The sequence below is a fragment of the Podarcis filfolensis genome (assembly GCF_964270895.1).
Source record: "Podarcis filfolensis genome assembly, chromosome: 8".
In the NCBI taxonomy this organism is placed as follows: Eukaryota; Metazoa; Chordata; class Lepidosauria; order Squamata; family Lacertidae; genus Podarcis; species Podarcis filfolensis.
In genome coordinates this window covers 32920644-33064822 of record NC_139611.1, presented here as the reverse complement: position 1 = coordinate 33064822, position 144179 = coordinate 32920644, and the positions used below count along the sequence as shown (strand labels likewise).

General features: G+C 44.2%; 2 protein-coding genes and 1 long non-coding RNA gene across 7 annotated transcripts; 2 read left to right on the top strand and 1 right to left on the bottom strand.

The window, feature by feature from the left end:
• The first annotated feature begins 65219 nt into the window (after positions 1-65219).
• N4BP1 (NEDD4 binding protein 1) lies at positions 65220-90792 on the top strand. The gene is made up of 7 exons (XM_083626027.1): positions 65220-65809; positions 74778-76468; positions 84996-85126; positions 86071-86167; positions 87197-87304; positions 88551-88658; positions 89698-90792. The coding sequence occupies exons 1-7, from the start codon at positions 65507-65509 to the stop codon at positions 90029-90031; spliced, it is 2772 nt and encodes a 923-aa protein (XP_083482153.1). The 5' UTR covers positions 65220-65506; the 3' UTR covers positions 90032-90792.
• Positions 90793-92310: 1518 nt separating this feature from the next.
• Positions 92311-117520, bottom strand: LOC310768279. The gene is made up of 3 exons (XR_014551255.1): positions 117356-117520; positions 95327-95408; positions 92311-92592 (listed from the first exon to the last, which is right to left on the bottom strand). It is a non-coding gene; the product is annotated as an uncharacterized lncRNA (long non-coding RNA).
• Positions 117521-117673: 153 nt separating this feature from the next.
• SIAH1 (siah E3 ubiquitin protein ligase 1) lies at positions 117674-139381 on the top strand. Of its 5 annotated transcripts, none has more exons than XM_083626099.1 (2): positions 117674-117984; positions 137325-139381. In XM_083626099.1, the coding sequence occupies exon 2, from the start codon at positions 137327-137329 to the stop codon at positions 138173-138175; it is 849 nt and encodes a 282-aa protein (XP_083482225.1). In that variant the 5' UTR covers positions 117674-117984; positions 137325-137326; the 3' UTR covers positions 138176-139381. The 5 variants fall into 5 exon arrangements, with proteins under 5 accessions (XP_083482225.1, XP_083482223.1, XP_083482226.1 ...); XM_083626097.1 differs by lacking the exon at positions 117674-117984 and adding an exon at positions 128683-130798; XM_083626100.1 differs by lacking the exon at positions 117674-117984 and adding an exon at positions 128693-130466.
• The last annotated feature ends 4798 nt before the right edge of the window (positions 139382-144179 follow it).

Sequence of the window (144179 nt, the reverse complement as noted above, 5' to 3'; positions counted from 1 at the left end):
ATGGTTGGAGTTGTGGTTCAGCAGCACCTGGAGAAGCCACTGGTTCTGCATTCTGGCTGTAAAGAGAATGATGGATATACCTTTCTTTATGCAAGGTAGGGATGAGTTAAATTATTACAAGATTGAAGCATGAGTATGAATCCCACCGTTTTCACAACTTATACCCAAATGTATGCTTTTTCTTCCTAGGTTTAGGAAGATAAGGAGAGCCTAGCTGGATCAGGCCAATGACCCCTTCTAGTCCAGCATCCTGTTCTCAAACTGACCAACAGCTGCTTGTGAGTAACCCACAAGCAGGGCCTGAGTGCAAGATGTGCTTTCCCCACTTGTGATTCTCAACAAGTATCCAGGTATTCAGATACATACTATCTCCAACACTGGAGGTGGAACACAGCCATTGTGGCCTTATCCTCCATAGTGGATGTGCTTGGTGAGTATCTGGGGGAACATATTCAGAGCCGGGGCACCACCACTGAAAAGGCCCTGTTCCTTGTAATAATAATAATAATAATAATAATAATAATAATAATAATAATTTATTATTTATACCCCACCCATCTGGCTGGGCCTCCCCAGCCACTCTGGGCGGCTTCCATAGAAACCAAAAATACAGTAAAATATCACACGTTAAAAACTTCCCTGAACAGGGCCGCCTTAAGATGTCTTCTGAATGTCAGGTAGTTGTTTATCGCTTTGACATCTGCTGGAAGGGTATTCCACAGGGCGGGCGCCACTACCGAGAAGGCCCTCTGCCTGGTTCCCTGTAGCTTTGCTTCTCGCAATGAGGGAACCACCAGAAGGCCCTCGGCGCTGGACCTCAGCGTGCGGGCAGAATGATGGGGGTGGAGACGCTCCTTCAGGTATACTGGACCGAGGCCGTTTAGGGCTTTAAAGGTCAGCACTTTGAATTGTGCTCGGAAACGTACTGGGAGCCAATGTAGGTCTTTCAAGACCGGTGTTATATGGTCTCGGCGGCTGCCCCCAGTCACCAGTCTAGCTGCCGCATTCTGGATTAGTTGTAGTTTCCGAGTCACCTTCAAAGGTAGCCCCACGTAGAGCGCATTGCAGTAGTCCAAGCGGGAGATAACCAGAGCATGCACCACTCTGGCGAGACAGTCCGCAGGCAGATAGGGTCTCAGCCTACGTACCCGATGGAGCTGGTAAACAGCTGCCCTGGACACAGATTTGACCTGTGCCTCCATGGACAGCTGTGAGTCCAAAATGACTCCCAGGCTGCGCACCTGGTCCTTCAGGGGCACAGTTACCCCATTCAGGACCAGGGAATCCTCCACACCTGCCCGCCTCCTGTCCCCCAAAAACAGTACTTCTGTCTTGTCAGGATTCTACCTCAATCTGTTAGCCGCCATCCATCCTCCAACCACCTCCAGACACCCACACAGGACCTTCACTGCCCTCACTGGTTCTGATTTAAAAGAGAGGTAGAGCTGGGTATCATCCGCATACTGATGAACACCCAGCCCAAACCTCCTGATGATCTCTCCCAGCGGCTGCATGTAAATGTTGAAAAGCATGGGGGAGAGGACAGAACCCTGAGGCACCCCACAAGTGAGAGCCCAGGGGTCTGAACACTCATCCCCCCACCACCACTTTCTGAACACGGCCCAGGAGGAAGGAGCGGAACCACTGTCTAACAGTGCCCCCAGCTCCCAGCCCCTCAAGACGGTCCAGAAGGATGTTATGGTCGATTGTATCAAACACCGCTGAGAGATCCAGCAAACTAGGAAACAGCTCTCACCTTTGTCCTTAGCCCGCCGGAGATCATCAACCAGTGCGACCAAGGCAGTTTCAGTCCCATGATGAGGCCTGAATCCCGACTGGAAGGGATCCAAATGGTCCGCTTCTTCCAGGCGTGCCTGGAGTTGTTCGGCAACCGCTCACTCAATCACCTTGCCCAAGAATGGAAGATTTGAGACTGGGCGATAGTTGGCCATTGTGGCCGCATCTAAAGATGGTTTTTTAACATCTGCCACACCTCAGATGGCAAGGAACCTGCTTTCTTCCTTCTGGAAATTCCACTTTGCTTAGCTACATCCTGGTTGTAGCCCTCTGCCAAAGGCCACATCCACACCATACATTAAAAAGCACAAATAATCCTGGGAACTGTAGTTTGTTAAGGGTGCTAGGAGTTGTAGCTCTGTGAGGGATCCCCTAGCAACTCTCTGGAATTGAACCTAAGACTGCCTGCATCCAAAAACAGATGCTTACTACTCAGCTACAGCCCTTTCTTATCATTGTAGAATATTTAAATCTTCTGGGCCTGTTTTCCATTCTGTGCTGTTGGTTTTGTATTCCTTTCAAGGGGTTGTTTTATTCTTGTAAGCTGTACTGAGTGTTGCAAATGCGTTTGAAAGGTAGGACAGGCACATTCCAAACAAACAAACAAACACTCAGATTGGAAATGCCAACAGTGAGGACAGGATAAGAATCTAACGAGACCACACAATAAGTGTTCTCTAGCTTAGGGATGCGGGTGGCACTGTGGGTTAAACCACAGAGCCTAGGGCTTGCCGATCAGAAGGTTGCGGTTCGAATCCCTGCGATGGGGTGAGCTCCCATTGCTCGGTCCCTGCTCCTGCCAACCTAGCAGTTCAAAGCACTTCAAATTGCAAGTAGATAAATAGGTACCGCTCCGGCGGGAAGGTAAACGGCGTTTCCGTGCGCTGCTCTGGTTCGCCAGAAGCAGCTTAGTCATGCTGGCCACATGACCCGGAATCTGTACGCCGGCTCCCTTGGCCAATAAAGCAAGATGAGCGCCGCAACCCCAGAGTCGGCCACGACTGGACCTAATGGTCAGGGGTCCCCTTTACCTTTACCTTTAGCTTAGGGTCAGCCCTACCATTAGACAGAGCAAGGCCACTGCCTCAGGTGACATATGCTGGGAGGTGCTGGTGATCCTGAGCTCCCTGACCATACCCTTCTGTGGGAAAAGAGAGCTGTGTGTCACGCATCTTGTTTTCTGCCCTTATCAGTATCCTACTGACCCCCTTCAGGGGTAGTGTGGTGCCCCATTGCTAACAATGACATAGAATTCACTACCGTGTGTTAGCATGCGTGCGTGCGTGCGTGCGTGCCTGTCTCCATGCGCCATTTTGTCCTTTGCCTCAGGCAGCAAAATGTATTGGACTGACCTTGTTCTGGCTCTCAGACTTTTGTTACCATTTCCCCATTCCTCACCGAGGACTGGAAACTTGTTCCCTCTCCTTGCCCTTCTCCTTTGCACTAGCCGCACTTCGTGAGCAGCTGCAGCATAACGATACAAAGGAGGAAGCCCTTAACGCTTTTCATTCTTCCCCTCCACTTGCGTTTTTGGAGACAGTCCTTGACTTCTGTCCTCTGGGTGTTTTCTCTAATTAGTTATGATGGAGAATTAGGAGGTGCAAGGGCAAGAGATTGCGGGAGGAGAGTGACTCCTTAATAAGCATGAGTCATTGGCCATCCCTCCCCACCTCCCATTCCAGCCCTCGCCCAGCCTTCTCCATCACAAGCTGCTTGCTCCTTGTTATGAAATAAGAGGAGGCGGAGGGGGCGAAACCATCCTAAAAGGGAATGAGATAGAAGGGGCTTTGTGCCAGCCTGACACCCGGTGGGCCTTCTGTCTTGCCAAAACCACTCATTAGATCCGCTCGAGCAAAGTGTGAGGAGCATGCTGATTCTGCAGCTGCCGCCGAATTTGTCATGTCCTGCAATGGTGGAACCGCAATCAGGATCCCTTCCCACACGACGCTGCTTAGCTCACCATGCAAGCACAACAAAACGCCCACTTCAGGACAGGTTTCCAAAAATTGATGGCCATCTCATCGTAAAAACAAACGGGCAGGAACACTGGAAGCTGCCTTGTACCAAGGTCTCATTTGCACCGTGCACTGAAAGCACAACACTACTGCTTTGAAAAGTCATGGCTTCCCCCCAAGAATCTTGGGCACCATAGTCTGTTAAAAGCGCCACTGACCTTGCAGATCTACAGTTCCCAGCATCCTTAATAAACTACAGTTTCCAGGCCTCTCCATGGCCACATTCGCACCACGTATTTAAAGCACTGTGATACAGCTTTAAACAGTCTCACCTCCCTGCACCAAGGATTTGGGGAACTGTAGTTTTTTAAGGGTGCTGAGAGCAGTTAGGAAGAGACCCCTGTTTCAGAGATTTGAGAAGATAAATTGATGGTTAAATCCCTCTGCAGACTGTAGCTTTGTGAAGGCAGTAGGGAGGTTTTCTAACAACTCTAAGCACCCTTAATATACTACAGCTCCCAGAATACTTTGGGGGGAACCATGGCTGTTTAAAGCTTATGTGACCCTCAGAAGACTGACTAGATGGGGAAATGGCCCTTGGCCTTCAAGAAGTGTCCCCCCCCATCTCTGGTACAAATGACCACCTATGTAGTCTTACATGGTTTGGTCAATTTTGTTTAGATGAGAATCCAAAAATTCTATTATCACTTTGGTCACTGACAGAATTACAAGGTGATATTGTAAGAACTTCAGAAGATAAGAAGAGCCCTGCTGGACCAAGCCAATGGCCCATCTAGTCCAGCATCCTGTTCTCACAGGGGCCACCCAGATGCCTGTGGGAAACAGGCAAGCATAGCCCAAGTACAAGAGCTTTCTGCTTCCCTGTGGTTTCCTGCAAGTGGTATTCAGAAGCAATGCTGCCTCTGACTTTGGAGGGAAAGGACAGCCATCATGGCTAGTGCCCATTGATAGCCTTTTCCGCCACAAATTTGTCCAATCCTCTTTTAAAGGCTTCCAAGTTGGTGGCCATCAGTGCCTCCTTTGGGAGTAAGTTCCATAGTCTAATTATGACTGGATCTACGCTGATCTGTAAAAACGCTTTTTTAAAAAAAACCCGTGATATAGCTCTCAATTCAATTTTCCATTAATGGCGGATCATTGCTCTATAGCGCCCTCTGGTGTCACGTTTTTATAACGTATTTTTAACGTTATAACTGACCAGTGTAGATTAGCCTGATGTGCTGTAAAATCTATCAAGATGTACAAGTGATTTTTACATACTAGCCAAGAGCGCTGGTAGGGTGTGGTGGTTAGATGGACTTGGACCTGGGCAACCATGGTTTGAATCCCCATTCAGCCATAAAGCTTACTGGGTGACCTTGGGCCTGTCACCATTTCTCAGCCTAACCTTCCTACCTACCTACCAGGGTTGTTGTGAGTCTAGAATGGGGGAGGATGAAAACCATTTATACCATGATTCCTGTGATTCCTGTATTGCAGGGGGTTGGGTTAAATGTCTGTTTGGGCCCCTTCCAGCTTCTGCAATTCTACGACCACCTTAAACTCCTTGGAGGTAAATGTGGCATATAAATGTTACAAATAAACAGAACAAAAAATAAGTAAACCTGCCAATTAGAACCTTGCTCTGTTCACTGCCTCCCATAAACAAAGATTCATTTCTTACGAGTTCTCTTCACTTTGGATTTTACAGCTGCAGCACTTTTCTCAGCTCCAGCCCAGACGAGAGTGGGTTTTGCTTTGCGAAATCAAATCAAGCAAAACAGGCAGCTCTTTCTCTAAATTCATTCATGCAGCTGCTGATCCCTGATCTGTGGCGTAGCTTGGAGTTTGGTATGGTAAGAAGAGGGTGTAACTCATTTAGGCTGAATAATTTATGCGTACTTAGAGTGCTCAGAAGCCAGAAATAGGCCCCCCGGCAAAACTACCGGTGGTTAATAAAAATTGCTTTCCTTGTGCAGATCTCCAATTTGCCAATTAACCATTAACATGTTGGCGGGGGGTAGGGTTAGATGCTGTGTTTTTTACACCCCTAAATTATTGTTGTAGCTGCACAGTGCTCTTAGATTTACTCTTTTCCTGAGCATGAAAATGGAACAGAGTCAAAAATTGTAACTTGGTGTAGTTGTGGGAGAAGCTTTTTCATGTGAGCCTTTCCGAATTTCTTCTAACACTGTGAGAGAAGGAGATCTTGTAGGGTGTTGCAGGGAACAAATGAATTGAAGAAGCTGGTAAAAGCCACATTATTGCTCTGCCCGGTTTTGCTGCTGGCCCCTCCCACCTCTGGCATGTGGTCCCCAGAAGGGAATGTGGCCCTCAGCTGATAAAGCCCACTCCCACCCCTGTTCATTGCATCATCCTTAAGCATCTGCAATCAGTGCCGTACATTGGAGCCATCATCTACCAAGAAATGACTGGATGGGGATGAACCTCCACATTGGCTTTGTGTAAGCAAATCAGGGCAAATGCTCATCAAAATGGGTCGGTTGGAGTGGCCCTGATTATGCTAGCAGCATATTGGACTGCATCATCCAGATAGCTCCCACCAGAGGACGCAATTCAGGACACAGAAAGAAGCAGCATAGGACATGTCCTGTGGTGCCCAGAATCGGAAGCCTACACAATGGGGGAGAAATTGCAACTCTAACTCACATTCTGGCTCCATCTCACATCATGAAGCCCACCTGAAGGGCCTGTACTCAGGAGTTGCATCCAAGATCTCACTAGCATCCCTTGGCACAAACCCATCTCTGAAAAACAGCCTTTCCTCCCAAGCTGGTTCCTTACTTTCTTCTTCTGTTCCTTTTTCTTTCCCTTTTAAGCAAGCATTACCTCACTCACTCCTGATCCAGGAAACATAGGAAGCTGCCTTTTACCCTCGAGTGTTTGTGTCTGGTTGCAATATGGCCTTGAACTCAGATAATGCCTTTTGTTCTCTGGGTGGATAGAGGGTGGCTATGAGCAGCTATAGAAGCAAGTCTACAGAGGTAAAAGTCACACCTGTTGCTCCACCCACTTTTGCCTCTGGCCCCACCCAACATTGCCATGAAGCCCCAGAAGGCTGCCCCAAAGGGAATGTTGCCCTGGAGATGAAAAACATTCTCACAGCGCTGCATTTGAAACTCTTCCCCCTTATACATTGGTACCTCGGGTTACATACGCTTCAGGTCACATACGCTTCAGGTTACAGACTCCGCTAACCCAGAAATAGTACCTTGGGTTAAGAACTTTGCTTCAGGATGAGAACAGAAATCGTGCTCCAGCGGCACGGCGGCGGCAGAAGGCCCCATTAGCTAAAGTGGTGCTTCAGGTTAAGAACAGTTTCAGGTTAAGAATGGACCTCCAAAACTAATTAAGTACTTAACCCGAGGTACCACTGTACATACATACATATCCCAAACCACACAACCCATTGGTTCCTCCTGCTTCTGGACCTCTGACACCTTGGCTTTGCTCTAGGTGCCTCTTCTGATCAGTCAGGACTTCCCCGACTCTTCTAGCTTCCCTATTCGCTCTCATATGATTCTGCCTGTTCCTCCCTCTGCTGACACCCAGCCCTGCCAGCAAGGCATTGGTTCCTTCTGACCTAGCTCTAGATGTCTCTGGGTCAGTCCAACTTTTTTCCTGGGTAGCAGTCAGACTCTGTCCCTGCCAACCTTTCTATGGGCTGGTTAAAAACAATAATTAAAATACAGTGGTGCCTCGCAAGACGAATGCCTCGCAAGACGAAAAACGCGCAAGACGAAAGGGTTTTTCGGTTTTTGCGTCGCTTCGCAAGACGAATTTCCCTATGGGCTTGCTTCGCAAGACGAAAACGTCTTGCGAGTTTGTTTGCTTTTTTCTTAAAGCCGCTTGAAGAGGCGCAGTTGCGACGGACCATGCTTCGCAAGACGAAAAACATCGCAAGACGAAAAGACTCGCGGAACGAATTAATTTTGTCTTGCGAGGCACCACTGTACAACAAAAAACATTGAGAACCAGCAATTAAAATGCAGTTTGTCCTGACAACAGCCCTGCTGGCAGCATTCTCTGCACTTTATTTTTCAAGGGCCTGTTTGAACAGAAAGGTTTTGACTTGCTGGCAGAAGGAAAATAAGGAAAGAGCCAGTCTAACTCACTGGGAGGGAATTCCGCAATATGAGAGCAGTCACTGAAAAGGTTCCGTCTGTGTCACCTCCAACCATGCCTCTGATGTTGATGGGACCAAAAGAAGGTGCTCACCTGAGGATCTTAGCACTTGAGCGGGTTCATAGATGGGGATATAATCTTCCCAGTAGCCTGGGCCCAAGCCATATCATTCTGCCCTCTGATTGCTGACATCTTCATTCCAGCTTTACTCTGGATAGATTTCTCAGCTCAGACTCTGAAGGACATTCTCTCTCTCTCTCTCTCTCTGGTCCTGTTCATGCCAGGATTCTCACATCAGCCCAGTGCTAACTAGTAGACAGCAGAAAAACCAAAACAAAGTGTCTTCTTAAATCCAGGAGCACCTAAGGTGCTTTAAAAAAAATGCCTCTATCGATCCTCCTGCTGCTGTCCACGGTTCTAATCAGTGCTTCCATCTTATATCTTCTCTCGTTGCTCCCTGACAATTAGTGAAGTCTAAGAAAGAAATATGCAAGCCCAGTGCCGTTAATTGCAAGGTGTAAATTCAGCAGTGAAAACTCACCAAGGATCCTTCTCCAGGTGTGATGTGCATCTTGATCACATGGCTTCATGGTTCATTGCCATGCAGCCAATAATTCCAAGGAGGCTGCAACAATGTATTATATACCTTGGGCTCATCCATGAACAGCATACACAGAAAGGTGCAAGGAATTTGATGGGGGGGGGGACAATAAGGAGGGCCTTGAAGGTAAGCACAAAGGATTAAAGAACAATAAATTATTTCACATGATGAAAAACACTTGTGCACATACAGTGGTACCTCTGGTTAAGAACTTAATTTGTTCCGGAGGTCTGTTCTTAACCTGAAACTGTTCTTAACCTGAAGCACCACTTTAGCTAATGGGGCCTCCTGCTGCCGCTGCGCCGCTGCTGCATGATTTCTGTTCTCACCCTAAAGCAAAGTTCTTAACCCGAGGTACTATTTCTGGGTTAGCGGAGTCTGTAACCTGAAGCTTATGTAACCTGAAGCGTATGTAACCCGAGGTACCGCTGTACTATAGAGCTAATCTGTCAGGCACACCATGTAATGTTCCCTGCAGGTGAGTCCACGTGTTCCCTTGAAGAGGATTCATATTTGGACAAATGACAGATGACCCCACTTGGAGGGGCAGGAAAGCCCTCAGCACTCTCTTCTGTACGCTCCCATCAGCCTCACACTACAGGAATTACTCCTTTGTAGCTTTTCTGCTCCACAGTCACAAAGCAGCATGGCTTTACATCATAGCTCTACGCCCTTCAATGTTTGCAAACACCTCCATGGGAAGGTGCAGGTCACTGTCAAAGAAGGCTCTAGTCTACCAGCATTTTTAAGCCTCCAGATGACTCTGACCCTTTCCTGAGACATTTCTCATAGCTCAGTCAGCAGGACTCACTGAGAGCTGTCCAGGGTGCTGACCTGCATTGCCTGGACCTGCCCAAAAAAGACATGTCTTTCCACTTTCCCTGTGAACCCCAAGCCCCAGCAGAACAGGGTGCAACCTATGTTTGTATGCAGGCACCCTGTTTCTACACATTGCATTGGGAGCTGTTGTACTAATTGACAGAGAAAGGTAGGGCAAAAGTGAGTGGAAATTTTGGCGCAGAGCTAATCATATATTTCAAATTATAATAAAAATCCAACATGCCAATAAATCAAAATACCTGTTTTAAAACCAATGGGGTTTTTTGCATATAAAAGAGTAAAATTTCAGATGGAAAACTAAGCTTTCATCTGCAACTCTTACAGCTGCATTTCACTTCTGTATCAAGAGTAACAGTTTGGAAGCTAATGAGGACATGCATTAGTGCGTCTGTTGTTTACAGCGGGGGCAACTTCATGTGATGGACAAAGCCTGACAAGTTGAACTGCATGTTCCAATAAAGAAAGGTATTAAGGAGATCCAACTGATGTGCCTTACAGGAAGCTTTTCTGGGCTTTTATGTACTTGAGTGGGTGTCACTTTCGGTGTCGGTGGTCTTTTATTTCTCTGTGTGCAGTTAGAATGGAACTTTCCCAATGCAATTTTAGCTGAATGTCTTGAGAGAACATTTAGTCCATAATGGATAGGTGTCCAAAAGAGAGAAAGACATAAAGTATATGATGGTACAATTGCACAAAGGCATGTAGAGATGTGTCAGAATACAATGCACCCAGTGTGCCATATTACTAACACAGGTTGTGAGTATAAGCACATTTTAGGTAGGTGGGGGGGGGGGAATGTCCTCCTCAATGAAATGCATCTGCCTCCCTCATTATTAACTTCCAAGAAGAATTTAAAAACATTCCTGTTTGCCAAAGCAACCTTGAAATTACAACCTGTGGAAGTTTGTGACTTCTTTTACATCCTTTACATGTTATTAGATTATCTTAATGCTTTTAGATCTTTTGATTGTTTTAGATATATTTAACATATTTTTAACATATATTTAATTGTTAAATACATTTAATTGTTTTTAATAATATATCTATTTTATTTTCAATAGTATTGTTTCACCACTTCCGTGTTTGACACTCTGGACTCCTTTGGGAGGCAGGGTGAAGTAGAATAATGTTGTTGTTGTTGTTGTTAAACATCATCAGTGGATAGACTAGATAGAGAAAAGTCACACACACACACTTTTATAACACTAGAGCTCATGGGCATCCAGTGAAGCAGAATGTTGGAAGATTGAGGACCAATAAAAGAAAGTGCATCTTCACACAGCACATAGTTTAAACTATGGAAATCACCCTCACACAAAACAGTGATGGCCACAACTTGGATGGCTTTAAAAGAGGATAGCACAAATTATTGGAGGTGGGTAAAAAAAACCTTCATATAGGAGGGGCCAATGATGGCTACACTCTGCCTCCATGGTTGAAGGCAGCAATGCTTCTGAATATCAGTTGCTGGAAACCACAGGAGAGGAGAAGGCTCTTGTGCTTAAATCTTTCTTGCCAGGTTCCTCCAGGCATCTGGTTGGCCACTGTGAGAAGAGGATGTTGGACTAGATGGACCATTGACCTGATCCTTCTTATGTTTGTATGTTGTTATCATGATCATCATCACAGAGGCACCTATAATGTTAGCCAAGCATGGTCTGAAGATAGATGATGCAGCTATTTTGCTGAAGCTAAGCAGGTCCAGGTCTGGTCAGTGCCTAGATGAGAGAACTCATGGAAACCTCCCACAGTGCATGATGGAAGAAAGGCAAGATATGAATATAGTAAATGTGATATAAATATACTGTATATACACATAAAAATACTGAAGGGGGAGATCAGTTTCGGAAAGCCAGAGTGAAGAAATGAATTTTAAATTGCCATTTGAACTCACCAACACAGTCTCCCACAACCTGGTGCCCTCCAGATGTTTTGGACTAAAACTCCCATCAGCCCCAGCCAAGATGACCAAGATTCAGGAACAGTGGGAGTTAACAATGGGGAGGATTCATGATAGATTGAAGATGTCACTGCCATAAGAGATCACTGCTGCTTCACCACTGCAATTTTCAGTACTATTAAGTGGAAGCTCACAACCTCATCAGAGACACTGAGCAATCCGCTCTCCGTCTTAACAAGCCTTGAGAATGCACTGGGTTTTACACAATGGAACAAAATGATTGGTTTCACTGGGCTAATTCCAGTCTGACAAGCTGAGCTGCAGTTACACACTGGAAGAGGGAGGGAAACTTATCATGTCTTCCGGAATGACACAGTCTATTAACTTTTTGTCTTTCACCATAATGAAAGACTGCAAAGAAATTTAGAAAGAGTTTCTCCGGAATTCAAAACACAATCAATGTTAATTTGATCTTGATGATTAATTTGTGCAAAACTCATCATTCTACAAGAGTTAGAGCTGGAAATTAAATAATGTAAGGTGATCAAAACAGCAATGTGTAATGAGTGCCGAATCAATACAAATTTCTTTATAAGCAATTCTGAATTCCGATCCATTGATTGTCATCATAATTCCACTGTTCGCTGCTATTCATGGCAAGAAAGGAAAAGAAGGAGATAACTCTTAATCAGTGCCATTTTCCTCTGAAATCTTTTTTTAACTAAGAACATGCTGCTTCTAATGTGACTTTGGTGGAGAATAGGTGTAAATACTTATGCTAGGTTGATATTTCAGTCAACTTATTTCTGGCCATTCATGGAGAAACGAAAAGAAACTGTACCCCAAAATTGTGGAGTGTCATGAAAAGCATGACTAGCTTAAGAACTTTAGTTCTGGAAAAATTATGGTCCCCCCATAGTGGATGAGGCAGCTGAGCTATGTTCCCCCTTTAAACTTTTTTTTAAAATGAAAGTGTCATTCCACTCTCTAGCATCAGCCAGATGCTTTACTTCGGGGGTAGGAAACCTCTGGTCCACAAGCCAGGTTTGGCTCACCAGACCTATTCATTTGGCCGGTGAGGTTGTTTGCCCCAGACCATGTCCACCTGCCTTATGCCTAGCCATAGGACCAGGCAAAGAATAGGTCTCATTCCCAGCACCCTTCCAGCCTTGCTAGGTGGTCCCTACCATCCCTCCTGAACAGCTGCTAAGAGCATTAGCACAGGACTGGAATTCCCACAAGCTGTGGGCTTTGTTCCTCCAGAAGAGAAGGAAATATTCCTGTTCCTTCATGCCCTGTGTTCCTCCTCTTGCCCTATGTTCCTCCCCCACTGATCCTCCAGGATTCCTTCCTCTTTCCAAATGAGTCTGATCTAATAGTGTCCACTAATGATGACCATCACTGCTGGGAGTCATGCTCTGCCCCATAGTTGAGCGTAGCACTTGATTGGGCCAGAACCAGGGGATAGGGCAGGGCAGATACCAGGACAGGGCAGATACTTCAACTAACATTTGGCTTCTGGACAACAGCTATATGAGAAATATGTAAAATAACTAAGCAAGTATTAGAAATCACACCAGAACTGGCCCCACTAAACATCTTCCAAGGCAATAATGCCCATCCACACCACAAAGAACTCATAACCCACCTACTCTCAGCAGCCAGAAGCATCATAGCCAGACACTGGACAGACTTGTCAGGAGTAAGCATGGACCAATGGTACCAAATAGTGTGGGAAACAGCCTTACTAGAAAAAATAACCAATAAACTAAAACTGACACGGGGACAAATAGAAGAAGACGCCTTCACCCCGGTATGGCTCCCCTTCATCACATACACAGCCCAACAAGACAATGACAAAAATCCACCAACAGCATACAAATCAATATGACTAACCTGACCCAAACATGAAAACTCACACATGAAAACAAAGATCACCACAGCCAATCACAAATGAACAACCACACCCTAGGCCAACCCCAACCTCTCTCACCACCAAAGGAACACAAGTGAATAGCAAAGAACCTGTACAAGCGACGCTGACACAAAACCCCACATATATTAAGTAAAATAGCTCCACCTGACCCCAACCCCACTCACCTCTCTCCCCTCCCCCTCTCTCCCCCTTTCCTTCCTAATGTCTCAACAAACAAAACTGATCTGTAAAAAATGTTACTTGAAAAAAGAGAGAGAGAGACATTGCATATACTTTTGTAGACCAAGAAAATCTTTAATAAAAATACATTAAACTAACTAACTAACTAACTAACTAACTAACATTTGGCTTCTCTCTCAACATCCTTTACAGAGTTGTCATAAGGATAAAACAGAATGGCCCCAAGGATGCTCCTCTAAGCCAGCCTCCTCCCAACCTGGGTCCTCTAGATCAGGCGCAGGCAAACTTGGCCCTCCAAATGTTTTGGGACTACAACTCCCATCATCCCTAGCTAACAGGACCAGTGGCCAGGGATGATGGGAATTGTAGTCTCAAAACATCTGGAGGACCGAGTTTGCCTATGCCTGCTCTAGATGTTGGACTGCAACTCCCATCCACCTTGACCATTGGCAATGCTGGCTGGAGTTTATGGGAGTTGTGGTCCAGAACCTCTGGAAGGCCCTGCAGAGGCAATGGTTTGAAAAGGACCAGAGCGTGTTCTTCCTGCTTAGTCCCCTCTCTACCGTTTACCCTCCTTGCAGCGCCTTGAGCTTCCACGTCCTTCCAGCACTTCCACTTTTTCTTTCTTCCTGGTAGCTGCAGAAGTTAGTGAAGGACAACAAGCAAGACTTATCACATAGCCAAGAAGAAGACACAGTGCATTTAGATGCCCCCCTCCCCAGCCTCCTTCCCAGTCTCTCCCTAGCATACTCATTAGGGCTAAGAATGCACAATCAGACCAGCAACCTGAGCAAAGCTTCTTTAATTGTGCATCCTATTTGCCCCTGATCTGTGCATTCAACCTGCAGAGAAGAAAGACATTTAAAGATTACTGAGGCAAGTTTGTAATGAAGCGGATACCTCTTTGTCTGTCCCTGTGCCAACAGTGGCAGAAGGGATACTAATTAGACGGTGAATTATTAGTTTCCCATGGTGCACTGCAGGGGCATTAAAAAATGAGCATAGTTTGTGGCTTGCCTTTTTTCCGATGGTAGTCCCAGTTTAATATATTCCTGTTTCTAGGTGAGCAGCAGGGGAGAGAGGTTTTTTATGATTATAATTGTTGCATAATTACTGGCCTAAGGTTGCCTATTGTTAAATAAAAATGCTGAGATACTAATGTTTTATTGAACAGTACAAGTAGATAAAACTGTAATATTTTTTTTTATTTTTTCCTGAACAATATATGCTTGTTATCTGGGAGCTCAGTGACAAGCTAAGTCGTCTTGCAGAGAGAGGCTCATCTTTCTCTTGGCCTTTATTATTATTATTTTTTAAAAAAGGAAAACAAAAGGTATCATTATAATGCAAAATATTGTTCTTGGAATTAAATACATGTGTTTTTCGGTAAAGGTTAGACATCCGTCTGATCAGAGTGTTGCCAGGTTGTTGTTGTTTTTACTAAGAACATAAGAAATGTCTTGCAGGATCAGGCCAGTGGCCCATCTAGTCCAGCATCCTGTTCTCACAGTGGCCAACCAGGTGCCTCAATGAGAAGCCCCCAAGCAGTTCACAAGCACAACACCAACTCTCCCAATTAGCATTTAGTGGTATGCACTGTCTGTATCAGTGGAGGTAGAACATAGCCATCCTGGCTAGGAGCTTTTGATAGCCTTGCCCTCCATGAATTTGTCTAATCTTCTTTTAAAGCCACCCAAGTTGGTGGCCATCGCTACATCTCGCAGGAGCAGATTCCATGATTAGACTATGCTATGTGCAATGACAAACCTAGACAGCATCTTAAAAAGCAGAGACATCACCTTGCCAACAAAGGTCCATATAGTTAAAGCTATGGTTTTCCCAGTAGTGATGTATGGAAGTGAGAGCTGGACCATAAAGAAGGCTGATCGCCGAAGAATTGATGCTTTTGAATTACGGTGCTGGAGGAGACTCTTGAGAGTCCCATGGACTGCAAGAAGATCAAATCTATCCATTCTTAAGGAAATCAGCCCTGAGTGCTCACTGGAAGGACAGATCCTGAAGCTGAGGCTCCAATACTTTGACCACCTCATGAGAAGAGAAGACTCCCTGGAAAAGACCCTGATGTTGGGAAAGATGGAGGGCACAAGAAGGGGACGACAGAGGATGAGATGGTTGGATAGTGTTCTCAAAGCTACCAGCATGAGTCTGACCAAACTGTGGGAGGCAGTGGAAGACAGGAGTGCCTGGCGTGCTCTGGTCCATGGGGTCATGAAGAGTCGGACACGACTAAACAAGAACATGTGTGAAGTAGCTTCTTTTGTCTCTCTTGAAACACAAAGCGAAAGTCTCTGATTGTAAGCAGATCTTTCTCCTGCTATCCAGTAGAAAGCCAGGGGGAAAGCCAGGGGTGGTTAGCATAATGGGGAGATCAAGGGTTCTAATTCCACTTGTCCATAAAGCTCACTTGGTAACCTTGGGGGGCAATCACTCTGTCTCTGTCTCTCTTTTTGAGACCTTTCAAACACATTTGAAACATATTATTTCTCTCAAAGAATTCTGGGCAATGTAGTTTACCCCTCATAGAGTTACAATTCCCAGTTGAATGTTGAAAGATTCGGGACAGATAAAAGAAAGTACTTCTCCCTGTGGTGCATAAACGATGGAAGTGGCTGCTTTATGCGGCAGTAATGGCCACCAACCTACATGGCTTTCATCAAGGATAAGACAAATTCATGGAGGATAAGGCTATCGAGAGACAGCTACTAGCCATGATGGCTCCACAGCTGGAGGCAGCAATGCTTCTGAATGCATTTGCTGGAAACTGCAGGAGGGGGAGAGGGCTCTTGCGCTCAGGTCCTCCTTGCAGGTTTCCCACAAGCTTCTGCTCAGCCACTGTAAGAACAGGGTGCTGGACTAGATGGGCCGTGGGCCTGATCCAGCAATGCTCTTCTTATGTTCCTATGCAAAACAGCCCAAAGTGAAACAAAGGTGAATCTTCCCAAGTTGCTTCCATCTGCACCTGGCTTGACAGCCAGTCATCCTCATTGCTCTCTGCTTCCTTCCCCTCCCAAACTCATCAGCATCCTTATCTGCCAAGCTCCTTCCACCTTGACCTGAAAAAGCTAGGTAATAAGATCAGAGTCATTTGCTATTTTTGTAATGAAATGCTGATCTATGCAAGCCGATCCGTCCAGGCTGGCACGTCTCCCCCCCCCCCCCCGCAAGATGCTGCCAGTTGCCAATCTCAGGAAATCCATGTTATTGTCAGACAATGGGAGACTGCTGACCTTTCCTTCCTTTCCAGTGAATAGGCATTTTCAAGAGGAAGGTGGCTGGAGATAGATGGTGGCAGGTGTCACACATTAAAAAGCGGAGATGCCACTTTGTGCTTTGAGAGCCCCACTATGCAAATGACACTAGCACATTTCAACTTATTTGTCCGCTGGGATATTTGGCTGGTTTGTGTGTGTGTGTGTGTGTGTGTGTGCGCGCGCGCGCACACACACATATACCCAGACACTTGTTGTTTGTAGTTCTACTGAATCAGGGATGGGAAAACTCAGGCCCATAGGTCAGATGCAGCCCCCTAGACCTCTCTATTTGCCTCACTTGGGACTCTTCTGAGGTCACGCCCTTCCCTGGCCATGATTCGCACACCTCCTTGGATGTTTTTGCCTGGCTGGAATGAGTCCTGGAACTCTGATCATGATTCTGGTATATCTGGATGCAGGATGGAGAGGAACACATATAGAAACAACCCTACTGTACAAAGGTAAAATTTATTGCCAACGTGGTTCCCTGTGAGTCTGATGGTGGGGAGGGAATATATGTACACCCTCCCAATTTTCTCCGATGAAAATAGGGACGTCCTATTCCATGATGATGATGATATTATTATGATTATAATTGTGATTATGATTATTACTATTACCCCACCCATCTGATTGGGTTGCCACTCTGGCTGGCGTCCAACATATATAAAAACAACAAAACTATACAGTGCTGCCTTCAGATGTCCTCTAAAGGTTGTATAGTTCCTTATCTCCTTGGTTCAGGGGTCGCATAACTCCATACCCTCCAACATTTCTCCGGTGAAAATAGGGACACCCTAAGGAAAAGTGGGACATTCTGGGATCAAATCGGAAACCAGGATGGCTTCTATAAATCCAGGACTGTCCCTGGAAAATAGGAATACTTGGAGGGTCTGTACATGTAAGCACCTGCCTGGATCCGGGTATGGCTAAGAGCCAGGAATGGGCGGAGACCCAAGCTAAGCTCCTTTTCCAATTCCATGCTCTAGGCTTTGTGAACTGGCGAAATAGACAAAAACAGAGTAGCCTTCATATGCTCCATTCATCCCTGGAAACCCTTTGCAGAAGGCAAAAACTCAAACCACAGGTTGTCTAAAGACATCATTTTGTAGCAAGCAGATGTTCAGTGTGCTTTAATTCAGGCTGTAATGTTTAGTCCTAATGAGCTTAGATTTCCATAGGAACAATAGGAGGCTGCCTTGTACTGCGTCAGCTCATTGGTCCACCTTATTCAGTATTGCCCACACAGTCTGGCAGCACCGCAGGTCTCTCGGGTTTTAGACTGGGGTATTTTACAGCCCTACTTGGACATGCCAGGGATTAAACCAGGGACTTCTTGCATGCAAAGCAGAGGCTCTACCTCTAGGCATGGAGGAAAATTTTGATTCCGTTCACATTTAAATGCAAACTTACTTAATCTGCCTTTCTGAAACAACATGCAAACAACATGCACACATTGCAAAACGTGTTTGTTAGGCAAAATTGCATATCAAAATGTATTTCGCAGGACAAATCCACACAAAAATGCTGACACATTTTCAGAAGAACCTTTAAAAATAAAAATGCAAACTTGGTGTGGAAATGTAAAGAACTGAAGATAGGAAAAATGAGATATTGAAACTGATAAAGTTGCCCGTCCCCATCTACCACTGATCCAAGTCTCCTCTCCCAACGTGTTTCAAACATGAGAATCACCCAGAATAGTGTCCCTGATTTATTTTCCGGAGTGTACCTATAACAGCTTGCAAAGGCTGTATTAAAAGAGGGATTCCCTCCCATACGAGAGAGATGAAAGAATGTCCCTTCTATGGTGGTGTCTGCTGTAGCATATGCAAGTGTAATCTTAAAAAATTCCAAAGTGAGATTTTACTCTTTGAAACATTTCCATATGCAAATATAGTAGGTTTAATCAATCGACTCAAACTCACTTGATTAATCTGCTAAAACTAATTTCTTTAATTGGGTGACAGCCCTAATTTCCACATACAAATACTTCTTCAGGGCACGTCAGTGAGTTTGAACTGCAACAATTAAAAACAGCAAAAATAGAAAATCTCTAAGCATCATGATCCCAATCCAAGCTACTTGTTAGGAGACTTTTCCCTGCTGACCACAGAGCTACAATTTTCAAAGTGGATTAACAATCAATCAACCCAAAAGGGAACTCTGGGAGGGGAATAGCAGTTGTCTAACAACTATCAGCTCCTGCCAACCTAGCAGTTCAAAAGCACATAAAAGTGCAAGTAGATACATAGGTATCGCTCCGGCGGGAAGGTAAATGGCATTTCTGTGCACTGCTCTGGTTCACCAGAAGCGGCTTAGTCATGCTGGCCACATGACCCGGAAGCTGTACGCCGGCTCCCTCGGCCAATAAAGCAAGATGAGCATCGCAACCCCAGAGTCGGTCACAACTGGACCTAATGGTCAGGGGTCCCTTTACCCTTTTTAACAACTCTCAGGACCCTTAACAATCTACAGGTCGCAGAATTCTTTGGAAGTAGCCATGACTGTTTACAGCGGTATGATATTGCTATAAAAGTAGAGTGCAGATAGAGCCCAATACATAAACTGACACAGAGCTCTCTTTTGAAATTGGCATGCCTTCTAATTTTTAGATGTTCTCCAAGCAAAACATGTGTACAAAAATGAGTATATCAGTTTTGAAGACATCACTATATTTGGGGAAGCTGCTTGCAAAAATGTGTGCATCAGGTAAAAAATACATGAAAATGTGTAAGAACTTTTGTTCAGGCTTTAAAATATAAAGTGCAAACTGATGCAGAAATGAAGGTGAACGGAACTGAATATGGCAAAAATGAGACGCAGAGAAAGAAACAGTATCCTTCGTCTCTGCCGCACATCTGCATTTACTTATGAAGAAAATAAGAACATAAGAGCCTGCTGGACTAGGCCAATGACCCAGCTAGTCCAGCATTGGGTGTTCTCACAGTGGCCAACCAGATGTGTATGGGAAGAAGCACTCCAGCACTCTCCGATCCTGCAATTTCCAGCAACTGGTATTCAGAAACATCCCTGCCTCCAACAGTGGAAGAAGTGCATAACCATCAGGACTAGTAGCCATTGATAGCCTTCTCCTCCATGAATCTGTCTAATCATCATTTGAAGTCATTCGTGCTGGTGGTCATCACTGCTTATTGTGGGAGCAAATTTCACAGTTTAACTGTGTGCTGTGTGTTGAAGTACTTTCTTTTGTCTGTCCTTCTTGCAGACCCTCCCCCATGCCATCTTTGGCTCAGCCTTGGAGCAGTTTAATATCGCATCTTTTGTCACTCGTTAATAGGGAAGGTGGGGGAAAAATCAATTCCATTCACATTGAAAGGCAAGCCTCCCCAAGCTGCGCTTTTCTATACAATATGTGGACCAAAACACAGCCGCTCTTCAAGGGTTGCACTGCTCTGAATTTTGCGGTGCAGTTCTCCAGTGAATGCCTACCAAAATGCATACAGTATTTTTCGCCCTATAGGACGCACTTTTTCCCATCCAAAAATGAAGGGAAAATCTGTGTGCGTCCTATGGGGCGAATGCAGGCTTGCGCACCGACACCTCTCGCTCTCCAGGCTTCAGGAAGCTATCAGCAAGCCTGGGGAGCCCACAGGAGTTCCCGCAGGGCTCCCTAGGCTGCGGATAGCAGCCTGCTGCCCGGAGCGCGGGGCGCGCCGAAGCAGAGCGCCCCGCGCTTCGGGCAGACATCCGCAGCCTGCTGAAGCCGCAGCTGGGGGGGGTTTCTTTATTCCTCCCCCCCAAAAAAAAAAACTAGGTGCGTCCTATGGGCCGGTGCGTCCTATAGGGAGAAAAATACCGTATACAGTGGTACCTCGGGTTAAGTACTTAATTCATTCTGGAGGTCTGTTCTTAACCTGAAACCATTCTTAACCTGAAGCACCACTTTACCTAATGGGGCCTCCCGCTGCCGCCGTGCCGCCGGAGCACGATTTCTGTTCTCATCCTGAAGCAAAGTTCTTAACCTGAAGCACTATTTCTGGGTTAGCAGAGTTTGTAACCTGAAGCGTCTGTAACCCGAGGTACCACTGTACTAGAATAAAGTGTGCAGGTATCTAACTAGCTAGAAATAGGTATAGGTCTAGATGATATAGATATGTGAATAGATGGATGATAATAGCATACAAATGCATTATATTAGGCAAATTTGCTTTGCAAAATTATGTAAATTAGGGGAAATTGCTTTGCAGAAATGTGCATATTATGGAAAATTGCATAAAAATGGTGTGTATATTAGGAGTACACAATGTTGTATTTTGGCTCACAAAATTTTGCTGAGTTTCCATGAGGACTTTTTTTTTTAAGAATTGTAAACTGATGTGGAAGTGTGGAGAACCAAACTGAAAAAAAATGTGAAAGGAAGAGAAACTGAAATTGACACATTAACCCAACCTACCCATCATTGCCAGGCTACCTTCAAGGAGACAGCCATTTTTTCCACTTTGCATCTGAGAACAGCACAGCTCAGGTGGAACAATATATCTTTGCCCTCTACCCCTCATGCACTCACACCCACAATCCTGAAAACACAGTCCATTTTCTGCCGTCAAGAATGAGAAACCTTTCAATATCTCATAGCCATACCTTTTCTATAGCCTAGTAAAACAAAATAATCTGAATTGTGCTATCCAACATCATGCATCAATATGGTTAATCATTCTTTAATGGCATGCAGTCTCTGGCAAATATTATGACAACCCAGGCTGGTGATCATTGCTTCGCAAAGGGAAAAACCAATATCTGCCTCAACTAGACTAAGTAAGATTGAGCAGCAGCCTGAAAGGTCTTGTTGTGCAAGCCTGACTGCTTCTGCTTTTCCTCGTACTATCCAAAAGTGATGGGTTTGCCCAGAGCAAGGCTAATCAAGGCCTAGAGAACGATCGCTTAAGCAGAATGACAGATGAAAGCAACCGTTGAGATGCTGTCCAGTGCTCGAAAATAGCCCATTAAAACAGGGAAGGGAAGGGAACTCCTCAGTGCGCGATTTGTAGTGTCCTTTTCACTACCACCCCCTTTCAACAAACAGTCTTATGAAGGCAACCCATGGAGAGTATAACTGAGAAGTGTATTTGTGGAAAGGGGAGAAAAAGCAATTGAAGAAAATGTAGAACAAAACTGTGGAGGTTATTTCCAAATACCATTCCTCACTTGGGTTATTTCTCTGGAACTTTTGAAAGGGTCGTCTTCTGCTGCTCCAGAGAGTAGGGCCCAAGCCAATAGGATCAAATGACAAGAAAGGAGATTCTGACTTACAATTATGAAGAATTTTCTGGGGGTAAGAGCTGTTCAAGGGTAGAACAAGTTGACCTCAGAACATGGCGGGCTCTCCTTCATTGGAGGTGTTTAAACAGAGGTTGGGTGGCCATCTGACAGGGATTCTTTCACTTTGATTCCAGCATTGCAGGGGGTTGGACTTGACTCTTTGAGTCCCTTCCCACACTACGTTTCTATGATTCTGTGCAGAGCCAGAGTAATCCACAAATAGATACTAGGGTTAAGAGATCTGGAGTTCGAACAGATGCTCAACCAAGAGATCTCCTTGGCATGAAAAGTGTTTTGTTTGTTTTTTACTTTTGCTTTAGCATGAGGTTAATCCGGTCTTTGAAAATAACAAATGCAGTTTACAAACCCAGTCAGATTAAGAGTTAGATCATTGTAACACACACAACAAAAATAATAACAAATACCACCTTCCCCAAATGCCATGTAAGTTCAACACTGTCACTAAAGGGGCAGTTGCCAAAAAAAAAAAAAAGCCTTGCTGGACAGCAACTGCTCTGGATGTGGGTGGCGCTATGGTCTAAACCACTGAGCCTCTTGGGCTTGCCGATTGGAAGGTTGCCGGTTTGAATCCCCACAACGGGGTGAGCTCCCGTTGCTCTGTCCCAGCTCCAGCCAACCTAGCAGTTCGAAAGCACGTCAAAGTGCAAGTACCGGTAGATAAATTGGTACTGCTGTGGCGGGAAGGTAAACGGTGTTTCCGTGCTCTCTGGTTTCTGTCACTGTTGCGCCAGAAGCGGGTTAGTCATGCTGGTAACATGACCCGGAAAGCTGTCTGTGGACAAACACTGGCTCCCTCGGCCTGAAGCAAGATGAGCGCCACAACCCCAGAGTCGCCTTTGACTGGACTTAACCATCCAGGGGTCCTTTACCTTTAACTGCTCTGTGTTACTAGTGCACCCAAGTCAAATGCTGCAAAAAAATCCATGCTAGTGAAGCTTATGTATGATTATTTTTCTAGCCATGATGGCTATGCTCTGCCTCCATGTTCAGAAGTAGCAGTGCTTCTGAACACCAGTTGCTGAAAACTGCAGGTGAGAAGAGGGCTCTTGTGCTCGAGTCCTGCTTGCTGGTTTCCCACAGGCATCTGGATGGTCACTGTGATAACAGGATGCTGGATTAGATTGGCCATTGGGCTGATCAAGCAGGTTATTCTATGCTTCTGCTTTCACGTTTCTGCTTGTTGAGAGCGTGCTCACTTATGGCTTATGTGTGTGGTACGGAAGCTGTACTACCCAGGACAGGATGGGGTTGTGCAGAGTTGTTAAGGCAGCAGAGAGCATTGTTGGCTGCCCACTCTCCACCTTAGAGCAGATTTATGCCACAAGGTGCCATAGGAAGGCACTGGACATAGTAAAAGATCCATCGCATCCTGGTCACTGTCTCTTCGAGCTCCTGCCGTCGGGACGGAGATACAGGACGATGAAGACAAGAACGAGCTGTCTTAAGAACAGCTTCTTCTCCAGAGCGATCTCGGCCCTGAATGGGAAGCCTGGACTTTGAAAGTCATCTAATCTTCCTTGCTGTACTATACTGTATTGTTTTAATTAGTGTTTTTATGGAGCAGTCAAGTAATTTCGTTGTTCCTGAGAGGGGGCAATGACAATAAAGATGATATTATTATTATTATTATTATTATTATTATTATTATTATTATTATTGTTGTTGTTGTTGTTGTTGTTGAATTTCTTTTTTTCTTTTCTTGTTCAATTTTTTTTCCTGTTGAACTGAAAGCATTTCAGATATTAATAATATTTTCTTGGCCTCCTTTCCTCTTCTCTCCTGACTCCCAACCCAACTTATGGATCAGTAATGATGGCATTTTCATCAAATGGAAATGACAAGTTACATTAGCCCATCGCCTTTTGGCAAAATATTTTAATTTTTTTTAAGTGAGTATTAACTCTGGAAGGAGACAATGCAATTGATAAGAGGGGTATGTCCCAAAGTGGGTGGTGGTGGGGAATAATAAGCTGTAGAAGAAGGAAATTAGTAGTGACTTTGTAAGAAAAAATAAAATCCAAAATACTTTCAATGGAAGCTGCTAAAACATGACAAAGATAAAGAAAAGATGCAGAAATATAAAAGGCAAACAGAAAATAACCATTTCTCACTACATGCTGAAAATGTCAGGGAGTTTTAATGCTTAATGAGCCCATCACGCTTCAAATACATCCACTGTAACATTTTCACTAATTGGCTACAATATTTACCCTCTTTGAATTTTTCCCCCTCCTCTAAAAGCAGGGAGTGGAAGACTATGGAAGGACAAGGACACGGAAGATTGTCATTGAATTAGATAGCTACTCTTCAATTTTACTGGTTATCTAGGGCAAGGGAAGGGGTCTTTGACCCTCTCACATGCTGCTGGCCATGTTTCCTCTCATTCCAGACCATTAGCCATGACAGTTGGGGATATTGGGAGTTGGAAGCCCAAGAACCCCTGAAAAGCCTCCGGTTCCCCATCTATGGTCCACAGTGTTTTGAAAAGTAGCTCCTCACATTATATCAGGAGGGCAGGAGCCAAGTGAGTGGGGGCACATGGGAAACTGACATGGGAAAACGACCCCTTAGGAAACAAATGTCAAAAGGTTGTGAAGACAATTGCATCTAATTTTACACATGATTTCACTTATTATTAATTATTATTTGTAATAAATGTTGGCTGATCTTCAAAGATGGCGTTCAATAAACTGAAATGCCACATCCCTATATAGGCAAACAACCCAACACTGTTAAGGGAGGGGCAGTATCTCTGGTAGGGGGACACGCCATGCTCCTTTTTGGTAGTTTACCGTATGTCTTCCCCCCGCCCACATCGCCATACTCGGCTCTCACCTGTGGCTCCCAGAAGCTGTCAGCATGCAACAGCAGCCACACGCCAGGAACAGCTTTGACTGACTAGCTAAACCAGGTGAGGGTAGCCAGTGGATCCCTAAGGCAGTTGGATGGTGTCTTGTACGCCTCCTTCCAGAAACTCCTGCAGCCAAGCAAGTGCCAAATGTATTGCTTTGCTTTGCTTTGCACCACATCAGCAAGGCTGAGAGGAGTTTTTTGTCATCTGAGCAGCCCTGGACCTCCATACACACTGCCCAGGCTTGATGGTACACTGTCTACACCAGGCATGACCAAACTTGGCCCTCCAGCTGTTTTGGGACTACAACCCCCATCATCCCTAGCTAACAGGACCAGTGGTCAGGGATGATGGGAACTGTAGTCCCAAAACAGCTGGAGGGCCAAGTTTGGCCATGACTGGTGTACACCGACCAGCAGTGGCTTTCCAGGGATTCAGGAAGGTGCCTTTTCTGGCTCTACCTGGAGATGCCATTGGTGATTGAACCTGGGACCTCCTGCATGGAAGGCAGATGTTCCACCACTGAGCTACCCCACTTCCCTGTACAGGCAGAGGCCAGAGTCTGTTGTCTTTTGACTCTGCAGTGAAGGAGTTCAAGGTGGCATACATAGTTCTCCCCTTCCTCATTTAATCCCCCACAACAACCCTGTGAGGTAGGTCAGACTGAGTGACCATGCCTGGCCCAAAGTGACCAAGTATGCTTCATGACTGAGGAGGGATTTGAGCCCTGGTCTCCCAGGTCCTAATCTGACACTCTAACTAACTGCATCACAGAGGCTCCCCCATTTAAATGTTAAAGGTGAGGCATAATCACCTGTCTGGCTGGAGCCAGGAACTAAGAGCCAAAGCCCAGATTCAGAGCATAGCTGTCAACTTTTCCCTTTTTTTAAGGGAAATTCCCTTATTCCGAATAGGATTCCTCGCAAGAAAAGGGAAAAGTTGACAGCTATGATTCAGAGCTAAGCACGAATCAAAACACATCAGGAAGAAAATTGTTGCTCAAGTCTCGTATTCCTCCTCCTCTCCCTTTCTGCCTTCTAGCTCAGTCTGGACTTGCTTTTTGGTCCTGGATTCCTGGTTTCTCCCCCAGTTCTCAACTTCCTGATGCCCTGCAGCCCAGTTTTGACATCACTCTTCAGTTTGAAATAATACAGCCTAGCTGCCCTGTCTTATTCGGTCGAACGTGCTGGTTGGGCCGCAGACATTAATATCCGAAAGAATCCCACTTGCCACTACAAGACTGACACTCCTTTTGACAGACAGCAGCAGAACCAAAGAAAAAAGGGAACAAGCAACGGTACTTTGGGGATGCTTGATTTCTGCCCACCGAACCATTTTGCTGCCCTGAAAACACAGAAACACATACATACAACCAGCCAGTCAGCAAAGATGGCAATAGAGCTCCAGCCCTCGCCTGAGACGGAAGTCAGATTGGTTATCCCTGACAAACCACTAGAGCACTATTATAAATAACTACATAAGTACAGTTCAATTGCTTAATGCAACAAAGGCATGGCTGCTGTCACAGCGGTTTCCGATTCAGAGGAACCGCAAGGACTTGTATTGTTTTTCTGTCACGTTCTGATATGGCGAGTCTGCCTCATGCTATTTCAGGGGTGGGGGGGAAATAGTATGTTCAGTGTGAATATTTGAAGGCTGTCACATGCAGGACAGAGCAAACCCAATTTCCATTCCTCTAGATGATAGGGCCAGAGTCAACAAGGTCAAATTGTGAGGAAATGGGGTTCAGGTGTTCCCAAGTGTGGCAGGGGGCTCTTTTGGGTGGGGGGAATGACTGAAAAGCGAAGGCTAAAAAGTGAGGAAAGACACATTTGGTCCTGCTATTGGTATGTTTTGTTCTTGTTCTAATTATGTATTTTGTGTTTTTATCCTGTATTTTTATGCTGTGAAACACCCTGAGACCTGCAGATGAAGGGGCAGTATACAAATTTATTAAATAATAATAATACTTTTATTAAGTATACAAGTCAAAGTCAGAAGGCTAGATCTGTATAAGCTAGAGCTTATGCTCAGATCTGGTTGGTATGACTGCAGGAAAATTCTACTGATTTGGTTTCAGTAGAAGGGGGACATTTTCCCACTCATGGCAGGAATGCTCTCTGGCACCCAAATATTGAACTGATGTTTTTGAATAAATATCAAAAAGTGTTAAATGCCCCCATCCAAACATCCCTGCAACTGGCCCTTTTGTATTCATGAGACGATCAAACAGCAATTTTATGAACTTCTTTTGTGAGTGCTGGATGCAATGAGAACTTCTTTGGTCCAGAAATGGAAATGGACACTATAGGGCTTAAAACCTCTCATTGTGCTACAAGAATGTGTGGACTCTGACTACTGCAGGGAAAATAACTCATAAATTACACACTTCTAAAGGTAAGGAAAACCCAGAGCATTTCAATGCCATTTGGTAGGATTTCATTTCTTATGAAATTCAGATAAACGAAAACCTTTTCCTCCAGCAAATCATGAAATTTGGCTTCCATGATACGATTTGCTGGTTTTATTCATCTACATTATCTGTTTTCTGTCTGTTTGGAAAATACAACCTCTGTACTGCTCCTATGTTTTGTAACTTTGATTGTGGGTGGGTTTTTTTGTCTGTGCTTTCGATTTTACATTAATAAAAAACCATAGAAACACAGGATGAGCCAGAACAAAGTACCAAGGACGCAAATGGCACTGTGGTATAAACCACTGTGCCCCTTGGGCTTGCCAGTTGTAAGTTTGGCGGTTTGAATCCCCGCGACTGGGTGAGCTCCCATTGCTATGTCCCAGCTCCTGCCAGCCTAGCAGTTCAAAAGCATACCAGCATGAGTAGATAAATAGGTGCTGCTGTTGTGGGAAAGTAAATGGTGTTTCCGTGCACTCTGGAATTCTGCACAGTGTCCTGTTGTGGTTTAGTCATGCTGGCCACATGACTTGGAAAGCTGCTGACAAATGGCTCCCCTGGTTCTCCTGGCCTGAAGTGAGATGAGTGCCGTACCCCATGGTCACCTTTGACTGGACTCAACCACACAGGGGTCCCTTACCTTTTTACCTTTACCTTGATGGCCACCTATCAGGGATGCTTTGGATTTCCTGCATCAGTAGAGGGGTTGACTAGATGATCGTCAAGATCCCTTCCAACTCTGTCGTTCTACATTTGACTGCATAATTAAAAGAGGCTGCAGCTTATCACATCAATTTGCACTGCTTTCCAAGGACAGTTCATATCGTTCCCAAGTCTAAAATCTCCACTAAGGAGACACTGAACCACTTTTCAGCTTAGTAAAAAACACATCCACCAAAGTAAATCCTATATTAGGAACATGTCAGTGATATTAAGAATTAGCAGGCTGAAATCCCATTCTTGTTCCCTCTTGAGGCACCTAAGAATTGCAAATGTCTCCTAGGAATGGCTGATCCAAGTCTCTCTCTCTCTGGTAATACCTAGCACATTACATACGAGATACTAAGAATGGAATTTCAATTTTTCACTCACATTTGCTGCTTTTGAAGGTCAGACCCTGGCTGTCATTTGAGCACACATAGATCCTATAAAGACTCTGGAATAGCCTTAGAGAGGTCACCACTGGCCTGGGTGGGCTGTCCATCTAAAACCTGTAGATCTTGAAAACGCATCTCTTAACCCTGGGGTTTGACACCTGAAATGTGTTCTAAGGAGCCAACCAGTTCCTGTGATTGTGATTTGCTTTACTTCTCTTTTCAATACTGAGTTTTAAATTGTTATATCCCACCCAGGGGCCTGCAGATGAAGGGTGGGTAATAATTATTAACTGCCTCCGATGAGGCAGTAGCACCTCCTCCATCACTGAGGTCATTGAGACACCAACGCAGGCTTCAACAACTGAGGTTGGTTCAGCCTTCTTGGAGAAGTACTAGTGTCAGGTGGCTATAAATAACTCCCACGGCTGGTTGCCAGGAACGTTCAACGACAAGGCAAAGTTTCTTACCACCCGCTTTTTATTCAATATTTACAGAGAGAGGCTTAGAACACAGCCTCTTGGATAATGGCATTGTCCTGGGTGCAGCTTAGTGCTCTCTGTCTCCAAGTTCTTTGCTCTCCTACTTTCAAGGCTCGGCAGGTTCTGGGAAAGGGGGAGGGGTCTGGAATGCTTTCTAGAGACACTGTGTCCATCAGCTGTCACCCCCCATGCTTCTGCTTCCTCCTCCTCTTCCTCCTCTCCCATTATTTCCCAGCTTTCCTCCTCATCTGCCTCTGAGCTTTGACTTCCCTCAAGCCCCTGTTGTAATTCTGAATTGTCCTCCTCTTCTCTGGAAGGGTCAGGCTGGGGAGGTGGTCTCCACCATTCCTCCTCTGCCCAGTCCCTGACAACTAGGTTGTGTGCCCAGTTAGAGGGTCAGAACCACTTGCCGCGCTAAGCTCTGCCTTTTCTTTATGACAGCATTGCAGGGGGCATGTCGTTGTTGGATCAACGCCTTCACTTGAGTAGCCTGCCATGTCTGTGTGTAACTGTGCCTGTGTGTAGCTGTGCACATTACCTGCTGTGCCTTTGAACAGTGGTTTGCATATGTATCACACTGATCTGAGCATTGTTTGGGAGAAACCATCACCTGAGTTTGAGTTGGCCAACAGGCAGGAGCCAGGACAAACTGCAGCTCCCAGAATTCTTTAGGGGAAGCCATGACTGATTCAAGTAATATCATAGCGCTTTAAATGGATGTGGCCCAGATCCAATCAGGTGAGTTCACACTGGAATCGGAGTTGAGCCGACTGTACATCCATTAAAACAAGCATGGCCGAAGCCTCTGTGAATAAGCCCCTTTTGTTTCGGTGGGTTGTGATGACACACCTCTTTTTCCTGGTGTATGACACTTGAGAGGTATATATTTTCAGGACCCGCCTTATTTCTGTGAATGCAAGTTGTTTTGAACTGTTTTTAATATTGTGTTTTAATGTCGTAAACTGTCCTGGGAACCTTGGTATGAAGGGCGGAAAAGTAAAAACAAAATCCTAATTATGGTAACGGCTTTTTTGCCCTTCAGTACTGCTTTAATAAACCTTCAGGAACATCATTTTCTTCCTTTTCTTCCACAAGGTTTTTTTTTAAGGTCTGCCTCTTTAAAACACACTGAACCTGCTTTTATTGGATGGAAGCATTAGATACACACACACACACCTCACACCAAAAAGTCCCATGCCGAGTGATTGATACACATTATTGTAGTTAGAGGCAGCTGATACCAGCTGGCCTCCTCTTCATCCAACTTGCCCATTAAACCTGCCTCACTGCTCTGAATGTGTTTTATACATACCAGGGTCTTTGGCAGAGACCACGGAAGGCCATCAAGCGACAGCATCGTAACCGCGCTCGATATATTGCGCATAATTTGATCAGCGGGGGTGGGGGGGGTTGAGGCCAAATATGGTGATCACATTACTTTCTTCCCCTGCCCCCCTTCTCCTTCTTTTAATCACTGATTAGCTAAATCAGACACAGGAGCCTGAGTGTGTTGTTTTTAGTCCTCTGGTTAGATTGAAAGAAAAACTGTGCCTTTCTGAGGCTGGGCAATATTGATCCATCCATCTCCGCAGCTGCTAAATCTCAGCAGATAGCAGAATGACAAGTGTTGAGAGGAAGATGGGGGAGAACCTGGCGAGAGTGCCACTGCGGTACGTGTGCAATTGATGATTAAGTGGTTGCAGGCTCCATGCGTGTATTATAGATCGATTCTCACACTTGCAATGGCTCCCTCTTCCACCCTTCCTTTTCCTTTCCTCGTGTGTGTGTGTGTGTGTGTGTGTGTGTGTGTGTGTGTTTGATTGACGACAATGGTGTTTCATGTCAGCCGAAGCCACGATAATATTTTAGAGGCATGTTTGTGAGGACTTGGTCTAAATGAGAACAATTGGATTGGGAGGCCTTCAGTCACAATTCCTTGATTTAGGGAAGCAGCAGGTCCGCCTTTACTGCAACAGCAGATAAAAGGAGAGGTAATTAACGGAGAGTGTTTAAATCACCCAAAGTTCATCAAAGACCATGCCCAATGTGCTTGTTTGCGGATCAAAGATGTGCTCAGCCAGCCTGGTGAAGACAGTCTTTTGAAGACCGCGGGAGGTGGGCGAGCCTTATTCGGTGGCAATAATGCCAAGGAGGAAAGGGGAGACATGCTTTTCCCCTCCTCCCCTACCCCCCTTTAAAATGCTAGCCTTCAAAAGCAATGGGTTTATTGGTGTTTTCCTCCTGGGAAGCGATAGCCAGGCTGAAATATCAAGGATTGCAGGAGAACTTGAATTCAGTCCACCTTGAAAGGTGAACCTACCAAATTTGCCCTTCCCGAAATCATATCTGAACCAAAAGCCTTGGCTGTTTTTTCCACAGTCTGCTGACTTCGACATTTTGAAATGCATTTCTCCAGCCTAAGGTGGAAAAAGCAAAGAAATAAACAAATGATTGATAACTTTGTGGAAATGGTGTGCAAAGAATGCATTACATTAGTTGTTGTTGTTGTTTAGTCGTTTAGTCGTGTCCGACTCTTCGTGACCCCATGGACCAGAGCACGCCAGGCACTCCTGTCTTCCACTGTCTCCCGCAGTTTTGTCAAATTCATGTTGGTAGTTTTGGGAACACTGTCCAACCATCTCGCCCTGTGTCGTCCCCTTCTCCTTGTGCCCTCCATCTTTCCCAGCATCAGGGTCTTTTCCAGGGAGTCTTCTCTTCTCAAGATGTGGCCAAAGTATTGGAGCCTCAGCTCCAGGATCTGTCCTTCCAGTGAGCACTCAGGGAGAGGAAATGGCTAATTCATACTCTCATAAATAATGTGCAAGCTGAAACATAGCCATCTGTTGAAATTTGCATTTCTCTGCATTTTTCAATACAGTTGTCCAGCCAAGTCATGTCTACAGCAATGCATGTACTGAGAGATAATGTGCATAAAGGTAAAGGTAAAGGGACCGCTGACAGCTAAGTCCAGTCGTGAACAACTCTGGGGTTGCACGCTCATCCCACTTTACTGGCCGAGGGAGCCGACGTTTGTCCGCAGTTTTTCCGGGCCATGTAGCCAGCATGACTAAGCCGTTTCTGGCGAAACCGGAGCAGTGCATGGAAACACCATTTACCTTCCCACCAGAGCAGTACCTATTTATCTACTTGCACTTTGACATGCTTTTGAACTGCTAGGTTGGCAGGAGCTGGGACAGAGCAACAGGAGCTCACCCCGTCGCGGGGATTCGAACCGCCAACCTTCCAATTGGCAAGCCATAGGCTCAGTGGTTTAGGCCACAATGCCACCCGCGTCCCTTATAATGTGCATACGGGTGCATATATTTGTGGAAACAGCATATACAGAATAGCATTGCGGAAGGGAAGACGGCTTTGCAAAAATAAGCATATTAGGCAAAATTGTATACAGAAATGAGTATATCAGGCAAAATTCCATAGAAACCTGTGTATATTGGCTGAAACCCACAGGTGCATTTCCATGATGAGCACTTTTCTTGGTGGGGGGTGGGGGTGACATGAACTGAGAATGCAGAGAGTTTAATTCAAGATTGGGGGAGCAATATGAGAAATGGAGCCAAACAAAAATTAACTAAATTCACCCATCCCTAATAACGCTGTGTACGGAGTTCATAGCGTGACAGCCTTTGAATCGAGTCCCTTCCTGATCACACCCTTAGCCAGCTCGAGATATTTCATGTCTTTTCCCAGGCAACTCTTCGTATTACCACATAGAAAGAAATCTCCCTGTAGCACATGAAACGGATGCCCAGCAATCGTGCAAAAAAGAAATAAGGAAAAGGTATGGACAGGCTAAAGCTGCAGCTGAGCTGCCTTTGTATACAAACAACGCTCCCGGCGGCAACAGAATAACTGCACCGCGCCACAGGGCAGCTGTGCTGGAAGGGAAACAGTATTTTAATAAGTCACTCTTTAAAAAATTATAATTGGATTAACATGAAGTGAACCATCTAAATGGCTACAGTATAATTAACTGTGCGTCTTACAGCTTGAGACAATAAAAGCAAGTTTTATCCGCCACATGTTAGTTGAGCATGTTTTCTCTCCCATCCTTTTAAACCAGACCCAAGTCAGTTGCGTTTTTTAAAAAAATGCAATTTTTAGACCAGCTGGTGCTTTTCAAGAGTTGGAGGGATCAGATAATGCAAGGGGTAGAGGGAAGGACTTTGTTCTCCCTCACCTGTCACAGCCTGTGCAAAAAGACAAAGAAACACACACGCACTCCCTCTCCTGTAACCGCTGATGGCTAATTCTGACAGAAGGATGAATAAGCAGCCACGGAATTTAGATTTTCAAAACACCACGTACATCTTTCGGTGCAAGGACTCTCTAACAAAGCATTTCCTTTTGCTCTGATATCCCCCCCTCCCCGCCTCTCCTGATGACCCCGAAGCTTTATCACTACAAATGGCCCCCACAAGAGCTTGCAGAAAAGCATCTCAAGGCCAATGATATATAATAGGAGGCACTCTCATCCTCCCCCCCCCCAATATAAAAAGGGGAGTGGGGGGGGAGCGAGACAAGACCATTTGCTGAAGAACTGCCAATATGGTGGCAGGGTTAAGCTCTGCTCCACTCCCTCAAAACGTGTAAATTAACTAACTAAAGATGCAACCACAATGCCTTTCCCGAGGGTTCTTTTCACACTTCCCCCTACATCGTATTGTCACGTCACTGATTTCTGAAGCTTTACAGGCAAAAAGTGCCTCTCGTTCACCTGTAATTCTTTCCATTTTGCAGATCAGAAAGTGAGGCGGGACAATGAGGGTTTTTTTTTTATGTACATAAATTCGCTTTTTCTTCTTTCTGTGTTTTCTTCTTTTCTTTTTTCTTATTTGTTTTTTCTTTAATTTTTTTGTAGTATGAGATTGTAAATTCTTTGTAAATTCTTTGTGTAAGTGTGTAATTTAAATTAATAAAGATTATTTTTAAAAAAGAAAGAAAGTGAGGCGGGACAAATCTGAAGACTGCCGGGGATTCTTTAAGCATAACAAATGGGACCTGCAACTCAAAGCTGCAGCGCTGAGTGCTCCTGTTCCATGCACCTCACCATCAGCCATGCCTTCTTCCGCAAAACATCCCATGCTGTTCCCCCACCCACCCAGTTTTCTTTTATGGCTTTCACCTTTCTCTTCAAGAAGCAACAATCAGTATGCAACAATCCCTCCCGACCCACAGAAGCACCAAATGTATGTTGAATTACATTTAACTTCTAAACGGTTTTACTTTTTAAACAAAGGTCTCATTCCATAAGTTGTCATGTGGTCTCAGGGGCCTTTAATCACGTTCTAATGCTGTTGCCTGTGTCATAAAAGTATGCCAGTTTGATTGAAAAGTAGTGATTTTTCCTGTCCGTTCAGCTCTCTTGGACAAGGGTTGTCAGTTTACCCATCAATATCAAGACTCAAAGTTGTGAGATTCAGATCCCAGGAAGGTCTGCTTACCCAATTTCCTCTACCACTGTTCCCATCACTCAACCAGTATTCTGTGAAAACAGAGCAAGCGGGACTGCTCCCACTCACTGCTGCTTTCCCCCCCTAATGGTGGGACGGTACTTCTGTAAAATGTGAGATTGCATCGATACTGAATTGGCTGTGTTTGAATCGGCACTCACCTCTGAACTTCAGAAATAGAAGGGATGCTGGCTGCAACATTATGAAGCCACACGCAAACCTCCTAGTTCAGCTAAATTCTCAAAGGGATGGAAGACCTCTGGTTTACGGGAGTCTCATCAGGTATCTGTTTTATTAAAAATAAAAAGTTTCCCTCGCAGGTACAGGCATGGGCGTAGCCAGGGTTTTTTGGGGGGACACCCCAAGTTGTTGAGCCTCTTTTAGGAAATCAAGTTGTTGAGCTTTCCTATGGAAGTCACAGGTAAAAATACCCCGTAAATAGGACATTGCAGGGAATGGGTTTCTGAGCAGGGGGTGGGGGCGGAGGGGGAGCAGAACCTCAGATAATTGAGTACTTACCTAGTTTGGAGTGAGTGCCACGCCCCCACCTCTGCTAGGGAACAGTATAGGTGTCAGGCATCAAGGAATCTGATCCCCCCCACGGTAGGCTGCCAGGAATAGATAGACAAGGAAAGCTCTTACCAATGTCTTATATTCAATATTCACAGAGAGAAGCTTAAAAATGTAGTCTCTTGGAGTAATGGCATTGCTCTGAGTAATCTCCACCCTGCTTCTCTCCTCAATCGTCAACAGCACCACCCACCTTATGGTGGACGCTTAGGGCCATTTGCTCCCAGTCACCAGTCTAGCTGCCACATTCTAGATTAGTTACAGTTTCCGGGTCACCTTCAAAGGTAGCTCCACGTAGAGCAAGTCGAAGTAGTCCAAGCGGGAAGACAATAAGAGCATGCACCACTCTGGCAAGACAGTCTGTGGGGGGTTAAAGGCAAGGAAGAAATGGGAGACATTATAGAGCTAATCTACGTATTTATTTACACACTATGTACAGACAAATCATTATACACACCACCATGCACATCGCCTTGAGCTCCTTGGAAGAAAAGGAGGTATATAAATGTAATAAACAGAATACATGCAAAATACATTCTTCTTCTTCTTCTTTCCATGTAAATCAGGCTGTTGTTTCCTCCCCAATTTTTGTCTTTCTTGGGAACAAGAGACGTTGACAACATCCTCCCATAGTATCCCCACCCCCCTGCTTTTGGAAATAAACAAATGACTGAAGAACAGACAATTTCATTATTAAGGCTAAAGCTGCAAGTGCGAATGAGAGAGAGAGAAATCCTTTCTCCTTTCTTTTCCCCCTAACAAGTGTATAACAGCTGCTAAATCAAGCATTCCTAATTGGTGATTTAGCTAAAGACTGCTGTAGCAGTTCTCTGACCCTGCATTCTTCCTCCCATTATCACTTCTGGAAAAGGTGTCATTTTCCTTTTATAGCGTCTTTGTTTCGCACAGTGTCACAAAACACACCACATACTTCCATTGCCATAGCAGTGATAAGCTTGGAGCCAGTGAGAAAAAATCCTTCTCCTCTTGTTCTCTTTGTAACTTTCTGGAGGGAGGGGGAGGGGTGCGGGAAGAGACCTAAAGGCTAAATTGGTTTCATTTAAAAAGCATTTCTTCAATTATCCAATTAAAAATTCCCCATGGAATGCCAATATCAAATTAGCCGCCATTTTTCTAAATAACCATAAGTGTGTGTTCCTTCCTTTCTGCAAAAAGCAGGCTTGCTTGAGAGTGTGTTGGAACAGATCAAGTGCTAGATTTTTCCCAGCAAGACCTGACTTTGTATCTCTGTTCAGCTACAGACCTTAAATCGTCACTAATTTTCAGCCAAACCCGCTTTGCAGGATTGTTGTGAGCATAAAATAACATAGGGTTTTTTGTGTTTATGTGGGTTCTTTTGTTTAAAGGGGGGGGACCCAGTTCTGCCATATTTGACATTCAGTGGAGCTTAATGGAATATCGAAAACACATCAATATAAACAAACAAACACATCAGCAGATGAAGTCGGAGACATGCCATTATAAAATAAGGACACTAAAGCCACAACTAGATGGCTCAACAACTGATAGACCACTGTGAGACTAAAGGTAAAAACCCAGCAGAAATATTTGCCCACCTAAAGCTCACTCCTAAATGGAATATTGTGCTCAATTACACATTCAGCCCGTGTACTGGCTGGTGCCCATTGAAACTGATGGGGTGGAAGGCAGGGAGACCCACAGAGCTAAGACATTCTAGTTCCACCCCTGTCCTCCTTTGTGTTGAGTTCTACAAGGGCAGCAACACCGAGACTAAGGAGAAGAAGAAGAAGAAGAGTTTGGACTTGATATCCCGCCTTTCACTCCCCTTAAGGAGTCTCAAAGTGGTTAACAATCTCCTTTCCCTTCCTCCCCCACAACAAACACTCTGTGAGGTGAGTGGGGCTGAGAGACTTCAGAGAAGTGTGACTAGCCCAAGGTCACCCAGCAGCTGCATGTGTAGGAGCGGGGAATCGAACCCAGTTCACCAGATTACAAGTCCACCGTTCTTAACCACTACACCATGCTGGCTCTTCCACCCCTGTCCTCCTTTGTGTTGAGTTCTACAAGGGCAGCAACACCGAGACTAAGGAGGAGGAAGATGACAGTCCATGCTGCCTGCTTGCTAGTTACAAGTAAGAAGGCAGGTAGGTGCAGGCTGACTGGGTGGGGTCAGACTGAGGTGGGTGGGGCAGTGCCCCATTTGCCCTAATGGACCAGCCACCATTGCATTCATCAGAACCAAGAGAAATCTTCCCTGCAGGGTCAGTTCCAGGTGACTTCTGGTAGGACACCTCCTCTCTTGATAGCCCCCTTAAGGCTTACAGTGGTACCTCGGGTTACATATGCTTCAGGTTACATATGCTTCAGGTTACAGACTCTGCTAACCCAGAAATAGTACCTCGGGTTAAGAACTTTGTTTCAGGATGAGAACAAAAATCGTGCTCCGGCGGCGCAATGACAGCAGGAGGCCCCATTAGCTAAAGTGGTGCTTCAGGTTAAGAACAGTTTCAGGTTAAGAACAGACCTCCAGAACGAATTCAGTTATTAACCTGAGGTACCACTGTACCTGGAAGATAAAGAAAGCCATCATGACAGGGAGAAGGCTAAGCTGACGCCTTGTGCCTGAGATGCTAACTTTCTGCCCCCGGGGAATTTCCTATTACCCTCCTGCAACCTTAGGGGGCATAATTCAAGATAACTTTGATCAAGTGATTCTGCTGATTGCTTTGGATTAAATACGTACCCTATGCATGCATATCATATGTAACATGTATGACAAAAGAGTGGAAACACCTGCCATGTTAGCAGGTTGTCCCACTTTTTCCCACATCTGTTAGCAGATCCAACCATGTTAGCAAAAAGGTAGAATTTCTGAATGTTGACACTGGACATAAACACCGCCTGACCTCAAACTGGAGGGCAGTCCCAGCATCCCTCTGCTTCAGCGAATGAAGCCATTCTGAACATCCCAGCCTCAAAGCTCTAGGATCTGCCACCTTGGAAACAGCAACGTTTTTATCAGAGCAACTGATGAAGGCAGAAGATTAAACATTTTTCTATAGGAATGTAAAATTTCTGTTTTGTCTGTCCCTGTAATAAATATATAACAAAGCACATATATCTCACAGCAAATCTCACAACTCCTTCTTCTTCTGCACACCAAGTCTTTCATTTCAGGCTCAACATCCTCTAAAACTAATAAACCGTACAAGCATTAGGCACAGGATTCACTAATTTTGTTCCCCTGTGCGGCTACGAAATAGCTACGCTATCGAATGAAACACTTGCTGCGCTGTAAACTAGCCATGGGAAATAATGATTCCAACCTGCCCTCCTCTCCCCGCCCCGTATTCTGTGGTTCTTTCACCAGCTCTGCTGAGGTAGCATAATTAAAATTCAGAGCCATAAAAATTCTAATGCAACCACTAAAATTTCAGTGCACTTTTTTCGAGTGAGTTCTTGCTTTGAATTCCAAATGCATCCGGTGTAAATCAATTATGGCGCCAGAGTAGATCTTCAATGCAGGCATGGTGGCCACCTCACCTGCCGCCTGGGCCACAGCAAAAACTGTATGGTTGGAAGGGACTGGTGGAAAACTCCAAATGCATGTTTACTCAGAAACAAACTACACTGGTGGCCACCACATTCCTCGGTGTGCAAAGAAGTACTTCCTTTTGTCTGTTCTGAACATCTCACTATTCAGCATCATTGCATGACCCCTGGTTCTTGTATGATGAAAGAGGAAGTTCTGTATTACCAATACTACCAATACTGCATTTATATGCCATCTTTACTCCAAGGAGCTCTTCCTCATCTCCATTCTTATCCTCACAACCACCCTGGGAAGGAGGTTAGGCTGAGAGTGGGTGACTGGCCCAAGGTCACCCAAGTGAGCTTCGAACCCTGGTCTCCCAGGTCCTAGTCCATCACTCTAACCACTGCACCACACTGGCTGTCATACACCTGACGAGAAGATAGCCTCAAATGGAAGTGGAAAGGCCATTATTAACAAGGGTTGTAAATTGATTTTAAAATTTAAACGTAACAATAGAATAAATGACGGCCTGTTTATCAATCAAATCCAATATAATAAGAGCAGAAGCAAGATTGTTTTTCATCTCATTCAGGCCCTTTTCGGGGAGGGGGGTATAATCTGTTTAGAATTCAGCACCTTTTAGCCCGACATCAAAATTGCATTTTAAAATATGTACATTTGTTCCAGCCATCAAACCACCAAGCAAAGATGCTTTTGTCTTTAGAGACAGGGAAGGAGAGGCTGTGTGCGCACTCGTTTCTAAAAACATGACACAGAAAAATACAAAGATGTGTTTAAAAACAAGTGGAAATCCCTATCCAAGCAAAATCTTTGCTTCAAAGATTCGCACATAAACACAGCTTGGCACAGTAGTGGCTTCACATCAATTTCTTTATGTCGACTGCTATTTTAGGAAGTGTCAGAAGCTTTCGCTACTCTGAAATGAATGTTGGGAGGTGTGTGTGGGTAGAAAAAGATGGGATATCCTGATCTCATTGATATCCCAAGTCATAACAAGTGTAGCGTGCAGCAAACTGGCAATGGCAGTCCCTGAAAGTAACATTGGGGATGTTTGTTTAGATGATTGCAGCAGCAATCACCAATCTCTTTCTCCAAAGATTCATCTCCTAACTAACAACTACAGAGAGATGGGGCCAGACACACCTTGTAGAAAGTTCTACCGGTGTTAGAAACTCAGATACATAAGTAGGCACCAAACGGCTCCTTAAATCAGGGTTACAATCATCAAAATAGAATGCCTACTTGCCATTTTTGGGACCCGACGGCTTGAAAGTCGGATTTTTCAATGTGACTTTTTGGTTCTTGAAATCTATTCTGATTGTGCAGATAAAATATAATGGGTGGAATTCCACAGGACGTGTTGCTAGTGTGCAAAAACAGGCAAAATCCAAGGATCTCCAGGCATGCACCTCCAGATGGTGGAGACGGCAGGTGCCATCCTGGCACCCAGGCATCTTCACTTGGTTCCAAGTGGCTGATAGCTGGTGCAAAATGTGCAGGCACCTGGCAAACACTGAATTCTACATATGAGGAGCCACCACTGAAAAGGCCATTTCCCAGGCCTCCACACCATGTGCCTCACGCATGGCAATTCTTATGCTCTTAAGAGTGATTTGATGCCCCCTCTCAGTTTTCCCTTCTCAGGCTATACATACCCATAAGAGCACAAGAATAACCCTGGTGGATCAAGCAAATGCCCATCTAGTCAAGCATCCTGCTATCGCAGTGGCCGACCAGGTGTATCTTCGGGGAAGCCCACAAGCAGATCCTGAGCACAACACCAACTTTCCTCACTTTTGAATCCCAGAAACTGGCACTCAGAGGCGTACTACCTCTGACATTGGAGGGAGAATGCAGCCATGGATAGCCTTCTCCTTCACAAATATGTTCCTTCAGCATTTCCTCTTTGGAAAGAGATGCGCTCCCCATTCGCTGTTCCTTTGTGAGGTGGCACGGGGCTGATAGGATTCTGATTAGAATGGCCCTCTCTCCCTAACACAAATGACTGCCTCCTACCATTTCCAGAGGCCTTGAGGGCACTTCTGCAAAGACTACTCCGTGCTCCAAAGGTCACTCTCCACAGAACTTCCATTACTGAGAGATGCAGCTATTATTTATGTCTGGCATTCAGCATTCCATGCAAACAAAACGATGCCAGATTCTCATGTTAATGCTTAAAAAAATAAAAACAAAAACACTTTGAGAGAGAACTGGAAAGGTTCTTTAAATAAATAAATGGTGCAATCATTCAAGCCATCCTTCCTATGGCTGGGTCTCAACCTGCGTTTTTTGCAAGCAGTAAAAGATCTTCCCACGCTTTTCCATTACGATTGGTTTCCATTCCAGTTGGACATTCTGCACACAGACCCATTTTGGACATCTGGTGGATACATGTTGGAGGGGCACAGACACTGGTTATACCACACGTTTAAGCAGGGGGTGTGGAACCTCAGCCCCAGGGGCCAAATGCAGGGCCCCCCACAGCTCTCTGGCCCTTGAGACACTCCCCCAGGCCCCACCCCTCACTGTTTCACATTTTCCTTGAGTGTTTTGCCTGGCTGGGATTTGTCCTTGAGATTTGATGATGAATTTTTCTTGCCTGGATGGAGGATAGAAAGGGGTGCATGTGTGTGGAATCTAGAATCATAGAGTTGGACGAGACCCCAAGGGTCATCTAGCCCAACCCCCTGTAATGCAGGAATCTCAGCTAAAGCATCCATGACAGATGGCCATCCAACCTCTGCTTTAAAACTTCCAAGGAAGGGGAACCCACCACCTCCCAAGGGAGGTGACCAAAGTTAAAATTTACATACATTGTTCTGCCCACCCGTGACTGGCATGTGGCCCCTGGAAGGTTGCCCAGAAGCAGGGCCGGCCCAGGATGTTTTGCTGCTTGAGGCAAAACAGAAAATGGCACCCTGCTGCCACTCGCACTGCCACCTGCTCCTCTCCAGCCTCCTTCAGGGCCCGCCTCCAGCCACTTCAGGTGGTGGCAAAGAAGGAGGTTGGGGTTGCCCTGAGAAGTCCTGGGGTGCTGATGGAGGCCAGAGTGGAGGGGGGGCAGCGGAGTAAGAGGAGCACAAGTGCAGGAGGTGGCAAGCAGCGAGCTCCTCAGGGTGTGGGTCTGCCACCCTTCCCAGTGTCCCCAGCTCTCCTACCTGAGGCAACTGCCTCATCGCACCACATGGGTGGGTGGGGTGGTCCTGCCCTGAAGGGGATGTGACCCTTGACCTGGAAAAAAAATCTTTCCTACAGAGGAAATCAGTGTTTGGATCCAACCTAATATCTATCTATCATCTATCTATCTATCTATCTATCTATCTATCTATCTATCTATCTAATATCAAACATTCCGGTGAAATAAAATACACATTCACATATAAAGCAATATACTTTTTTTTTAAGGGGGTGGGCAAACCCCTCAAATAGTTTGATCTTAGGCTGGCTCCTTTAGCTGCAGGTATTAAACTCCAGCCCTAAAATGTTGTTGGTGACCACATCTACAGATAAATAAGGAAGCCATCGGTTCTATACCAATGGCAATATTAACAGGGATGTGGGAAACGACCCACTTCTCCTTTGTGTTCGAAATGTGAAATATGTTGGAGTGATTTGCTCAGTGTGGGGCAAGAGACAATGAGAAGTTGAGTGTGTAGCTGCTGCCGTGCTGGGGGATGTGCTCCCAGTGGAAAGCGAGAGAAGAGGGGTACCTTGGAAACGTCAAGGATTCGAGGGCAGGAGATCCAAGGCAACAGCTTATGGTGTTTGACGCGGTACCGATGAACAATAGCACATCAATAAGCAACATCCGCAGCATGCGAAGCACTTATCTCATACCAACAACATCTCGCCATGTTCTTCCCCCTTGCACAAAGCTTTTGTCTGGACAAGGACGTTGTCAGGCTCGGCTTCCATGGCCAAGCTCAGCTGCTTAAAGACATAAGGTTCCTTCAAGACTTGTTTGATCCCTTTGAAACTAAGGCAGTGCCCTTCCATTTGTTTAAATGAAGAGTTCATGGATGACTCTCTCTCTCTCTTTCTCTCTCTCTCTATGTGTGTGTGTGTGTTTAATATTGTGGAGAAATTACTATTAAGGACAAACAACAAAATTCTCCCTCTCTCCTAACACAAGAACTATTGGCCATCCGATGAATTTGAGCCTTGGAAGGTTCAGGATGGGTTTTTTTAAAAGCTAAACTATAAAACTCGCTCCCACGGGAGGCAGAGATGGCCACCAACCTGTTGTTGTTTAGTCGTTTACTCGTGTCCGACTCTTCATGACCACATGGACCAGAGCACACCAGGCACTCCTGTCTTCCACCGCCTCCCGCAGTTTGGTCAGACTCATGCTGGTAGCTTCAAGAACACTGCCCTACTATCTCGTCCTCTGCCGTCCCCTTCTCCCTGTGCCCTCCATCTTTCCCAACATCAGGGTCTTTTCCAGGGAGTCTTCTCTTCTCATGAGGTGGCCAAAGTATTGGAGCCTCAGCTTCATGATCTGTCCTTCCACTGAGCAGTCAGGGCTGATTTCCTTAAGAATGGATAGGTTTGATCTTCTTGCAGTCCATGGGACTCTCAAGAGTCTCCTCCAGCACCATAATTCAAAAGCATCAATTCTTCGGCGATCAGCCTTCTTGATGGTCCAGCTCTAACTTCCATACATCACTACTGGGAAAACCATGGCTTTAACTATACGGACCTTTGTTGGCAAGGTGATGTCTCTGGCCACCAACCTAGATGGCTTTAAAAGAGCAGTGGAAATCAATGGCTACTAGGCATGATGGCTATCCTGCACCTCCAAAATTGGAGGCAGCAATGGCTCTGAATACCAGTTGCTGAAAACTGCAGGAGGGGAGAGGGCTCCTATGCTCAAATCCTGCATGCTGGTTTCCCAGAGGCAACCATTCAGCCACTGTGAGAAGAGGATGCTGGACTAGATGGGCCACTGGCTTGATCCAGCAGACTCTTCTTAAGTTCTTATGACTGACAGAGGGAGACACATGCTCAAAGGCAAGCCAAGATCTTTACATGGGGATCTGAACCTCTCACCTCCAAGCCCAGCATTGTATCTGTATTATACCCCAAAACACCCCTAATAAATAGTCCATTCAGTTTCCAATGACAGTACAGAAGAAATGGAGCAGAAGCGATTGAACTTACGAAAAAAAGAGAGAATTTGACGCCTACATAACATGTGGACGAGGTTCATATAAGACCGGTTGGTTGCCTTTGAAATCATCACAGAGCAGAGAAGAAAAATGGAATCCTTCTCTAGTTGGCTGGCTGGATGCAAATTAACTTGTTTACTTGTCAAAGTGCTATCAAGATTCTAGAGGAAGGAACAGTCTAATTCTTCCCCCCTCCCCACTTTAAACAAGACAGATAGCTTTGATGCAAAATGTTAAAAACAGACAGCGAGCACCAAAGGATAGGTTTTCATTAAATGGGGGGACCTTGGTATACTTTGTGGTTCAGTTCATGAATTAATCATGGAGAAACCTTAAGTGCAAAAATAAACAGAGCTCTTTTCGGTGCTGACATGACAAAAAGAGGGTCACAAATGGTTATTAATAGTCAGCATTCTGAAAGGTCTTGCATGTGGATCAGAAAGCAGAGATGTTTCATGGCACTGAGGACTAAATGGCTCGCTGCGGTATGAGCTTCCCTTGGACTAAAGAGTCCTTTATACAGTGACTGAAGAGGAGTGCAAAGATGTGGTTTCTGAACACACAAAATCTTGCAGTGTGGAGTGCTCCTGTTCATAGTTCCAGTCAGCCAATCATGCTATCTTAGGAACCTAGGAAGATGGCTTGTACTTAAACTGATCATCATTGTCTACACTGACAAGCAGAGGCTCTTCAAGATTTCAGCCAGGGGTCTCTCCCAGCCATGGATGAGAGGGCTATTGATCCTCACATTGTTATGCCACTGAGGATTGAACATGGGACCTTCTGCATGTGAAGCAGATGCTCTACCCCTGAACTACAGCCCTTCCCATCTTCCATGGCATTGTTCCATTCTCCTCCCTCCCAGTTTTTCCACCACCATCCTGTTCACACCTTACAACTATTGCGCATAAGCAGTCCACATTAATCTGGGTTGAGGTGTGTCTCTCCCCCCCCCAAAAAAAAACCCTTGGGTTTCTGTTTTTGTACTTCTGCAAAACTTGGAGTCCCCCAGAACCTGTTGAGAACCTCCCTCTTTTGCATGCATGATGCTTTTTGACAATATAAGTGTCCACTCACAGCCTGAGCATTGGAATTAGAAGGAAATGGTATTGAATGGAGAGGGATCAGGATTACATGCACTTTCCCCTCTCCTGATAGGTGTCGGCATCCTTTCGGGGGTCGAGAAGCCAGCTGGCTAGCCTCTAGCTGGATCATGCCCTTCTAGCCGTGACGCGATCCCCCGACTTCTGGTGCGACGTAAATCAGCGACTCAGACTTCAAAGCCTGAGCACACTATATCAGCAGAGCATACTGCACAAACAGAAGAGGCGTGAGGCTTGTGGAAACATACTAACAAGCTACCGATTTATTAAGCATAAATCAGGACAAAAGAAACATGTTTTCTCTCTTTCCGTCTCCTCAGAGAGAGAGTCAAAAGCAAAAGTTATACATACCGGAAGTTCCCAGCAAACGGTGCTGGAACGTAAACAGACATGTGACATGTAACAATCTCACACGTCTGCAACTTAAGGTGGAATGGAATTTTCCAACAATAGGTCCATTTACGATCTACATAGAATCCTATGACTGCATAATTATATGCATGTTAGACAAGGGATGGAAAAAAGTGGCAATATCCATTCTGTCCTGCATTCTTCACAATCAGCGCTGCTCCCGCTCTTCTGCATTTCGGTTCCCACCAAATACTATGCTATTTGTCTCACCGTCTGCAATTTAATGTGTAAGTTGTAGAACTATTTATGTAACTTACATTCATGTCAATGAAAATGAAACATCAAAGCAATGCAGAAAAGGAATAATCCCACAAAAGTTACAAACCTACAATAAAAACCCAACAATAATGTGAACAAATACCAATTGCATTCCTTTGACTGATTTCCATTCCTGACCACAGACAAACATGCAAACTGCAGCAATTTCCACTTCCTTCCCCAGTTCCATCAGAATTCTCAGACATCCCTAGGTAGGGCTGCCTTTTGGTCACCTGCAGAAAGAATATGGGAAGATCCTTGTAGTCCAGTGGCCAACCAGATGCCCATGGGAAGCCTGCAAATGGAACCTGAATGCAACAACCCTCTTACTGCTTGCAACCCCCACCCACTGTTTTTTAGTGTTATACTGTCTCTGCCAGTGAAGGTAGAACATAGCCCTCATGGCTAGTAGGCACTACTAGCCCTATTCCCTATGCTGACAGCCTTATCCTTCATCATGCATAGGAGTCTGTGCATGGGGTACAGTGCAGATATGGAAATGGACCCCTGGAGCTCAATCGCACAAGCAGTGCAGGCGATCCTGTTCCTCTACCCTCTTCACACATTGAGCAATACAGTACCTGGTTTTCAATATCACCAGCTAAACATGGCAATATACCTATATATCACACATACCTATTTATGACTGAAATAAGGATGGAGCTATGTAGAGGCATTGGCTGGCTTCACAGTTTTTCCTGAATCGTGCTTTTTGCTGGCACCTGCTCTTGTGATTCGCTGCCCCCTGCAGGGGAGAGCTGAGCCGGCAGTGTTAACAGAGGCTGCAGGAGTTGAGAGAAGTATTGGCTGGCTTCACGGTTTTCCCCACATTGTGATTTTTGCATGGCACACACGCATCATGATTTGTGATATATTGCCAGGTCAAAAAATTATAAACCGATATCACAATATGGACTTCAAACCTGTTTTGAACAATATATCGACATATTGCCTATTGAGAGGAGTATCAGCACACTCTGGAGAGGGATGTTCATCCATTTTATTGATTCATAGGTCATCATTATTTCATGCTCATGCTTTTCAGTCCCATGGGAGAGCGGGTGGGCAGGGCCTGCTACCAGTGCTGCCACCAATGCAGGACTTTAGGGCAGAAGTCCAGGGCGCCACTCAACAAAGCGAGCAGAGCTGACTCAGCACACTGTGGAATAAGTGAGGTCATATGCATTGGCTGAAGAGAGGGACCCACAAAAAAAAACATTTGGAGGAAGTGAAGTAATGCACATTACTGTCTAAGGAGGACGGTTGTGCGGAGAGCATTAAGTCTACAGTCTAAAATTACCTAAAGTGCACTGTTGCGTATTATAGTTGAGAGAAACAAGAAACAGCTAAATATCAAGAAAACAATACGATAAATTAAACTAGTCAAGCAGCTCAGCCTAAAAACGGGTGAAAGAACAGCACAGTCCTACACATGTCTACTCAGAAGCAAATCCCATTGAGTTCAATGGCGTTTACACCCAGGAAAGGAGGGTTAAACTGCTTAGTGGTTTGTGTCAATTAAGTGGTATATGGATCCTGCTGAGTAAATAAATAAAATGCAGGGCTTTAAAGGTCAAAATAGGCCCTTTGAACTATGTCCAAAATGCACTGCTGACCTGTGTGATAGATATAAGAAGCCCTTTATTGGACTATCTGTGCCCACACCTTAAGATTTCCTTTGGATGCTTGCCTGGTGTGCCCAACCCCTGGTTCATCAAGGTGGGTGGCCCTTTGTTACTCATACCCTGGCATCTGAGGATGGAATTGAATGGCAAAGATGGAGCGCCATCGGCATACTGATGACATTGTCTCCCAAGCTTTCAGATGAATTATTCCATGGGTTTCATGTAAACGCTGAACACCATAGGGAAGAAAACAGATCCCTGTGGAACCACACAGCAGATGACCATGGAGGAGAGCAAACATCCCCCCAGCACCACCTCTGGGTGCGACCCTCCAGGAAGCACCAGAACCACTGCAGCAAGACGCCTCCTAAGCCCAGTTCAGGGCTGCATTCACACAACATTGTATTCAGTTTCCCCAACATTTCCCTAAGTGTTAGTTTCCACATTTTATTTGAGCTTTCACGTGGCATAAAAGCCACTTCCAGAAAACTAATGGAATATGCTGCATGCTTAGCATCCATTTCCATGTTATTGGATCCCAGGAAAAAATCTGTTCCCCTTAACCTGGAAAATCGTGGGAGTAAAGTAATGAACTTCGGGGCAGTATGATGGCATACGGTTCTTCCCTGCCGTTTTCATGCGGGAACAGTAGCATCCATGTGCAGAAAGGGAAAGGAAGTAGTAATGCTGTCCAATGACATTGACGCTGTTGTGTCACACCATGCCCACCGGTGTGAATGAAATGTAGCGTGATATGCCAGTATATTGGTCAACGAACCACACTTGCCTTGAGCAACAGGTCCTGCTGTGTGAAAGATTAGAAAATGGGACAGAAGTGCTAGCACTGTAATAAGGAAAACGAACTCAATATCCCCCATTCCCTAACCTGATAAAGTCCCATAGGAGAGGTTACCTAAAGTTATCTTCCCTTGAGCTTTAACTGGAGCACAGGCACCCAGGGAGGCTGCAGAGTACCAGCAACCATTGAGATAATTTTTTTAATGAAAGGAAGGACACCCATAAACACCCCTCTGCTGCCTCAAAAGAAGACTGGGCACAACAAACCCCCTGAGCCCCAATCCATGAATGTTTCATCCATGTTTTCTCTCTGCTTTAATGATGTTTTACTCCATTTTTGTTCACGTGGCTTGATGGAGAACAGTTGAGGGAGAAATGCAGGAATAATCGATATGGCCCTCTCCCAATTTGGTGGCAGTGGTGGCGATCGTGGGGATGACGAATGTGGCCAGTTGTGAACAGTACATCACCCCGTAACGGAGGCACTTTAGATCCATTAATGAAACGGCAATATGTATAGCAAACAGCAGGAGCTACGGATTGATGTGCAGCTTTTAAATCATTTGCGCTAATTGGCCAGATCAACAACAACAAAAAGCCCAGCAAATGTGTTGTGGAGGAAGCTAACCGCCTTCATAGCTACATCTTGCTCAGCATTTCCAAACAACCAATTAATATGGACAACCTTTCAGCCCTTTTCCCCCTACAGCACACGAGGAGTGGGTGAGCGCCATTTTACGCGGCGCCCTAATTAAAACGTAAAAGGCTGCCGATCGCTGCATAATTAAACAGTGCATCAGGTGGCTTCATCTGGCTGCCGCAAGAGTAGCTAGACCTGAGCGTGTTGTTGCCTTCGATGGGGCTTAATTGAGGCCCGAGACAGCAGAACTGCATTCTCTCCAAAAGGGAAAAAGGGCCTTATGGTCATTACGGAGATAATATCCTCCAAAGGGGCTGTTAATGCAGAAAAATATTACAGACCTTCGCTCCCCCCTGCCTCACCCTCCCCATCTTGAAATAGCTGCAGCTTTCTTTATATTCACTTTTCTTCCTAATTAGCCTGAAAGAAAAAGGCAAGTTAGGATAATTAACTCCTAGCTACTGTAATCTAAATATAAAGCAACAGAAGCAAAAAGAGGAGAGATGAGCTTATTCCCCCTTCCTCTCTGTGGTGATTCTTATTTAATATATATATTTTTAACGAACCATAAGCTCTATGTTTGGCAGAGGCGGGGGGAATGGTTAACTGCCCTTAATGGATGCAAAACCCTGCAACAGAATGCATGGTTTGCAAGCATAAAGTTTCCGGTTCAGCCCAAGCACCTCCAGTTAAAAGGATCAGCGGAACTGGGGAAGAGCCACAGTCAGTCAGGCAGTTCTTGGTGACATGGACCAATGGTCTGTTTCAGCAGAAGGCAAGGTGATGTCATAAACATATAACTAAGAAGAATGTATTTAGAATCTCATGCTTATTCAAGCATGGGTACATTCTCACTTGAATAGGTCTTATAAAAGGTTTTTACTTTCACTTCAGCAGTATTCTCTCTGTTCTTTATAGAGAGTTTCTACACAGGTTTCTCCCAATTAATGTTTAGGGATCTTCCTCTGTTTGTTTCACTTCAGACGGATCACACTGACACACACTGTCCACAGCTGTATCCTGAGAAACCTCTCTCAGCAGCCATTCTCTCTCACACACACACTCACACACACACACACACACACACACACACAGAGAGAGAGAGAGAGAGAGAAGCAGAAAGCAGTTAAAAACAACAGTTACTGGAATAACAATCACAACAGAATGAAATGCCTCTGTTATGTGACTCACAGTCACCCAATCACATGAGAGCTACTGCCAAAGGAAAACCCTCATGTTAAGAAATACACAGTAATTTAACATAAGTAAACATTCCCTTTTCAGGAATTTAAACCATTATCCTTAACAACAACTTAGCGCAGGCCACAGTTCCAATCCTTACGACTGGGCAAGCAACTTGGTACTTCTCAGAGAAGGCTGAGCCCGTCCCATTTGCTCACACCTGCATTAACATCTCTCTAAACTGGGTTACAGAGGAGGCATTACTGCCTCCTCAGAGGCAGCTGGGACGGCCAGGATAGCAACACACAAACACGCCCCCCCCCAGGCGGGACTGGATATGGTTTCTGACAACTCCAGAGGTAGAGTTGATGACACAACAGACAAAGGGGATGTGCCAGAAAAATCCTCCAGCAACTCTGGTAACAGAAATGGAGCCCATGCCTCATGCTACAGGGACTGGTGGGACGAGCTGAAGGAGATCCCCCCCTCAGTAGGACCATCTCCAGGATTCTCTAGGAAGAGGGAGTGATTGTTGAACCACTCTGTGAATTGTAGCTCTCTTTGCCTTGGCTGTGGCTTTCTCTGGGAAAGTGGGTTTCTCGCTTACCTTGCATCATTTCTAGGGATGCATTAGCCCTATTCATGAGTATAAATGGTGAAGGGGAGCAGGCACATGCACACTGCCCCCATCCTCAACATCCCCATGCCTGCTGCTGAAGCCCACTCCTTCCTCAACCTACCTCCACGGTCAGAAAGGGGACTTTTAAGCAGGTTTGGCATGTATGGCATTCTGTGTTTCCCTCCATTTAATACTGAGCATATCCAAAAGCAAGCAGCTGAAACTTTTTGTGAATCCCCGATCTCACATCGTTGACAATTTTTCTCTTCTATTCCTATAATGGGGTGGGTTTTGACTTAAAGGAATCCCCAGTTGAAACAGCAAACCTGCCCTTTCCCTCTCTCCAGTAAGATTTACGGCAAGGCTTTCTGCCCACACTCCGCAGAACAAGCCGCGCTCTTCAGCTATTTATGAAAACACAAGTAATATTTAGCAAACCATCCTTTTGAAAAGTCACACCGACAAGAGGCTTTGTGGGATGCCAAGATGAAGCATCTGTTCAGCATCCAATCAATATCTGACAGCAGCGTCTTGGCACCCCTCCCTCCCCAATATCCCTGGTGAATCTCCTCCATCCCTTCCCTTAATTAGCTAGAGGTGTCAGATCCTGCCTTTTGATCGCTCCTGAGGCTACCACACACCCATGGCCTTTGTCCTTTCGAAAGTAAATAAAGACAGATCTAAGCAAACTTGGAGGAAACCAGCTTGGCGGACAAAAAAGTGTGTGAGAGAGTGAATACACAAACACACACACACACACACACACACACACTTAGCATTTGCCAGTTTTGCAATCCAGAGAGAACCTAATTGAGCCAGGGAAAATAAACAAAGATGTGCTATAATAAGTACTTGAAAATGTGGAACTGGCAATAATATGAAAATGGAGAGGTGACATGAGGGAATTTTTGGATCTCTGCTCCAGCATGTTCTCTACTGTGTGTGTGTGTGTGTGTGTGTGTTTGTGTGTGAGAACACTTTATAGTTAGATCTGTTGTTTCAAAGCCTGATCCCTATTTTTAAATTATTATTTGTAACATAAGCGAATAATCAGCATATATGCCTTGAACATAAAAGAAATAAACATTGGATTTGAACCAATGTGGTCCAAAGTCTACTCCAAGCATCAACATCGTTTGGGCTTCAATAATCTAGGCCCTATTTGTGCTGTGCATTTTAAAAGTGTTATTGTACCACTTCATAGCCCACAAACAGAATGTGAGAACAAGCTGGCCCTTAGCTAAAGATTATTTAGATCACATCCGCACCTGACACTTAAAACACTCTTATACCACTTTAATAATCATGGCTTCCCCCAAAGAATCCTGGGAGCTGTAGTTCATTAAGGATGCCGAGAGTTGTTAGGAGACCCCTTTTTCCCTCACAGAGCTACAATTCCCAGAGCTCCCTGGGAAGAAGGATTGATTGCTAAACCACTCTGGGAAATGTAGGCCTTTTTTGCCTTAGCTATGGCTTTTCATTGGTGAAGTGGGTGGCATTGAGCACACACACACACACACACACATGCATACAAATGTACACAATATATAGTAGACACACACCAGTTGTTAGTTGTTGGTAGTAGTTATGCAGAACCAGCAAACTGATCAGAAATATAGGTGGCCGTAGATAATAATTATTTATGGTTGGACAGCAGAAGTAAGCGACTACAGCTCCCCCTAACTATCTTTAATAACCCATTTCTCACTTGGCCACAATTACATGTGGAATTATGAACCACAGATAACAAACAGAGGACCACGAACAGCTCCATGAGAATACAAACGGAAATCATTTAGTGCATCCCTTAAAGCACATGGGGATATTGTGCATGATACATATTGCATTTCCTTGAAAGCCAAAAGAAAAAGAAATGCAGGTGGAAAAAGCTTGGAGAGGCTGTTCTGTGTCAGTCGCTTCTCATACATTTATATAACTGGGGGAAACAGCAGCCAGTTTTCCCACACCAACATTGTGAGGAGCAAATCATACCTCTGGCAGGCTTTCAGGATCACATGCAGTGTGCCAAACTGCCATCCTGACCAGCTAAGGGCTCATTTACAGAAGCATCTAAAAAAAAAAAGGAGGACCCAGCCATATTTCATCCCTAAAAGGTTCCTGCAGCAGCTGTGGTTTTGCATTGTTCTTCTGAATGTCCATGTCCTTGGAAGCTTGTGGAGTGGTATATTTTCATCGCTCTAACCACACCCACCCCTTTCAAATGATATGCACTTGACTGTTGGAAATGGAGCATTGTGAATGATGGGTACTTCAAACGCCCAAAAGGTTAGAACAGCCCCGCATTTCGGGGGTATTCTAAAAATAATTTTGCATATTTGGTGGTGGGATGTCATAGCAAGCAAGCCTTTCAAGCCAGAGATTGGGGGAAGGGCTGTTTTTTATTGAAATAACAAGTTATGGATGGCAAGTATAGCTAGAAGGCGGGGTGGGGGTGGGATCAAGATACTTCCTGCTGCCTGAGGGGCATCCCAGACATGGAGACGAAAGAAAAAAATGGCTCTTAATTAAAGGAACATTCCAAATAAATTTATTGATGATTAGGATGGTGGTTGTTATTTACTGCATGTATTTACTAAAGGTAAAGGTAAAGGTACCCCTGCCCGTACGGGCCAGTCGTGTCCGACTCTAGGGTTGTGCGCCCATCTCACTTAAGAGGCCGGGGGCCAGCGCTGTCCGTAGACACTTCCGGGTCACGTGGCCAGCGTGACGAAGCTGCTCTGGCGAGCCGGCACCAGCACAGCACACGGAAACGCCGTTTACCTTCCCGCTGGAAAGTGGTACCTATTTATCTACTTGCACTTAGGGGTGCTTTCGAACTGCTAGGTGGGCAGGAGCTGGGACCGCACGACGGGAGCTCACCCCGCCGCGGGGATTCGAACCGCCGACCATGCGATCGGCAAGCCCTAGGCGCTGAGGTTTTACCCACAGCGCCACCCGCGTCCCTGCATGTATTTACTACTTTTTATCAAAAATGGCTCTCATAGTTGTATCTAAGGCCACATTCACACTATACATTTAAAACACTCTGGTGCCATTTTAAACAGTAATGGCTCCCCTCAAAGTGTTCTGGGAGCTGTAGTTTGTTAAGGGTGCTGAGAAAGTTGTTAGGGGGCACCTATTCCCCTCACAAAACTACGATTCCCAGAGTTCCCCGGGAAGAGGGATTGACTGTTAAACCACTTTGTGAACTGTAGCCCTGTGAGGGAATTGGGGGTCTCCTAACAACTCGCAGCACCCTTAACAAACTACAGTTCCCAGAATAATTTTGGGGAAGCTGTGATGGTTTTAAGTGGAATCATAGTACTCTAAATGCATGGTATCGCTATGACCTACATCATAATCACGGTAGATCAATGAAATTAATGAAGCTGTAAGTCTGATTTGAGTAGGACCATTAGTCGGATACAACTCTTTATTTGAGATGACTAAACAGGCCTCAGTAAATCCTAGGGTTGTACATCACCTCTGTGCTCTTCCCAAATTACATACAGATCTAGGTGTTTTGGATGAGGTTTCCACATGCTGGAGTCAGAGCACACCTTTAACTAAGTATCTCGAGTTGGCCAAGGGACTCCATGAAATTCTGAGCCACTCTGTCAACTCAGCTGCCCCTCAGTCCTGCATTTTTCAGGGAACTGCTGCAATAGCTATTTATTTTTAAATATAAAGACACATAGGCTGACTTGGGAAACACCCTGAACTCAAGTGCAGAGGGGCTAAAGAGGTGCAGAGAAACTTTCAATTTGATGACAAGTCCAGGTTTCAATCGCAGTTCATTATTTTCCTAGGTTACGCCAATCGTTGTAATCTGGGAGCCAGATATTGAGGTAAATCTTACAAACTGGGGGTGGGGTGCAGAGTTCCTGTGGAACCATGTTATTTTTTCCAGTACGACGCCTTCGCCTATTCAAGTCAGTAAATGATAGATAGATAGATAGATAGATAGATAGATGATAGATAGATAGATAGATAGATAGATAGATAGATAGATAGATATCCCTCTTGGAGAAAAAGCTATTATCTAAAATAAAAAAAAATCATAGCTGGGTTAGAAGTCCACTCCATCCTTAATGCTTGGGGTAGCAAGGTCCTTGCTGGGGACTGACATTTTCTTCACCCCAGTCTTTCCTGGGTATCTGTTGTTGCTTTCCCCACCACTATCCAACCCCTCTATTGCCCCTCTTTTACCCACCCTAAAGCAGTATAGCCTGCCTTTGCAAGAGAACTGCCACAACTATCATTCTGAAATCTGTCAGAATTTGACCATGCTGGCAAATCACATCCAATTCTGGTACAAAATGAAATACACTTTAAAAAAAATCAAAAATCAAACTTTAAATGTTCCTTACACGAAAACCCCAGGGTGTATCGGCCCACATTTTTGTAAGCTTATCCACAGCTACACCTGCAAATTTCATCCACTTCTGTGGGGAAAAAGGGGGGGGGGAGCTATGGCTGTTTTTAGATTCACCATTATAGTGAATGGGGAAGGGGCGCACAAAGATTTGTTTTTAACACATCTCATTTGGTCCTGAATGACCAGCTGGGCTGGAGCATCTCCTAAAAAGACCGAACTGCTTCCCAAAACTACAGATAGATTTATGTTGGATCTTGTGGCTATAGTATGCACACACTCCATCCGATGCTATGCTCCCGCTAGCCTATCCAGCAGTTTCAGGATATCTAGAGAAAGGGTAATCGCTGAGAGTTAATAATTTATTCTGAGCAGTCTGCTTCTTCATGGTGTGCATCAAGGTGATATTAGCCTCAATATAAATGTAAAATGTCAGCTTTAAACACACACACACACACACACACCAAGCAAAGCTGCTTTTGTTTTAGGTGTGAGCCTCTGAATAATTTATTCACGGCACAGCCGTATGCTGTCAGCTCTATTGACAGCTGAGAAAGAGATGGGCTGTGTTCCTGGCAAATATCAAGAGAGGGGATTTTTAAAATCCATATATATATGGAGAGAGAGAGAGAGAGAGAGAGAGAGAGAGAGAGAGAGTCTACTAGGCAAGAAAGTAGGAACATCAGAAGCTGCCTTCTCCCAAGCCAGACCATTGGTCCATTGAGCTCAATATTGTTAACACTGCCTTACAGAAGCTCTCCAGGGTTTGAGGCAGGGGATGTTCCCAATTGTACCTGGAGATGCCATTGGGGATTGAACCTGGGACCTTCTGCATGCAAAGCATGTACTCTGTCACTGAGCTATGGCCCTCCTTCCCTCCTCCAACACACCCTTCCTATGCCTTTTATAGGTCACGGTCACACCTATTCTGTAGGCACCTTGGCTCAGGACAGTTATCTCAGGATGCTAGGCTGTTGTTCCATCTAGTTCGGTATTGTCTGCACTGACCAGTAAAGTCTTTCCAGGGTTTCAGGAATGGGACGTTCCCAGCCTTACATGCCGGGGATTCCCCATCATTCCTCTATTTCTGCCTTGCTTTTACCACTTTTAAGGGGTGGTTTTGTTTTACTCTTGCAATCCGTCCTGAACTCTGCAAAATGCATTGGAAGGGTGGGGTTTGGGTGTGCCATTCCCCAAGAACGGAAAGAGAGACTAGGACAGCATGATCAGAATCTCCCCGACTCTTGAAGTCATCACAGTTACCCTCAAATGACCCCAGAGTGGCTTAAAACATCCAGCTGTCATTCGGACACCCACAAATTTTTAAAGGAAGGATACAGGATCTTTGAAAAGACAGCACGGCTGCAGGGTTGGATTCTGTAAGGACTTAAGAACTGCCATAAGAAGTCGGAATGATGGCTCATTTAGCTGACGTATCCCTGAAAAGCTTAAAGAGGAAATGACCAATGACCACCCACCCCTGAAAAATCCTATTTATATCTTGAAGGAATATCGAAACTTTTGCGATATTTGTTATGGTGTGCACTTCCTGGAGCTTGTATTAATCTGCAATTACATAATCTTACCTGCAATTACATAATCTTTGAGCTCCCGTTCCTTGTCAACACCCCACCCCCAAGAGACATATTTTCTTCCTCAAAAGAAGAGAGGCTTAAATCTGAAAGAGAATTAACACAGAAGAAAATGGGGTGGGGGGAACAATGCAGGTATTATTGAGGTTGAAGAGGATGGCATCCTCTGTCAGTAAGGGATAATATCTATTATGGGTTACAGCCAATTCACATTTACCATGTACACCACTTTGAGCTCCTTGGAGAAAAAGTTGGGATGCAAATGCAATAGATGAGTGAATAGAGAAGAGATCAGCTGGATCTCTGAGGGCACTTGGGATCCCCAAGGAGGAAAGGTAGGGATCCTCACAGTCACATTGGGCTCATCTCTTGGCCGGACCGACCTCACAGGGCTGTTGTGAAAACCAAATTGAGGGCAGGGAACTTATGCTGCCTAGAGTTCCTTAGAGGAAAGGTAGGATACAAGTATAAATAAATATTTATCTAAGATGCACCACTATTTTTTAAAAAAAGATAAAAAGACTAAAGTGGGGGTGGGGAACCCCACAGAAATGTTTTCTTGCCCTTTCCTGCTTTTCTGGTACCTAGCCAAAAACGCTGATCTAGTTGCCTCGTGTTTTTGACAAACTTACCTCTAAACTGAATTCTTATTTTAATATTCATTTGATTGCTGGCACCCTAGGAGCAATGGCTACATTTTTTACTGAACTAGTGCATTGTTTCATTTTTGTAGCAAAAGCAGAATGTTTGGATATCTTAAAATACCTATGGATTTTTAAGAGCCTTCTCAATCTAGATTTTGTTTTGCACACACACGCACACAAACACTGCTCTAAATATCACGTGTTCGTGTCCCTTTATTTATCGTAAGTGGAGTTGAGGGTAGCAACACACTTACAAAAGAGCCAAGAAATGATAAATTACGTCTTATTGTATTAAGTCAAAGGTTAAACTTATTATTGCCCACCGCAGGCCAACCTTAACCTCAGAATTAATGCCGTAAACAAAAAAAGAAATGCAGGTTGCAGCCACAATACAAAATGTCTCCAAAGGATTACAAAAGTGAAAGGATGCCCCCTAATGGTATTTTTTTTCTTTACACTTTATCAGTCCGATTGATCTTTTAAAAAACTAAAATCTATGCATCAAAACACCCAAACCATTTCCTAAGATGTCCATGTTTATTATTTGTCCCAAAGGAGGTCTATTTCTCCATTTCTTTTTCTAAACAAAATGTGATTTTGCAAAGTTATCTGAAGCAGGAATATGTGAAGCAGAGCATGCTTTCCCTCCTTCAATGTTTTGAAAGGTTCTGCGCGCTCGCTAATGTGGGATTAAGAGGACTTGTCATTTTGAAAGCGACGCTCTCCTTTTCTAAACCATGGATGTTGTGAACTCCTGCCTTAATTACAGGAACGTCACTAATCATAGTGTGAACAAAGCAATTATGTCAACCCCTGCGAATCCTAATTAGGGGGAAGGACCGCAGCTCAGTGGTGAAGAATCTGCTTTGCATGCAGAAGGTCCCAGGTTCAATCCCTGGCATCTCCAGGCAGGGCAGGGCTGGGAAGGGGGAAAGTCTCTGTCTGAAATACTGGAGAGCTGCTGCCACTCTGTGCAGACAATACTGAGCTAGATACTGGAACTTCCTCCATTCCAGTCAGCACTCTGGGTGATGTCATCCTAAATGTAAGGAAAGGGTGTAGCTCAGTGGCTGGCAGAGCATCAGTTTTGCATGAGGCAGGTCTCAGGTTCCCTGGAATTTCCAGGAAGGGCTGGGAATGTTCTCTGCCTCAAACCCTAGAAATCACTGCCAGTCAGTGTATGCAATACTGAGCTAGATGGACCAATAAGCTGAGTCAGTATAAGACAGTTTCCTGTGTGCCAAGCTTGCTGAGCCGCAGAACTTAACACAGGCCAGAAGAAGACAAGGAAGTGTCTTATTCTAGGTTTTTATTTACTTGTTATCCTGTTTTTGAGGTTCCTCATAAATTCACACAGGAATCTGCCTTATACTGAGTCAGACTGTTGGCCCACCTAGCTCAGTATTGTCTGCATTGACCTTCAGTGGCTCTATAGAGTTTCAAACAGGGTTCTCTCCCAGCCTTACTTTGAGATGTCAGGGATTGAACCAGGTCCTAGGACCTTCTTCATTCAAAGCAGATGTTCTACCATTGATTTACCGCCCAATGGTACAGTTCTCCAAGTGCTGTGCAAGTTGTTGACAAAGAGAAGAATAAAACATAGCAATAACGCCGCTCTGCACAAAAGCCACAATGATCCTCACAAAAAAGCCAGAGGTTTCTACACACATACAGTCGTACCTTGGTTGTTGAGCGCCTTGGTACTCATCCGTTTTGGCTCCCGCATGCTGCAAACCCAGAAGTGAGTGTTCCGGTTTGCAAACGTTCTTTGGAAGCCGAATGTCCAGCGCAGCTTCTGAGGCTTCCGATTGAGTGCAGGAAGCTCCTACAGCCAATCAGAAGCCACACCTTGGTTGTCGAGCGTTTTCAGAAGTCGAACAGACTTCCTGAACGGATTCCATTCGGGAACCAAGGTACAACTGTATCCCTAACATCCTCCAGCCACACAAGCGAGAGGTATTATCAAGAAAGAGGCATTGTAGGCTCCTCCATTTGGCCAGTGGCCAGGGGCAGAGGAAGAGGGTCCAGTTGGGGCGAGCCACCCCGGGTGTCACCACTGAGGGGGGGTAACAAAATGCCGGGCGGCTCTCATCGCGGGGCCTGCAGCGTGCCCGAGCCACGCGTCTCTCCTGGAAGTGACGCAGTGGCTTGGGCACCCGCAGGCTCCGTGCTGCTGCAAACGGTCTGTCCGTCGCCTCCCTCTCAGCTGCAGGGCGGCTGAGTGGGAGGAGGCAGGCAGACTCCTCAGAGGCCTTGCGGAGCATCCTGCCCCGGCTTGCCCCACCCCTTAGGTGGCTAGCCCCACCCCTGGGCGCAGGGCACGCGTGCCATCTCAGGCACCCAATTGGCTTGCTCTGCCGCTGCCAGTGGCTCCATTTGGATAATACTGAATCTCTCCCTATATAATCTCCTTTTTTAAAAAAAGGTATGTGGTAAACTGTTTATTGTTGTTGTGATTATTATTATTATTAAGAAGGTTGGAAAGCCATTTGCAATGAATAGGGGAGGGAGCTTAGCTGTTCAAAAGGACACAAGTCAAAAAATTTCCCCAGCCTTGCTCAAGTCCCTTGGAGAAGTCTAAACATCTCTTTGGATCCCAGCCAACATTTCCTCCACCATCCACACATCCAAGGCTATTTCCTTTCCTGGCAGAGTTTCTGAACCATGCAACTCTCTTTTCATCTCTGTTTGGAGTGCAGCAATTAAGAACCCGGCACATTTTGCATGCAACGTTTCAGCTGTATTTGGGACAACGGTTCCTAAATGACATCTGCTTTACAATGGCACCACCAGTTGTCGTTCATGCTAGTACTCTAACAGTGTTTAAAACTCTCTCTCTCTCCCCTAATGGAAGCAATCCCCCTTCTGTGTCTTCGTTCCATTTGGAAGCCAGAACATTTTCACTGCAAATACAATCGCCGGGAAACTGAATACGACTCATTATCGTACAACAAAATATTGATATTCTCTTTTTTTAAAAAAAAATCTCTGCTTGACTCTCTCACAGCCAAACAAACCCATGCCAGTACACCTGCGGGTTTTTTGGAACTAATTAAGGAATTCTAGCAAACACTCAAAATAGGGGCTTCAAAAACAAATGCAGAGCCCATTAATTAAAATTCCAAGCACCCGGCTTCTGTGGCCACTGAGACTGTAATTGAGAAATGTCTGGCTTCTGTCTTGTTTCAGTTATATTTTGTACTTTTTTTAAAAAAAAAGAATGCTTTATTAGCAATGGGGTAGCAGCAAAGGTAGTCCTGCCAGAAGGGATGGGGATGAAAGATTCTGCCAAGGATCAGGTTCATACCTTGGGAGGATTACTAGACTCCAACTTGTCCAACTGGAGTCCCAGGTTGCTTCTGTGGCTAGGAGTGCTTATGCCTAGCTTAGGCAGGTTCACCAGTTACGACAATTCCTGGACCAAGTTAGCCTAGCCTCAGTTATCCACAATCTAGTGACCTTCTGCTTGGACTATTTTCTATGTGGGGCTGCCCTTGAAGATGCTCTGGGGGCTGCAGCTAGTGCAGAACGTGGTTGCTAGGTTGATAAGTGGAGCAACTCGATGGGACCATGTGATACCGGTCCTGAAAGCACTGCTGTGGCTGCTAGTCGGCTACCGGCCCACATTCCAAGTCTTAGTACTAGCATATAAAGCCCTAAATGGCTTGGAACCCAAGTACAGTGGTACCTCTGGTTACGTACTTAATTCGTTCCGGAGGTCCGTTCTTAACCTGAAACTGTTCTCAACCTGAAGCACCACTTTAGCTAATGGGGCCTCCTGCTGCCACTGCACCGCCGCTGCACGATTTCTGTTCTCATCCTGAAGCAAAGTTCTTAACCCGAGGTAATATTTCTGGGTTAGCGGAGTCTGTAACCTGAAGCGTCTGTAACCTGAAGAGTATGTAACCCGAGGTACCACTGTACTTAAAAGAGCACCTTCCTCATTGCCAACCATCTTGATGAGGGCTTGGTGGTGTCGCCACTGGTTGGCACATGGCTTTTCAGTGGTGGGTTTCCCAGTTGTGGAAGGCCCACCCTGGTGAGGTGCACCTGCACAGGAGGAATTTGAAAACATTCATGGTTACCTAAGCATTTGGTAGCTGGAGAATAATGTTCTCTACTCTCGGTGGTTTGGATGGAGCATACAGAAGGGTGTCTCTGTGTGTGCAGAAACTAGCTCCAGTGCCAGATTAAACCCTGTGGCAGTCAAAATCTCTCCCAAAGTATCTTCCAAGACGTTTCTGATTTTACCAACCAACAATTTTAATACTTTATGCTCAGGGCTGCTCTTTTGAGCACATGAAAAAGGTGTATGTCCCACTGGGTTCAGTGGTCTTAATCCTCCTTGAACTCCTCCTTATGAGGAAAATATGGTCTACAAATGTAATAATAAATGAAGCACCGCCACTGAATTTATCAGGGTGTGGGTTCTACTGTTAGGCTGCACTCCATCTCGCCTATTTTAGTCCAGCGAAGTTAGGTGCATCTCTCAGCCATAAGGCAATCATGCTTTTGAGATCTTGTGGATAGGTGGGGGAAGAGGAATGGCAGGGATCAAAAGGTTAAAGCACATTGTCCTTCCCTGCTTCTCCAATCCAAAATTAAACCCCCCCCCCCCAATAAAAAGTTATTTTTATAAAAATTCTACACCACCTTTTTGCTATAAAATGGCCTCAGGGCAATAAAGCACAATAAAATCGGATAAATGCAGTGTGATAAATTGGAAGTATAATATTGGAAAATCAGAGCATAAAAGTGTCTCACCACCCCCCAACCCATTTTTTTTACTTAGATCAGCATCAACCCTACTATGAGGCAGTGTGACTCAGCCACCATCCTTTTTATACTTTCTGCTCGTGGTATAGCCTGAAGAGGGCTCACATATACTAAATGAATCAGAGCACAAGCTGAGCAAAGATTCAAACCGCAGGATGAGAAACTACAACCCTGCAAGGGTTTTTAGTTCCATATCGCTTTTGAATTGTACACACAAATGTGGCACATATGTGACGCTCCAAAACAGTTCAGTTTTCTGAAATATCTAAGTATCGGCTTTACTGTAAAGCATGAGTCAAGCAGTGAGACTAAAAGTTTAGGGACTTTCTATGTGAGGGTTGCCAACTAATCCTTTTGCTGGTGGGGCTCCTCCGCCTTTAACCAATTCTCAATGGGCAAAAAATTGGCAGTGAAGCATTTCCCATGAGCGTATCCTCCTGCCAGAAAAAAACGTCCCCTGCTGAATTTTAGTTTGATTGGCAGCTGTTAAAGGCACAGGGTGCCAGTCAGAAAAAACAGTTGGCAACCCAATATAGAGTGGGGGGAGTCCAGAGGCAGCAGGAAGGGCTGGCATCCCAATTTTGTATGTTTTTAGATGTCAGTAGATGTTGTTGTAGAAAAAAATGGAGTTTGCTTTTGCAGCCCAACTCGCTAAGGGACTCTGAGTCCCCTATGTCCATGTCAGAGGAGAATGGATAGAGCCAGGGACCAGTAGAAGGAAAGCAAGGAATATATTTAATTTCCTGTTGCAACAGAGTTCACCTCCCACCTCTGCAAGGAGGTGAGGACCCAGAACAAAGGTGTGCAAGAACTTTAAAGAAACTTTAGAAACTGCCCAGCCCCTTAGCCAAAGACCACCCAAAAAACATCATACCCGGCACAGAATGAGGCAGTCTAAAGCAGAAATTTGAGGGCTTGGGTTGTTTCCTGTCTGACAAGATACCTGTTAATGGCCACTGATTGCATTACCTGGTCAATCTGGGCCAGTCTTTTGAGATGGTAAATATCTTAATTCTTGAACGCAGGTCACAGGCCTACCCTATTCATTCACAAAATATATCCTTAGGCAGGATTTGTAAGTGAAAAGAACTACTGGGAAAAGTTTCTCCAAGATATTTTCTTCTGCAGAGGAAATATTTAATCATTAGGAGAGCTAATGTGGCTTTTGGGATTGTTCCATGTGCTAAAATAAAGTGCAATTTTCTAAGGGAGTATTTCCTAAATTTTGAAGGGTGAAGGATTTATAACAGAAAAGTTTATAACAATGTGATGCTTGGAATTAATACACTGCAGAAGAATACATGCACTTATAATGTCCCTAATTTGAGCAAGTAGTTATTCTCCAGAACACAAACTGTGTGTCTAAATCCCTAAATGTGTGGTTTCTGATTCTTACAGTGCTACAGTCTCTGATTGCTTCCACATGGGTGTGTATTTTGGGTCCACAGCATCCACACATGGTCAGTGGCATCAAAATGCCAGCTCATTTCCCGCCCGCTTAATCTGAATTTCTCCTTTCTAGGAAAAATACAATAATTTAACAAAAACCTGTTGCGAACGACTCATTGGTGATATCTGAACGGCCCATTCACTATCTTAAGCTCCCGTCAGGAATCACCCTCACACTAAAAAGCATGTTATTTCCCACACTATACATTTAAAGCATGCTCAAAGCACATTTACAGCATATGACTCCCCCCCCCCCCCGAATCCTGAGGCCTGTGGTTTCCCACTCACAGAGCTACCATTTCCAACACCCTTAACAAACTACCATCCCCATGATTCTTTTTGGGCAAGGGAGGGGAACCATGTGCTTTAAACATGAATTGAGTATGTTTTTAACGTATTGTACAGCGTGGCTCTGTTTTACTTCTAAAAGTTGCACTGGCTTCATTCAACCAGCTGATGGCACCAATAACATCAAGATATCCAACAAGGAAAAGTGTGTAGGGTTTTGTTTTTAAAGGGAGATGCACGTGGACTGTAAAACAATCAAGAAATAAGAGTCGTGCCATTTACCTGCTTATTTACAAACAATTGTGCATTGCTGAGGAAGCAAGAGATTGTGTATACTAGTGGTCCCCCCCCAAAAAAAAACACGTTTGGACCACCATGGTTGCATAAGCTCATCCCCAGTGCACCTTACCCCACCCTATAAAAAGCACTACTCGGAATAGCAGTTTGCACAACTCACTAAGGAAGATAATAACGCAATAACATTGAAAACAGTAACAATTCATTAATTATCGGATTCAAAATCCAATTAAAACTAGTCAGTTTAATTAAGTCAACAAAGCTGATGAACCTGATCCAGTGAAACCAGCTTTTCAAAGTCTGGTAGTTATATGCACCTCCATTCCCCCCTCCCACCGCCCCCTTGCCTCTTAGGGCCCCCCCAGATCATCCCCCTGCCAGGGGCAGCAGTACCATTGGTGTATGCCATTGGGAACCATTGGTGTATGCCAATACAGTAGAACCTCGGGTTGCAAACGTGATCCGTGCAGGAGGCACATTCGCAACCTGCAGTGCTGCGTCTGCGCATGCGTGTGATGCGATTCAGCGCTTCTGCGCATGCACAAAGCATGATTGCCTGTCTATTCATTTCCTGGCTCAGTCCAAAGTGCTGGTGCTTACTTTTACAACAAGAAATTAGTGGCTGGGGAACTGCAGCATTGGGCTGAAACACAGCCCTTCAGGTCTCTCTACTTAGCCCTCACTCTTTCTCCCCAAGATGCCACTTTTTCTTCGCAGGCTGCGCCCTCACCAACTGTGGTTTGCCCCCATCTTGAATGTTTTTACCTGGATGCAAGGTGCCTTGAAATTCTGATAATGTTTCTTGCTTGCCTGGATGGAAGATACAGAGGGGTGCGTCAACTAGCCTACTGTACAAAGCTGACGTTTACAACAATGGCTCCATATCAATGATAATAATAATAAATCAAAAGAATACCTTGGGGGAAGGGTGGATGATGAATTGTAATAATGATGATGATGATAATAATAATAATAATCATAATCATAATAATAATAATACATGGGCCTTTTCTGCAGTGGCTCCATTTGTGGAATGCTCTTCCCAGGTAGGTTCGGCAGGTGCCTTCATCACACACCTTTAGGTGCCAGGCAAAAACGTTACTCTTTAAGCATGCCTTTGGCTGATTGATATCCAGTTTAAAATGTGTTAGGGAGGAGTTCTTGGGTTGTTCTTGTTTTTGTTTTTATTATGTATTTTGTGGTTTTATGTTGTGGTTTTATGTTGTAACCGCCCCAAACCAGCAGGTGGTATTCAAATTTAATAAATAGTAGTAGGAAGACAGGAGTGCCTGGCGTGCTCTGGTCCATGGGGTCACGAAGAGTCGGACACGACGAAACAACAAAGTAGGGACAGAAATAGATAGATAGATAGATAGATAGATAGATAGATAAATAACAAAGTAAATATACGGAAAATGGCGGACAGGGCTGGGGAAGAAACAGCTGTAGCATATTAGATTACTTTAACCTTAATCACCGCCACCATTCTCATCCACCCAAATAATACTGTACCGCCTGCTTCAAACAGGGCGCCAGATTGAGGCTCTCCCAAGAGTCACTTCGCCCACACCCAAAATGGCGGCCGGAGGCATCGCGTATGGGCAGAGCGACGGAGCCCCGCTGCACCCAGCCAGCCCTTAGCCATCAAAGAGGAGTAACTGAGAAACACGCACCGCCGCCTCCTCCCCCCCTCCCCCCCGCGCGCCATAGCTCTGTGTGTCGCGCCGGCGCCTCATGGTGACGTCGCCGTTGCATAGCGATGAGGCATTAGCGCTTCCGGGGTGTGGGGCAGGGCGGCGGGGGGAGTTTCCCCGACGGGGTTGTTGTCCTGACTCCCTCGCAAGGCCCGAAGCGATGGGAAGCGGCAGGGGCGGCCGCCGCCAGCAACGCTCCCGCCGCCGCCGCTCCTCCGACCGCTCCTCGCCGCTGTAATGGCGACCTTCGCTACGACCAGCAACGAAGCCGCTGCTGCCGCAGGCGCGCTGCCGCCGGAAGGTCTCGGAGCCGAGCCGGTGCTGGACGAGTTCACGGCGCCGGCGGAGAAGAGCGGCTCCCTGGAGCGGAGCCGCGCCAGCATCGAGCGCCTGTTCCGGGTCCGCCTGGCCATCCTGGGGTCGCTGAGCAGCGGCGGTTGGGCCGCTCTAGATCTCGGGCAGCAGCAAAGCAGCGCCGCCGCCGGGCGCAGGATCTGGCTGAGCCTCCGAGGCCAGCGGGAGGACGTTCGGGCCGCCAAGGTATGGAGCAGCCAGAGGGAGGTTGGGTGCTGGCGGCGGCGGGGTTAATTGTTTTAATGCATTCATACCTTATCATCCCTCCAAAGCAGTTCAAAATAGCTTATCCATTGTTCGTTGGTTTGTTTATTTCCTTTACAGACCACCTTTTTCTACTCCTAAGGAGCTCAGTTCTTCTTCTCCCCCCCCCCTTCATCTCCATAGCAACAACCCCAGGAGGTAGGTTAGGCTGAGAGGGAGTGACCGTGTCCCCAAGTCACCCAGTGAGCTTCCTGGCCCAGTCGGGGAATTTGAACCCTAGTATCTTCCAGGCTTCTGCCTAACACACCACTGCACCTCCTGCTCTTTGTCCTCACCACAACCCTGTGAGGTTGTAGAAGCAGAGGACATCCAGTGCAGATGAATGTTGGAGGGTTCAGGGCAGATGAAATAAAGGGCTTCACTCAGCGCATAGTAGTAGGCAGGCAAGGGAGGGTGCATGTGTATTTAAATTTTACATGAATATCCCACCTTTCCTCCAAGGAGCTAAAGGTGGCAAATACACTTTACTTCCTCCCCAATAATCCTGTGAGTTAGGTTGGGCTGAGAGTGAGTGACTCGCGGGAGGTCACTTAGTGAGAGCTTCATAACTTAGTGGGAAAATTGGCCTCCCAGCTCTTAGTCCAACACTGCACCGCAACAACTCTGGACGGCTTCTGTTTTAATAGGGCTGTGATATATTTGTGTATATAGGGAAATGATTTTGATTCAGTGGCAGAACATTTGCCTTCATGTAAAAGCGCCCAAAAAAAGCGGGTGGCAGGTGGCACTGTGGGTAAAACCTCAGTGCCTAGGGCTTGCCGATCGTATGGTTGGCGGTTTGAATCCCCGCGGCGGGGTGAGCTCCCGTCTTTCGGTCCCAGCTCCTGCCCACCTAGCAGTTCGAAAGCACCCCTAAGTGCAAGTAGATAAGTAGGTACCGCTTTATAGCGGGAAGGTAAACGGCGTTTCCGTGTGCTGCGCTGGTGCTGGCTCGCCAGAGCAGCTTCGTCACGCTGGCCACATGACCCGGAAGTGTCTCCGGACAGTGCTGGCCCCCGGCCTCTTAAGTGAGATGGGCGCACAACCCTAGAGTCGGACATGACTGGCCCATACGGGCAGGGGTACCTTTACCTTTAAAAGCGCTCATCTTCAAACCCTTCCATCACAAAGCAGGGGTGGGAAAGACCTCCAGCTGAAACCATGGTACTAACAGTCAGTGTTGACAATATAGAACCAGATGGATGAATGATCTGACTCAGTATAAGGCAGCTTCCTGTATTTGTGTATTTATATATAGCTGAGGTAGGGAGACTGTAGCCTTGTTGCACTACAGCTCCCACAATCCCTGGCTGTTGTCCGTGTTGACTAGGCTGATGGGAGTTGGAGTCTAACAACGTATGGACAGTCACAGGCTCCCCCGTCCTTGGTATATTGTGTGTGAAATATGAGAGAGAGAAAGCGCAAGCCATGCTGGTTAAGACCAAATGTCTCTGTAGTCCAGTATTCCCCGCCTTGTCTCTGAGAAGCCTACAAGCAGGACTTAGGACCTTCTGCGTGCAAAGCAGATGGTGTACCACTGAGCTTACATCCCTTCTCCTTATAGATGAAGGCAGGAACCCTTTCCTGTTGTTGCTTCCCAGCAATTGATATTGTTATGGCACCATGTGTGTAAATGGTTCTCTTTTTAAAAAACGGATATGACAGCTTCCTCTCCTGGGGGCTTAAAATCTAAACTATACACAGGGAATGGAGGATAGGGAGGAATGAAGGCCGGGGAAGATTGTGATATTTCAACAGCATGTGCTTTGGCTTAGTTACATTAAGGTATAGTATAGGGGGATGATCCAAAAGTTTCCTGGGAAAAAAGAGACATTATGATATCTGAACCTGGAGGCTACACATAGCCATTTTGACTAGTAGTTGTTGATAGCCTTACTCTGTGTGTGTGTGTGTGTGTGTGTGTGTGTGTGTGTGATGTAACACCTGTTATTATATCATAGCATTAAAGCAACCAAACAGCTCTGCTAACAAGTAGGTTATGATCCCAGTGCAGGCATAGGCAAACTCAGCCCTCCAGATGTTTTGGGACTACAACTCCTATCATCCCTGACCACTGGTCCTGTTAGCTAGGGATGATGGGAGTTGTAGTCCCAAAACATCTGGAGGGCCGAGTTTGCCTATGCCTGTCCTAGTGGGATACTATCTTACACTGGTTTACAATATATGAAAGTAAGGTTTAACAAGCCAATTTTCATTGGGTCATTCATTTCCTTTCATATAGCACCCACATACACGTTCAGATCTGTCTGTCTGTGCACACACAAATAATAGAATTTAGTGTGTATGTATATATTACTCATTTTGAGTCCATGAGATAGGGTGGGGTGTAAATGAGTTTCCTTCTTCCTCATTCAAGTATGTGTGTGCATACGTGCTTGCACATATAGACATGCGGAAAAGGGATTTATAGAGCGCCCCATCCTAAGTACCCAGGTGAGGTGTATATATTTTACACCTGACAAGAGAATGGTTTTTGCCCACCCTTACCATAAGGGCTCAAGGAGGTTAATAGCTTCAGGTACAATAGAACATGATTATAACTCAGTGGCCTTAAGGCCTTGAGATAGAGTATTTCTCTTGTGTACAATGTGTGTCAACAAAATGCACATGCATCTTATTGTGTGTATCTAAAAATACAGGCAAGTACGGTTTTATGTTTGTCCAATATGCGTGGTGACGGGACGGACTGATGCATGCTCCGCTGACACGCAAGGGGTTCAGGAGCATGATCCCCACGCAAAACGTGGCTCTTTAGTTAAGGCAAACTATATGTGTTTGGCTGTGCAGAAAATAAGCACAAGAGGGATATATTTGCTTTATAGCATGCCTTATTCTGAGGGCTCAGGGTGAATTAGAGCCACTCAACAAGTGTGAGAAGCCTGCTGTTTCAGGATGAGCTGTTGCTATGTAAAATTTTGTAATGGACAAAGGTCATGAATCTGCCTTGGCAGCATCCCATCAATTTTAACAATTTTTAAATGTTAACACTCAGTTGACACCATGTTAACTTATCTCCTTTTCTGGGGTCCTCAACAGCATGATCTACAAATTCAGGTGCTGCTGCCACCTGAACTAAAGTTTGCTGTAATGGGAGTTGCTTTCAGGGGAACTGCCAAGCCTTCTCTATTGTAATCTTCAAAATCAGCAAAAGACTGTTTTCTTCTGCTAGACTTTTTGAGATTTATAAGGTTGCCCTCAACCAGGACTGTATCCTTCTGGGCATATGATGTGCTGATGCTAGCAAGACGCTGACCATCAATCTGGGGAACTCAGTGTACGTTTCTTGATACCTGTTTGTACTTCTCAGTTACACAAATATTTGAGTATACTGTGTAGAGGGAGGAGGAAGAGATTTCTAAAAAATATATATAATGCAGTGGAACAGGAGCCTGAGCTGGTGGCTGGCCAGCAAGTACTTAGGGTGCCACTATCACAAAAAATAATCATGTGGGTGTCAGATGGAAGGAGAGAAACATGTGGCCTTGATGGTGCTGCCCTTCAGCAGTATTGCATAGTCATTTCTAGTTCCACAATTAACTGGCAAATCCTGGCCCATTATGAATTTCCAAAGACATGGGGCCAGCACTTGCCAATTAGTTGTAGAACCTTGTTAGTAGCAATTTGTGGGTTGTGGAAATGGTGCCAGCCCAATAAGAAAAGAGAGAACTGCCAACACACAGTGCCCAAAATGAAGGAGGCGAGGGAGACAGGAAAAGCTTTGGAGTGATTGCCAGTTGTTAGGTTGGAGGGGCTTGAAATTTGGGCCACCCATCACTTCGGTTTGCAAAATTGTTATTTATATGTTTTTATGCATGGAATAAGATTTATTTTTTTTTTTGCTTCAGCCAAATAAAAGATTTTCCTTAAATGGTACTGTTCTTGAATGTATGGAAAGAGATATGCTTATATATCCCTTTAAAAAATAAAAGAATTATAGAGAAGCCGCTTAGTGCTTTATATAGGGGACATACTTGGCCATACATCCTTATGAGTGTGTCTTGCTTTCCTATCAGGCAAGTAAATTCCTGATTTAGAGTGGAGTGAGGGGACTGTGAAAAAATGATGTAAGTAATTTCAATATAATCTGTTTTACTAGATCTGGATTCACCCCCTCCTTTCTCTCCGAGTCACATTTCTTTCTCTCCGGCACTACATTATTATTCTTGCACTCTCCCTTTTGAATCCAACAAGCATTCCACTCCTCCCTGATTATTCCCTTTTTCCTTCAGCTCCTATTTCCCTCTTATCCTTTCAGTCACTCCCCTTTCTGCTCAGTTTCTCAGGTGCTTATCTGAGCCTTGAGAAGCACACAGAGCTAGAAGAGGAAGTGGCAAATAGTATTGCTTACCCTACTTCCTCTGGCACCTTTTTGTGCTTTGAAGGAAAGGTTCCTTGCCACCTCATCATAAAGAGGCTGCTGAATGCAGCAGGCACTGAGGTTTTGTGGGCACCAGGAAAGTACTCGAGGATGCATGGTGCCCGCAGGCACCATTTGGCAATCCCAACCTAAGGTAAATTAAGAGCAGTGGCATACATTTAAGAGCAGTAAAACTTGTGTGTGGTATTTAAATAGCCCATCTGAAGAGGTGGAGGTGCTGACAGTTGCCTTGCTGGCTCCTCCTCCTCATGTTCACAGGGAAGTTGGTTGTAATGGTGTCTGTGACAGAAGGGAGATGGTGGAGCAGCAGCTGTGAAGATGGCCATGACAGTCTCCCTGACATATTTTGCTCACAGGGTGATTAGGTTTAGTTGGCACAGTTGAATATAGTTAGGAAGGTTATTTACAGGGTATTCTGAAAATGAGATATTGTTGCAAAAAAAAGGGTCCTCTTTCTATCCATATGCACCAACCTAGTACCCAAAGGCAGAGGCACTAGAGCACTCAGATGAATTAAGTTTTAAGCCCAACAGATTCATGCAAGGATACAGTCCTTCAGGTACCTCAGCCACTTAAAACTTTATCCAGCCGTACCTTGGAAGTCGAACGGAAGCTGTTCCGGAAGTCCGTTAAATTTCAAAAATGTTTGAAAACCAAAGCGCAGTTGCAGAAGCCCCATCAGACGTTCTGCTTCCAAAAGAACATTCGAAAACCAGAACAGTCACTTCTGGGTTTTGATCGTTCAGGAGCCAGAACGTTCAAGAACTAGGCTGTTCGACTTCCAAGGTATGACTGTATGTTTAAAAAGCAGCTTTCTGAATTGCATCCAGAAATGAATTGGGGGCTTGTGAAAGATCCTGAAATGCCAGCATATCGTGATCATCCGGCAAAAACTCATTTATGACCTCACCACAGCATTCTGAACCAAACAAAGTTTCTGAATAGACAGTCATCAAATACAGTTGTTTGTATGATGCATTGCAGTGACACACACATTTCTGTGTGCAAGTTACCTTACAGTAAAACACGCATTTCTGGTTTCCCTTCTCAGTACTCTCTTGGATGTAGGCACAAGAACAGCAATGCAAAAGAGCACGGGATCTTTTCTTTTTGCCTCAAGCAGTTGCCCAATTGTGGCTTTATTACTAAGAAATATACCATGCTATTTTTTTTTAAGGGGTAAAACCATAATGTTGCAATTTGTATTGTTTCCGTTGTTTATAAGTAACCTCTTCAAAGCTGTTAAAATTTGTGTTGGGGATATTAGTATGAGAAGTACAGGATAGGTCCTTTAAAAGATGCCCCGTGGATACAGAGTACAGTGGATGCTCGGGTTGCGAACGTGATCCGTGCGGGATGCACGTTCGCAACCTTCAGTGTGCGCGACTGCCGAAACCCGGAAGTAACGCGTTCCAGTACTTCCGGGTTTCAGCAGTCCGTAACCCAAAAAAACCACAACCTGAAGCATGTGTAACCCGAGGTATGACTGTACACATGTTCCATGAAGCCTCTTTTAAAAGACTCACCCTGTACAACTCTGTCTGAATGCAGTACAGTACAGTACAATACAATACAATACAATACAATACAATACAATACAATACAGTAGTATGTGCTCATGATTTGAATATATGCTGCTGGACTTTATTTCTGGAGTTTATATTAAACTTTTTGTTCTCATAATCTGAAATATACTGTTATGTTGAAATGGTACTAGGGCATGCTTGTCGTCTTCTTCTTCTCTCGCTCTCCTAGGACCCATAGTTGCAAACTAGGGATAGGTGTGACAAGGAGAAAATGGCATATTTGGTAACATGTCATTGGACTTCTTTGGGAGAGGGAGGGAGAATGATTCTTACATAGGCTTCTTCTAAACATGTTCATATTTTAGATTTAGGAATTCTGTAGAGGCTGAGGGCCTTAGCTCAGTGGCAGAGCACATGTTTTGCCAGGTTCAGTCCCTGGCATCTACTGATAGGACTGGAAAAGACTCCTACTGGAAACTATGGAAAGCCACAGTACTAGTGAGTATTAACTACTAACAGACAGGCCTATGGTTTGACTTGATATAAGGCAGCTTCCTATGTTTCTGTTGGGTAGGGTATGTGCTCTTGGAGATTGCATGTGCAAAGAAAGTTCGGTTCCTGAATGGAAATGCCCTTGGGTTTTTTGGTTTGTTTGTTTTAATAAGTCTCTTGCACCTTCCTCAATAAAGTGGTCACGACAGGGCTGCTTTTTTAAGAAAGAGGAAAAGCTCTCTTGAAAAGTGGACATAGAATGAGATCTTCCATGGAATACCTGTTTTCCACCTGTTTCAGGAAGGCCAAAAAGGTCATGGGGATTTCTCAACGAGTAGTTCATATCTTGCAGGTTGTGTAATGTTCTAAAAGAGTAAGTGATTTCAGAGCTGAACAGCTGTAAATTGGGGGGGATGAGATATATTCTTGGAGGATAAGGCTATCAGTAGCAATGTAAAATTTCCAAGAATTTTGAAGGCTTGATGGGAATTGGTTTTTTTTTTTTCAGGGGAGGGGGCATGAAACTTTTGGAGGAAATGGGAAAATATGCAAAACTTTTCTTTTTCAGCACACTTTACAAATGGAAAGTCACTTTGTTACTTTCAGGAACTTAAATGCATAACTTGGTTTGCCATAAAATTAACTTGTTTGTTAACATATAAAAGTATGGTTTATTCAGATGATAAATACATTCTTAGCCAGTGCTAAGGGGGGACATGATTTCAAATCTCTGCTCACTCAGGAAGCTCATTGGTTAGTCACTTTTTCTCTCAGCTTACCATTTGTCATGCGTTTTTGGGGGGCTGGGGGTTAGACCAAAGTGTAGGAGTGGACCATGAGAAAATGTTATTAACAGAGATCTGTAATGATATACAAGCTTCCGTAAATACAACTTGTCTCGCATTATCAGTCTTTCCATGCAGTGTGCAGCCTTGTACAGTTCTCAGAGTGTTCAAGGCCTCGCAAGTTCCCAGTGTGAACAGTGTGACCCAGATTCCTCTGCAGTGTGTTTTGGTGTCTCTGCAGGTGCTTTAGTGTGAGAAGACTTCTACAGCATCAAGGCACCAAGTTGCTGTGGTGCTGTACTTCACTGTACCCTCCAGGGAGCTGGAGCACAGGTTTCAGAGAGCCTTGGAAAATAGTTCATGTTCCTCAGGCCCAGCAGTAGCTCCTGTGCAGAGCAAAAAGATGGGGAAATAACTGAACGTTCATTGTGCCAGTAACAAATTCTTATTCACAAGACCCCAGCTGGCTCATTGTGTAATGTTGCTGTTCTTAAATTGGTGGCAGAACTTGGCAGCGTCATTGCTGATGTTGAGCAGTTTCTGCTTTTCTGGCCCTTTTCTATTTGCTGGTGGCGAAACAGGGTTGACCCAAAATAAAGGCCCTTTTAAGGGTTCCAGTGTGGCCTAAGGCACCCCTGCATCATTTCGTAAAAATGTGTAAACCCATCCATCTTCAGGGCCAGGAAGCTGGTGCATAATAATAAGCAAGAGGGAAGGCCCTTGCAAGGCTGCTGTTGTATGTCACAGTCAGGAATTACCGTATTTTTCACTCCATAGGGCGCACCAGACCATATGGCGCACCTAGTTTTTAGGGGGGGGGAATCAAGAAAAAAAATCTTATCCCCCCCCCAGCCTCAAAGAGCAGTGTACAGGCTGCGCGCAACCTCTCGCTGCCGGAGGGGTTGCGCGCGGCTATGTCACAAGCTAAGGCAGCCAGCGGGATGGATCCCGCTCGCTGTTTTGGCTTCCTCTTTAGCCCCATGCAGCCTCTCCCTGCTGGAGGGGCTGCACACGGCTATCCCTGAAGCCTGGAGAGTGAGAGGGGTCGGTGCACACCGACGCCTCTCGCTCTCCAGGCTTCAGCGAAAGCAATGCGAAGGCTTTGGAGCACGGAGGGGGTGCTCCCTCTGCCCTTCGGAGACCTAGCATTGCTGTCGCTGAAGCCAAGGAGCTTGCATTCACTCCATAGGATGCACACAAATTTCCCCTCAATTTTTGGAGGGGAAAAAGTGTGTCCTATAGAGCGAAAAATATGGTACATGTGTACACATTGGGACCCTGAAATTCACCTGTTGGTGGGTGATTATAATTAGGTTTGGAGGAAGTGCATCCTTTGAGTTCAATCCTCATCTCTGACAGGCTTGTTCTAACCAATGTGGTGAAGTTAACCTTAGAACAGGAGCTGTCAACCTTTTAAGATCCAGGACACACTTCCAGTTTCTGAATTTCTGCTTGCCTACTTCATTTTTTCTCCCTTTCTTATCTTTAAATACCAAATAAAATAAAATGGTGATGGTGCATACGTGTATATAACCAGGAGGTGACTGCCAGTGATTCCAGTATATTAGGTGACCCTTCAGATCCTTGATTGACAGATTTGCTTTGAGTGATGTTCATTTCAAGGAGTGAGGGAAGTGAATTGTGTTGCAAGTAGATATCTGAATTAAAAGATGCCAGTTTCTCTAATTTTTCTTTCCTTTTTGTTGTAGGAATATATTAAAGGAATTTGTGAACCTGAATTAGAAGAGAGGGAGCATTATCCCAAAGACATGCACTGTATTTTTGTAGGAGCCCAGAGCCTCTTCTTGAACTGCCTTATTCAGGGGACCTGTGCTGATATTACTGTTGTGGAGATAGGGACCCTGAACATTAAGGGTGGTGCTGAACCTGTTGTCATGGCCAGAAGCCACGTTCAACAGTTTGTGAGTCTCTTCAGAAACAACACAAGTCTGCTGAACAGCAGAGAGTCAGAAGTGAAAAAACAGTTCAAACAACTTGTTGAAGCTCATGCGGATAAATATACAATGGACTTGTTGATCTTACCAAGCTCACTGAAGAGAGAACTACTTAGCCTTGCACAGAGCGAAAGCCAGAAAGCAGAAGGTAAAAATGTAGACCCTCTCAATTTTGATGGGACTCCAGAACTTCTTCCCAATGAAATAAAGAAACGGTCTGCAATGAACAATGACTGCAGAACAGGTCATGAGGAAGCAAGAAACAATGCAGGTACCCCAGTCACTGAGTTAGCAAAGCAAATGGACACTCTCTTCCCTGATGCTCCAGAAAGACATTTCTTACCTATAAATGGACTGAATTCCTTAGAGACATCTGCAAGCAAAGAGAGGCAATCATGTAAAAGGAGGTCATCAGATGCTGAGGAAAGGCTACCAAAGAAACAGTTTTCTTTAGAAAACAATGTAGTAGTGGTTGATCTGGTCACTGATGAAAGCAGCGAGATGGATGGTCCGGGTTTGAACACTAAAGAAGGCGATGAGATAAGTGAGGAAATGGAATACAACATTTTGGTGAACTTCTTCAAAAGCATGGGCTACTCACAACAGATTGTGGAGAAGGTGATTGGAGACCTCGGACAGTTGGCTGAGCCTCTACTGCTTTTGGAAGAAATTGAAAGAGAGAGCAAAAAGGTCCCTGAAGAGAAAGACCAGGTTGATGACCTACATTGGACTGCTGGGACTTGGGCAGAGAAAGATAAAGGTAGCTCCAGCAGTAAAGGCCAGCAGGACCGTGGTCTGAAATTAAAGCAGCCAAAGAATGCAGAACAAAACATGACCTCTGCTCCACGAGCACAGTGCAAGGTTGAAGGCAAACCGCATATATCAAACAGTGAAAACCAGACTCCTCTTTCTGGAAGCCAAAATCCACAATACAAAGGCTGCAGTAAAGCAGTCTCAAACTATTATTATGAACAGTCTCGTATTTCCCAAACAAATGATATAGAAAGTGACGGTCATGTGAATGCTTGTGATAGTATGCAAAGGGTAGTGAAAGGCAGGAAACCGAAAGAGCCTGGCTTGGTAGCAAGGGGTGGCTCGGAGACTCCACACCCACCAGTTGAGAAAGAAACTATGGTTCTTCAGGCATGTCCAGACCCCTCATCTGCGAAGCATGATCAGCATGGACGATGTAATCCTTTGCAGCTTGGAGCCAGGCAGTTCCCACCCCCAAAAACAAATCATCTCCTAGAGCATCTGCAAATGACTGCCCCTTCCTCAGAAAGGAGAAAAGGAGGGTCATACAGTCATCATGCTGACCCTTCAGTCACTGGGATTCAGAGGTTTAAAGAATCTTTGAAAACACCATACAAGTTGGAATTGAAAAATGAGCCAGGGAGAGACCACTTAAAGTACATAGTAATAGATGGCAGCAATGTTGCAATTGCGTGAGTATTGATGACTGTTGGGTTTCAGTAGCATTTCAGAGTGAAACCAGGTGTGGGAGGGGGGCCGAATTACAAAAAAGTGCATGTATTTAGAGCCAGGGTGGGGTGGGGAAGCAGATTTTACCAGGATTTTATCAAGATCCTTTATTAGGCATAGCAAACCACACATTATCAAACAGACACCGTATACAGAATTGTGCAAAATACGAATGCATAGCTTTTCCTGGTGAGAGGTGTGGGAAATTTAGATCAGACTCTATTCTCTCTCCTTTTGACATGTTGGACCATTTAAATGTTCTGTAGCAATGAATAATATCCAGATATCTGAAGTAAAGAAAACCTCTTGTTTTGTACTCCAATAGTTAAATGAAGATTGGCCAATGAGATGGCCAGACATGAATTTCTTAACCAGAAAAGCATTGGCAATATAACCAAAAGTTCCCTCAGCATGTGCCAGTCTGGAATATCCTGTTTGATTTCTGAGCAAGCCGGCTGTAGCACACTCTTAAGACATGCACTTCAGTTGTCACTCGTGCTTTCTTTATGGTGCTTGAGTTATGTGTCCTCAGCCAGTTCTTTACCCTGTTTTAGACTTGCCTCTTTTCACAACCATCATGCGTGCTTAAGCTTCACTGAGGAATATACTGCAGGTTCAAATCATCCCACTTGTGTGAATGAAAGCTACATAACGATTGAGATTGTTCCTTGTGCTTCATATATGTTAGCTTAATCATCCTTACAACAGCACTATAAGGAAGGTCATAATTTTATTAGTCACAGCTCAGGTGAGGGTGTGAGTAGGTTGCTGAGGCCACCCAGTAAGTTCACCTTTGAAACAAGATTTGCGCTGGGGACTTCCAAGCAAACAGCTTACATTCATTGTTGCTATGCTTCATGGGCTCTGTCATATTTGTGATACGTGTTCATATTTCTGAAGCTTTCTGATTAACCTCTGAAAAGTCACCATCTCTCAGCCTTACCTGCATGAAGAGTTCCTTGTAGGAAGGGTGGAATCTAGTAGCAGGGTAAATATAAATGGTCAGACTATTTGTCTTTTGTGAAAAGTGTGAAGAGGAAGGGTTATCGGAGGCATTTTAGACATGGCTGGGAAAACCTGAAATGTTTGTGGCCAGCATTTTGGAGCTGGATTTCTTTTGGTTTTTTTACATGTTACATTTATTTAAGGCCCCATATGATAAGGGCTGTCTTACAATTGAGAGCCCTTCTCCACATTGCCGGCTTCAAGATTTTGGGGGGACTTTGAGCAAGACACCTTCAATTGCCAACTGTTAAACAAGACGAGGCAGAAAATTCCCCCTCAGTGTTCCCACCTTTCTAGCTGTCCTGTACAAAGTGAGGATTGCTGTGTGAATGAAAGAGTGGGCACTATTGGTCTTGGCAGATATCCTCTGCTGCTCTTAGGGCTCTTCGACCTTGAATTGCTGAGTCTACTGTCATTCGCTTGCATTTCATGACCTTGAGTTCTAGTTTTACAGGAGAGAAAGAAAATGCTGTCTCCACCTCAACGCATGCCATCCTGTAGCAGCTTCTTTTGTAGTATGGAGCCTTCTTTCCTCTTACCTGTAGTATTGAACTAAAGGCATGAACTAAAACTAAGCACTCCACCAAGCAATGCCAACAATAGTCTATAGTAATAAATCAAGATCATGTACACACTTGCCCCTCCCTCTTAAAATTAGGGTTGTTACCCAATTAAAGACATATTAATTAGATGGGTTTTAGTTGATAGGTGGATTCAATTTCTGTTCAGCTAGTAAAAAAATAATTCTAAAACACAGTGCATGTATAGATGATGCAAGCATGTGTCATGGACGCCACCTTAGAGCCATTCCATTTTGTTCAATGGAAATGTGGGACTACTTTTGTTTATGGTTGGCAGTTTTTTATAAGTACAGTACTTGTGTTTAATAATATGCATTGTTGTTGTTTTTAAAGAGTCTTGTAGCGCCCTGAAGACCAGCAAATTGATGATGGCATAAGCTTCCATATTATCCTAGTTATATGAATACATGCAGAAGCTGCTACTTAACTAATTAGACATTCCTGGTCTAATTTAATCAGAATATTGCAGCACTGACTTAAAACACTCGTAAGACCTAATTTCCTCTTCTACTGTATGCCGCTTTCCATAACTGACTTTAGAACAGGTTATTGCAGGACATTTTTGTTTTGTTTGTAAATCATAGCAGTGGGGATTTGCTTACCTACCAAAAGACAGAATGTAAATAATCTTTGGTTAACACTGGAGAGCCCCTTTTAGGTTCACTATAACAGTTGCTCCAAATTTGGACCCAAACCATTGGCTTTTGAAACAAATAGATGTTACACAACACCACACTTACTGTTGGGCAAACCTATTTCTTTTGATTGTGTTGGCACAAGGAAATGCTGCAGAATTATTATCATTTATTGTATTTATATCCCGCCCTTCCTCCCCAAGGAGCTCCTTTTTAACTGTAGGATCCCTGCATCATCTTTCAGTGAAATTACAAAGTTAAAATTAAAACTAAGCCATGCAGTAATTCCAAAATTAAGAACCTATGAGCATCTTAACAGAGATCAGATCTAGCCGCTAACTTGCAGCCCAAAAGCTTCCTGAGAGAAAGAGAGGGGTATTGACTACTCCAGAAAACCACAACAGACCTTTTACATCCAGACTAACAGGCAGGTAATTTCAGAAGGAAGGTGTTACAAGAGTTCACTGTGACCTCACTAGATGTCAACCTCACCCCTGAAGGCAGTGGCCTTCAAGGTGGAACTACCCATTGCATGAATATATGTGTAACCAAAAAAACCCACCCTGATTGAAGGGAAATTTTGAGTAGAGAAATTCTGGGTGTACATCCTGAATCCTGTCCATACCTTCAGCTCCAAATTGTTTTCCCAACGCAAGCTGCCTTTCCTCATTCCAGAGAACTTCCAGAGACTTGTTTCTTCATTCCAGGGATTCATTTGGAGAGAACCAAGCAAATGCTTGGAACATGAGAGAGAGGAGAAATTAAGTACCCTATTCCCAAGTTTTGTTTTGTTTTTTTCTTTTGCAAATCCCTCTCCCATTGAAAGAAAAACATTTTCTGGGAGTTTTCTTTCTCTCTGAGGAGAAATATAAATCATATTCTTCTAAATGAATTTTCAAGTGGCAAGAGCCCTTTTCAGACATTCTACATCCAAGTAGAATAAATACACATTGGGGACTAGTGTGTTGGCTCTGCCTCCCCATAGCTAGTCTGATTGCCCTTCACAAGGTGGAGGATGAAGTTCTGAAGTGGGGATTTCTCTGGCCTCTCATTGAGAAGAGTAGGCTTTGCATTTCAGAAGATCACCCTCCACCTCATGGAATGCACCTGGAACAGCAATGGGGGGAGCAAGGCTAGCACACTTGTCTCTGCTGCTGTGCTTTTGTGATGAAGATGATGCTGTGGATTTATCCTACTGTAGGGGAAGCAGTAGTTGGGGTTTTGTTACACATATCTGTTGTTAGGCCTTTGGATCAAGGCCTCTCTGGATGATCTCCACATTAGGAAGATACCCATAGTATTCCTCAGGTCTGTAGTTAGAAATGTGCTGAGGAAGCCGGATAGGGGACATATTGTAGAACAGATGAAACCTAAATACAGGTAGCCCAATATGTTTAAATCTGTATTAAATACCAATATAGACTAGAGTTTGTAAAAGGAAAAGAAAAGGAAAGAATCAGTACTTGTCTGTTATTCCAAGCCCCTGTAGTAATCGACTAGAACAAATTTACCGTATTTTTCGCCCCATAGGACGCACCGCCCCATAGGACGCACCTATTTTTTTTGGGGAGGGGAATAAAGAAAAAAAAATATTCCCCCCCCCCCAGGCACGGGGCAGGCGCGGGGGAAGCCCGAGCTTCCCCAGACCCCAGAACAGCCTGCTATCCGCAAGCCTAGGGAGCCGCGCCGGTCTCCCCAGGCTTGCGGAGAGGTGCGCGAAGCCCGGGCTGCAGGAAGCCCGGTAGCGCAGGCAGCTCTGTGCCACCCTCCGGAGCCCCGCGCGGCTTCGCGCCAGGATCCAGAGGGTGGCGCAGAGCTGCAGGAAGCCCGGGAAAGCCTGCATTCGCCCCATAGGACGCACACACATTTTCCCCTCATTTTTTGAGGGGGGAAAGTGCATCCTATAGGGCAAAAAATACGGTGCTTGTTAGTGTGTAATTGGGTAGACTTTTACCTCCATGTTTTCAGGACCAGAAAAGAGGTTTGGAGCCATAGGGCTGTATCTGAAGGCAGGGCCAGTGGCTTGGAAGGACATGTCCTTCTGCCCAGCCAGTCAAACTGTCCACTGCCAATGATGTGGAGCTTCCCTTTCAGCCCACCAAAGAGGCAGGCAAAAGTGCCGGTGGCAGCCAGTGGAAGTGTTTAGATGAAGGAAAGGCTGGTCTGGCCCAGGGTCTGTTGAATCTGATGCCAGTCACACTGCCAGCGCATGGTGGCATCAGGCCTGATTGCTATGCCAGCTCCTGATTGTAGCAGCAATCATCCATTTCTTCTCCCCCTCTACGTCTCCTCCCCCCAGCTTGCTGCTGTGCAGGGCTGCAAATGGGGCCATGGCCCTGCCCCTCCACAAAACTCTGCTGGGTAGTGGCCATGGTTTGTATTGCAGGGATGAGACTCGCTGAAATTAGTTGACTTAAGTTCATCATGATTGAGTAGATTCATTGAGATCAATGGAGAGAGTATACCCATAGTTGAAAGACGAGAATTCAACCAGGGCCTGGGTTATCCCTGAAGGGCCAGGTTTCTCAGGGGTTACATCCATGGTGCTCTTCTTCATTCCCTACAAAGATCAAGGCAATCTCCCTGAACTGTGCAAGTGTAAATTTGTCAGTGTGGTGTGGAATAGTTGATGGGATATTAACACCACCAAGTTCACTGTCCAAAAAGCTAAAGGGCCAAGTTAGGGTAGTAAATATGAAGCTCTTCCAATGTTGTTGGATTCCAGCTCCCACAATCCTTGGCCACGCTGGCTGGGGCTGAGGGGAGTTAGTCTGCTGGCCACTCTGGGACTAAATAAGGTAGCCTGTGTGCTGTCAGCACATGTTGCCAAGGCTGTAGTGCCTCACCATACTGCTTTTTAAGCTGAACAGGGGGAGCAATTTTCAGTTGTGATACTGCAGGGATGGGGCAGTCTGTAATATGGGGGTGTGGAAAATGCACCATTGTGAAATCACTGGACTCCAGAATAAACTGCTATTACAAAGGGGGAGGGGGTGCATTAAAAATCCGCTGATGTGAACAATTTCTTAGTTCTTCAAAAAGCTCAGAAAATAGTGATGTAAAATGAAAGTCACAACTATGATTCATCTTAAATTCCAGTTTTTGCCCAGACTGGGACTAATGGGGAAGGGTATGCAAATAGTTGACACTGTGTGATAATTCTATGCATCATGTTTTAACTGTGAACTTATTAAAGGAAGTGTGTGGCCTTCATTGGGTATTTTGAGACTTTTGCAATGATCACTGACGGGTGGATATCATGCAATGTGTAAACCAAGCAAAGTTATGGTGTGGTTTTGCCTCTGCCATTAGCTCATGATTTATTTTTTCCAAAATTCTACATCTATATATAAAATAATAATAGTAATAATAATAATAAATTCCTTCCAGTAGCACCTTAGAGACCAACTAAGTTTGTTATTGGTATATTGGTATGAGCTTTTCTAAGGTGCTACTGGAAGGAATTTATTATTATTATTATTATTATTATTATTATTATTATTATTATTATATTTGTTTGTTTGTTTGTTTGTTTGTTTTGACTAAGGCAGACCAATGCGGCCACCTACCTGTAACTATTTCTGTATATAGTGAGGTGATTATTTGCACCCTCAATTTCTGTTTATTTATCCTTCTCCCATATGCACATAAATAGAATAAACACCCATCTGATGGACCCCTCCTGTAACTCAGGATATTGTATAGAGAAGTCAGTGGCTGGTAGCCAAACAAATAGGATCTGCGACAAAACGTTGCAGTGTAGTGTCAGGGTGTCAGCATGCCATGCCATCTCCCTTATTTTCTCCTTTTCACCTCTCAACACAGAGTCCACATTCCATGTCCCTGATCATGCTTGGTTCTTGGTGGACTGTTCTTCAGATTCCTGCTTTAGAAATATAATAATAAAAACTTTATTTGGGTGTACTTCCGCAGACCTTGGTGCTCCCCCAAGTCTGCTGAATCTCTTTGCAGGGAGTCATGCTATTTTGGCTATATATGGGCCCACACTTGTTGAATGAACTTGGTATTAATCCTTGAGATAATTATACCTAGAAGTTATTTCCAGGTTAAAAGGGCCACTGATTATCACTTGCTGGGGAGCAACATTGCCTCATTCTCCTGTGGACTTCATGGGGCATCTGATTGGCCACTGCAGGTCCCGGAAAGCTGAACTAGATTAGACTTGAACTGCTCAAGCATTGCTTGCCCTTATGGTCTTTGAATGTAGAGGGATAGGCTCCAGGCTGGTAAAGTGTAGAAAATTCTGTTCCAAAAAGTCATGATTAAAATATTGTGTGTTGGTATGTCAGTCATGACGCTTCATCCAGTCCTCCTTGCCCATCATACTTTGCCAATTCTCCAACCCACCTGAGTTGCAACTCCTGCTGAGAAGCAACAGGCAGCCTCATCTGAGGACAGATATTTCTATTGCAACTCTGCATTGATTGGCTCATTTTGCTACATCCAGGACAGAGATGTGGTTAAATGCACCTTTGCAGTGGAATGTTGATTTGTAAAGGGTCAGGCCTGAAGTACTGTCTCTTCCAGAGTTTCTGAAGGCAGCTTCCTCTGTGGATTGATCATTTGGGCTCACATAATTTCTCCCATTGCACAAGTGTGTCCTGGTGCAGGGTTTGGAAATTATACCTGAGCGAATATTCCAGGGTTTTTTCCCAAGGAGGAAAGAGGAAATAAAAGAAATAGGTGGTGGCAGGTGTTCTTCTTTGGGTTGTCTAGCAAGACAGTTCATATATTGCAGCAAAGTGCACATGACAGCAACTCTGAAGCTTCAGTGCACTGTTTTCTTAGACTGCATCCACACTGGACATTTCCAGCACATGACTTCCCCCAATGAGACCAAGGAAGTGGGCATGTGCTTTTAATGGATGGAGTGTATGCAACCTTAGTTTGGTATAATGGCCTTCAGCCTTCCCAGTTCCAAAGCCCACATTTAGTACAACATGGGGCCTGTTTTGCTGTTTCTTTCTCTATATCTTGGCCTGGCCTTGGGCAAGCTTATCTTTCTCTCACGTAATCTGCCCCTTGTTGCGTGCTGAGCCTCGAGATTGTAACTAGCTTTGAAGCATACCAGGAAGGAAGTCTAAATAAACAGAACTACCAAGGGTGAAGCACGTACAGCTGGTTTATTTTGTTCCTCCCAGTTACTAAGCTTGCAGTCCCTCTTCTGTTGCAAGGACATGAGTGTGCAATAAACATTTTAACGAAGAGTTATTACAACCCTCTTAGAGATCTTGAAATGTTGTGATTGACTATAAGGCTAAAACTACAAGATAATAGTCACGTGGGGGTTTTTTCCTTGTAAAACTCCCTTTAAAAAAAACTGCTGCTCAGGCTGCAATCTCTAATGCAAGGTTGGTGTGTGTAGGGGGTGGTTTTGGACAGTTTTCCACCTCCAGAGCAACTTCTCTGACTGCTGTTTGGCCCCATGGGAGGGAGAATGTTTTCTCTATGGGGTCAGAAGGGGTTGCTGTTGCAAGTAAGTTGTTCAGTTTTGGTGTGCCACAAGGAAAGTAAATAAGATGGTAGGAATGAGACACCAATGGGCTTGTGGGAACCCTGCTTTAAAAACCTTGAAGTAAGACAATACAAGAGAAAACAACTCTGCTTTTATGTAGCACTGAGCGGCATAACATAGTATTAGCTTTGCCAAGGGAGTTCCTGCACAAACATGACTGGTTACATAAGCCTAAATGTTTCTCTGTCACAGGTTAGCGGCAGCAGGACAAACAAGGGGAGGAGAAAAATTATTAAGGGGCAAGACAAGTAGAAAAGGGGGCAGTTTTCCATGGCTCTTTTGAGCTTTCCCATGTAGCTGCTGCAGCAGGGAGCCTTTTCTACTCATGGGGGTTTCTTGTGTGATCAAGGACCTTGGAAGATGGTTGTCCTTAATTGCATGGGAAGCCTTCATGACTGAACATGGAGAAGCAAGACGTGGTGCCCGAGGGAGAGGCGGTCCTACAGAATTTTTCTACTTATGTTTCCCAACTAACTTCGATATAAATGACTTTGATATAACGTCCTTCCAGCATCCAAATTCCATAAACCTTTAGATTGGCTAACCCCCCCCCCCCCCAATAAATAAATCAGCGAGGAGTACCGTTGTTGGACTGCATCATTTCATTTGTACAAACAGTTCACTTCTTACCTTTACATGCTTTTTCATCTTGTATGTTTAGCAGTTGATTTCTTGTAAAGCAGACTCTGATGATTAGCAAACATTACTCTGCTCCTTTCTTTCCTTTCTGCAGCCATGGTCTACAGAAGATCTTCTCATGTCGGGGAATTGCAATTGCTGTTGATCACTTTTGGAAACGTGGCCACAGAAAGATCACTGTGTTTGTCCCACAGTGGCGAACAAGGAGAGATTCTAACATTACAGGTAAAAGATGTAATGGGGTTGTGCTTGCTTTGGAGTTTCACAATTCCCAACTCCTGTGTTCAATTTTTATTTACAAAATGACACTACTGGAAGTAAGCTGGTACCTAGTAAACAATTTGGATTTGTTTAATTTTATATATAAAATAAAAAGGGACACAGGTGGCGCTGTGGGTTAAACCACAGAGCCCAGGGCTTGCCGATCAGAAGGTAGGCGGTTCAAATCCCCGCGGCGGGGTGAGCTCCCGTTGTTCGGTCCCTGCTGCTGCCAGCCTAGCAGTTTGAAAGCACAGTGCAAGTAGATAAATAGGTACCGCTCCGGCAGGAAGGTAAACGGTGTTTCCATGTGCTGCTCTGGTTCGCCAGAAGTGGCTTAGTCATCCTGGCCACATGACCCTGAAGCTGTCTGCGGACAAACGCCGGCTCCCTCAGCCAATAGAGCGAGATGAGTGCGCAACTCCAGAGTCGGTCACGACTGGACCTAATGGTCAGGGGTCCCTTTATCTTTTATATATAAAATGGCACATCTTCCTAACATTCTGTCCTATATGAGCATGACCAAAAAACTGGATTCTGGGGAGGTTGTACAAATGAATGAATGGGGCTATACCATTTTAGTGAGGAGCTCCAAGGGCTTGCTGTTCTTTCAGCCTCTTTTCCTTCCTTCCTTCCTTCCTTCCTTCCTTCCTTCCTTCCTTCCTTCCTTTCTTTCTTTCTTTCTTTCTTTCTCTCTCCCCTCCCCTCCCCCCCATCCCCAGCTCAGGGATAACAAAACAGACCTTTGTAAAAGTTAGTATAATGGGCACTCTTTGAATGCTCTGATTCACTTAATATAATAGTACATTGCAATAGTTACTTTTCTGCCAAAATAAAATCCTGCACAAAACATCTGTTCTTTCTAAACTCAGTTCTTTTCAATGTGTTCTTTTTTATTTTCGTTTTAATAGAACAGCATTTCTTAACCCAGCTCCAGGATGTTGGTATTTTGGCACTCACCCCTGCAAGGGTTGTATTTGGAGCCAGGATTGCATCTCATGATGACAGGTAAAAAGAGTTTGTGTACCTGATGGACAGTTATGCGACTCCTAGTTCTTCTCAAGAGGAGCCATTTATTGAGTTGGGAAATGGGATACGCATCTGTTTTGTCCTGTTAACATATTATTCTGTGTTGCTTTTAAGATAGCATACCTTTGTGAGATGTGTTCCACTTAATATAAGTCTCCAGGTTCTGAATGTGAATGTATGAAGAAGCTATTCTAGGGACTTCTTCATACTAAGAGTGGGCTCTGCCACTGAGCTGTGGTCCCTTCTTCAATCCACTTGACCATCTCACAGTTTTGTTACCTCTTTTTCCTGCATATGCAGACCAAGCTGAAGTGTTGAACAGCCACACGTCATTCATGCACATATGATTCAGCTCATCGTCAAGGAAAAAGTGTAGACTTGCCCTGTTGTTCTGCAGACTAAGCACTGTCCCTGTGTGTGTCCAGTTCTAAGTTGGTACAAAATGTTGCTGATCACCCTCTTTATTTTATTTTCTTAATGATGCATTTGCATTATTTAGAAACCTTTTCTGGAACACATTCATTGTTATCTTGCCTTAATTTAAGAATTAATAACCAATTTAATTATAAACCTATAGCCCAAGTTTCCTAATGGATGTAATGCCTGGAACAGGATCCAAAGACCTACTTTGCATATCGTTTAGTCCCAAGCCTTCTGTGAAACAACAGATGTGTGGTTTTTTTGTATGCTGGCCAGCTCAGATTTAGGCATCCCCAGAACAATATATGGTCTGCAGCACTGTAATAGTAGTAGTAGTAGTAGTAGTAGTAGTAGTAGTATCATCATCCTCATTTCCCATCCAGGCCCTGACCGTACCCAGACCTGTTTAGCTTTAGTAAGGTGGCCAAATCATCAGCCACCTAGGAAGCACAGCAGCTGCTTTCCTGTGTGACTTCCTGCGGGTCACAAAACCAGGATTACTCGATCCACAGTAGCACATGGCTGCTTTGTTGCCCAGAAATTTATTCAGTGCAAGGATGCTGATTCTTCCAACAAATGTTGTTGTAGGTTTTTGCTACATCTCGCTGAAAAGACTGGAGGAGTTATTGTCACCAATGATAATCTCAGAGAATTTGTGGATGAGTCCACATCCTGGAGGGAGATTATTCAAAAGAGGTAATGTGTTAGTTTTGTTCAGTTACAAAAATGTGCAGTGGGCAGGTGGACAAGTGATCGGTTACAATATTTGGGGGGCGGGGACTGATAAAGGTTGCTTTGGCTTAATCACTTAATTTAGATAGTCTTATTGATTTTGCCAGAGATGGGGAACCTTGTAGCCCTATAGTTCTTGGGCTCCAGACTTCCAACACACATTATCCTCAGCAAGCACCGTCAGTGGTCAGGGGTGATGGGAGTTGTAGTGTGGCCACACCCTGCGAACTACAGGTTCCCTGCTCCTGTTTTATTTTGAGGTGGTTGGTGTTCCCTATCCAATTCTGCACCTTTATTTCTCAGGTTTGTTTTTGGATTTGGGGCACAGGGCAATTGAATTGCCAATCAACTCTCTGCCATGGCTGGAACATGAATTCCCTGGTGGCAAAACCCCATCAGCACACATTCACCAGCTTTATAACCTGAGAGAGCTCATACTTAGTGAGCCACTTCCGGATAGAGCAGAGGGAAGCTTGGCCATCATGTGTCCCCAGCGTCTTACAGGCAAACTCCTGAAATCACTCTGTTGAGACTTCTTGTGGATTTTTAGATTCTGAGACTGTGAATGGCATATATCTTTGCAATACAATGTGGAACAGGTGATTGGGAAAAGACCCAATTCAACAAAGCAGTGTTTGAACTAAAGCTCTCCTAGGATTGGAATGCAGTGGATTTCTGTTAGGCTGGATTCCACCCGCTGAATTTGTGCTGCCCACAAGCATTGAAGTTCAGTAGTAAAGTGCACATGTTGTATGAAGAACGTCCCAGGCTCTATCTCCTGTGTGTCTCTGCAGTTTAAAGGATTTTGATACTATAGCTGGGGAAGACCTCCGCTCAAGATCCTGGAGAATTGCTGCCAGTTAGAGTATAGCAGCCTTCCCCAACTTGGTGCCCTCCAGATGTTGTTAGGCTACAACTCCCGTCATCCTTATTAGCCATGGTGGCTAGGGCTTATGTGCTTGGATTCCGGTTGTCTGGAGAGCATCAGATTACGGAAGAGTAAAGAATGGAGGACTAGGTAAACCTATGGTCTCATCAGGTTTAGGACTGTTTCATGATTTGATAGTGTCCTGCCAGAGCGCCCTCTCCCCCAAAGAACACCAGCTGTATGTTTGTATAGTGTGTGAATGTTGAGATTACTTCTGTCTATAAATCTGAATGTTGCTTTCCTTCCTACTGCTTTTCCTCACTGCCTGTTTTGGTGTTGCAGGCTGCTGCCGTACACTTTCGTTGGAGACTTCTTCATGGTTCCCGATGATCCTCTGGGACGAAATGGACCAGGAATAGAACGTTTCCTTCAGGAGGAAACCCGTTTCAGGTAGAGTACCCTGTGGGGCTTAAGGGAAAACAGATGCCACCATTGAATCAAAGCCCTTCGTGTGACTGAGAAGGTCATGAGATGTAAATCACACCACATAAGACCTTAGATAGGAAGAAGCAGTGGTTTTGCAGGAGGAATTGCTTGTCGTCAGTTACCACAGCTATCTCTGTGTGGTGATGCCAAGTTTGTTTGTATAACATTGGATTGTAACACCGAGAAAAGGAAGGCAAGTGTTCTGGTAACATCCTTTGATGTTAGATTGTGGTGGGTCACATGACGACATTGGACACACTGCAGTTGGAGCTGTGAGGCACTTTCATGAATAGCTAGTCTGCTGCATCAGCTGTTAGAAGATCTGCTGCTTGGTTGCGGTGGGCACATGGAAAGTGCTTTGTTACCTGTGTCGGGTCTGCATCTGGGAGGGGCTCAGTTCTTTGTCCTTTATCATGTAAAGCTTTATTGTGTTTAAAGGTCAGGTAAAAATGACTTGCATAAAATGTTGAATACATAAGCAAGCAAGGTCTAATCTGAACTGCTGCTTCTATGCTATGGCACTTCAAGGTTAGAAAGTTCTGTAATTGTATTGGTGACTTGTAAAAGTCCATCAAATGCAGAGGAAAATTTTATTATGATTAAATGTGTGCATCTTCCCTTATCACCAGCCATATCAAGATTATTATTATTATTATTTTAAATGACAAATGTGGAAATAGACAACTTGAAATGTCAAATCAGTGTTACTTTCTACTGAAAGCAAAATAAATTACTGTGTCATCCAGAGTTCTTTAACAAATTTAAACCTTAAATCAAGCTTCCTCAACCTCGGCCCTCCAGATGTTTTGAGACTACAATTCTCATCAACCCTGATCACTGGTCCTGTTAGCTAGGGATGATGGGAGTTGTAGTCCCAAAACATCTGGAGGGCCGAGGTTGAGGAAGCCTGTTTTAGAGCATCTTTCTTTTTAGACCCCATGGAAACATGGGAGATGGTTGTTCTCTTGCCTTCCTAGTTTGAAATGTTGTTTTTGTTCTCCAGAGGTGTTCCACCCCAACATGGCCATGGAAGTGGCGGCCCACCTCCTTTTGGGACATCACATTTCCTGATGCCATCTGATGGTAGTGGACAGTTGCCAAAGAGCCCGTTACCTGGTGCCGTACCTGCCTTGACTATGTTTCCACCAGCACCTCATGCTAACCCAGCCCTCCCCCCGCATCCAAGATCTACTGCAGAAACAATCCACTTACGAGAAGCCTTGAGAAAAATCTTCCCTACGTCCGAGCAGAGGGAGAAGATAGAAGAGATACTTGCCCAGCATCCCCACATGAGGGACATGAATGCCCTGTCTGCGATGGTGCTTGATTTGGGCTGATGCACACAACCGCAAAGCTTTGGATTGTGCAGTTTGGATTGTTAATGTAAAGATGCATACGAGCTGGTGTTAGGCCATCTGTGAATAGTCAAAACTTAATCCTTTTGTATAAAAAAATTGTTAATATTTGGATGATTCACTGATCCCCCTTTTTTATTCATCTAAGTTATGTTGCTTTTACAAAATTGTATTGATGCATTTTTTTAAAAAAAAGAAAACAAGTCTTTATTTCTGACTGGCTTGAAAATTGTTTACAAAACTTCAAGTTATTTGGGAAATAAGTAGATCTGACTGCAGATCTAAGTTCTGCTTAAAATTGAATTCATATTTGCAGGTTTCTTAATGGGCATTATTTCTTCTCTCATTGCCTGATTTAATAGACAGAGGTGAATTTTCAGTGAGCAAATTATGGCCATTTCATATATCCTGGTCATGCAAGTGCTGGAGGTCTCCATCTTAAGGCAAAATACTTTCCTGACTACTGCATGCAAGCCCTTTGCTTGCTATTGGCTGAATTTTTACAATATCACACAGTCCAAATACAGGCTAATGGGGATAGCTGTGCCAATGAAGCTTTTGGAGAATGCTCAGGAAGAACATGTTAGAATTTTGTCACTTCCTGAAAACCATTGTAGTCCAATTTAGTTTGCTAGCTTTTATTACAATATGTGTTCTTTCTCAGTTTGGAAAAAAAACATTGGAAGGAAACATTTCTTCCCAACTTCTTATAGTGGGCAATAAAAACAAATTGTTTTATGGCATTACCACTTGATATCAATGAAGTTGTTGTAGAGCATTTGTACCGGTAGGAAGCTTTTGAAGGTGGCTCTGCTCAAGCCAAGTGCTCCTCCTTCCTTTGTGAGAAGCTACAAGGTGCTTCCACGCTTGGGTTCACATAGTACCATTTGAACACTGATTTAGTGTGTTTGGGGTACAATATGCAACCACATCTTTGGCTTGACCTGAGAGAATATATCTGTGACCTCACAGCTGGAAAAGCGGGGAAAGAAAGTCACGTGTACAACCACCTTAGAATGGGCCCTCACTGAAAAAGCAGGGCATCTGCAGCAGGGTTGGAGAACCTGCCTTTAAAATACATCTCAGCATCTTTCATAGAATGGGTAGTTGTGCACACATGCTTCCAGTAGTAGAAGCATGTTTAGGAATGCAAGGAGCAAGGTAAACTTGGAGTGGCACCAACTTTGCCTTGCACTGTTAAAGAGCACCATCTCTTAACAATTCAACTTAAGGGAGAGGAAGGAAGATGGCACGAGTAATTGTCAAGGGAACAGTTCCATTGCTCCCCCACCCCATTTTAGCACACCAACAGTTGTCAGACGAGCCTCTTGACAAGTGTTCTCGGCTTTGCAGGAATTCCCCTCCGCTTGAAAGAATGATAAACCGGTCTGTTTAACCACAGTCATGTCTACCAGCTGCTTCTGTTTATTTACCCACCTTCCCTCCACTGAGCAAGAAGAATTTGCAGAAACAGGCATGCTGAATATGTTAAGATAGCACAAATGTTTGTTGGAATTTTCTGAGGGCTGAATGCAAAAGCTGCATGGAGATTCTGTGGAGTGTGTGACAGCTATTGAGTCATTTAATTAAGAAGCTCCAGCTAATGGTGAAATACAAGAGCTGATCTTTAATGGTCCGTGAAATAAAGTCATTAAGGGGTGAGCTGTCAACAGAGGCTATTCACAGCAGGAATGGGCTGACTGTTTACTAGAACTGCCACTGATGCTTTAAATTTACAAATAGACTGTATATTCAGCATACCTTAGGGCAGGGATGGGCAGCATGATGCCCTTCAGGTTTTTCTTTCTTACATTCATATCCTGCCTTATTTCCATCATGGGACCCAACAGGGTATACATGTGGTTCTCAGGCAGTCACCCATCCAGACACTGACAGCAAAGTGGTGGCTGCTGTGCCTTCAGACCCCATGATTAGGCATGATGGGAGTTGTAGTCCAACATACCTTCCACACTTGCTACCCTTGTCTAAGGAATAACAAATCTGTGTTAAGTGATACTGTGTGCTTTTGCTTAAGACCCTGTGTGTATTGCGTAAGGCCAAGGTCCCCAAATCCACCATACTTTGCCAGAACCCTAAAAAGTGTTAGTGGTAACCAAGTTCACTGGAAGTGTGCTGGCGAGCTATGGTGCAACCTATGCCTATCTCTCTAACTCACAAATAACACCAGCAACATAGCCCTTTGAAATGTATGCTGCAAGCATGGTGAATTTAGCAGAAGATCAAACAAATGACAATCTGCATGATTTCTCAGTAATGGGGCTTTATTCCTTACACCATGAAAGGCCTGTACCAGGCTTGAGGGGTCGGCTCGCAACATAAGGGTGCTGTGGTGGCCTTCCTGTGGGGGAAATGCTTCTCGGACCCTGGGAGTGCTGCTCCGATCAAGGCAGGTTACTTCCATTTCTCACAATGGCTTGCTGCTATCCTGCAGTGGCCATTTCAGTACAACTTCCCCAGAGCTGGTGACCGGAACATACCAGAGGGGGAAAGAACCCATATTTTCCCCCTTTCTGGTAGTTGGTCTGAAAATACAAGTGAGGAAAGGCCAGCTGTTTTATTTCCTATTTGGCTCATAACCCAACACAAACTGCTACACAAGAACTGTATCCATCCTACCAATGAGATTGTTATCTTTCATTTCCAACTGTGCTGTGCTTACAGAACTCTGTACGCTCCTCTTCTTGTTGGGGCTTCCAGGTCAGGAGCACCCCAGACCCTGAGATTTCAGCGCCCAACCCTGAGACTTTGGGATGTCCCTTGTGGGTGTCATGGGGAGTGTTACCTCGTGATCCTTCCCCTGCACTCCCACCACTGAGCCCTGGAGACAGGTTAATTGGGAGACTGGAGGTAGGAAGACTCATGAGAGAGTCAATGCAATAATTTGCAATCAGCTCCTGCCAGGATGATGCTTGCAAGGCACAAGTCCTCCCTCTGCTGCCTTGAGGGGACCTGGCAAGCCTAGAGACTTCATGTCAGCCCTGGAGGTCTGGCAACCCTATTCATGCACCCCTGAGCAGCCAGTGAGATGGGGTATGGAAATGGGCATCTTGTCATTGCTACTAGGAAGGAATTTAGAGGCCTGCCTTCCTCCACCCTCGCCTCAACTTTTGTTGATGGCAACAATACTGGTTTTGACATTCCAGAACTTCATCCGCTCTAGATCCTCTGAATGAAAATGGTCAAAATACTCGAGCAAACAAAACAGGAAATATCTTATGAAAGAGTTTCAACCAAGATTGCTGCAAAAACATAACAAGAAGAGGAAGAAGATGGTGGCAGTTGGAAAGCACAATTCTGGGAGGTGCTGTGAGTTCATCTCAAAGATACGCAAGGGAAAGGGAAGAGCTTTAAGGGCCAAGCAAGTAGTGCAGTGAATTCAGGCAGGTCAGCTCAAGGAGAACTCAGACCCAGTGTGGTGTAGTGGTTAAGAGCGGTAGTCTCATAATCTGGGGAACCGGGTTCGCGTCTCCGCTCCTCCACATGCAGCTGCTGGGTGACCTTGGGCCAGTCACACTTCTTTGAAGTCTCTCAGCCCCACTCACCTCACAGAGTGTTTGTTGTGGGGGAGGAAGGAAAGGAGAATGTTAGCCGCTTTGAGACTCCTGAAGGGGAGTGAAAGGCGGGATATCAAATCCAAACTCTTCTTCTTCTTCTTCTTCTTCTTCTTCTCCTTCTCCTCCTCCTCCTCCTCCTCCTCCTCCTCCTCCTCCTCCTCCTCCTCCTCCTCCTCCTTTTATGAGTTTCCTCTTTCTTCATACATGCATTTCACATTCCTGCACTGTTGTGCTTTGGTAATGAACCTCATCTATTGAAAGCTTGGCCCGGCATCTTGCAACCACAAAGGGGCTGCATTATTTTGTGAAACTTGAACAAGATGATTTACAGAGCAGCTTAAGTCCAGGTCTTTGGTTAAGCTAATTGACTCAGCTGGCTTTGTTCCAAGCACTCTGTCTTGATTAGTTAGCAGCTCAAGCTGCTGGAAACTAGGCCTGCAAAAATAATACTGTAGCCTGGTAATGATGTCACTTGAGTCCAGCTATGTTTATGTGGCATCTTCCTCATTGGACTCCGAGATATGAAGAATATTGGCATGGTGTTCCAAGTGATACTGCTTGTATGCTGCTTATATTGCATCATGAGTGCTCTGTCAGTAGTGGACCATCAATCTGAAGCAACAATTTCCACTGATTCCCTTATCCCAGAGTCATTTTAGCATGTAATTCAGTTATAGGACGAAGTGATGAAAGAAAGACATCTGTACAACCCCAAACAAACGTAACTAAAAGCTTTGCTTAGTGAAGCCTCAGTCCATTAGCAGAGCAAAGCAGTGTGTCCCCCAACAAGGATATACTGCAGAACAGGGAAGGCAGAGCAGCCAGAGGTGGCTATTTAAAATGCAAGTACCAAAGGGGACTGGATGGAAGGGCCATACTCAGTGGTAGGTGCATGCAGAAGGTCTCAGGTTCAATGCATGACAGGGTTAGGAAGGACTCACACCTCAAACCCTGGAAAACTGCTGCTGCTGATACTTCTTTGGCGATCACTCATAGCTGAATAAGATTGTCTTCCATGAAACAATCTTAACAGTGAGTCCATAAGTGAGTGGAGGCCAAATTATGGATCCACACGTCCTTCCACAGTAAGGACATGGGTTTCCAGGCAGGAGTTGATCACGGTGAGTGTTTGCCAAGTGTGCCTTCCTCTTAGCACATTTCTCCCTTTCGTCCTGAGTTTGAGCGTCTTCAAAGTGTTGACAAGGCTGAGCTAGAGTGATCAATTATCTGATGGTGTAAGGCTGTTTTCTGTGTTCCTAAGAAAAGCTCGGGACACGGGTGGCACTGTGGTCTAAGCCACAGAGCCTAGGGCTTGCCGATCAGAAGGTCGGCAGTTTGAATCCCCGCGACGGGGTGAGCTCCCATTGTTCAGTCCCAGCTCCTGCCCATGTAGCAGTTCGAAAGCACATCAAAGTGCACATAGATAAATAGGTACCGCTCCAGCGGGAAGGTGAATGGCGTTTCCGTGCGCTGCTCTGGTTTGCCAGAAGCGGCTTAGTCATGCTGGCCACATGACCTGGAAGCTGTATGCCGGCTCCCTCGGCCAATAAAGCGAGATGAGTGCCGCAACCCCAGAGTCGGCCATGACTGGACCTAATGGTCAGGGGTCCCTTTACCTTTACCTAAGGGAAGCTCAGCTTTAAATGCTTATAGCTCAGCGCTTTGTTCCAGCTGGGAAATACTGAGCCACTGCTGCCTTTACCTTTCCCCTCCACTTCTCTTCCTGTTTGTAAGGCTGGTCTCTCTGTCTCTCCCTCACCTCTTTTTATGTAAACTTATTCTGTCTATAAAGAAAGATAAAAAAGCAGCAAGCAAGCAAATAACAGTCCTTTCCTTGCACAATGCCAACCTATGACCTAATTCTTCCCATATAATCCATTCCATAGCATCTGGGTTCTGGATTCCACACTCTTTTGCTCTCTTTAGGGAAACTGAAGGTGTGAAGCAAGGCTGGAGAGGGTAGACGCCCTGAAGACAGCTCCAAGGGCCAGTTTGACAGACCTGACCCTCTCCATGCCTGTGTGAAATGAAGTGTTTTATCAAGATAGATGCTGTGGACTTGCAGAGTGCCTCAGCCAGTCAGGAAACAAGGCGTGCTTTGGAAATCCTACCGCAGAAGAGTTTGGAAAAACAGGTGTAACCTTCCACCAGTAGGTGGAGATAAACCCTCGACAATGCTGCTTTCTTTTTAGTTTAAACTAAGCATTAGCCAGATCGTCAGGCCTGGTTACAGATATTTCAGAAGGTGGTAGCCTGGGCAGCCTGCCTGTTGCCACTTTGGTGCCCTGGTGATGGCACAGGCAAACATTAAGAAAAGGCTATCAATGGCTAATAGCCACAATGGCTATGTTCTACTTCCACTGCTGGAGGTTACATGCTTCTGAATGCCAATTGCTGGGAAATACAAATAGGGAGAGTGCTTTTGTACTCGGATCCTGCTTGTGGGTTCCACACAGGCACCCGACTGGCTGCTATGAAAACAGGATGCTTGAATGGATGAGCCACTGGCCTGATCTAACAGGCTCTTCTTAGGTTCTCACACAAGCATTAAGAGGAGGTTGGAAGCTGCAGCAATGCAGCCTCTGGGAGTCAAGCAGCAGCAGGTGCTTGGGAGGGCAAACCAGGCATCAGCCCTGGTGGGCCCTGCTGGGGTGCATAAAGGTAAAGGGACCCTTGACCATTAGGTCCAGTCGCGGACGACTCTGGGGTTGCGGCGCTCATCTCGCTTTACTGGCCAAGGGCGTACAGCTTCTGGGTCACGTGGCCAGCATGACTAAGCCACTTCTGGCGAACGGAAACACTGTTTACCTTCCCGCCAGAGCGGTACCTATTTATCTAATTGCACTTCGTGCTATTGAACTGCTAGGTTGGCAGGAGCAGGGACCGAACAACGGGAGCTCACCCCGTTGTGGGGATTCAAACTGCTGACCTTCTGATCGGCAAGCCCTAGGCTCTGTGGTTTAACCCACAGTGGGGTGCATAGCCCCCAACAAATGCCTCTGTGTGCTGGGTGCTTGGCCTCCTGTTTGTATTAAAATCGTCCTTAAAACATTGAGTGAACCTGAAATGCAGCTGCACAATCCTAACTCACTTAAATGTCAATTTATCAGTTATCAGTGATGACACCTGAAAAGTTCTGGGGGAACACACATGATGAGGCAAAGTCTATTTCTAGGTGGGCATGTTAAGATCTGTGAAACAAAAATAACAGTATATTTTAATGACAGAAGTCCAACAGTGAGGGGCGAGCTCATTGTTTGGCACGTACTTGCCTTCCCTGGTGCCACCTATGCAAGTTATTGATAAACAAAACCCTCTATATTTTGTTTTATTTTAAATTGCTCCCCCATTTTCAAACACTACTGGATGCAGGGAATGGAGTTGGTGAAAATAAAGAAGAGATGTGATAGAGGGGACCGATTGTTTTTAAGGAAAGGTCTGGTACTTTGATGTTTTTATTGTAATGATGGATGGATAGATAAATAGATAGATGATAGATAGATGAGAGAGAGAGAGAGAGAGAGAGAGAGAGAGAGGGAGAGAGAGAGATATATATCATACTAATGATTAATTGTGTTGTTGTTTTTTACTGTTTGGTGGTTTTCACCCTTAAGGAGGATGGAAAGCAGAGCTGGTGAGAGGTGTGGCCTAGGAGGAGTCCTGAGGGGGGCAGACAGTGAGGTCTGGAGGGCCCCATTTAGCTCCAAAATCAGAAGTTCTCCACCCATCTTAAGTGCTAAAGCCACAATGTTACAGACTGTGCCCAATACGCCCCAACCACTTTACATTCTCTATCCCCGCCACTTTTTTTTGGATAAGCGTGTGTTTTCCTAATTTTTCTATTTAGCCTGTGAAATTGGAAGAGGGAAAGCATCCAGCCGCAATCATCTGGCACGTGTAAACTAACAGAGGGCACTTGAAAGCCTTGTTTACTCCAAAAAGACCAAAGAGAAACGCCAGCGGTGGCTGTCAAAACGCCCAACCAACATTCCACTCCTGCATCAGAGAGAACATTTGGCTCGTTCCCTGAACTTGTTATGCAATCTACGGGATGGGGCCCTGGGCTGCTGCTTTGGGAATATCTCCCTTACATAACATGGCATGGTGCCTTTCCTATGCAAGCTCACCAGGATCTTTCCTGGGACAAAACCACCCCCTGCTTCTAGGTGTTACACACACACACACACACACACACACACACACAATGCCCCCCCCTGCTTATCCCAAGAATGATACTCGAAAGAGGGTAAGCTAAGGTTACCAGATTTTTTTCAATGAATCCGGGGACACTTTTCAACTTCAATGGATTTTGTATGGGGACTGATTTGTAAATCCGGGGACTGTCCCCGGGAAACGGGGACGTCTGGTAACCTTAGGGTAAGCAAATAAATACTCTTTTGCCTTTGGAACTGTGGTTATTGGAACATGCTGCTCTTGTTTTCATTTAAGTTGTTTAATTAAAGCCCTTTTGCTGAGTTCAGCGGCAGTGAGAGGGCTGGCCCTACCATTAGGCAGAGTTAGGCAGTCACCTCAGGCTGCACATGCAGAGGGGTGGGGAGTGGGCAGAGGTGAAATGTCCAGCGTGGCCTGGCCTGTGCTCCTTAAGCTAGGCTGAGGCACTTGTAGGTGCAGTACTCTCAGCTCAATTACTGTCAAAGGCTTTTCTTTCCAGAATTCACTACACAGCTCAAACATAAATCAGGTTACAAGGTACGCAAGTCAGAGCACTATGGCATGTGGCTAGGCGTAATCTAACATATTGTCCCCAACACTTGACACACACCCTGAGCTCATCTTTTGAAGAGTAGGGTGGGTGCAGTCATTTACATGGTTGGTGTCCGGAGCCTCTGGCAAGCAAGCAAACAATCCCTCCTGTGAGTAGGTTGGGTCTGCTTAAGTCGGTGCAGCCAGCATTGTATACCTGGAAGTGGAGGTGCGTTGATCAGCTCACTGGCCTATCCATCCTCGGGTGCCTCCCTGGCGGTGCAAAATGCTCTGATGATGGGAAGCAGAGGTGCAGCTGCACCACCCGATTCCTCCTCCACTCTCAGAATGTCCAACATGACCAAGGCAAGATTTTTCCCTGCCAGATCCCTCGGCCCCTCCTTAGCATCCGGATCACTGCCCCCAAACCGCATCAACCCTCCCCAGGATTGACTTCCTCATCCCATTTCTCCTCCCCGTCAGAGGTCCAAAGGTTCCCTACCCCAATCTAGGGAGTGGGGAGTGAAGCAAGAGTCTGAGATCCTGAGGTTCAGCTACAAGGCAATTTCAACAAGATTCCAAGTTGCTTGCCCAAGCAGATTATCTGCTTATCAGTGGTTAAGCTGCATGTTTTCTTTATTTATAATATTGCTAAAAAGAAAATCAAATAAGCTTCAGAAATAGCCCTAGCCGAGGCCAGATAGCCAGCTCTGCTATTGCATTACTGAGAAGCTAATGTATTATGAACTGATGCCAAGATATTCCTGCGTAGCACAGAAGAAAGTAAATGGAAATTTCTATTTCTGGGATATGCTTTGCCGCATGCCATGCAATCATGGGAAATGTCAAGATCACAAAGAGTGCATAGATAACCCAGTTAATTAGGAATGGTTTTTTTTGTCCCGTCCCCCCAAATGGTTAGGATCTGAATATTGCCTTTATAGGATGGGTTAAAAAACAACAAGAAAAGAGATCAACAAACAGAGCCTCCCCCCCCCCCCAAGTATTTTGTAAAGGAACTTGCAGAATGCTGGATAGAGAGAATGTGATTTTGCATTGGCAGTCAATCAATTTTTTTTTATCTCCCCGCCAATTTATTTTGCAACCACATTAAGTTCCCAGGCTAACAGAGGACACTGGCAGAGAGGCCTTAAAAGTGACTGCATGAATTGATAGGTTAGCTGCAGAGATAGCAACAAACAATTAGCAAGTGCCTTGACGGTTCTGTGAGTCACCTGTACGGAACTCGCTGACCACCAATGTCCACAGACCAGAGTTTGAGAATCTCTGCTATTGCCGGAAGCTAAGTGTTTGGAACATCTGTCCCTCCAGATGTTGCTGAACTACAACTCCCATCATCCCCAGCCATTGGCCGTGTTGTTGGGGCTGATGGTGGGAGTTGTAGTTCAGCAACATCTGGAATGCTAAAGGTTCACCACACCTGCAATAGGCCATAGAACTCAGCAAAGCTTACATAGGGTGGGGAATGCTCTCCATGGGGTGGGGGGCTTGCCTGGCACCTTCATTATACAGTGGTACCTCGGGTTACATACGCTTCAGGTTACATGCGCTTAAGGTTACAGACTCCGCTAACCCAGAAATAATTCCTCGGCTTAAGAACTTTGCTTCAGGATGAGAACAGAAATCGTGCAGCGGCAGCAGGAGGCCCCATTAACTAAAGCGGTACCTCAGATTTAGAACAGTGTCAGGTTAAGAATGGACCTCCAGAACGAATTAAGTTCTTAACCCAAGGTACCACTGTATATATTTAGGCACCAGGTGGAAAGGTTTCTCTGTAACCAGGCTTTTGGTTGATTAACATTCTATGGCCTTAAAAATGTGTTTGTGGGAGGGGGGTTTGGGGGGGGTTGTTTTTGTTTTATTGTGTAGTTTGTGTTCTCATTTTATATTTTTATGTTGTGAACTGCCCTGTGATCATCAGATGAAGGGTGGTATACTACTACTGATGGTGATAATGATGATGATGATGATGAAGAAGAAATTGCTTTCAGGCAACACTGTTGGTGACTCTAGGAGACCTAAGAAAAGCAAGCACAGTCTTATCCAGACACTGTCCAAGACTTGATTTGTCCTGGACAGTATCTGGATACGACTGAGATTGCTTTTCTTAGGTCTGTTAGACTTAGGTCTGCTACACTAATAAGTGCACAAAATCCTGATTTGATTGCAGCAATAACAACCGTTAATTGGGGCATCATTAAAAGCCAATTTAATATTTCCTCTATTAAGGGGAACCTAATTACTTTTCTCTATAATGACTGTAATTGGTTAATACAATGGCAAATATGATTGTTTTTATTTACATTTCAGTTTTAATAAAGGAATGCTTAAATTAATCTCCCACTTTCTGCTTGAAATTGAAAAGCATTTATGTCATAGGTATTTTGGAGAAATTTCTGAATGTGTGAGGATATAGTTATAGCATGCTTCATGTTAGCTTGGTTTGTGGTGTTTGGGGTTTTTTTTTGTCTAGTGGGGGGGTGTTTTTGGCACCTTTTGGCACAGTGATTCTCAAAGCTGGGAACAAGAATTAAAAGTGCCAAAACAAAGAAAGATCAAGGAAAACCATATATGGAAAAGTTTAATATTCTTATTTATCCTAGGTGGAATCTACACACATAAAAAAATGCTGTGAGAATGGTGTTTTTAAAAAGTTTTGAAAAATACATTGAATTGTCCATAGCTCACTGCTGCCATCTGGTGTCACATTTGTATGTTGCACTTTGCAACACACTTAAAACTTTTTATTTGCAGCTGTATAGCTGAGCCCCTAGTGTTGCTTAAAATGTGGTGGTTTAAAAAATTAATATATAAATCAGGCCTGCACTGGCTTTTAAAGATAACACCCAGGTTGCAAATTAGCAACACTGAAGCAGTCACCCTCATATTCCTGTATTCCTGTCTTATGAAATTACAGCAAATGATCCAATGAACTTTAGATTTATTGCCTTCTTCCTCCCATCACTGATGTGTGACTTAATGCTGACACACACTTTCTTAAACAAAAGCAAAAATGAAACAAAAAGTGAAGCTCAGTTCCCAATAACATCTCACTCTCATAGTGCCAACTGTATCTTGCATTTTTAAGATGCAAAGTCATGCTGAATCCCAAACTGACTGCTGTGGTTATTGCAAAAGTGGCAACCAAATGGAACACCTGCCTAAACTGGATGTACCAGTTTGAAGCTAATTACAGAGGGAAAAGATCAAGGTTTTTACCCAGGAGGAGAACCAACCACAGCAGCATTGGGCAGCAAAGGATTACAGTGTCTCTATCCCAGGAATGGGGAACCTTGGGCCCTCCAGATGTTGTTGAACTACATTTCCCATCATGCAGCTATACTCGTTTGTGAGAAAGGCTTTGGGGGTAAACCCTGAGGGAAAATCTGTACCCTCTCCCTTGTGGTACATCTTTGGGAGAAGGAAAGGATAAGGAGTAAACCCTACATACGTATTTCTCGCCCTATAAGACGCACCAGACCATAAGACGCACCTAGTTTTTGGAGGAGGAAAACAAGAAAAAAAATATTCTGAATCTCAGAAGCCAGAACAGCAAGAAGGATTGCTGCGCAGCAAAAGCAGCGATCCCTCTTCCTATCCTGGCTTCTGGGATAGCTGCGGAGCCTGCATTCGCTCCATAAGACACACACACATTTCCCCTTACTTTTTAGGAGGGAAAAAGTGAGTCCTATAGAGCAAAAAATCTGGAGTAGAGTCCCTAAGGCCTCATCAGTGAGGCCAAGGTGGGGCCTTGACAACTGGGAAGCCTAGGACCTCCATATACACTGCCCAGGCTTGTGCTCTGCAGAGATTCACCCCAGGAGGCACGCTCAATTGTCTCTTGAGATAAACGGATGCCAACAATAACAACAAGAAGAAATGAAATAGATCTAGATTGTGTGTGGACTATGTACGAAAAGCAAGGACTCAGGCTCCATCGATTCTAGAATAAAATGTGTGCAAGCAGCCCAAGGCTGACCCTGCCCAGCAACAGTCCTGGCTTGACTTAAGAGTCATACCTTGGAAGTCAAACAGCTTAATTTCCGAACGTTTTGGCTCCTGAACATCGCAAACCTGGAAGTGACTGTTTCACTTTGCAAATATTCTTTGAAAGCCGAACGTCTGACAGGGCTTCTGCAGCTTACGACTGGCTGCAGGAGCTTCCTGCAGCCAATCAGAAGCCGCGCTTTGGTTTCGAATGTTTTGGAAGTCGAACGGACTTCCGAAAGGGATTCCGTTCAACTTCCAAGGTACGACTGTACTCATGAGCACTTAAAGAAAGATGTGATCTTGCTCCTTATAAACAGAACTGTATATAGCCTCCAGCCAAACTGCTTAGAACTTTCCCCTCTCCAACTTGGCTGCCACTATATTCTCAGCTTTGCTTCGGAGAATAGGATAGGAACAAGAAGACCATAAGGTCATAAGAAGACTCCGCTGGATCAGGTCAATGACCCATCTAGACCAGCATTCTATGGCCAACCTGATGCTGGTGGGAAACTTGCAAGCAGGACTTGAGCACAAGAGCACTCTCCCCTCCTATGGTTTCTAGCAACTAGTATTCAGAAGTATTACTGCCTCCAAGCCTTGAGCCAGAGCATAGTCATCATGGCTAGTAGCCATCGCTATTCTTCTCCATGAGCCTCTAGACAATCTCTGCAACAGTGACATTCCACCTAACCATGGCAGGAACCACATGAGTTGGGCTCATCTCTGCCGCACACTCAATATAATTGTTAATTCAACCCTGTTTCTTCATGAGAGGTGGGGGCGGGGGCATGGAAACATTTGAGAAAAGAACAAGCAGTACAATTTTAATCACTTACATAAACAGGATAAGGGTTGCTTTCCTAAATGTTATCCTGCATAACCTTTCAGTAATAACCCAGGCAAACATTACTTTTAAATGACTGTAATTAATTAAATTAGAACAACACATCCTTCTTTTACTAAAATAAATAAACTAAAGCTGATGTTTGGCTAAAGACTTGGGTGCCACCCTAATGATTTTTCTTTTCTTTCTTTTTTTGGATTCGTTTATTAATTTACTAGCTCAATAACTATTGGCTGCCCCTGGGAGATGTTTGTTAATATTTTATGTCATGTAAACATCTGGATCCAATTTAGCCAAGGAACATTTGTGAGTCAAAGCTGGCATCTTGCCAAGACAATCTTGTAGGTGCCTGACTATGAGATTGCTCCATTTGCATTATTCTTTGGAGATAAAATTACTATCAGTTAGCTTTGCTGAGATTTATTTAAGACACGCCCCTGTCTCCACTTGTCTAAGCACTAAGCATCATAGGGAAAATGAAGAAATGAAACCCTTTTAGGATTCTGCTATGGGAAAATCAAGGCATTAGTCAGGTTATATATGGAATAATAATGATTTGTTTGCTGAGGGAGTGGGCTGGCTTTGTTGATAGAGCAAACGAGGGTGTCAGAGAGAAAGTCAGGCTATACCTCACTGCCTAACACTCTATTTTTTAAATTCAGAGAAGGCCCTTTGTTTTGTTTCAGTGGGAATGTCCCCTTCCACATACAGGCCACATTCACACCATGCATTTAAAGTTGTATGGTATCACTTTAAGCAGCTGTGGCTTCTGCCAAAGAATTCTGGGAGTCATAGTCTATTATAGGTGCTGTGCTAGGAATTGCTTGGAGACACCTATCCCTCTTGCAGAACCGCAATTCTCAGAGTTCCTTGGGAATAGAGATTGGTTGTTAAACCACCCTTTGAACTAAAACACTAATGAATTTTCATGACTTTTTTTTTTAAAGCAAACTGATGTGGAAATGCAGGAAAAATGAACTTAAGAATGAGGAAATGAGAAACTAAAAGAAACTGAAATTGAGAGATTTTACACATCCCTCCGTAGCTCAGTGGGAACTAGCTGGAACCATAGGGCTTGACCACACTTCCATTTGTCCTGCCACTTTCCGCTGGGGAAACCCACTGTTTATCGCTAAATCGGAACAAATGTCAATCAGTTTTTCTGCAGATTTACCCCCCCCCCCCATTTCTGTGGTAAACAGTGGGTTTTCCTGGGGAGAATGGCGGGACAAATGAGAAACTGCTCAAACTCACGCCTAGAAAGCACGGGACAAGCAGAAGTGTGGACAAGCTCTTAGTCTTACCCATGTACCAAGCACTAGCTGCTCTATGCAGATGTTGACCTTTTATTGATTCATAAATACAGTTACTGAAGTTCTTGTGACTCCTGCTGTTTCCAGGTATTAATGCAGACCCACTGTAAATTATCCTCACATAGTGAGTACTCTTCTGAAACTCATGGGATACTACCAAGTTGTCTATAAGAAATGGTTACAATATTTGGGGCTTTTAGGTTTAGAAAAAGGTGAGTAAGTGGGGACATGATAGATGCACAGTGTGGAGAAAGTTGACAGAGAGAAGTTTCTCTTTCATAATACTAGAATCTGAGGCCATCCAATGAATCTGAAGGTTGGAAGATTTAGGACAGACAAAATATAGTACTTCTTCACATAGGACATAGTTAAACTATGGAATCTGCTTCCCCAAGATGCAGTGATGGCCACCAACCTGGATGGTTTTAGAAGAGGATTAGCAAGTTCATGGGTAGGGCTGTCAATGTTCTACTTCCAGTATGACCCAATGAAGAGAATGGGGAATGCTTATAACTCAGTGGTAGAGTATCTGCTTTGCAAGCAGAAGGTCCAAAATTCAATCCCCAGAAACATATCCAAGTAAGGCTAGGGGTGTCCCCTATCTGAATTCATAGAGGGCCACTACCAGTCAGGGCAGATGATCCTGAGCTAGATGGACTAATGTTTCTATGATATTGGGAAGGAACTCTGGGTAATTAGCAGGCTCAGAGCAGGACAAGGAAGAATGAAGGATCACAAAAAGCAAGTAAATTTAGGCTACAGATTATATCTGAGGCCCAGCCAAAGGACTCGAAGCCAAAGCTGTTGAGCTGCTTTCCAACAGCCTCCTTCATCTTCCTTTCATGGAGACTGCCAAGAGTCTGGGCTCAATGAGTCTGGGGCAGGCCAATTAGTCCCAATTGTGCTTATCTGAAAGTCAGTAGAGTGTAGCTATTTCCTTTATTCTAGGATGGGATTCCAAGCATGAGTAAAAGGGTTATACAAGCCAGCAAACTAATCTGCCAAACTCTCTTTATCCAACACCCACTTCATACATTTCAAGGATGGTAGCTGCTCCCCTAGTATCTATGAGTAAACGGGGTCTGCACCAGGTTTGCATTTGATGTCCAGGCTTTCAGACTCCACCCCCCCCCCCTGCTTTAGGAGTAAAGGAAGCTGTGTTCTAATGAGTAAAACCACTGGTCCACCTACTAGAAGCAGCTTTCCAGGGCTTCAGACAGGATTCCTTACCAGCCTTACCTAGAGATGACAAAGATTAAACCTGGGATCCTCTGCATGCAAGGCAGATGGCCCTTCCTTCAAAATTATTCTCATCCTTGCGGTTCTGAATAAAGAATGTAATTAAATATCGACACAGGAAACTGCACTGAGTCAGACCATTTGCCCACCCAGCTCAGCATTGTCCATACTGACTGGTAGTGGCTCTCCGGGCAAAGGACGTTCCCAGCCCTACCCAGAAATTGTGGAGATTGAATCTGGGACCTTATACATGCAATGTCTGTGCTCTACCATTGAGTTATGACTCATCAGGCTTAGGAGAAAAGACTGCTCCCAACCTCCTTCCCTAGGCAGTGGGACCCAGCAGGGCATGGGAAGCGGCAGCAGCTCTGTCATGGATTCTTCACCTGCTTACCATGTACGGTAACTTCTGTCAATCAATTTCTCTGTTAATCCATTTGTCAAGTAATATTTTTGTTATCAGATGTGGCCAAGCTCAAAATAGGAGATGATGCCAGACAGCTGACAACATAGGACTGACTTTTTCCTTTATTTCATTTTCCTTCCTTCCTTTAAAATATGTACACTAGAGGTTGTTAGCCTAGGTCCAAATATGGAACTCCAGGTCCCTTCATCTGACCCTCAGGCAATGCCCACTTCCCAGGCCACACCCTTTCTCTCCAAGCTGCACCCCCTCATTGGCCTAGATGATGTGCTTTTCCTCCGTTTAGATCAGGGGTAGGCAACCCAAGGCCCATGAGCTGGATGGGGCCCAATCGCCACCTCAGTCCGGCCCACGGAATGAGCGTATTTTTACATGAGTAGAATGTGTCCTTTTATTTAAAATGCATTTCTGGGTTATTTGTGGGGCATAGGAGTTTGTTCATTCCCCCCCCCCCCACCACAAAAAAATATAGTCCAGCCCACCACATGGTCTGAGGGACAGTGGACCGGCCCATGGCTGAAAAAGGTTGCTGACCCCTGGTTTAGATGGATGAATGGCCTGCCTCAGTATAAGGCAGCTTCCCTAGGCACAGCCATGCCTCATTAGTAGAGCAAATGCTTTGTAGAGAGAAAATCCAAGGTTCAATCCCAAATGACATCTCCAGGTATGAATTGGAAAGACTCTGTAGGAAGCCCAGGAGAATTATTGCCAGTGTCTCAATATAGTAGCAGACTTTGGTAATATGGCGCCCTGAGCGAGGACAAAATTTGGCACCCTTCACCCAAATACTTCTCATTTTCACAATAATTCCTTTTTAAAAAAATATTATTCTTTTGTGCCTCCTTGGCTCAGTGTCCTCTGTGCCTACACCACCCTAAATCCAGTATTGCTCGACAATACTGAGCTAAATGGACCAACCGCCTGATTCACTTAAAGGCAGCTTCCTATCTTCCAAAGTCATCGCTGACAATTACTTCTCATCTGCCTTCAAGTACAGAGTCATTTTGTCCACATTATTCTCTGCACTCCCAAAGTGCTGCATTAACGTGCTTGCTATCAGCCACAGACACCAGACGGGCTCTTTTTCTATTAAAAGACTGCTCATAAATGTGAGATATAGCATCATTTAAAATCCATGCAACATCTTCCTACCTGGCAGTTTAAATTTAGAATTTTATGCTGTCAATAAAAAACAAACAGAAAAACCACATGCAATTGTTTATCATCTGCCTTGCTTCAGGCATTTGTAAGTCAATCTCAGATGTAGCAGGTGCTTGTCTCTTAAATTTGGGAGTATAAAGATATAGTGGATTTTTGCCACTCTCTCTCTCCACCCTCCACTGCAATCAGCTATCTTGGTAGTTTGGGTAACTTTTTCACTGTAGCAAATAATAGCAAAGTTTTGTGCAGCAACTGTCTTAGTTCTAACACTTAATCTACAGTGTGTAGTCTCTCTTTCTTGGAACACTAGAGATGGCAAAATAAGCATACTTTCCTACACTAGAATTTTGCAGGAAGATCATTTGTATTAATTCGCCCCTACAAAAAACCCTCAAAATTGCTTCTAAAATGTACTGTTGCATTACAACTTTTACTCTACAGTAGTGGTCTCTAATTTGGCACCACAGTGCCTTTCTTTGTGGCTGCCAAGGCCCCCTGCTCCTCTCACATTTTAAGAATTGTGTCTTGGTTTGGTTGGGGAGGGTTGCCTATTGTTTTTGGGGTAGAGTGGCTGTTTGTGCCTGTATTTTGTTTTGGCACATATGTCTTACCTTGTGTAATTTTGGTTCCCCTCCTTTTCGGGGGTGGGGTTTTTTGAGCATCTTCTTGGAAACGGGTATTTTGTGGTGTCCATGATAGTTTCTTAAGATTTCCAGATGTGCCTCTAGTCCCCAAAAGGTGGGTGTCAGGGAACTGCCATCAGTGCCGGAGGGAGAGAGCAAAAGCCAGAGGGATTCCGGAGAGCGTCCAGGGATCAGGAGAAGCAGCCCATCTTCTGGGAAAGGGAATCAGCGTAGCACCAGTGGAGAAGGGGGGCAGATGGGGGAAGCGGCGAGGCGGTCCCATGACTCCTTGCCGGGGACCAGCGGGGAGAGTAAGGGTCCTCCGCTGCCTACGCCCTCCTTGCGCAGAAGGCTTTCGCGCAGAGAGAGTAGGAGGAGACTAGGCGTCAAAGAGCTTCTTTGCTGGAAGAAGTTTAAGAAACGCCCACTGACGGATTCTGCCAGCGATTGAGTCAGCCACGGGTGAGTGGCTGTCTGGACAGAAAAGGTTCACTTTGGCAACCCAGCCAGGTGTTTGCACCCAGCCGGGGAGATAGGCACCTGCTTACGCACAAGCAACCCCTAGAACCATTACAGTGGGGGACTGATTTTTACACACACACACACACACACACACACACACACAGTCTTGTTGCTGAGCAATGTGCAGGGCTCAGTGGAGTGCGAGGCCAGCCAACCAGAAGAGACTCTGAGGTGAACTTGCCTGGAGGCAGAATCCACATCCAAAGTCAGGTCCAGTCCTAGTGTCGGGCAAATAGTAATGCATGTGGCAGTAGACACTCACACATATACACTCATACACACACACACACACACACACACTCATATACGCTCACATATACAGTGGTACCGCGGGTTACATACGCTTCAGGTTACATACGCTTCAGGTTACACACTCCACTAAGCCAGAAATAGTGCTTCAGGTTAAGAACTTTGCTTCAGGATGAGAACAGAAATTGGGCTCCGGTGGCGTGGCAGCAGCAGGAGGCCCCATTAGCTAAAGTGGTGCTTCAGGTTAAGGACAGTTTCAGGTTAAGTACGGACCTCCAGAAAGAATTAAGTACTTAACCCGAGGTACCACTGCATTGACAATGTATGGCCTCCAGGCATTGTTGGACTACAACTCATAGAACCATATAATTGTAGAGTCTGAAGTATGGGGGTGATAGGAGTTGTAGTCCAAGACATCTGGAGGGAATGTGTTTGGAGAATTTATTATTATTATTTATTAAATTTGTATACTGCCCTTAATCTAAAGATCAAAGGGCAGTTCACAAAATAAAAATATAAATTAGGAATACAAAACACATTTAAAAAATAGCAAACCAATAAAACCCTTCCTACAAACACATTTAAAAGGCCATAGGTAAGGTTACCAGATTTTTTTTCAATGAATCCAGGGACACTTTTCAACTGCAATGGATTTTGTATGGGGACTGATTTGTAAATCCGGGGACTGTCCCCGGGAAACGGGGATGTCTGGTAACCTTACCATAGGGAACCAAGTCAGAAGGGCAGCATATAAATAAATTATTGTTATTGTTAGCAGCCGAAAGCCTGGTTATAAAGTAACATTTGCACTGGGCACCTTAACATAGCTGTCAACATTTTGCTTTTTAAAAGGGAAATTCCCTTATTCCGAATAGGATTCCTCTCAAGAAAAGGGAAAAGTTGACAGCTATGCACCTTAAGATACGTAATGAAGGCTCCAAGTGAGCACTTCTGGGCCCTGGTGAGCAAGTTATTTTATTCAGTAGTTTACTACATGTGTCCCCCTGCCTGCCCCTGCTGCCAACCAGTACAAACTCCTTCTCATACCTCTTGCAATGGGAATTAATCGGCAGAAATTCTCTGTATCAATGGTTAATAGGTTAAGGCCGTGGCCTGATGACATTTTCATTTCCCAGATCCATTTATTCCTCGCCCCTACTAATTCATCAAAAGTGCTCTCTGCTTCCTTTTCCCTTCCCTTCCCTACTTCTTTTACCCCTGTGGAGCATCTCATTAACACGAGGGCTAGAAGTAAAGAAAAGGCAAATCATGCAGTATCAGCAAGACTTAATTTACAGCCACTTCAGCATTGGGCTTTATTCCCTTTGTTGTCCTACAGCTATTCCAGAGAATTTGGGATCCTGCATATAAAATTGAAGACATTCAATTCTAGTTAAGAATCTTTCTTTCTTTCTTTCTTTCTTGTTGGGAGATTCAAAGTTGTGTACTAATTAAATTTGTCTACTAGGTTCAAGGAACTCAAGGCAGAAATGTGGAGATTTCGACATCCATCATCTCCAGGCTTTACTCTTCTGAGGGGTTTCCAAACTGAGCTTCTGTAATAATCAGAAAGGTGATAAAAGGAATGGTGGGTGGACATCAGCTATTTGCAGACTCAAGCTGAAGGATCTGCTTGTCAAAATGACAGCTGAGGAATTACATTTGAGCAGACAGGCATTAAAACGGATTGACTTCCTATCTTGGAAGTGCAAAACCTCCCAATGACTCACAGAGGAAACTAGGGACATACTGGTAAAATCCTTGATCTCACTGGAAGCGTTACTGCCCTGGCTGCCTCATGATATATTGCCGAAGGCTCTACTCTCTGTTACTAGCCTGCACTGATAGGTCAGAGATATACTAGAAAAACATAATCAGGTCCAGCGTCAGGTAGGGATGTTGGAGAATTCAGACAAAAATGGAAACAGGAATGAAAAGGTTGCTGATGTTCACTTATTCAGCCCATGCCCAGAACAGAAATGAATCCAGTGAATACGATTGGTATTTGCTGCTGTTGTTGCTTTCAGTCCACAAATGTTAGTAATTGATTCCACACACCCATTTGCATTGCATTTCCTTAGCACTGAAAATAATAGGGTGGAATATCATAAGTTACATTTTGCCAGTGTGGAGAGTGAATCAAATAACAGAGTTTTTGGCGAAAGATGAACTGCAACAGAAAAGAAACTGTTCTGTATGTGGCAACTACGGGGTAGAATGGGAAACGATGCCTTCTTGCATCCCTAGCACCAGGGGCTGGCATAACTGGGAACATACTAAGGCTAAACCACTGGAGCCTCACAGTCTTGCCTTCTGCTGGGCAATGGTGCAGATCATGTCCAGAAGGAATGGAGAACTCAGTGAGCAGTGATGACAGTCGTGACTTGTGAGCAATAGGGGCCCCATTGAGCGTTTTCTAGAGTAGTCTCATGTCCTACTTTATAGAGGACAATCTACTGTTCGAAGAAGCATAGGAGGGCAGTTCTCTATTTGAAGATGTCCTTGATTTGAAGGGCTGCCCAGTTTATGTCCAGTTTAAAGATAAAATGACCCCTAAGAAGGGAGATCAGGAGTCTCATTGTCAACCAGGAACAGTGAGTAGCTGGACAGCAGACTGAGCAGGCACGTGTGCTGCCTGGTCAAAGTCTTCCTCGCTGTTGTGAGACAGGCTATATTTGTATTTGAGCTGCAGTCATTATTTCTAAATTTGCACATAGACCTTAGCATATGCTGATTTTATGCAAATGCATGTCCTCTTTTCTCTATGGTACGTTCCCTATGGGTGGGTAGGGGGAAGCTAATGCATAAATGGTTACCCTAAGTCCCTGTACACCTTTGAGCCAGCACTGCATCCAACTGTCCTACAGTCTGCTATTAAGAGTACAAAATGAGTGTCACTGGCATAGGAAAAAGCAGGCTATCTGAGATGTAGCTGAGGCTTTTGGTTCACAGACACAGCAAGGCGCATTCGTACAGGAGCAACAGTGCCTCGGGCTGCACGGCATAAATTGAAAGCATGTTCTCTCTTCATGATGCAATCGGTGGTGTCCAGATCTGGCTGGCAGGAAAAGTGCATGCCCCACCCCTTGCTTGAGGATGTGCTGTGTAATGCTTCTGTTTATCCCCTCCAGGCCAGCTCGAGCAGGATTTATTCCATACATTATTGAAATGGATGTTTATTTTACTCTGTGCAGATGTCCGGACAATGCGCCAGCTTTAGCTCGTTTATAGAGAAAATTCACTTTTCAGCAGTATCCACCAAAAGCACTGACAGAGCTTACAAAAGGATTTCAGTTGACTGCTTCACTGCACACTGTGGTCATGTCATTTCCTCATGTGTATACACGCAGACATACAGATCAAAATACTTTGGAAGGAGGGTATCTTTATGAGCTGATGAGTGATAAATTTTCTTCCAGGCAGAGCTCTGAATGTATCATCTTCCATAATACTTTTTTTGTTTTTGTTTTTCAAGAAGAAGGTGGTGGTGGGGCAGGAGGCTTGAGATTTATTTCAAACAGAAGAGCTTAAGGGATTTTTGTATTTAATTTTGTGTTTACTTTGGGGCATATATTTAACCTTGCACAGATGAAATCTAGAGCACTTTGGCTCAAAATCAAGAGAGCATATTTCCTATTTTCTAAGGAGGACACTGGTCACAGAACCAACTCTCTGAGGACAAAGTAATAGAACACCACAGCCTATCATGAATGCAGGGGTTTTAATAAATAGAATTAAGGAGACACTGCTGGCAAAGCTCAATATTACCATACCAAATTGGATAGCTAACATAATCCCGCTGTATTAACTTTCTTTGAATGATCCTGCCGCAGAGGAGACAACCCTTTCCAAATGCATCTCATGAGACTCAGAATAATATGATTATGGTGACTTCACCAATGAAAAAGAAGCTTGTAGGCTCCAAGGTTTGTTACGTAACAGTAGAATAGGAGGAGGGAATCTCAAGCCCAGGGCTAGAATGCAGTGTTCAAGCCTTTGTTATCTGGCCCTCATGACTCACCATAGGCCCAGGAATGGAATGTAGTTCTCCAAGTTTATGAGGCCCTTGAGACTTTTCCCAGGACACACACCCCCTTGAGTACTTTGCCTGGCTGGAATATGTCTTTGAACTGTGATAATGCTTCTTGTTTGCCTGGATGAAGAAATGTGTGTGTATATAGGGACAAGTGAGTGCATGCACGCATGGAAAGCTGATTTTTGCATGGTTGAAGCATAGCTTACTGTACAAGATCATATATTTTGCTCAGTTCACTTTTGCCTCTGGCACCGCCCACCACTAGCGTGCGACCCTTGGGAGGTTGCCAACAAGGAAATGCAACCCTCATATTGAAAAAGGTTCCCTAGCCTAAAAGCAGAAGTGACACTGTAAGGTGGCAGGCTTCTAAAACGAGATTATCTTCCTTGAATGAACTATTGTCACTGTAGGCATTCATGTCAATGAACATTACGCTTCTTTGGCACTCAGATGTGCAACATGACACAGCCTGCATTCAGACAGCACCTTATTCCATTTTTCTGGTGTTTCCTTATCTGATAATTTACATGTTTTATGTGATCTTTCATGTGACTTAAACACTACTTCTAGAAATCCACAGGAATATGGTGGAGGTTTAGCCTTCATTTCTGTGCTAATTGCTTCCAGAACAAAATCTGTTTGCAACCCCATTAACCCGCAAAATCGTGGGAGGTTTGTAAGATGCAAGATCCCTGAGGTTTTCATGGATCACACACTGGGACGAAATTTGGGGTTGTATTCCGGCATACAGTTCTTTCCTGTCATTTTCATGGAGGAACCGTAGGGAAAACAGAAGTGCACATCTGCATACACAGCGGCAACATGCCCAATGACGCTGGCTGCTGTGTCACACCATAGTCAAGGGTGTGAATGAAATTTAGGGGGACATGGTGATACATCAATAAAAAAGCCACAGTTCCATAATGAAGCAGGTAGTGAAGTGTAAAAGGAACATTAGAAAATGGCACAGCACTAGCATTATAACTAGGAAAACTAATGCAATAATCCTGTCTGGATGCAGCCATTAATGTCTTTTTTACAGTCCCCTCACTGCTCTGTAAAATCAGCCACATTAGGGTAATACACACACCTGACTCCTTCCCCTCTCTCCTTCCTGCTCCTCTTATCCTTTGACTCCTAAGTGTACTCAGGCAGCTTTAGTGTGGGACTTTGTCAAAAGGTTCTTAGAAGTCCAATGCATAATGGACCATCACTATTACATTCTCAAAGTAACTCTAAAAGGTTAATGAGAAATGAGTAGACTTTGCACAAGATTTTTTCTTCAGCAAGACTTGCTCTGCATCTGCACTATACATGTAAATCAGTAGCATAATACTTTAAACTGTCATGGCTTCCCCAAAGAATCCTGGGAACTGTAGTTTGTTATGGGTGTTAAGGTTGCTAGGAGGTCTGTATTCCTCTCAGAGAACAACAATTCCCAGAGTTCCTTGGGAATACGGATTGACTCTTAAATGACTCTGAGAACTATAGTTCTGTGATGGGAACCAGGGTATCCTAATAATATTCATAAACTATATTTTCAGTTAGAACCCATTTCCATTTCCATTTTAAGTGGACTGCCTTGATTGCCACCCCACCCCATCTCAAAAACACTTCCAGGGTCCTGGGAATGTGGTCTTTCAGAATATGCAGCTCAGGGAAAAGAAATGATTGGGAATCCCAGACACAGTGATTCAACAGCATTGTAAAGATGCTTAGCATGAATGGCAGGGAGCATTAAGAGTATTAATGGTTGTGCAGTCCAAGGTAAGGTATTACTTTCCATAGTGCAGGCTGCATTTCATCAAATATTGGGAGCACTGCTGTCTAGTTTCCCAACAATTCTCAACCTCAGAAAGAGTGAGGAACCTCCAGTCATGTCTGCCAAATCTCAGTCACAGTTGGAAAGAGGCTCATTCATTTGGCCTCTGTTTCTTGCCAATTTCTGAAGTGTTGTACTCTCATGATAAAAGGTTTTGCAATTGGTCTCAAGCAGGGGCATTTAAAACATTGCCTAATTTTGTAAATATTTCCCCTCGTTTTACACTTGTTGCCCAAAGCCATATTACACTGGGGTGACTAGTGAGCTATAGCGGAAGGAGAAGACAACATCATCGCAGGAGGTTTTGGAGGAGTCATAGAGGTTAGTCCAATTATGAATATGCAAATCAGATAGGCTAAATGAACAGGCTATTTGTATTATAGCCAACAGGAGAGCAGGGTTTTGTGCATAAAACCTAGATTTCTAACACAATAGTTCGGATAAACTGGTGGGATGAAAGAATGATGGGTTGGATTGGAAGAAGAAAGAGGGTGGAAAAAGAAGGGAAGGAAGGACAAGAGTTGTGATTATTGTCAGTTATAAAGGTTAAGGTACCCCTGCCCGTACGGGCCAGTTGTGTCCGACTCTAGGGTTGTGCGCCCATCTCGCTTAAGAGGCCGGGGGCCAGCGCTGTCCGAAGACACTTCCGGGTCACGTGGCCAGAGTGACAAGCTGCATCTGGCAAGCCAGCGCATCACACGGAAACGCCGTTTACCTTCCCGCTAGTAAGCGGTCCCTATTTATCTACTTGCACCCGGGGGTGCTTTCGAACTGCTAGGTTGGCAGGCGCTGGGACCGAGCAACGGGAGCGCACCCCGCCACGGGGATTCCAACTGCCGACCTGACGATCAGCAAGTCCTAGGCGCTGAGGTTTTACCCACAGCGCCACCCGCGTCCCCTCATTGTCAGTTATAGCTATTGTTTATTGCCAATCATTTATATCTCACTTTGCCGTCTAAAAGGGGGAGTCCCCAAACTGGTTCGCAGACCTTCAATGGTCTGTTAGCGGGACTTCCTTCTGAGTTGATGCATGCAGGATCGCACTGCCAGCCTGCCAATATTTTGTTAAGTGGCGGCAGAGAAGCAAAATGAAGCCTTGGGGCTATTGCTCACCTCCAGAAATGCTGTCAATAGGTAAGAGCATATTTAAGTACATGGGAAATCAACATAATAAATGAATTATATAGCTTAGATTGTAGAATTTAATGACAATAAATTCATTATCATGAATACTGATTTAGCAGATAAGCAAACAGTTCCTTATCTAATGAATTGGCACCCAAGGTAATTGGCACCCAAGGTAATTAATGACTGTATCTACTCTACTGCACCTAATGTACTGGAATGCAAAAGTAATTGTCCTCCAATCTCAGGAAATTATAAATCATCAGAGTTGATTTACATTATTTAGTATTACTAAACTTAAGAGCAGAATTTATCAAACATTTCCATAATTCAAAACAAATGTCATTTATTACAACAATTAATAGATAATCTAATACTTAAAACAGATAGTTCACTTGAAGTTTCCATTACAGTACTTTCATTCTGGTTAAATGATAATTTAAATCAGGAATGGGGAATTTTTTAGGCTAAGAAGCACACTGGGAAGGCATATTCCATTGGGCAAGGCCAGACCACCACACACGAACACATGCCCTTAAAACACAGTTATTACAGCAATGGGGTTTGACTATAATTCCAGCCCGTATGACCAACAGTCATGGATTATGGGAGTTGGAGTAGTCCCTCAGTGATTATGAGAGTGGAGGGTTCTCTATCCCTGGCATATAATGTGGGTGGGTTCTTTGTTATTGCCTGATTGGTGGGTCGGTGAGAGAGAGAGAAAGAAAGAAAGAAAGAAGGAAAGAAAGAAAGAAAGAAAGAAAGAGAAATAAGGTGGTGTGGAATTCTAACTCAAGAAGATAATAGGAAGCACCCAACACATTATGCCAAATCGTGGTTGGTTGTGGTCTGTTGTTCAGTGTTAGGCACCCAGACCAAGAGGTGAGCCAAACAAAAATATGATAAATGTATATGATGTGTTCTGGAGCCTAATATAGTAACAGTGTGTGTGGATGTATTCACTGGTGCAACCACCTCTTTTTCCACTGCCCATGTCAACCATTTTGTGCTGTATCTTGTACCAAGATACAAGTACCAGCACATTTTATTTTTAATCAAAAAAGTACTGTATGTACACACACACACACACAAACACACAATTATGGATCATATCCAATGTTAATCCTACTCAGGACTACTCAGAGTAGGTTCACTGAATTTAATGGACTTAATGTTACCCATGTTTATTGATTTCAATAGGTCTACTCTGAGTCAAGCAAAAATGGAATATAACCCAACATAATAATCATTTCAGTCCTCTTTCAAAAAGCCTTTTAAAATATTTCTCAGTTAGTATGCGTTCTTTTAAACTGTTTCTAGATTTGCTGCTGTTGTCCCTAAAATTGTTTTTCTATGCAGATGCGGTTTCTGTATACATAACTTCTACATACGTCATTACTGTACATTGCAAATCGCTTCCAGAGGCCCCATGGGAAGCAAATAATAATAAATAAATAAATAAAGAATTTTGAAAGTTTATTAAAATTAGCTTGGAAGTTAATTTCGTAAACATTTCTGCCTTAAATGGTTAAACTTTACTATTATTTCCTGTTATTTAAATATCACAGGACATTATCATTATTATTATTATTAAAGGAGATCCCAAGTTAACAACAATATATTTCAAGATTAGGTGAGAGGAACAAATCTTGTCTCACCTCAGTCAAGGATGAGGTACATCCAAAAGCTGAGGAGGCGGCGCCACAAATCCATCTATTTCTCTCCTCCCTCCACCTAACGCCGCTCATTCTCCCGTCAGGCGAGGTCTCGTGCGCGTGCGCAAGGAGAGCGAGCCAGCCCTCTCTTTCAGAGCTGCAGCTGCTGCCCTTATCCGGGGTGCGCGCGCACGCGCGAGGGAGAGGGCAGGGTAGGGTGTGTGTGCGAGCGCGCGAGCGCGCGCAACCGCTGGAGAAAGAGAGCCGAGCGCGCTCCCCTCCCGGCCTAGCGCTGGTGGTGGCGGTAGAGGGAACGAACGAGCGAGCGCGGGGTCGCTCGGCCGGCCGACTATTTAACTCCCCCCACCCCCACCCCGCTTTCTCCCAAGGCTGGTTCTTCCTCCGTTTTATTTTCGTGTGTGTGAGTGAGTGTCGTTTTGGCGGCCATCGTCGAGATAAGCCCGCCCGCCTCTTTTACTCCTTCTTTTAACCCCCCTTTTTTAAAAATTCCCTCCACCCCCCCCCCGGTGCTCGCTTCGCCAGCTCATAGCGCCCTCCTCACACGGTCCTCTCGCGGCCCGTCCGGGGGTGGGAGCCAGGCCGCGGCTCGCCGCCCAGCCCAGCGCCCACAGGTGAGGAGGCAAAGAGTGAGAGGGAATGTGTGGTGTCGCCGCCGCCTCATGCCGGGCCCGAGCAGGCCTCGCCGCGGCCTAACGGGAGTCTGAGGAGAAGTGGCGGCGGCGGCGGCGGGCCTGAGTGCGAGGGGGTGGGGAGAGTCCGGAGGAGGGGAGGCCCGCGGCTCGCCTCCTCGGAAGGAGGGTGGGTGGGCTGACTGGCTTGGTCGGATTCCCAGGCCCCGCCGCGCGCAGGCCCCGCTCCGCCTCCCTCGTCTTCTTCCCTTTGTGGTGGAAGAGAGGGGCTGGCTGGGCGGCCGGCCGGCCGGCGTCGCCTGCTTGGCCTCGGGTGTCCTTTTGTGCTGAGTTCGGAGGGGAGGCAGGCCTCGGCGGCACCAGAAACAACAGCGTGGCTTCGGCGGCGGCCTCCTCGCAGCCCTCAGCCTCGTCTTCCACAGTCACCGCTTCAGTGGCGGGGAGGAGGAAGTGCGAATGGGGGGGGGGGGAGCGGCCCGTGCGCGGCGGGGCTTCCTCGGGAGCAAAGCCCCGCAGCTTTCAAGAAGCGGCGCTTACTCTTGAGGAAGTCTGACAGCCACGGTGTAGTCGTGTTGCTGCTTAGGGAGCAAGCCCCGCTGCCTTCAGATGTAGCGCTTGCTCCCGAGGAAGGCCGGCAGCCACAGTCTGTTGTTGTTGCTGCTGCTGCTGTTAATGTTTGTAATAAGGACTAATAACTAAGTAGGACTGACGCCAAAAGGTCGTGCAAAGCCACGTGCAAAGTTTTCAGGTTCCCCAGAGCTCTTCCTCAGTCAAGATGTTAAAAGGAAACAAGTGGCAGTGGGTGAGAAAGGGGGAATGGTGATCCCAATGATGTTTGCTGCCCAAAACTTGTGTGCAATTTGTAACGGTCTTTCAGGTGGAATGCACGTGGTGGCTAGATAGATGTAATGATATTAGCCACACTTGCCACCGTACAAGATGGCAGCATGCATGGGGGGGGTGTACTTGGGACAAAAGAAGCAATGAAGATAGTTCCCCATTTTTGGGTGTTTGGAAATACACATTTCACTTACTGGGTTCTGTCTGTAGCCCTTGTTAGAGCACACTGGTTCTTTGGTGTGGGGAGAAAACAAGAAGAAAGAGAAACAGGTTAATTGTGGATTGGAACGTTAAATGATGGAGGGTTAAGCTGCACTTTCTCTCTTACCTTTCTCTCTAGTTTTCAAAACTTATTGGGAGCTGATCACATCTCTCCACCCCCACTTCCCTGATCCCCAGATGTTTGACATCCCTTATATGGAAAATTCCTGACATCAAATAAAATTGGAAGGGATGCTGATCCCCTTCCCTTCTAACAAAAATGCAAGATCTGCTGTACAAGTGTTTACTTAAAACTGCCATTATATCCTGTATGCCTTACTCTCACTCTTACTCTTACTGAAGTGTGATTAGGATGCAGCCCAATATCATAATCCACTGTGTTCAAAGTAACTCCCATGGTTTTCAGTAGGACTTAGTCCCAGCTAAGCATGCATAGGATTGTAGTCCTAGTTGTAATTGCTGCTGAACTTTATAATCTCCCTACCTCTCCTTACCAATTTATTACACCAGAGATCCTAAGAGGTAGGGACATTCCTCATCTTGTATCTACATCTCAGTTGATCTGTTTATTGCACACTTATTTTCCCTGTTTAAATTCCTAGTTTGTGATATGTTTCTGCTTGTTTGTCTCCGCCCTTTTTTTTGTTCTACAATGCATCACCATGCATTGTTATATGTACATAATGATATGTTATTACTTTACCTGTGTAGAGTGAAGGCATTACGTAAAATACGGAAAGGGCTGTTTATGTTTCGTGTACATTTTTTACTGCAGAAGTGGTTCCTGTTCTTGTGTAGTGTGGGGAAGTTCAAGACTGGTTTTGAACTGTGGAAACTTGATAAATTAGGGGCAATGTGGCCTTAGAGAAACTGTGTGCAAGTGGTAAAGATAGGAGTATGGAAATATATAACACATCTTGCCACTTTCAATTTCATGTTTCTTTTTTTAAAAAAATCTTTAATATATGTATCATGAAAATTGCCTGTGTAGGCTTCCTAGCTGTATACCAGGGGTTGGCAACCTAAGGCCCATGGACTGGTAGCGGCCCACGGGGCTCGTCTATCCGGCCCATGGTGCTGCCTGCTCTTACTGGCGCGGCGTGGGGACCGACTTCCGGGTTGATGGTGCCTGTGCGCACACGCTATTTCTGGCGCACATCCAGGTCGGAGGAGTGCCGGAAATAGCGTGTGCACATGGGCTGTCCTGCAACCCAGAAGAGCACGCGTGCGTGCACACATGCTCCGGCCCATCTGACAGACAGAGTGTGGACCGGCCCATCGTTCGGTAAGCTTGCTGACCCCTGATGTATACAGAGAAATATGGTATTTTCCAGAATAAAGAATAAAATCATTATTTGCTTTAATCATATATGACAGAAGTGGACAATGTGTAATAACTCTCTTTAAAAATGCAAGGTTCTATGCTGTTTGTGGGTTTGTTTTTTACATGTTTGAGGCATGACCTCGTTCTTCATGTTCTCCCTATAGATGCTGTATGCTTGCTTTTAAATCACTGCTTTTTCGAGTACGGAATAGTTGATTTGGTATTGTGACATCAACCTTGCATGATGACTTGGTTCATGAAGTTAAATAACAGTTGGAAAAGCAGAAAGCATTGGGCCACCTGTGTATAAGCAGATTTCTTGTGAAATAGCTAAATAATATTAAACATTCATGTAGTTTAATTCACCAGTTCAAAATACCTGGCACATTATTTGATAATCCTTAATATAACATTGCAGGATAGTATAGTCCCAATATTATTATCCCCATGCTGCATATGGGTCTGAAGCTATGAGATAGTGGTTTGCCTAGGGCCACTTTTTAATCCCATGCCAGAGGCCAGATTTGAACCTGGGTCTCTGACTCTTAGTTACTGAACTAAACTAGTCCTCTATAATTAAAGCTTGGATTTGTGAGGGTCATTGTGATGAAAGAGTTGATGGTTTCATAAATTTAGTATAAAAGAAAGGTTCTAGAGAAAGATAGAGAAGATTGGATGATCACTAAGCAAATATGGACTCTGCATACATTACAACAATTTTAATTGCTTCTTTTCATGTGTCTGAATTTTCCCCCATCTCTTAATTGGGTTTAAGGAAGACTGACATATTGTTCCTTTCCTGTGTTGAAATAAACATTATCTAAGAAAATAGGAATTTGTCATCATGTGTGAAACGGTGCTGTGAGTAAAAATATTAAATGTGCCAGAAACAAAAAAAAGTCTTCCAAATGCCACACTGCAGTTACCTGTGGTAGTATTGGCACATTTGCTATAAAATATTTTCATTGATTACAAAATAGTTCAGAAGCCTAGGGCAAGATAACTGCAGTCCTGTCCTCTGTTTTTCTTGTACTAAAATTATAGAGAAACTGAACTTTTGGTAGTCCAATAAATTAGTTGTTTGTACTAATCAAGAACTGAACTAGCCTAGCATAAGGTGGTTAGGATAGTGTTAGTTACAGAACTTTCTTTAACTGACATCAAAGTGACGAACAGCCTTCACTCAAATCAACACTTTCATGTAGTTCAGAGCAATATGCAGAGATGCTATGATTACTGCTATATTAGGTGAGAGAAACATGTACTTATGTGGTACATGTTTCCCACATCCCCTAGTGATGATAAAAAAAACTCTGTGGCAGGACTTATCTGGGATCACTGGAGATTTCTGGTGTTTTCTGTAATAATTTGATTTATTGTTCAGAGACTGCAAACAATAGGTGAGTGCAGATGGCACTATTTTCTAGGATAGTGCAGAAAATGCACTATCCCATTAGTCCCCAGTGAGAAGCACCCCTGCACCCCAATATACTTTCAGCTCTTAACAAAGTGCTGTCAGATAGGATGTAAATAGCTTATTTAAGTGTTTATACATTTATAAAACACTGATTTAGCGATACTATTTATTTAATTGCAAAAGGGCGCCTAGAAACTCCATTGTGGTGATCATAACCTACGGTTAAGGCGCCATTTGACTTTCAGCTTACATATCTGAGTTTCTAACACTGCTGGGAGGGGAAGGGTCTGCTTTGCCACCACAGGAAAGACACTGGTGAAGCAGCACCCAACAGGATTGAACCCTGCTCATCTGATAATAGGCAGATGTGCTTTGAGGCAAGTGGCCTTGCTGGCCAAATTGCAGCCCTGGCAGACAAAGATTTGGCCCATGGGCCAGAGGTTCCCTACTTCTAAAGTAGCTCTTTTTCAATTCAAGGCTTATAGTTGTCTTTTAAAATACTTTAAAGTATATTTTATGCAAGTCCCTTTTAGTTCTTTTGATTCATTTTGCCTCACTAGCCATGCTTTTTCTTGGGGAGATTATGGCATGAAGTTACATATTTTCTCCTAATTGTTTTTTTCTGCTTGTTTGGTGTATGTCGCATTTGCTGCTCACATAGCTTAAAATGAGAAAAGCCTGAAAAATCCTAATGGAGCAATCAAACTATGTTAGATGGACAAGGGACCATGCAGGCAGTAGTGGGGATTAAAGATTTCCCAGTGCCTCTGCCAATTTTTTCATGAGCAGCATTTGGTTTCATGGCATTACTTGCACAGGGGTAAAGAAAAAATGTTTCTGATTTTTAGGTACCTGAGGAACCAAGCACTCAGAATACTGACTTAAGTTCATTTCTGATGTTAACCATCATACCTAAGGACAGATAGTTTCAATAATAGATTCATGTAATAGACAGTGATCGCAGAAGTTCAAATACATAAGGCATATTGGGATAGTTGTGTGACTGAATTTGAGCACAATTTTCAGCGCTTGAAAATGTCGTTGCAAATATTTGCTATCCTATGTTAAAATGTATGCACAACTTTAAAAGCAAGTAATCTGGTCTCTTGGGGGTCTAAAATGAGAATGTGTATTGCCTTCTTTTATTCCACAGTGCTAAACAAACGTAACTGGAAGGAAGTTGCACACAGTAATGGAACTTGCTTTGAAAGAAGTACAGTTGGGATGAAAACTTTCGTTGAAGTGAGCACTTATAAAATGGCATTCTAAGCACAAAAACAAAACCCAACAACCCCACCTCCAAATTATTTAAGAGCCCTGGGAATTGTAGCTTGTAGTCATTGTAGTGAAGTGGATAGAGTATCTGACCAGGAGCTGGAAGAGCAGGGTTCAAATCCCCACTCAGTCATGAGGCTCACTGACCTTAGGCCACTTAATGCCTTTCAGACTAATGTACCTCACAGGGTTGTTGTGGGGTTTGTATGAAGAGGGGGACAACAACATAATCACCTTGAGCTCCTTGGAGAAGAAAAGGTGGCCTTTAAATGCAGTTTAAAAAACAGCAATGCTGCCTGAGCGTTATTTTCAGACCATTGTAGCACTGTTTTTCATGATTTCTTGCTGCTGTAAAAATGAAGTTACAGTTGTTGAATCTGTGAATCCTGTGCATTTAACTGAACATAATATGTCTAACACTAGAAACCACTTGGGCTCACGTGTCTCTTGAAATCTATCCAATTGCTTTTTTTTAATTATTATTAGTAGCTAGTCATTTTAATGATCTGTACTGCTTTTAATACAAGGGACGTGGGTGGCGCTGTGGGTTAAACCACAGAGCCTAGGGCTTGCCGATCAGAAGGTCGGCAGTTCGAATCCATGCGACGGGGTGAACTCCCGTTGCTCGGTCCCTGCTCCTGCCAACCTAGCAGTTCGAAAGCATGTCAAAGTGTTAAGTAGATAAATAGGTACTGCTCCGGTGGGAAGGTAAACGGCATTTCTGTGCACTGCTCTGGTTCATCAGAAGCAGCTCAGTCATGCTGGTCACATGACCCGGAAGCTGTACGCCACCTCCCTCGGTCAATAAAGCGAGATGAGCGCCACAACCCCAGAGTTGGTTACAACTGGACCTAATGGTCAGGGGTCCCTTTACCTTTACCTTATTGCTTTTAATGGTTTTTTAATTGCTTTTATTTTACTATTCACAGTCCTGATACCTTATGAGAGGGTGGTATAGAAATTCTTAAATAAATTAATTAATAAAATATGGTATGGGGAGAATTCTAAGCTCTTGGAGAATGTTTTTCTGCTTGCTCTTATGGTTTTGGCTTTGATACATAGATGGCATAATTCAGTGTTTCTTGTTGACCTTAAGAGGTTGTGGTTCATGCTGGGCCCAAGCTGTTTAGGACTTCAGAAGTCCTAACTAGCTCTTTGAATTGGGTCCCTGTGCTCTCTATTATCTGTTAAGTCAGTTTGTTTATCATTCTAGCTGTGATGCAAGGCGAAGTAAATACTTCTTGCATCATGTAAGCCACTAGATTAGACTAATAGCATTAATGTAAACACTCTTGGCCCAAGTACTAAGAATTTCATGTTGCATTTCAAGAACTTTTCACAGAAAATGTATTTATTTCAGGAAAGCATTACAGAAAATACATGCAATATTTAAATGGGTTCTCTTATTCATAAATCTAGTTTAATCTTCTTCTTTTTTGTTCACTTAGAATACCCATGCAGTTGTATAACAATATGGGGCCCTTATTGCTTCTTAAGTTTTGAAGTGAACTAGAATAGACTTTTAAGATTCATCTTGGGATTCCTGAAAAGCCATCATACCTTTAAATGAAGAACTGAAATAACTATTTTACATTTTTAATTAAGGTGCCTTTGAGAATTTGTTAATAACCCAACCACAGTCTTCAGTGGAGAAGTTGGTTAGAGACCTCAGATTAACATAATTGGTGTCAAATCTGCATCATGCTTGATATTGTAAAGATATGTTATATCCAGTCATGGCTTTTTCAATAGGTGTCATCTGTATCGTATTCCATACTTTTTCAAAGGTGCAGTAGTTTTTCTTAGGTGGGTAGGACGCATTGATGAAAATTGGGTGCTCCACTTTGAAGATGTGTTTCCCAGGTCTAGGGTTGCAATATTTTGAAGAGCAAAAAAGAGGACATATTTGCCAACTTCTACTTTTAACTATGGATCACTAAAATGAAAAAGAGGACGTGTCCTGGAAAAAGAGGACATATGGCCAGAATTAGATACTATCCAAGATGGATGCAAATACAGTGGTACCTCGGGTTAAGAACTTAATTCATTCCGGAGGTCTGTTCTTAACCTGAAACTGTTCTTAACCTGAGACACCACTTTAGCTAATGGGGCCTCCCGCTGCCGCTGCCCAGCTGCCGCACGATTTCTGTTCTCATCCTGAAGCAAAGTTCTTAACCCGAGGTACTATTTCTGGGTTAACAGAGTCTGTAATCTGAAGCGTCTGTAACCCGAGGTACCACTGTAAGGTGTGTGCCACTGATAGGCAAGGGAAGAGTCCCCACCCACCTCCCCAGTCTTGACTGTATACCGTATCTAGGCCCAAACTTTTGCCTGCATCTGTACAGCTACATGTACCTTTGGCTCAATAGGCTAGTGGTATAACCAATCAAACAGTGCTCTTGGGATCCAAATAGGCATTGCAGTGTACACTAGAAAAAGTCTGTCTTGTACTCTGAACGTGATTTATAGCAAGCTTTCCAAAAAGGTTGGACACTTCTGTGCTATAAATTGCTAGCAGTCTGTTAAAGTTTGAAGGTTCTTTGCAATGGCTGTAGTCCTGCAAGCACTGCTATAGCCACCATGCAGGTGTAACACTCACTAACAGCATCAAGCTTATTTTGTACTTTGTATAGGCAGGGCTTGAAAATGTTGCCTTTGCCCAAGCCTATGCAGGCAGAGCATTGCTGCATCCAGAGAAAATGCAGCAACACTACTGTGACATAAGTCACAGAAGGAATAGCATGTCCTGCCCTTGCACTGTTGTGTCATTTCCCCTGGGGTGGGATAATGGTGTCTACATCACTCTGTTTTCCCACCCCGTCTCGTCTCCTCCACCCAGAGCTTGTCCTCACATGCAGGGGAAGTACCTAACTCACCAAGGGTTTGAAACCCATCTGCTAAGTATTGCCCTATGTATTTGAATATTATGATATAACTTTCCTTTTTGATCTAATGCATGTACTGAAAACTGGAACTTGATGCGAAGTTTCTTGACTGATAGGAGTTCAAGAAAACCCATAATTATCTCTCCTGAGGCTTTTGTGTTTGTGTAATACAAAAATAACTAAACTACAGTGGTTCATTAACACATTTCATTACTGGGTTAGTGTTTTGAAAGGAAAATTGGTAGGATATATAGTCTTAAATAAGACATGCATTAAAATTTAAGAGTTGCAACAATCCATACCCATTGTAGTCAGATCTGTCTTGGTCTATTATTATACAGACTTCTGGATAGTAGGCGGATTAAAAAGAAATCATTACTGTTTTGGCAAATATTTCTCTCATTTTCTCCATTTCACTTACAATGTGTTGATATATAAGTCAAATACATTTGGACTAGGTTTAAAATATTGGCTTAACTTCCATTTAAGAGTGGGGGGGAAGCACTTAAGATTGTTTTTATTTAATGGTAGGTATACATGGATGTAGCCTGGGGGCAGCCCCCCCCCCGATCAAGTAAAACAATAGAAATACTTAACTAATAGTCCAGTCATGTTAGTTCTGCCCCCCAACAAAGTCCTGACCCCCCAAATCCTGGCTGCACCCATGGTGTTATTTTAATTTTGTTAAATAAAAAAATTTTTTTAAAGCCTGCACATGAATAATTGTGAGAGTGTGTGCCAGTGTGTATTAGTGAGTGGATACTTGCATTTCCTAGTTCCATCTTTTTAAACTTCCTCGGTTGTGTTTTGATACAGAGTTAAGGTAGTTACATGTAGTTGTTTTTATTTTATTTATTTAACAAAATGTATCTACCACTTGAATATTATGAAACCTCTAAGTGCTTTAAAGTAACTATTTTTTTTTCAATTATAAGAAGCCCAAGAAGCCCTACATAAAGAATGCATTGCAGTAATCCAATCTTGAAGTCACCAGTGCCTGACTTCACCAGTGCCTACTATGGCCAAGCTCTCCCAGCCCAGGAATGATCATAGCTGTAATACCACGTATAGCTAGTTAAAGGCACTTCTAGCCTTTGAGGCAACCCAGACTTCCAGTGACAAAGCTGGATTAAGAAGCCCTCCAGACCCTCCATCAGGGGGTGTGCAATTCTGCCTAGAACAAGCAGTTGACAAATTTCTTGGACACAGGAACCATGTTTCCAATTTGTCAAGATTAAAGCCCAGTTTATTGTCCCTCATACTTGGTTCACTTTTTAAATACCTAAGAGGTGAAAAAATATACAAACAGTCACAATTTTAAATTATCCCAAAAGAACAAGATAATCAAAACTCCTAATATAGAAACATTATGACTACAACTATTGAGCTCTTTGATGTAGAAGATTAAATTGAATTATTTATATAATTATACATTGTGTCTGCAATCCCAATGCCACTTATCTGGGAGTAAGCTGCATTAAATTCAGAAGGACTTACATTTATTAGTAGTAGTAGTAGTAGTAGTAGTAGTAGTAGTAAAATTTGTATTACTGCCCTTCATCCATAGATCTCAAGGCAATTCACAACATAAAAATACGAGATAAAAAACACAAAATAAAGAACAAAAACAAACCTTGTCTTGTGTGGGGAAAGCCTGCAGGAGACTTTTGCTCACATTTGCTTGAACACAAGCAGCCTGTAAGGCCTTGTGGTGGCAGCCTGCAAAGCCATGTCGCAGCGGGAGGCAGATGCAGCAGCGGCCTGCAAGGTCATGTTGTTGCGGAAGAAGTGGTGCCAGCCTGGCACTAGTGGCACAATAACCAGCAGCCTGTGAGGCCTTGCCCAGCAGGAGGGGGAGGAGGCCTGTGAGGTCATGTTGCTGTGGCAGCAGAAGCAGCGGCAAGAAGTGGCAGCAAAAGCAGCAGCCTGCAAGACCTTGTGGTAGCAACGGCGGTGGTCAGGCGGTGACAGAATCAACACTGCCATGGCAATTCAGTAGTAGCGGTGGCAGCTTATGAGGCCTTGCGTCAGGGGCACAAAAGTGGCGGTTTGCAAAGCTTCTCAGTGGTGAGAAACGGCAGTGGCCTTAAAGGCCTCACCAAGGCAGGCCGCTTCTGTTGCCACCTCCCACCTCAGTGACATGGCCTCACAGACTGCTTCTGCCATCACATCCCATCACCATCATGAGGCCTTGCAGGCCAACCCCAGCTTCTGCCACATCATGCTGCCACAACATGGCCTCGCAAGTCGCCTCCATTGCTGCTGCTGCCTCCCACTGCCATGAGGCCTCGCAAGTTCCTGATTATTGTACCACTGCTGCCAGGCTGCCACTGCTTCTACCACCACTTCCCATTGCCACGGCAAGGCCTTGCATGCCACCACAACTTCTGTCGCCACCTCCCACTGCCATGATAGGGCATCAGGCTGCTGCCACTTCTGCCACTGGCTCCCTGAGGCCCTGCAGGCCACCTCTGCAACAAGTAGTAGCAGTTGCCAGGACGTTACCCTGTTCGCCTTTGCATAGTTCCATCCTTATTTCAACATCACAATATATTAGCTAGTGATATATCACAATTTTGAAAACCAGATATCCTCTAGTCCTACTCTTTAGAATCAAAGAAGAAAAGCATCTCTGCCCACTTTCTCCACACCGTGCATCGTTTTATACATCTCTAACATACACCCCACTTTTTTTCTGAAGCTCAGTATATCAAAACATAACATTTCCTTGTACTGTAAATGAGTTGCTCCAGTCCCCTGATCATTTTAGTTGCCATTTTTCACACGCAGAAGTCCTTCATTATCTTGCCCAGCTTCTTGAAATAGGTGATCAGAACAGTAAATGGCAGCACAATTTGGGAGCTCGGCAGACACCGTGAGCAGTATGGAGGTCTGAAGGAGGAAATGGCACTTAAAGCTTTATTGCCTTAAAAGGAGAGGGAGTGTGGCTATCCTGATCATTAGCTGGTTGCTGGGAGCCCTCAGCCCCCTTTTAAACTATGTAAAGAGCTCTCTAGCAATTTGTAACAAGGCCTGAAGTGGCTTGCTAGCCAGAAATGTGCTTCTAGCCCCTCAAATCCTCACCATGCTGCACTTGAGCTTGCAAGACAATTAACACATTCGTTAGCTGTTTGCCAATTTTCTTATGACTTAATTAGTTGATCATATACATTCCTTAAAGTGTTTAACTAGGCAGGAGTATAGGCCTAAAGATGAACCTGTTGAGCTTGGAGTGGTTTATTCCATGTGTCATTGCTGTGCAGCATTGTGGTCAGTACTATCCCTGGCATTTTGTGCATAGTAATTGTCGTCTGTTGACTGCATGGTCTGTGTCTCCAGGCTGCAGGCACTATCCTCCCTTTCCTTGGTACAGAATTTGGGTTAAGGCTAGACACTGGAATTTTGTCAGCAGAAGTTCCTCAGTTTAGTTTAGGCTCATTCCTCTATTGGTATCTGTAAAATCTCCGTGGAGTTTCCTGCTCATGCTATCCCAGTTTTTTAAAAATACTAAGGTTGTATATAAAGACCTTTTATGAGAAGGTCCATAGTTCAGTGGTAGAGCACATGCTTTGCATGCAAAATGCCTAGGGTTCAGTTCCTGGCATCTTAGTAGGGCTGGGAAAGATTCCTGCATCAAACTGGAGAGTTCTGCCAAGCAGTGTGTAGACAATATTGAGTTAGGTAGACTAATAGTATGATTTGGTAGACGTCAAGATTCCTTTGTTTCAAAACATCAGCTGTGCAAATTACCAACATTCTTAAGAGTTAAAGGGGCAGATCCAAATCAGATACGTAGTAAACTGTTTTACTAGATGGTTCAAGTCCATTGTTTTGACTCTGCCTACCAGCCTGTCAAGTTTGACTCATTCACTCGAATTTTGCTCCATATTAATCCTGCTGTGCAGGAAGGACAGTAATTGAACTCTGTCAGCTGCTTTTAGAGACAGCTTAATCGCTGGAGAGGGAGGGGCTGGGGGTGGATGGGCCGGCGCTCGTTTGCCTCCCGCCTCGAGAGCGTCTTCCGGGGGAGCAGTGACCAGGATCGTCCCTTCGTAGCGAAGGAAGGACCAAGCCTTCTTTTCCCGGCGCGACCTTTGCTGCGCTAAGCAGTCTCCCTTGGCGGATGCTTGCGTTAGCTGGCTGCAAACGGAGTCCGGCTGATCATGTGAGGCAGATCTGCCCGCCCAGCCTCCTTCCCTCTCTGGGCCCAAGCAGGATACCGCCTCCTCGATCTCACTGGCTTTAGGAGGAGCTGGCGGAGAGTGAGCTCAGGCTTTCTTCGGCGACCAATAGCTTTGCCACACGAGGCTTCGGACTGAACTCGGGAGTTGCTGCTTCTGCTTTTGGATGTGACCGTGCGCCTCCCTCTTGGGTTTGGGCGCAGTTGTTTCCAGTTCAGATTCGCGGGGGCTCCGGAGATCGCGCAAGAAAAGGAGTTGGGTGGGGGTCGAAATTCGGGTCTCCATCTTAGGAGGCTTCCTAATCAAAGTGGATCTAATTGGTGAGACTTTCTGCAGCTTCTTCACACTAGCACGTCTTTCACTTTGGATTACTTCGGAAACTTTCATTAAAGGAACGCCCTTCCCTTGTTCAGGGAGCTGCCTGCCTCGCATGGATTTGTGCCCCCTTCTGGGTATTGTTTTCGCGCCGGCTGTCTCTAAGCCTTGGCGTTTCCAGGAGGGGCCTCTGTTGTGGATTGTTTTTGTTTCTATGGAGAAACGCAATGAGCTGTTCTACTCCTCATGACGGGGAAATCCGCCTTCAGTTTTTTATACGCATGGAAAGGAGTCCTTGATACATGCCTGCCAGGAAATAAAACCAGCAAAAGAAAAGGTAGCATTTCTTACACTGGCATTGTTAGGCGCTGGACCTCAGTGAGATTTGTGAAAGCCAGCAGTTGCTTGGGATATCGCAAATGGTCAATTTTCCTTGTTTGGCACTGTATCATAAACATCTTTAGTTTTTCACTTGATGAGTACACTAGCTTATCCTGTAATCTTAAAGAGCTATCAGAAATAGGTTTGTTGCCCATGTTTTATTTTTCTTTACATTCACTACACGTTTGGAATGTAGCTCCCCTTCCCCCTCAAAATCCAACTACTACTGGGGGAAACATACTGTAAGAATGCTCATCATATAATGCATGCAGGTGTTTGCCCTCTTTTCATTACCAAGGCACCTGTTAAGGAAATCAGATTTGGAGGCTGGATTTGAATGCATTTTCCTTCTTGAACCCCTACCAAGTTTTGATCCAACATTCAAATGCTTCTGTTTACTCAGCATGATCAAAATATTTTGGGGAAACAAGGTACGGAATTTTAGTTTGTTTGCCTGCACCTGAACTTGTTATAGAGTTTTTCCTTTCAGCTGGAGCAGACATTGTAGAAATATTTTGCACAGTGGAATTTGGGGGTGTACTAGTGAGAAGTTGGGCTCCTCATGTGATAATCTGATTCTGACATGGATTTTTGTATTGCGGGTATCAAAACACAATATGAAACTTTAGTGCAATCAAAGAGCCACATAAAATTTATGGATGTTAGAGATTGTTGCAGAATTGGGCGGGATCTGGCAGGCTCCATGATGGTGGGACAGGATCCAGCACTTACCCACACGTGTGTGTGTGTGTGTGTGTGTGTGTGTGGTGTGCAAAACATACTTAGTGACTCACAGGCTACCCTGGATTTCCTTTGTTGTGTAGAGATCCACTTTCTACCCCAAGCACCCCAGGCTGTTGCATATATGTCCACTTCATATTTATCTGTGTTATTCCTGAAGATTTGTGTAAAGGTTTATGTGGGTGAAAAAGACCTTGGTTGTAACTTCAGCTGTAATTAGTTGGTGTGAGCACTGCTCACTTTAATTTTTATTCTATGGAATTAATGTAGCAGAACAATTAACATGGCTTTAAAAAATAGACATAATGAGAGTCAACTTGAATGTCTTTTTCCTCGTGCACTATTTGCCCTGTGTTAATAAAGGAGATGGTGACAAAGTAAAATAGTTTTTATTTACTTCCTTGAATCACAATATAGTGTCCAAGCCTGCAGCCAGAACTTTGTCAAGAGCGAGGGCTATCGTTCCAAGCTGGTGCTGATGAAAATAGCTATCACTACTACTTTTTCTTTTCTTTTTTAAAACAGCAGCCTTGTGCATTGTAATAGAGTAGCAGAGGTGAATAAAACTCTCAGATGGCTATCAAAAAGTACAGCAAACTCCAACATCTGGTTGTGTTCCCTTGGTGACTTCAGGATTAACTATTTCACTGCAGAAGCATCTGTACACACAGTTCTGTTGCAGTTTTGTTTATGTTGTTCTTTCCCTCCCTCCTCTACTCCATTTTCTTCTGGTTGCTCACTACTTCACCCTGCAAAAATGTTGTGTTTACTATGCAAGCCCTTGTAATGCAAAGGAGGCATATGTACTTAGAAAATACATGACTGTTGGTCAGTAGCTTCAACACTTTAATTCAGGTCTCACAGGGATGCTTACATGTAGAAATTGAGAAAGGTGCATCAAGGTCTAATACTTTATGACTGAACTGTTAGTTCTTTGGTTCTTAGAGAACAAAGGAGACAGGCTCTATTGATTGAATTGCAGTACATTTGGTGCTACTCAAAGAGATAATTTGAATCTTTCAGGCTTTTTTTTGTGACAAAATTCATACGATTTGAGTTTTGTTTGGGGTTTACAGATGTCTTATGAAACATATAACAAGTCAAAACAAATTCTCATATTAACTTAAATTGGAGGTAAAGTTTGCACAGTACACTTGGTAAAACCAGCAGTTTCAGTTAGATCTTGCCTAGTAGTCAGAGCATTATGGTGTTGACTTCAGTGTTCACAGAACAAGGCCGCTTCTCTTCTAGCAAACCCTGCCAAAAAGGAGAGATGAGACATTCTGAGTAACTGTAAGCAAAAACTCGTAAACCTTTTGTACTAATATATTCAGTATAAACTACAGGTGTTTTTGGTGTTCTCTTGTGAGGGACCACCCAGATGCAACATTCTGAACTGGCATAGGGTAAATTTTGATTATTTATTGAGGTTGTGGGTTTTAAAAAATTTAAAAATGAGTTGTCCACGTTAATATTATAGGCTCCTGTCTTATTGATTGATTTTATGTATCAAATAATTTCAAGCAAAATATCATACCTTTTGTCCTAAATCCCAGGATACGTTGCAACAATGAATACATAAAACAATCAACCATGAAAAAAAGAAAAAGTCAACTGTACATAAAATAGTATTATGATTATATATATAATTATATATTATTATATATATTATGATTATACTTGTCACTTTTTGCAACGCAGCTTGCAGTACAAGAACAAACATTAAAACCAAACAGAAGAATAAGACTAAAACAAGAACCTAAAATGCTCATTCATAAAAATATATAAAAAGGACATATCTAACCTACCCCACTAAAAGGATGAGCACAAAAGTAGGCTAAAAACAACAACCACATTCCAATTTAAGAGTCAGAAGCCTGGGCAAATAAAAACAATGTGATAGTTCCAGGCATAACCCCTGGGGAGAGCATTTTACAAGTGGAGTCTCTACTGAAAAGGCCCATTCTTTGTATCTTCATTCTGCATCTCCTTTAGAGGGACAAATAGTGAAAGGTGATGGAATGCAGGGTCCAGGTTAGTTCATGTGTATAGAGGTGGTCATTGAGGTATTGGGGTACTGCACTGCCTAAGGCTTTATAGGTCAAAACCAGAGTTAAACTTGGCCACCAGTGCAGTTGTGCCAAAATTGATGTTATGCTCAAACTGTCCTGCAATTTGGCAGCTGAATTTTGCACTAGCTGTGGTTTCCAAATCATTTTCGAGGGAACTCAACCACACAGCACATTACACTAATCCAGGGGTCAGCAATTTTTTTCTGCAGGGAGTCAGTCCACTGTCCCTCAGACCTTGTGGGGGGCTGGGCTATATTTTGGGAAGCTCCTCCCCACTGACTCTCCCCTCCCTTCTCTACAGCACTGGATGAGCCCCAGTGGCTGCTTACCTATGCCTTGCAAGCGGCAGGGGCTGGCGGCAGGACGATGAGTGGTGTGAAAGGGCTGGCTCCGGAGAAGGGCTGCTTAAAATGGTGTTCAGCCAACCGCGGCTCAACAAAGCCCAGCCCCCTTCCTCCTCTAGGCAGGGCGGGGAGAAGCCAGGAGGAGGGAGGGAGGAGGCGCCTCCGTGGTGTTTGTGAGGGGAGGGAATGGCGCAGCCCGAACGATCCGAATCCTCACCCCAATCCACTCGGCGATTCCCGGACCGTCCATGGGCCAGATCCAGAAGACAGTTGGGCCGAATCCGGCCTCCGGGCCTTAGTTTTGCTGACTCATGCACTAATCTAACCTAGAAGTTACCAAAGTGTATGCAAAACAAGTTAGCCTATCTGGCCAGAGAGGGGCGTAGATAGTTCGCACCACTGAGGCCACTTGTGCCTCAAGCTACGTTACTGGAGCCAGAAATACCCATGAGCTACATGCCTCCTTCACTGAGAGTGTATCCCTACCCAGATCAGGCCAAGCCCCACCCATGCAATCTGGGAACAGTCTGTCAGCATTAGCAGGTTCTGGGTCCTTGTTGGATATTGTAATTTTACTCATATTAAAATGTTGTGAGAGTTGGCCCATAGGAAAACTAGTTGATTTCTCCGGTCTTCCAGGAATGAGTTCCATAGATAACTGAAGGTTCTGATTGGGCCTGTAAGATAGTTGGGACAACCTGGTATTTGTCAGTGGATATATTTATTGCATTGCAGATTAATTTGGTAAAAAGTGAAGCAATGTGCTTATGTCTAAATGGTCATTCAGAGTTGAGTGTGAATTGTTCAGTGGTGTATTCAAATGTGTGAGGTAGCTGAGCTTGCCTGTTCTGGTGCCCAGCTTCTAAGCATATGCGTAGTGGTAATTACCTTGCAAGGCTTACGAGATGGGAAGATGGGGATGCCGAAATGAACATTTGACTCTTCCCACATTGGATTATCTACATGTGTGGGCTGTCAGGTGATTTAAAGGTTTAAAATGGTTTGGTCATAAATTGTAATCTGTTGGTTACACCTGTGTACAAATAAATTATTCTGAAGGAAATTGTATTTTGTTTTTAGATGCGTACATGTGTCACAGGGGGCAGCATATGGAAAGAGACATTCCTTACTGTCTGAGATAGAAGAAATGTCTGTTCCAATATGTTTTTGTAAGCAAAAATAATTAGCTCAGTGTGCCTATATGCATGTGTACACAGAAGTAAGGCCCACTGGGTTAATGGGAATTACTCCCTACAAAGTGTGATTAGATTCTTGAAAGAATCTGCCTATCAATTAATTGGTGGCATATTTTTATTCAAAATATTTTAATTGCTTGATCCATACCATTAATTGATTTAAATACTTGCAGTTCTATGTTCACTAAAAATGCACCATAAGCTTCTCAGTTCCCAGTGAACCTTTTAGCAGGCTATTAAGGTTAGCTATAGTCTCTAAGGTATGTAATAGCATTGCAACCACACACAAAAAATGTAGCCAGATGGTTAGAGACTTTGTGAAAATATTTTGACTAATGTGAAAAACCAATTGTAAGCTATTACCATGCTTGAAGTGTGAATAGTACAAAACGTTTCTATTTTAGTCTGCTTATTTTTTTAAAAAAAGATGTTGCTCTCCTATCTTTAAAACAACACTATATGCAAAGTATGTGTCAATACATACACCAGGAATTTTGTCATTCTTTTTCCTTGTAACGTTACTGCTTGTCTTTAAGTGAGGTAGAGATTTCTGTGCTGCAAATGGCTAAGCAAAATTGCTAATTGCTGCCCAGAGTATATTGAGTAAGAACTTTGAATGTATCAAGGATAAGGTTTCCTGAATAGCACAAAACTTAACTAGAGAAGCTGTTATGTTTTTAAGTAGACACTAATTAGTCTGATTTTTGAGATGGTGGAAAGAATCACCTCATCTCTGAGATCATTAGCAGTTGCCCACTGTTGCATGCCTCAGGGATTTTTCTTTGTGGGGTAAATATATGCAGTAAAACAAACCAGCTTACTGGTCACTTACAGGTTTTGCTTGCAGTTGTTATGACAGAAGGATTGTGACTGCAGTCCTGTGTTTGTATACATTGTTCAGGGTGTGGCTACAATCACAGGTTTGATGTATCCTACATGTAGAGAAGCTCTCTTGGCATTTGAGTTTCAGGAGCATTTTAACTCCGAGATACTACTTACTCAAACAGACTGTGTTACTCCATACAAAACCAGCACCTGAATGTCTGTACTACTTATTAACGCCATATGACTAGTTGCTATATAAGACTTTTTAATACCCTGTTTAAACTTCATTGGTGCTTTGGCTGTAGTCCAGACACAGTTAAACACACTTAACTTCCACTGCTTCCACTGAGACCTAGACGCAGACATGAGCATGAACTTGATGGTGGCTTTTATGTTTTAATGCAGATCACACCAGGTTCTGTTTTCAGACATTGTGAAATGTGGTAATATTTAGCATTTATTGGGTCCCCTGGTGAAATTAATTTCAGGGGAGACAAAAGAAAACACTTTTCACACAACAAATTAATGTATGGCATTCCCAACCACAAGATTGGGACCATGGCTTAGATGGCTGTTAAAAATAGATTAAAACTCGTTTACCCTAAACCACCTTATTAGATGCTCTAATTAAGCAGTATTCCTTTACAACTATCTCATCCATTTCTTTAGTTACAAATTATTAATAAATAATTGTGGTTAAAATGCATATTCCAATATATTATATATTGATTGCAATTCAAGTAACATGTGATGGTATTATTATTATTTATTGAATTTATATACTGCCCTATACCCGGAAGTCTTAGCAAAACCTCCCCAACATCCATCCTCTTAGATGGCTTTGAAAAAGGATTGGAAAATTTAATGGAGAATTGGTCTAGCTAAGTGGAGCTTTTATGATCAGAGGCAGTATCACTGTAAATACCAAGTTTCTGGGGAAGTTGGCATATAGGATGGGTTGCTGTCTTCATGCTGTGCTTGTTACCCTTCTGGAAGCTGTGAGAAATAAATGCTGGACTAGATGGACCTACAAGCCCTGTTGGATTACACCAAGCTTTCCTAAACTTGGATCTCCAGCAGTTGTTGGACTACAACTTCCAACAGCCCCAGCTAGCAGGACCAGTGGTCAGGGATGATGGTTCAGAAACCACTGGAGACCTAAGTTTGGGAAACCCTGGATTAGACCATTTTTACATTTAGTAAATGTGTCAGATTCTCCCCCCCCCCCAAAAAATAGGCTTGATTGTTTTCTTTTGAAAGAAGGGGCTTTACAAATGTGCTCATTTTGTTTTGCTTTCTTACAGAAATGAGTCGTCAAACTGCTACAGCGCTTCCCACGGGTACCTCCAAGTGCACACCATCGCAGAGGGTGCCTGCATTGACTGGCACCACCGCTTCCAACAATGACTTGGCTAGTCTCTTTGAGTGTCCTGTCTGTTTTGACTATGTACTGCCACCTATTCTGCAGTGCCAAAGTGGCCATCTTGTTTGTAGCAACTGTCGTCCCAAGCTCACATGCTGTCCGACCTGCCGAGGCCCACTGGGTTCAATTCGTAACTTGGCTATGGAAAAGGTTGCCAACTCTGTACTGTTTCCTTGTAAATATGCCTCCTCTGGCTGCGAAATCACTTTGCCCCACACTGAAAAAGCAGACCACGAAGAGCTTTGTGAATTCAGGCCTTATTCGTGCCCATGTCCTGGTGCTTCTTGTAAGTGGCAAGGCTCTCTAGATGCTGTCATGCCTCATCTCATGCACCAGCATAAGTCAATAACGACGCTACAGGGAGAAGATATAGTTTTCCTTGCTACAGACATTAATCTTCCTGGTGCCGTTGACTGGGTTATGATGCAGTCTTGTTTTGGCTTTCACTTCATGCTTGTATTGGAGAAACAGGAGAAATATGATGGTCACCAGCAGTTCTTTGCAATTGTACAGCTGATAGGAACACGGAAACAAGCTGAAAATTTTGCTTATCGACTTGAGCTAAATGGTCATAGGCGACGATTGACTTGGGAAGCAACTCCTCGATCAATTCACGAAGGGATTGCAACTGCCATCATGAACAGTGACTGTCTAGTCTTTGACACCAGCATTGCACAGCTTTTTGCAGAGAACGGCAATTTAGGCATTAATGTGACGATTTCGATGTGTTGAAACCGCGATCTGACGTTTTCAGGCCAGTGTCTAAAAACAACCCACAGCATTCAGTTTCATAGAACAAAGGTAAACATCTTTGACTGCCAGATGTAAACAATTTGGTAGGGAGAGGTTAGCATATATGAAGGTAAATTAATAGGAAGGCTGTTAAAGTACAGGAAACAGTTGCATGTAATAACACTAATATATTTAAAATAAGTCAGCAGTAAACCACTGAAAATATATATATATGCGTGTATGTGTATATATATATATATTCTACCCAAAATGGGCATCTTTTTGTATTAAGAACTGATTGAATGAAATGTGTTGTAAAATAATTCTAAACTTGTTTGTAGATTGATTGTACGTTTGGAACAGATACTGTTTTGTGTTTAATTTGTATTCTTTTCCTTTGACTGACAAGCCATGCAAGGCGGTCCAGTCTCTGGCCGCTACTTCCCCCTATTCTTCCTCCCCTCCCACTGCGTAAGTCACTACATAGTATTGCTGCTGTTCTTGTGTAAATTTTCTGTGTATTTGCTAATTTTTATTAACTTCTAGTTTTTCATTAAATAAATGATTTTTTTCTTTTATGTAATTCAGGTTTTTCCTTTTTCCTTTTTTTGACCCTTTGAGATTAATTACAGGTGTCCATTTTCTGATACTTATAATTACTTATGGTAAAGTGTATACTTCTGTATGTTTGGTATCATTTTTTGGGGGGTGCAATCCTGCCACTGGTTATATAGTACAGATAAGTCCTGTGGACCTATATGGAACTTAAACCTGAGTAACTCTGCAAAGGATTGAAGTCCTTAATCTCTTTCCAGTAGTTCATTCAATGATACTGTTGTTCATTCAGCTATTTTTGTGAACATAACAGTGTCTAAAAAGGGGCAACATTGAACTGATTCCTAAAACGGCTTCTTTTAAATTGTAGATGCCATTGTATTTTGAGTTCAAGCATAACTGCAGATTTGTTTGAGAATGTTCTAATTTAAAAAAGTGGAAGGTCAGGCACATTTTCAAATGACTTTAGAGACCTTTAGACATTTTGAAGTCATTCTTGTATTTATTGGTTGTGCAGTACAAGAAGGCATTGTCTATACAGTATTTGTAACTATAAATTACAGACCATTTGTTTAAATGAGGCAGTTGAAATAAGCTGTTTTTGGTCTTTTTTAAATTCTGTCATTAAAAGAATTCCTGGCAAACTGAAAACTCTTTTAAGTGAATTTTTTGCCTTAACGGAATAGAAGCTCACTTGAATGCAACATTGCTCAGAATTCCTTGTTCCTTTGTCCAAGGATATGCTGCCTGTTCTTGCACAAGGGGAACACTGATAGTGTTCCTAGCTCCTCGAGGAGTTCCCAGTGGTAGTGGTGGTGGTGGTAGTAGCAGCCATTCTTTGACCTGACCTTTCTTCTGGAACATTAATGGTTGGGATTTCTAGGATTCAACATGCAGGGCTTAGTGCTGCATCTAGTTTCCAGAAATGTCAAGCAATGTGATATTTCTTTTGTGTTTACTTTTGTTTTGCCAATGGGATCTGTGCCAAGGCTCTCTTAATTTTTGTGCGGATTACACAGATGAACACTCTGCATGTCTTAAAAGTTATCCTGAGGGAAGTGCTTGTGAAAGATTAAAAGTAATCTATAAGGATTCCTTTAATAGAAGGGGCAGGCAGGAATCAATGCAAGAATGGGAAATATTCTATCTATTCAACAGCTGGAATAGCACTGTGGTGGGAAGGGGGTCTAGGAAGCAGAAGGCTGCTGGATGCAGATAAGTGAGGCACAAAAAGAACCTCATTTCACCAAGACCCACAAGGCAAGCTTCAGCACAATGCAGATAGGGAACTGGGAGGAGAGAGGGTTTGAATACACTGTGTGAGGGGTACTTCTCCATGTCTGCTGTGGCTGAATCAGTCTTGTAACTAAGCTCAGGAGAATTACTAGTCTGTCATAGGCTAGCAGAGGACGGCTGTAGAGCTTTCTGTGCTAGGTGAGGTGGCAGTGGGATTTCCTTTCTCTGGCAGCGCAATGATTTCTATACTTTGTGTAGAGGAAGAATGAAGCACTCTGTCCTGGTAATCAGCCCAGTCACTCTCCCACATGCAATTCCTTGGTTATCAAAGTACTTAAATATGGCTGATCCTGCCCATTTCCCCCCAAAAAGCTGCTATGTTATATGTAAATATTTAGTTGTAATCTAGAATGCAATAGATTGCAGTTTGCTTTAACAGGATATTGACTGTGCTACTAATTAGTTTTGACTTCAAAGCAGGTATGAAATGAGCAGCTGCATTAAGGTAAGTGCCATTCAGCCTGTTGCTTATTAAGCTTGCTTAAAAATACTGTCTTCTACATAAAATACTCAAACCAGGAAATCCAGGATGCCCCATCATCTCAGGTATTGGCACTATTACTGTGGGTGTTTCCGGTTATATGGACTGTTTTGAAACCATATGCCATCAGTGCTCCCAGCTACGTATGTGGCACCACAGATTTTCTGAGGAAAATACAATCTTTGAATAATCTTCCTAACAATACTATAGTAGCCACTATGGATGTGGAATCTCTGTATACCAACATCCCACACAGCAATGATTAACAAGCTATAAGGAACACCGTTTCAGATAAAATCACAGTGGACTTTGCTACCAAACTCTGCCATTTGTCCTTACCCACAACAGCTTCAAATTTGGTGATAACCTGTTCCTCCAGATCAGCAGCACAGCAATGGGCACCTGCATGGCCCCACAGTATGCCAACATCTTCATGGCAGATTTAGAACGTTTCCTAAACTCCTACCCACTCAAGCCTCTCTTGTACCTGCAATACGTTGACGATTTTTATTATCTGGACACATAGTCAACAGACCCTGGACACCTTCCACCAGACATTCAATGACTTTCACCCCACCATCAACCTAACAATGAACCAATCTATGCAAGAAATACATTTTTGGACACTACTATAAAAATACAGGATGGGCATATAGACACCACCTTATACCGTAAACCAACTGACCGACAAACATATCTACATGCTTCTAGCTACCATACCAAACATACCAAACAATCCATTGTATATAGCCAGGCCCTATGTTACAGCCGCATCTGTTCCAACTCTACAGACACAGACATTCACCTAAGAGATCTACGGCAAACCTTTTTAGAACTAAAATACCCACCTGATGAAGTTAAACAACAGATCAACAGAGCCAGACTGATACCCAAAGAGAACTTGCTGCAAGACAGACCCAAAAAAGAAAATAACAACACCACTAGTAATCACATGCAGCTCCCAAGTTAAGACAGTCCAGCGCACCATCAGAGATCTACAACCTCTCCTAGACAATGACAGTTCTCTTTCTCAAGCTCTGGGAAGAAGACCTTTCATTGCCTACAGACAGCCACCCGATCTTAAACAACCAGACTTAACATGGATACTGGTACTAGAGCCTGCAATAAACTCAGATGCCAACTTTGCTGCCACATACACCCGGACAACACCATTACTGGCCCCAACAACATCAAACATACCATCTCAGGACTATTTAATTACTCATCTAACATTGTGTATGCCGTCAAATGCCAACAGTGCCCTTCAGCTCTCTGTATTGGACAAAAAGGCCAAACCCTACGCCAAAGGATAAATGCACATAAATCTGATATCAAGAATAACAAGACAGAGAAACCAGTAGGAGAACACAGGACATTCTATACAAGATCTCAAAGTAGCTGTCTTATTACAAAAGAATTTCAGAAATAGACTGGAAAGAGAAGTTTCTGAATTGCAACTTATTACCAAGCTTAAAACCATGGGGAGACCTGGTCTGAATAGAGACATTGGATTCTTATCTCATTATACACGATAAAGCTATTTTTAGCCATCTCACCCCTTGCTTTTTCCTGTAAGACCAATTGCAGTCGTTAACAATTACAGTGGTAACAAGGTTTACCACACCTATCAGCCAATCACCCATTCCCACCACCCTTCTGAATAATACCACTCCCCACCCTCTCACTATATATCAGGGTCTGGTGACTTCTGTTTCAATGTATCTGAAGAAGTGTGCATGCACACAAAAGCTCATACCAATAACAAACTTAGTTGGTCTCCAAGGTGCTACTGGATGGAAGGAATTTATTTTGTTAAAAATACTAGTCACTATTGCTTGGTTCTGTCTCTGATGTTGGAAGCAGTATGTCTCTGAATACTAGTTGCTGGGAATTTCAAATGGGTAAAGCACTGTTGCATTTTGGTCCTGCTTGTGGGCTTTCCGCAGGCATCCGGTTGGCTGCAGTGAGAACAAATACTGGACTAGTTGGGGCATTGTCTTGATCCAGCAGGGCTCTGCTCACTTTAAGGTGTAATGTACACATAAGTAATCAATGTATTTGCATAAATACTTTTTTCTGATTTTTTTTGTTTGGGGGGGTCATTTATCTCTGAAGTTTACTTCTGAATGTTTGCCCCTCTTTCCCCCTTGTATTTAAGGAAGGGCATTGAAACTGAGTAAGAATTATGCAGATATTTTAAGATAACCTTGCTTTGGACAGTGATACGTTTCAGGGCATCAGTGAAATGGCATGCAATTTGGATGGCATGCATCTTGGCAGCTGTATGTTTTCTGAGAATCTGTGCCCTGCTGTTCTCTGTGACATTGCAAATATACTTAGAGAGCACCTTGGAGCATTGTGCATACTGCAGCCAATTATGCTGGATTTGTTTGTTTATTTAAAGTATTTCTATTCCACCTTTCTCCCAAGTTGGGATTCAAGGCGGTTTACAACAGTTTTAAAAACATTTAAAAATGTGAAGTAATAAAAACAATCTAGTTAAAAACAATAGTTAAAATACGGTAAAACACACTTAGAGCCAGTATTAACCTACTGATTGCCCTGATAACAAGCAGCCCAGTAGTGAACCTGGTTTTTAAAGCTCTGTCTAAATAGGAAGTTCTTAACCTACTAACAGAGATCTGGTCTAACCCCTTTTGTGAGGGAATCCCACAATATAGGAAAAGGCTTGGCTGTCCTGTCACCACCAACTTTGATGGGACCAAGAGAAGATGCTTACCCACAGATCTTAGCACCAGGGCAGGTTCAAAGAGAGAGATAATAATCTTTCAGGTAACATGGATCCAAGCCATATAGGATTTAGGTGTTGAACTGCTGCACTACTGACTTTGCAAAGGTTTTTCTTTGAGTTACCTGAATTATCTTGTGTTCTGGGAATATTTGCAAACCCACTTGGCAGTATAACTAAGGTTACATATATTTTTAATATGTATATCTCCCCTGTCCTCTGGGATGGAACTCAAAGCAATGAACATGGAAGCTTTTCAGACCCTGCCCAGATCTAAACTTGCTTAGCGTCAGCAAATTAGCTGCACTATGTGCCTTCAAACTATGTTCCAAGACACAATGAAGCTGCCCAGAGTCTGTCTAGTGTATACCCTGATCACCAGCAGCTCTCCGGTGGATTTTTCTTTTCTGAAAAAAATAAAAAATCCAGATCAAGTGGGGAGCAATTCTAGTTGACATGCACAGACATTTTTTATTTTTAAAAATCTTTTTAAATGGTCCAAGATGAATGCCACACGTCTGTTTAATGAAACAGAAAGTAGCTGCTGATTTGTTCTTGTTGCCCTGTGGCTTCTCACTCTCATGCAGCTTGAAGTGAGAGCCATTGCTGCAGCATCAGAGGCAGACTACTTACCAGGTTTATAAAAATGGTTTTGAGGAGTGAGGCAATGTTGTTACTGCCTTAAAAAAAAAAAAAAGCTGAATGCACTGCAGTCAGATCCAGTTTGTCCTCATGTGCCCTTTTTAATAGAGAAAATAGACTGCCTATGTAACAGTTTAAAAAATGTGCGCAGCCCTCTTCTTCACATCTTCACCTGTAAGTAAAACCAACTGTTTTCAGTAAGAACTACTTCCTAGTAATGGTGTGTTTAGGGTTGAAACCTTCGTGCTTAGAAAGTCAGAGATGTGAGAGAACAAAAGAGG

What these genes read in the sequence shown, in the direction of transcription:
- N4BP1 (XM_083626027.1), top strand. Translation starts at nt 65,507, where the DNA reads ATGGCGACCTTCGCTACGACCAGCAACGAAGCCGCTGCTGCCGCAGGC. An exon ending in ATTGCATCTCATGATGACAG is followed by an intron (nt 86,168 to 87,196) that starts GTAAAAAGAGTT and finishes ATGTTGTTGTAG; the next exon opens with GTTTTTGCTACATCTCGCTG. An exon ending in AGGGAGATTATTCAAAAGAG is followed by an intron (nt 87,305 to 88,550) that starts GTAATGTGTTAG and finishes TTGGTGTTGCAG; the next exon opens with GCTGCTGCCGTACACTTTCG.
- SIAH1 (XM_083626097.1), top strand. Translation starts at nt 130,708, where the DNA reads ATGACGGGGAAATCCGCCTTCAGTTTTTTATACGCATGGAAAGGAGTC. An exon ending in TAAAACCAGCAAAAGAAAAG is followed by an intron (nt 130,799 to 137,324) that starts GTAGCATTTCTT and finishes GCTTTCTTACAG; the next exon opens with AAATGAGTCGTCAAACTGCT.